We start from the raw sequence: 144,179 nt of genomic DNA, 5'->3' as shown, positions 1-144,179 counted from the left end.
AGAGAAGATGAGTTCTGTCCCCTACGCTTCAGCCGTGGGCTCTCTAATGTATGCCATGCTATGTACCAGACCTGATATAAACCTTGCCATAAGTTTGGTAGGGAGGTACCAAAGTGATCCAGGTATGGAACACTGGACAGCGGTCAAGAATATCCTTAAGTACCTGAAAAGGACTAAGGAAATGTTTCTCGTTTATGGAGGTGAAGAAGAGCTCGTCGTAAAGGGTTACGTCGACGCTAGCTTCGACACAGATCCGGATGACTCTAAGTCACAGACCGAATACGTATATGTGTTGAATGGTGGGGCAGTGAGCTGGTGCAGCAGCAAGCAAGAAGTTGTGGCAGCATCTACATGTGAAGCGGAGTACATAGCTGCTTCAGAAGCAGCTGATGAAGGAATTTGGATGAAGGAGGTCATCACCGACCTTGGAGTGGTTCCAAGCGCGTCGGGTCCAATGAAACTCTTCTGTGATAACACTGGGGCCATTGCCATAGCCAAGGAGCCCAGGTTTCACCGGAAGACGAAGCACATCAAACGCCGCTAAAACTCCATCCAAGACCATGTCCAGAGTGGAGTGATAGATATTTGTAAAGTACACACGGATCTGAATATTGCAGACCCGTTGACTAAACCTCTTCCACGAGCAAAACATGATCAACACCATAATGCTATGGGTGTTCGATGCATCACAATGTAACTAGATTATTGACTCTAGTGCAAGTGGGAGACTGTTGGAATATGCCCTAGAGGCAATAATAAAATGGTTATTATCATATTTCCTTGTTCATGATAATCGTCTATTGTTCATGCTATAATTCTATTAACAGGAAACAGTAATACATGTGTGAATAAATAGATCACAATGTGTCCCTAGCAAGCCTCTAGTTGGCTAGCTCGTTAGTCAATAGATGATCATGGTTTCTTGATCATGGGCATTAGATGTCATTGATAACGAGATCACATCATTGGGAGAATGATGTGATGGACAAGACCCAACCCTAAGCATAGCACTAGATCGTATTGTTCGTATGCTAAAGCTTTTCTAATGTCAAGTATCTTTTCCTTCGACCGTGAGATTGTGCAACTCCCGGATACCGTAGGAGTGCTTTGGGTGTATCAAACGTCACAACGTAACTGGGTGACTATAAAGGTGCACTACGGGTACCTCCAAAAGTGTTTGTTGGGTTGGTACGAATCGAGATCGGGATTTGTCACTCCGTGTGACGGAGAGGTATCTATGGGCCTACTCGGTAGAACATCATCATGAGCTCAATGTGACTAAGGAGTTAGTCACACGATGACGTGCTACGGAAAGATTAAAGAGACTTACCGGTAACGAGATTGAACAAGGTATATGCATACCGACGATCGAATCTCGGGCAAGTTCTATACCGACAAACAAAGGGAATCTTATACGGGATTGACTGAATCCTTGACATCGTGGTTCATCCGATGAGATCATCGTGGAGCAAGTGGGAGCCACCATGGATATCCAGACCCCACTGATGGTTATTGGACAGAGAGGTGTCTCCGTCATGTCTGCCTGTCTCCCGAACCCGTAGGGTCTACAAACTTAAGGTTCGGTGACGCTAGGGTTATAGGGAATTGTTATATGAGGTTACCGAAAGTTGTTCGGAGTCCCGGATGAGATCCCGGACGTCACGAGGAGCTCTGGAATGGTTCATAGGTAAAGATTGATATATAGGACGGATGGTTTCGGATACCGGAAGTGTTTCGGGCATCACCGGTAACGTACGGGGACCACCGGGACCACCGGAGGTGGCCCCGGGTGTCCACCGGAGGTGGCCCCGGGTGTCCACCGAAGGGGGGCAACGACCCCGGGAGGTAAGGTAGGCCAAGTGGGGAAGGGAACCAGCCCCTAGGTGGTCTGGTGCGCCTCCCCACTCAGCCCAATGCGTGGGGGAGAGAAAGGGGGGGGGCAAACCCTAAGTCGGGTGGGCCTAAGGCCCACAAGGTGGTGCGCCACCCCCTCCCCACCCTAGCCGCCGCCCCCTTCCCATCTGGTGGCCGCCGGCCCCTAGGGAGGGAACCCTAGGGGTGGCGCAGCCCCTCCCCCTCCTCCTATAAATAGAGAGGGTTTTTGGCCTTTGGGAGACAGACTTCTCCCTCTCCCTCGGCGCATCCCTGCCCTTCTTTCTCCTTCTCTCTGCCGGTGCTTGGCGAAGCCCTGCCGGGAGACCTCGTCTCTCCATCCACACCATGCCGTCGTGCTGCTGGAGTTCTTCCCCAACCTCTCCCTCCTCCTTGCTGGATCAAGGTGCGGGAGACGTCACCGGGCTGCACGTGTGTTGAACGCGGAGGTGCCGTAGTTCGGCACTAGATCAGAATCGCTGCAAGTACGACTCCATCAACCGCGCTCTAGCAACGCTTCCGCTTTGCGATCTTCAAAGGTATGAAGATGGTCTTACCCCTCTCTCGTTCTTGGTTTCTCCATAGGAAGATCTGAATATGCGTAGGAAAATTTTGAATTTATGCTACGTTACCCAACAACAAGAGCTATTCAAACATTTGGATCACAGCGGGACCCAAAATCAGTGACTAATGGCATACCAAACTGGCCAGAATAGACCAAAACTGTGAGTTTTTACGAGTTCCCCGTAATCGGGCCCCGGGGTTCCCGAAACATTCGGATCACAGCATGACCCAAAATCAGTGACTAATAGCATAGGAAACTGGCCAGAATAGGCCAAAACTACTACCGTAGGTTCGCCAACCACGGTAGTAAAAAACTACTATCGTGCCTACCACTGCTGAGGCAAAAGGATGTGCAAAAAGTCTAGAGAGCGGTACTACCATCTAGAGAGCGGTACTACCGCCAAGAGAGCGGCAGTAAAAACTACTACCGCTGGCCACTGAAACTACCATAACTTTCGCATACGAACTCCGAATCGAGCAAACTCAAGCTAATTTGATTCGGGAAGACAGGAGCTATCCAAACGTTTGGATCGCAGCGGGACCCAAAATCACTGACTAATAGCATACAAAACTGGCCAGAATAGACCAAAATTGTGAGTTTGATGAGTTCCCTGTAACCGGACCCCGGTGTTCCCGAAACGTTTGGATCGCACCTAGACCCAAAATCAGTGAGTAATAGCATACAAAACTGACCGGAATAGGCAAAAACTGCGAGTTTTGATGAGTTCCACGTAACCAGACTCCGAGGTTCCCGAAACGTTCGGATCGCTGCAGGACCCAAAATTAGTGAGTAATAGCATACAGAACTGACCATAATAGACCAAAACGGTGAGATTTGACTAGTTCTAGTTACCGGACCCCAGGTTCGTGAAACGTTCGAATCGCAATAGGATCCAAAATCAGTGACTACAACATACAAAACTGGCTAGAATAGGCAAAAACTGCACCTTTTGACGAGTTCCCCGTAACAGGACCCTCAGGTTCTCAAAACGTTCGGATCATAGCGGGACCCAAAATTAGTGACTAATAGCATACAAAACTCACTGGAATAAGCCAATAATGCGAGTTTTGACGAGTTCCCCGTAACCGGACCACGGGGTTTCCGAAACATTCGGATCACAGCAGGACCCAAAATCAGTGAGTAATAGCATAGAAAACTAGCCAGAATAGGCCAAAACTACTACCATATGTTCACCAACCACGGTAGTAATAAACTGCTACCATGCCTACCACTCGTGAGGCAAAAGGATGTGCAAAAAGTCCGACAAAGTGGTAGTAAAAAAACTACTACTGCCCAGAGAGCAGTACTACCGTCCACAGAGCGGTGCTACCGCCCACAGAGCGGTATTAAAAAACTACTACCGCTCCAAGAGAGGTACTACCGCTGGCACCTGCGGTACTACCGCTAGCCACTGAAACTATCATACTTTCGCTTCCGAACCCCGAATCAAGCACAGTCAAGCTTGTTTGATTCAGGACGACAAGAGCTATCCAAACATTTGGATCGCAGCGGGACCCAAAATCAGTGACTAATAGCATACAAAACTGGCCAGAATAGACCAAAATTGTGAGTTTTGACGAGTTCCCCTTAACCGGACCCCGGTGTTCCCGAAACATTCGGATCGCAGCAGGACCCAAAATCAGTGAATAATAGTGTAGAAAACTGGCCAGAATAGGCCCAAAATACTATCTTAGGTTCACCAACCATGGTAATAAAAAACTACTACCATGCCTAACACTGCTGAGGCAAAAGCATGCGCAATAAGTCCGATGGAGCGGTAGTAAAAAACTACTACCGCCGAGAGAGCAGTACTACCGTCCATAGAGCGGTACTACCGCCCAGAGAGCGGTAGTAAAAAACTACTACCGCTCCAAGAGCTGTACTAATGCTGGCACCTGCAGTACTACCGCTGGGCACTAAAACTGCCATCATTTTTGCATACGAACTCCGAATTGAGCAAACTCAAGCTTGTTTGATTCAGGACGACGAGAGATATCCAAACGTTTGGATCGCACCGGGACCCAAAATCAGTGACTAATAGAATACAAAACTGGCTAGAATAGATCAAAACCGTGAGTTTTGATGAGTTCCCCATAACTGGATCCCCGGGTTCTCGAAACGTTTGGGTCGCAGCGGGACCCAAAATCTGTAAGTAATAGGCCAAAACTGCGAGTTTTGACGGGCTCCAAGTAACCGAACCCCGGGGTTCCCGAAACGTTAGGATTTTTGCGCGACCCAATATCAGTGAGTAATAGTATACAAAACTGGCCAGAATAGAACAAAACTGTGAGTTTTAACGAGTTCCCGTTAATCGGACCCCGGGGTTCTTGAAACATTCGGATCGCAGCAGGACCCAAAATCAGTGAGTATAGCATACAAAACTGGCCAGAATAGGCTAAAACTGCGACTTTTGATGAGTTCCCCGTAACACAACCCCGAGGTTCCCGAAACGTTCGGATCATAGCGGGACCCAAAATCAGTGACTAATAGCATACAAAACTTGCCGGTATAGGCCAAAACTGCGAGTTTTGACGAGTTCCCCATAGTCGTACCTCGGGGTTCCCGAAACATTCGGATCGCAGGACGACCCAAAATCAGTGACTAGTTACATAGAAAACTAGCCAGAATAGGCCAAAACTACTACCGTATGTTCACCAACCACGGTAGTAAAAAACTACTACCGTGCCTACGACTCGTGAGGCAAATGATGCGCAAAATGTCTGACGAAGTGGTAGTAAAAAACTACTACCGCCCAGAGAGCGGTACTACCGTCCACAGGGAGGTGCTACCGCCCAGAGAGCGGTAGTAAAAAAATATTACCGCTCCAAGAGCGGTATTACCGCTGGCACCTGCGCTACACTAGTAGAGAAAGGGCATTTAGCCCCGGTTCGGTTGGGCCATTAGTCCTGGTCTCGAACCGGGAGTAATCAACCGGGACTATTGCTAGCCCCGGTTCGGCTCCGAACCGGGGCTAATGGCCTTCGACGTGGCGGGGCAGTGAGGGACGGGGGAGGGGTATTAGTTCCGGTTCGTATTACGAACGGGGCTATTTCTTCGCTGTTTTTTTGAGCAATTTTTGGGTTTAGGGTTTTGCACTAAATTGGATGGGGCTATTTTGCTGCCCCCTATTTTCCCATTTATTTGTTTTGGGTATTTTTAATTTTTTGTTTAGCACTAAATTGGATTGCACATACACAACAATAAAGGAACAACTTGCACATCGTCACAAATATATTACATCATCTCATCTGTCGTGCTTTGTCGAACGTACTTACAAAATGTAGACACGAGTTACATGCACATATATGCATATTTTTTACACTATATCATTTCATATCTTTCTCGCCGGATGGCAATAGTATTCTCCCTTGGGATTTAGGACCTCTTCATCAAAGAATCCGGCAATTTCTTCTTGAATTGCTCGTATACGTTCCTATGGTAGAAGACCGTCCCGCTACTGTTCGATCTATTTTAAATAATGGGTCAATATATATATATATCAATGAAATCGAACAGAATTCATGGCAATAAAATAAAGTTGTGAGTATTGTTTATCGTACTTACAATTTTTTTTGTCCCGGGTTTTGCCCTTCTCATGGGTCGTCTGGCGAATGAACTCGCAAACATAGTATCCACATAAATTGTTCTCGTGTTCCTGCCTCAAGCACTTTACGAGAACAGAGTTCAATCAAAAACATAATCAAGAATTATAATGGTATTGAAACTAGAATAAAGAGATGCGCGGATCTAGCTAGTAGTTACTTACATTTGTTAGTTTAAATGTAAGCTCTGGCTTCCAATCACGTCGAGTCTTGGCGGTGAACCGTTTCCAAGCCCTGCCAAGAAAAGGAAATGAATAAAGGAGTTCTATATTAATTCCTGTTTCTATGAGGAAATGAACGAGAAGTTGCCGATGTAGTGCCACAAAGATTCAAATTACTTGTGGAGGCATTCCTGCATGTCCGTCCATGCAGTGAGGGATGTGTGTTTCGGGTCCATGACTATTACTTCTCCTTTGTCAGGTACAATGATTAACAAAATAAAGTGGAACCTGCGCGCGCATAACGAATCAATTATACGTACACTTATAATAACATCGAGTAAGCGAAAATAGAATGTGTGTATAGTATAACACTCACTTGAAGTTGTAAGGAAATAGTATTTCCCTTTTGGTACTGGAAAAACCTTAACGCTTTTACCAAGTTATTCTCTGTATCGTGGGGATTCGTTTCGACACTTTGGTGATGATTGTAATATGGGTCAATGAACCCAATGTTAGAGATTTGTCCTCTTTTGCATTCGAGAATCTTCATTCTGCAAAATTAATATAGTGATGAGTAAGATTATACATGCAAGAACGAGCTGAGTAAGACTTAATGACATAAATTAATAATACTTACAAACAATAGGCACTGATGATAGCTTTGTCGAGGGCGCCTTATTTGTATAACTGATATAATTCTTCAAATTCAATCATAATCATGCCTCGTGCAGTCCCGAAATGCTCGTCTTCATATGCTAAGTAGAGCCATTTTCCGATTCATGACAAGCTTGCATGTACCAGTCATGCACTCTTCGCATTTTTGTTGGTAGATCTTTGACTAACTCAGGTTTGACCAGAGGATGCCCATACCTGTACGTGTATGCTAAGTCAGTGAATACCTCCACATGGGTTAAGTACTCATCAATAGAGATGCCTTGAGCCTTGGCCGCTTCTCCGTAGGTTGCAACCAATTCTGGATCAAGGCCAATTGTTTCATCTTTCTTCTCCTGGACCGCAGCTCCGCTCGAGCACACATTTGTATCGGAATACACTTTGAGCGGGGGGCACGATTGGTCTTTCTGTTGTCCGAGCTGTGCAACTGATTTCCCGCTGGACATACTACTCTTCAACCACTGCTTTTTTGCTTGAGCCGACTTGATAATAGAGCGTTCATAGTCTGGTCACAACAACGGCAGGGGATCTTCAAGGTTTTTCAGCATTTTCACTACCACGACATGCTCTCCTGGGGTGGCCGGATACTCTGGCTCTTTCAATTTATTCTTCTTAGCCACTTTAGCCTTCCACTGTTCATGATGGGCGTCTGCCCTCTTAATATTGTCCTCTTCACTATAGTCCCAAGGTCTCTTCACCATATTCTTATGAGGTACTGTTGGGAGGGGTGACAACTTACGTTTTGGTGATCAAATCCCCTTTCTGCCGCCACTACTAGCGGTGGTCTGTTTCCGCTTTTTGCTCTGATTCTGAGAGGGTGGAGACGGCTGATGGGGCAGCTGAGACGGCTGACGGGGCGGTGGAGGCGGCTGACGGGGCGCTGGAGACGACTGGCGGGGTGGTGGAGATGGCTGATGCGGCGGTGGAGACGGCTGCGCTGGAGACTGGTGAGGCGGCGAAGACGACGGCTGCACTGGAGATTGGTGAGGCGGCGAAGAAGGATTGCTGCTATGAGGAGTCGGTGGCCTTGGCGTCCAATTTGGAAGGAAAATGTCCTCCTTTGCAAACAACGGTTTGGGATTTGACTTCTCCAAGTTGAGTCAAATCCATATCTTCACCTGCAGGGTGGTCGAGCTTCAGCTCCTCATAATCTTTCATCACTTCATCCACCGCGACGACAGCGTACCCTTGTGGAACCGGAGAGCAATGCCAAGTTGAATGTGGTCCAATTGGCAAGGCCATGCCGACTCCCACCGTCAATCTTAAGTTAGCAACTTTCACCTTTAGCTCACAATGTGTGCTCTCAGTGATATCATCCACTGGGTAGTGACGAGGAGGACTTGTCGTCGGTGCATCATCACCGTCATCCTGGAGCTGCGTGGAAGCAACACTGCTTTTCCGATTCGATGCAGCTTCTATCATGAGCCGCTGAGATTGGTCTCTACCTTGCTATCTCTCGATTTGATCCTGCTGCAGCCGCTTTACTTCTTCTTCTACATTACGTAGCCGGTCTGCAGCAACTACTTTCTCAGCTTCCGCCTTTCCCTTTCTCCTCTGATGGCTTCTATCGGGAAATCTCTTTCTTTCCTCGGAAAACGCAAGCGTCCACGGCGGGGAGCCTGGTAAGCCTCGTGATCGCCCTTTTTGTTCCTTATTCCCAAGGGCGCGTGTGAGCTCGTCGTTCTCTCGGGAATGAACCGTCCCTCTTCAGCATCCTGTACTGCACGTCTAATGTCCTCGATGGGTAGGGGGTTATCTATGTGTCTTTGGTTATATATTGTCTTTCCTTCTTTGTCCAACTTGCCCCCATGCCCGTAAAACCAATTTCTTCCTCGTGGGAGCCATCTTAAGGGCTCTGGAGTGATATTTTTTTTCCAGATATGATGCCTCAAGTACTTCCCACTCAGCCATCTTAGCGCCGTAGCCACCAGGCTCCGTAATGTGATGGTACTTCTTCTTGCGTGCATTCGCCTTATTTTTTTCAGACTTTTTCATGGTGTCCTCCGATTTATTGTACGTCACAAATTCAGCCCAGTAGTCTTTTATGTTCTCATAGGCGTGATCAAAATCTGGAGTCTTCTCTTTCGAGATAAAATCATTGTGCAATCTTTTTTTCGAGCCCCTGGATAGATCGGCCATCTTCTTAAGAGCCCACTCCTTGACTTTTTTCTCTAGGGCCTCTTTTCACCTATTCATTTCCTCCTCATTTGTCTCCTCCTCATCTGGATTCACCTCTAGCGCCAGCAGGGTGAAATTAAGCATGAGCTTTCTCCAAAGGTTTTCTTTGGCTGCTTCCCCAACATATGAGACTCCTTCCTGATCCCTTGGCTTAATCCATTCTCGAATGGTGATAGGGATGCGGTCCCTAACAACAAATCTGCATTCCTTCACAAACTTCTGCTTCACATCTGTGGGAGCAATTGGTTTCCTGACATGTGAGACTGATTCGATCCTGTACCTCTGACCGTCATCCAGCTTCTTGGTTGGGCCTCGTTTCGTACGTACTGAAGTTTTGCTCGATCCGAAGGGCTAAAAGAAAGAGCGTTAATATATGTATACGTATAGCAGAGGATTAATTTATTAATATATATATGCACCTCGACGGAGCGGTCGACTTCTCCCTCTTCGGCTTCTTCCTCATAGGAACCGCCGATTCCTCCCTCGCCCGAGGCGGGGGCGTCTACCTCACCGGAGCTTCTACCTTGTGTGTTGAGAGACTCATCTCCCTCGCCGGACTCATTCAAAAACTGATTGGTGACATCGACATCGCCAACTAAAATATCATCCCCGCGGATGACACCATGCATCACGTCTTCCTCATATTCGTCTCTACCGTGTGAATCCATAGTATCTACAAATTAATTAAACATAAAAAACTAAATTAACTAACAACTAAAACTATATACATCGAATAATCCACTTAATATTATCGAATATATAATCTGGAATACATAAATAATACATCTCTCGAATAGAGTAATACATCGAATAATAACGACTTATCAGTCAACAAAGAGTCGTCGTACTACTGAGGCGTGGGCGGTGGACACCCAAAGAGCAGGGACCATCGCTCCAGTGAGATCCCATAAGAACCTGTAAGGTCCTGTCAAACCTGGCATCTAACGCCTCCATGTACCGACGGACGTCCTCCTCCTCCTCCCTGACACGGCGAAGTACGTCGTCCTCGGGGGTCGGCAACCTAGGCACCGAAAGTGGCCCCCGCGACCGTCACCAAAGAAGCTCCGGGTCGACGACGGGAGCCTGGTTCCTCACCAAGCTGCGTGCCCCGGAAGCTAACTCCTCCTAGTGCCAGCCCGGCGGAGCCCAGTCCCGCACACGCTAGCGCATATCAAGCAGGTGGCCGACACCAAGTCGACGACGAGGATGCTGGCCGGGCATCGTATATGTCCTACTATTTAAATTCCTACTGTTTAATAAAATTTTCTAAATATGTACACTCCTTCCATTCCGAAATATAAGACCTTTTAAAGATTTCATCAGAAAACTACATATGGAGCAAATGTTAAAATTCTCATCAAACTTTTGCAAAAAAAACTAAACAACTAAATTAACTAAAACAATATGAAACACTTAATTACCAAAAACAATATGGACACACTTAATTAACTAAAACAATATGAATACTTAATTACCTAAAACAATAATCCTAATTTTCTGTTTTACTATCTAATTAACTAATTTTATTTCTTAACCATCATTTTTTCAGAATGTTTCACACAGTGTGTGTGTAGTGTGTGTGAACGTACGACACGACGTCTCGAACGTCGGAGATGGACGCGGCGCGGCGGGCCGGGGCTCCTATGCCGGAGATGGATCGGGCATCTCCGGTGGTGGCTAGGTGGGGGATGGGCTCGGGGAGGGGCGGCCATGGCGGCAATGCGCGCGCGCGGTCGATCTCGTCGCGGCCGCGGAGGAGAGGGAGAAGAGGGCGGCTCACCTCGGGGGAGAAGAGGCCCGCGCGTAGATTCGATGCCCGCGAGGATGACGACTGGCGTCGGTGATGGTGACAGCGAGGCGGACGTCGGCGCAGCTTGGCGGCGTCGAGATCATAGTTGCGTGCGACGAGGAGAGTGAGAGGAGGAAGAAAACGAAACTCGCGATGTTGGGGGTTGCAAAAATCGAAGTCCCGCTTATATAGGACGGGCTTTAGCCCCGGGTCGTGGGAAGAACCGGGACTAATGACCACCCTTTTGTCCCGGTTCGTCGCACGACCCGGGGCTAAAGGTAGTTTGCTATAGGCGAAGAGGCGGGAAGGAGAGGGTCTTTAGCCCCGGGTCATGGCCAGACCCGGGACTAAAGGGTGTCTTTACTCCCGGTTCTAGCAACGACCCGGTGCTAAAGCCCCGCGAAATGTTTACTCCCACCTCGCCGAGCGAGGGGCGCTGACACTAGTTTATAAGCCCCGCCGCAACAACTTCATCGAACTCCTCTCTAAAGCAGGCCTTCGGGTTTATCTATCCTCTCGTTTCCTGTTGGTCCTATATTGGGCTCGCGGGCCTGCATCCTGGCCCACCTATTGTGTAGGGGTTCTAGTCGTATGCAGGCCATGATGGCCCAATAGGCGGCATTTTTTTCCTTTAATAATTTTTCTCTTTTATTTTTCTTTTCTATTCAAGATTTTAACAAAGGGATTTCATTCTTTTGAACTTATTTGAACTCCATACTTTTTGTGTGTTCAAAATGCACCATTCAAAGGCACATCACAAATTTTGAACAATTTCTCACTTCATTTGATATTTTTCGTGCATTTACTTATTTTGTGTAGCTAATGGACCCAGAAATTGAAAATCACTACAAATGAACTCTGAAAATGTTGAAAGTTGGCATGGTATCATCATTTCACCCACATAGCATGTGATAAAAAGTTGAAGGGGTTACGACGATAACTGGATGCACTTCGTGTACAAAACGGATAATCTCTCTTGAAGTATCAGGGTTTCGAACGATAACTCATCTGTTACAAAGGGGTTTCATTCTTTTGAACTTATTTTAACTCCATACATTTTGTGTGTTCAAAATGCACAATTCAAAGGCACAACACAAATTTTGAATAATTTCTCACTTCATTTGATATTTTTCGTGCATTTACTTTTTTTAGCTAGTTGACCCTGAAATTGAAAAGCACTACAAATGAACTCTGAAAATGTTGAAAGTTGGCATGGTATCATCATTTCACCCACATAGCATGTGATAAAAAGTTGAGAGGGTTACGACGAAAACTGGATGCACTTCGTGTACAAAACGGACAATCTATCTCGAAGTATCACGGTTTCGAACGATAACCCATTTGTTACAAAGGGATTTCATTCTTTTGAACTTATTTGAACTCCATACTTTTTGTGTGTTCAAAATGCACCATTCAAAGGCACATCACAAATTTTGAACAATTTCTGACTTCATTTGATATTTTCGTGCATTTACTTATTTTTTAGCTAGTTGACCCCAAAATTGAAAAACACTACAAATGAACTATGAAAATGTTGAAAGTTGGCATGGTATCATCATTTCACCCACATAGCATGTGATAAAAAGTTGAGAGGGTTACGAAAAAAACTGGATGCACTTCGTGTACAAAACGGACAATCTGCTCACATAGTACTTAAAGTTTAATACATTAGTACACATCACATAAAGTTTAATACATTACTTAGATTTATATTTCGATCCCTTGCCTATGATCGCTTATGCCGTAGACATGGAGCATATTCATTATTCAACGGGATGCTTGGGTCAATTCTCACTATGAAGGACGGAATTTCATCAAACTTATTATAATCTGCTGACATGTTTGTCTTGTCCTCGATCCCCATGATGTTTCTTTTCCCTGAAAGAACTATGTGACGCTTTTGCTCATCGTCTGATGTATTCATTTGCTTATTTTTTTTTTCTTTTTTTTGGTCTAGAGGACATGTCTTTCACGTAGAAAACCTGAGTCACATCATTGGCTAGGACGAATGGCTCGTCTCTGTAATCAAGATTCTTGAGATGAACAGTTGTCATTCCGTACAACTGGTCTACCTTTACCCCTTCTCCATTCATGTTCACCCAACTACACCGAAACAAAGGGACATTCAAAGTAGGTCCGTAGTCAAGTTCCCATATATCCTCTATGTAAACATAGTATGTGTTCTTTTTCCCATTATTGTCTGTGGCATCATAGCGGACACCACTGTTTTGGTTGGTGCTCTTTTTATCTTGGGCGGTCGTGTAAAAAAGTATTCCCGTTTATCTCGTACCCTTGGAAATGTAATACAGTCGAAGAAGGTGACACGGCCAACGAGTAGAGTTGATCTCCAACAATGTTGTCATTCATGAGACGTGCTCGCAACCAACTGCCGAAAGTATCCATGTGTTTTTCTTCAATCCAGGAGATAGCCTTCCCCGGGAACTCGGAGCGTACAAAATTCTTGTGCTCCTCGATATACGAAGCCACGAAGGTGGAACTTTTTAGAACTGTGTAGTGTGCTTGAGTGAAAGAATGCCCGTCCCTACATATCACCGCTTTCTTTCCTAGTGTGCCTTTTCCACTCACTCTCCCCTCATGCCGCGATTCAGGAATACCAATCGGCTTAAGGTGAGGAAGAAAGTCTACACAAAACCCAATGACCTCCTCTGTTCCATAACCCTTGGAGATGCTTCCTTCTGGCCTAGCACGATTATGAACATATTTCTTTAAGACTCCCATGAATCTCTCGAAGGGGAACATATTGTGTAGAAATACAGGACCGAGAATTGAAATATCGTCGACTAGGTGAACCAGGAGATGCGTCATAATAATGAAGAAGGACGGGGGAAACACCAACTCAAAACTGACAAGACATTGGACCACATCCTTCTGTAGCCTTTCGAGACGTTCTCGATCAATTACCTTCTGAGATATTGCATTGTGGAATGCACATAGCTTCACGATGGGTAATCGAACATTTTTCGGTAGAAGCCCCCTCAATGCAACCGGAAGCAACTACGTCATAATCACGTGACAATCATGAGACTTCAGGTTCTGGAACTTTTTCTCTGCCATATTTATTATTCCCTTTATATTAGACGAGAAGCCAGCGGGGACCTTCATACTGCTCAGACATTCAAAAAAAGATTTCCTTCTCTGCTTTGGTAAGAGCGTAGCTGCTTAAGTATTGACGCCCTTTATCAGTCGTATGGGTCTTTCATACGTTGCTACTCCTCTCGTGCTTCTGTTGTATCTTTTGACTTCCCATACACGCCCAGGAAGCCTAGCAGGTTCACGCAAAGGTTCTTCGTCACATGCATCACGTCGATTGAAGACCGGACCTCTAGGTGTTTCCAATAGGGTAGCTCCCAAAATAAAGATTTCTTTTTCCACATGGGCACGTGTCTGGTAACGTCGTCTTTTAGAACAGATTGACCACCAGGACCCTTTCCAAAGATTACTATTTGATCCTAATTCTTGACCATAGCCAATAACTCACCACCAGTAGGGAGTTTAGGCTTCTTCCGGCGATCTGCCTCACCGTTGAAATGGTTGCCTTTCTTTCTTACGGGATGATTGGTCAGTAGAAATTGACGACACCCCAGGTAGACAACCTTCTTAGATTTTTCCAAATATGTACCTTTAGTCTTATCTAAACAGTGCGTGCATGCATTGTATCCCTTGTTTGACTGTCCTGAAATGTTACTAAGAGCAGGCCAATCATTGATGGTTACGAACAACAATGCTCGTAGGTCAAATTCCCGCTGTTTGTGCTCATCCCACACACGTACACCTGGTTTGGCCCACAACTGCAAAAGTTCATCAACTAATGGCCTTAGGCATACATCAATGTCGTTGCCGGGTTGCTTCGGTCCTTGGATGAGCACTCGCATCATAATGAACTTTCGCATCATGCACAACCAAGGAGGAAGGTTGTAGATACATAGAGTCACGGGCCAGGTGCTGTGACTGCAGCTCTGCTCCCCAAAAGGATTCATGCCGTCTGTACTTAGACCAAGCCATAAGTTCCTTGGGTCATCTACAAAGTCCGACCACTCCCTGTCGATTTTCCTCCACTGCGAGCCATCTGCGAGGTGTCTCAACTTTTTCCCATCTTTCTTACGCTCGTCTTTGTGCCATCGCATCAACTTGGCATGCTCATTGTTTCTGAACAAACGTTTCAACCGTGGTATTATAGGAGCATACCACATAACCTTAGCAGGAACCTTCTTCTTGTGGGGCTCGTCATCGCCCTCAACATCACCAGGGTCATCCTACCTGATCTTGTACCGACTTGCAGTGCATACTGGGCATTTATCCATATTCTCGTACTTCTCACTGCGGTACAGGATGGAGACATCAATGCATGCATGTATCTTCTGCACATCTAATCCAAGAGAGCAGAGAGCCTTCTTTGCTTCGTATGTAGTCTCGGGCAATTCGTTATGCTTTGGAAGCTTCGCTTCAATATTTTCAGTAACTTCTCAAATCCCTTGTCAGATAAACCAGTTTCTACCTTCCATTTCAACAGTTCCAGTCTGGTACCGAGCTTTGTGTTGCCATCTTCGCAATTTGGGTACAACAACTTTTTATGATCCTTTAACATGGCCTCCAACTTCAGCTTCTCCTTTTCTGTATCGCATTCTCTCTTTGCATCAGAAATGACCCGACCAAGACTTTTAGCGGGCTCATCTGATGCCGGTTGTTCTTCACCTCCTTCTTCTGTATTGTCTTCCATTGTAGTATCACCGTGTTCTTCACTGAACATAGGATAGTTGTCATCATCATCTTCTTCTTTATCCTCTTCCATCGTAACCTCTCTTTCTGTGTGCATGGTCCAACTATAATGTGAGGGCATGAAACCTTTCTGAAGCAAGTGGAGATGAATGGTTTTCGAGCTAGAGTACTCCTTCACGTTTAGACAGCCAACACATGGACAAGGCATCAAATTATCCATTTTGTTTGCCTCAGCCACATCGATAAATTTATGTAGGCCTGCAATAAATCCGGAAGCGCATCGTTCACCGTACATCCAACGCTTCCGTGCATCGATCTGGCATCATACATGAATAGTGAAATGACCACCGTAGATTGACACATGCAACATTTTTTTATCAATTACACATGAAGAAAGTTGCTAACCTCGGGAGAGGATACCATTTCGTGTGAACTTTAGTGTGACTCGAGCATTAATTAGTCCCGGTTCGTAATGTACTCCGAAGTGAGCCGGTCACCATACATCCATTAGCGATTCATCTCTATTATGAAATTAAGTATATCAAAAAACCATTGTAGAACATCATGAATAAAGAAATGACCAAATTAATACAAGTTCATCATCACATTAAAACCAAAGCTCAGTAGTGATCAAACGTTATTATTGCAAAAATAAATACACAAAGTTCTCTCATAAAACAACACACAACTATGTAAAACGTTTAAATGCAACAACAATTGGGATCAAAATCGCAACTAAGGTAACAATTGACCCAACATCATAATGATACCAAGCCTCTTTATCAATGGCATATTTTCTAATATTCCTAATCTTCAAGCGCATTTCATCCATCTTCGAGCGCATTGCATCCATCTTCAAGCGTTGTGCATCCATCTTCAACAACATCGCATCGATCTTCATCTTGCGATCATCGATGACATCGGCGAAATACAACTCCAGTTCCATATTCTTGTCCTCAATTGTTTTCAATTGTTCCTTCAAGTATTTGTTTTCTTTTTCAACCAAATTTAACTTCTCGGGAAGAATTTCTATGTGGGTTGGAATTTCCGGTTCAACTACCTCCTAGATTAAAAAATATATGTCACGTTGGTGGTCAAAATTGTCATAAACAATAAATAAAACAAATAGTTATAAAAGATAATATATACCACATCCGAATCATAGACAGGACGAGGGCCGACAGAGGCGGATACCAAAACCATCGTACTATATAATAACAAAAAATAATAAAGGTAAGTAATTTATACAAGTATGTATCTAAATCATACAAGTAAGATTTTTTTCTTTCAAAAAGAAGACAAGAACAAGAGGCTCACCACGGTGGTGCTCGTGACGACATCGGCGCGGGGGGATCGACAACGGTGAGGACCGGCACGGGACGGCACCCTACACATGTGCAGACTCTAAGAAGTTAATCTGAGCATTTTAAATGAGCTAAACTAGTAGTGACACATGAAAGGATGAAGTAGCTAACCTTTTAAAACACTTGTGGAGTTGGTGCACAGCGAAACGTAGACAAATATTGAGGAAAATGGAGTTTCGAGGTCGAGTTTGGAGAGGAGAAAGCTTAACTAGTGTGGCTCGGGCATTTCATCGAACACGCCAAGCGCATGAACTAGAGTGGCAAGGGTGGCATATGGCATGGGCATACTTCAGCCAAAAACAGAGAGAGTGGGCAGGGGCGACGGTATATATAGGCAGAACTTTATTCCCGGTTTTCCTCTAAAACCGGGACTAATAGCATTCCTTTAGTCCTGGTTCGTGCCACAAACCGAGACTAATGATCCGCGACACACCACGTGGGAGTCGCTGGATCTTTAGTCCCGGGTTTTTCCCCGAACCGGGACTAGTGAGGTGAACCGAACCGGGACCAATGCCCCGGCAAACCGAACCATGACCAATGCCTGCCATTGGTCCCGGTTTTGATTTGAACCGAGACTAATGGTCTTTCAGCCCTCGGCCGAAAGACCCTTTTTCTACTAGTGCTACTACCGCTCGCCACTGAAACTGCCATAACTTTCGCATACGAACTCCGAATCAAGCAAACTCAAGCTTGTTTGATTCAAGACGACAAGAGCTATCCAAACATTTGGATGGCAGCGGGACCCAAAATCAGTGACTGATAGCATACAAAACTTGGCAGAATAGACAAAAACTGTGAGCTTTGACGAGTTCCCCGTAACTGGACCTCGGGGTTCCCGATACATTCGGATCACAGCACGACCCAAAATCAGTGACTAATAGCGTAGAAAACTGGCCAGAATAGGCCAAAACTACTACCGTAGGTTCACCAACCACGGTAGTAAAAAACTACTATCGTGCCTACCACTGCTGAGGCAAAAGGATGTGCAAAAAGTCCAATGGAGCGGTATTGAAAAACTACTACTGCCAAGAGAGCGGTACTGCCGTCTAGAGAGTGGTACTACTGCCAAGAGAGCGGTAGTAAAAACTACTACCGCTGGCCATGGAAACTAACATAACTTCCGCATACGAACTCTGAAATGAGCAAACTCAAGCTAATTTGATTTGGGATGACAAGAGCTATCCAAACGTTTGGATCACAACAGGACCCAAAATAAGTGACTAATAGCATACAAAACTGACCAGAATCGACTAAAACTGTGAGTTTGACGAGTTCCCCGTAACCCTACCCTGGGGTTCTCGAAACATTTGGATCGCACCGGGACCCGAAATCAGTGAGTAATAGCATAGAAAACTGGCAGGAATATGCCAAAACTGCGAGTTTTGACGAGTTCCACGTAACCAAACTCCGGGGTTCCCGAAACGTACGGATCGCTGCGGGACCCAAAATTAGTGAGTAATGGCATATAAAACTGGCCAGAATAGACCAAAACTATGAGTTTTAACGAGTTCCAGTTAACCGGACCTCGGGGTTCCTGAAACGTTCGGATCGCGACAGGACCCAAAATTATTGACTACAACAAACAAAACTGGCCAGAATAGGCAAAAACTGCGACTTTTGACGAGTTCCCCGTAACAGGACCCCGAGGTTCCCGAAACGTTCAGATCATAGCGGGACCCAAAGCTAGTGATTAATAGCATACAAAACTCGATGGAATAAGCCAAAACTGCGAGTTTTGACGAGTTCCCCGTAACCGGACAACAGGACCCAAAATCAATGACTAATAGCATACAAAACTCGGTGGAATAAGCCAAAACTGCGAGTTCTGAAACATTCGGATCGCAGCAGGACCCAAAATCAATGACTAATAGCATAGAAAACTAGCCAGAATAGGCCAAAACTACTACCATATGTTCACCAATCACGATAGTAATAAACTACTACCGTGCCTACCAATCGTGAGGCAAAAGGATGTGCAAGAAGTCCGACGGAGTGGTAGTAAAAAACTACTACCGCCCAGAGAGCGGTACTATCGTCCATAGAGCGGTGCTACCGCCCAGAGAGTGGTAGTAAAATACTACTACCGCTCCAAGAGCGGTACTACCGCTGGCACCTGCGGTACTACCGCTCGCACGGAAACTGTCATAATTTCGCATACGAACTCCGAATCAAGCACAGTGAAGCTTGTTGGATTCAGGACGACAAGAGCTGTCAAAACATTTGGATCGCAGCGGGACCCAAAATCAGTGACTAGTAGCATACAAAACTGGCCAGAATAGACAAAAACTGTGAGTTTTGACGAGTTCCCCGTAACGAGACCCTGGGTTCCCGAAACATTCGGATCGCAGCAGGAAGCAAAATCAGTGACTAATAGCGTAGAAAACTGGCCAGAATAGGCCAAAACTACTACCGTAGGTTCACCAACCACGGTAATAAAATACTACAACCGTGCCTACGACTGGTGAGGCAAAAGGATGCACAAAAAGCCCTACGGAGCGGTAGTAAAAAACTACTACTGCCCAAATAGCGGTACTACCATCCATAGAGTGGTACTACCGCCCAGACAGTGGTAGTAAAAATCTACTACCGCTCCAAGAGCTGTACTACCGCTGGCTGCTACTGCTACAAAAGATCTTCCAACGGTGCTAGAAACAAGCGTGTTGACAGGAGACTTATCTTGATACTCCTCAGCAAAGGCGCCAGGAATCCTTCTGCTACGGCTACGCCTTTAGGGACTTCCTTGGCAAATATGCAAAGGATTCCCCCGTGGCCTTGGAGCCTTGTGTTGGTGTTCCCTTGAAGCGGAAAGGATGATGTAGCACAACGGCGGCAAGTATTTCCCTCTGTTTTGAGAACCAAGGTATCGAACCAGAGAAAGGATTGTGTCAAGTCAAAAGTACCTGCACTAACACAAAAAGTTTGCACCCAACTCTATGAAGGGGTTGTCAATCCCTTATAGATTGTTTGCAAAGTGAGAACTGAAAGCAACAAAGAAAACAAAGCAAAGTTAAAGTGAAAGTGGAAACGATGGTTGTGAATAGACCCGGGGGCCGTAGTGATCACTAGTGGCTTCTCTCATGAAAGCAAGTAGACGGTGGGTGAACGAATTATTGTCGAGCAATTGATAGAACTGCGCAAAGTCGTGACATTATCTAAGGCAATGATTATATCTATAGCATCACGTCCAAAACAAGTAGACCGATACTTTCTGCATCTACTACTATTACTCCACACGTCGACCGCTATCCAGCATGCATCTAGTGTATTAAGTCCAAAAGAACAGAGTAACGCCTTAAGCAAGATGACATGATATAGATCGACAATCTCATATCTACGATAAAAGCCCATCTTGTTACCCTTGATGGCAACAACATGATGTGTGCCTTGCTGCCCCTTCTGTCACTGGGAAAGGTCACCACACGGTACGAACCCAAAACCAAGCACTTCTCCCATTGCAAGAATCATAGATCTAGTTGGCCAAACAAAACCCAAGACTCAGAGAGACTTACAAGGATATCAAATCATGCATATAAGAAATCAGCAGACACAAATATAATTCATAGATAATCTGATCACAAATCCACAATTCATCGGATCTCGACAAACACACCGCCAAATAGGATTACATCGGATAGATCTCCATGAAGATCATGGAGAACTTTGTATTGATGAGCCGAGAGAGAGAAGAAGCCATCTAGCTACTAACTACAGACCCGTAGGTCTGAAGTGAACTACTCATGAGTCATTGGAGGGGAGATGATGTTGATGTAGAAGCCCTCCAACTCCAAAGTCCCCTCCGGCAGGACATCGGGAAGGGTCTCTAGATAAGATCTCGCGGAAATGAAAGCTTGCGGTGGCGAAAAGTGTTTTCGTGGATGCCCTGATTTTTTCTGGATTTTTAGGGAATTTATAGGCCAAAGACCTAGGGCAGGGGAGTGCTAGGGGGGCCAGAAGCTTGGTTGCCGCGGAGGCCGCGGCAACAGGGCTTGTGGGCTCCCTGTGGGCCCACTGGCTTGACCCGCAAGCCTCCCGATCTTCTTCCTTTCTGGAAAAATTTATTTCGGGCATTTTATTCCGTTTGTACTCCGTTCCCAAATCAGATCTGAAAAGAGTCAAAAACGCAGAAAAAACAGGAACTAGCACTTGGCACTAAATTAATAAGTTAGTCCCAAAAAAGATAAAAAAAGGTAAAAAACATCCAAAGTTGACAAGATAACATCGTGAAACCATCAAAAATTATAGATACGTTTGAGACGTATCACTCGCCACTAAAACTATCATAACTTTCACATACGAACTCCGAATCGAGCAAACTCAAGCTTGTTTGATTCAGGACGACTAGAGCTATCCAAACGTTTGGATCGCACCGTGACCCAAAATCAGTGACTAATAGCATACAAAACTGGCGAGAATAAATCAAAACTGTGAGTTTTTCCGAGTTCCCCATAACCGTACCCCGGGGTTCTCGAAACGTTTAGATCGCAACGGGACCAAAAAATCAGTAAGTAATAACATACAAACCTGGCCGGAATAGGCCAAAAGAGCGAGTTTTGACGAGTTCCAAGTAACCGAACCCCGGGGTTCCCGAAACGTTAGGATCGCTGCACGAATCAATATCAGTGAGTAATAGCATACAAAACTGGCCAGAATAGACCAAAACTGTGTGTTTTAGCGAGTTCCCGTTAACCGGACTCCGGGGTTCTTGAAACGTTCGGATCGCAACAGGACCCAAAATCAGTGAGTAGAGCATAGAAAACTGGCCAGAATAGGCCAAAACTGCGAGTTTTGACGAGTTCCCCGTAACCGGACCCCGGGGTTTCTGAAACGTTCGGATCGCGACAGGACCCAAAATCAGTGAGTATAGCATACAAAACTGGCCAGAAGAGGCCAAAACTGCGAGTTTTGACGAGTTCCCCATAACCGGACCCCGGGGTTCCTGAAACGTTTGGATTGGAGCGGGACCAAAAATCAGTGAGTAATAGCATAAGAACCTCACCGGAATAGGCCAAAACTGCGAGTTTTGACGAGTTCCACCTAACCGGACCCCGGGGTTCCCGAAAAGTTCGGATCGCTGCAGGACCCAAAATAAGTGAGTAATAGCATCCAAAACTGGCCAGAATAGACTAAAATTGTGAGTTTTGACGAGTTACTGTTAACCGGGACCCGGGGTTCCTGAAATGTTTGGATCACAGGAGGACCCAAAATCAGTGAGTATAGCATACAAAACTGGCCAAAATAAGCCAAAACTGTGACTTTTGACGAGTTCCCAGTAACCAGACCCCGAGGTCCCAAAACGTTCGGATCATAGCGGGACTAAAAATCAGTGACTAATAGCATAGAAAACTCGCCGGAATAGGCCAAAACTGCGTGTTTTGACAAGTTCGCCGTAACCAGATGTTGGGGTTCCCGAAACATTCGGATCGCAGCAGGATCCAAAATGAGTGACTAATAGCATAGAAAACTGGCTAGAATAGACCAAACTACTACCGTAGGTTCACCAACCATGCATGGTAGTAGAAAACTACTACCGTGCCTACCACTGCTGAGGCAAAAGGATGCGCAAAAAGTCCTACGGAGCTGTAGCAAAAAACTACTACCGCGCAGAGAGCGGTACTACTGTCCAGAGAGCGGTACTACCGCTCGCACGTGCGGTACTACCGCTGGCCACTAAAACTGTCATAACTTTCGCATACGAACTCCGAATCAAGCACAGTCAAGCTTTTTTGATTCAGGACGACAAGAGCTATCCAAACCTTTGGATCGCAGCGGGACCCAAAATCAGTGACTAATAGCATACAAAACTGGCCAAAATAGACCAAAATTGTGAGTTTTGACGAGTTCCCCGTAACGGGACCCCGGGATTCCCGAAACATTCGGATCGCAGCAGGACTCAACATCAGTGACTAATAGCATTGAAAACTCGCTATAATAGGCCAAAACTACTACCGTAGGTTCACCAACCATGGTAATAAAAAACTACTACCGTGCCTACCACTTCTGAGGCAAAAGGATGCGAAAGGATGCGCAAAATGCCCTACGGAGCGGTAGTAAAAAAACACTACCGCCCAATGAGCGGTACTACTGTCCATAGAGCGGTACTTATAACCCACAAGTATAGGGGATCGCAACAGTTTTCGAGGGTAGAGTATTCAACCCAAATTTATTTATTCGACACAAGGGGAAGCCAAAGAATATTCTCTAGTATTAGCAGTTGAGTTGTCAATTCAACCACACCTGAAAGACTTACTATCTGCAACAAAGTATGAGTAGCGGAATAGTGTGATAGCAACAATAGCAATAGTAACAGTAGTAGTGATAGCAGTAGCGACAGTACTAGCATTGACAACAGTAGCGACAGAGTAATAGTAGCAGCAGTGACAGCAGTAGCGGCAAAGTAATGTAGCAAGAATCAGTAGGAAAAACTCGTAGGCATTGGATCGGTGATGGATGATTATGTCGGATGGTATTCATCATGCAACAGTTATAACAGAGAGAGATATGTAACTAGCTCCGGTTCGTCAATGTAATGTACGCATGTATTCCGTATGTAGTCATACGTGCTTAGGGAAAAGAACTTGCATGACATCTATTGTCCATCCCTCCCAATAAGAGTCCAAAACATTCCGGACGAAAGGGACTAAATAGTGCTGGAATTGGAGGCGGTGGAGCAACGTGGGCCCCACAAGCCTGCCAGGCGCGGCCAGGGGGGCCCGCGCCTGGTGAGCTCGTGAGCTCCATGCTCCACCCCTCCGGTTGATTCTTGCGCCAGTTTTTTTATATATTCCACAAAAAATTCTCGTAAATTTCGAGGTCATTCCGAGAACTTTTATTTCTGCGCAAAAACAATACCATGGCAATTCTGCTGAAAACAGCGTTAGTCCGGGTTAGTACCATTCAAATCATGCAAATTAGAGTCCAAAACAAGGGAAAAAGAGTTGCAAATTAGATACGACGGAGACGTATAAACTCCCCAAGCTTAAAGCCTTTCTTGACAAACTGAAAAGAGACAAAAGAAAAACTTTTACGAACTCTGTTTGATCTTGTTGTTGCAACTATGCCTAACTCATATCCAGATTTTCAGCAAGATCATAAGCTAACCACATAAGCAAATGACATCTAGGTATCACGGTAAACTCATATCAATGGCATAATCAACTAGCGAGCAATAATGATAAGTTTCAAACGTCAACACTTCAATCAAAACAATCATGAAGCAGTACGAACAAATGGTATTTCGCTAGCTCTTTCAGAGACCGCAAAACATAAATGCAGAGCACCTTAAAAAACCAAGCGCTGACTAAACATTGTAATTCATGGCAAAGAAGATCCAATCACAGTCATATTCAATATCAGTCAAAAGCAAAGCATAAAAATGACAGAGGTGCTCTCTAGTTGGTGCTTTTATAAGAAGGGGATGACTCAACAGAAACATAAATAGTTAGGCCCTTCGCACAGGGAAGCATTGATTTGCACAGGTGCCTGGGCTCAAGCTTTGAAAGACAGAGATAAATAATTTTGGGTGGCATGCTTTCATTCTCAACGCAATGACTAAGAGTTTTCACCATCTTCCATGCTATACATACTATAGGCGGTACCCAAACAGAAAAGTAAAGTTTTGACTCCCCCACCACCGATCAATCACACTCCACGACTAGCTAAATACTCGGGTGCCGTCCATACCAACATCAATCCAGGGGAAGTTCTGTTTGCAACTATCTTTTCGATTTGAGCATGGAACTGGGCATTCCAATTACCGGTACCCCTTTAATGTGAGTGATAGTGAATAAACACATATCGAGCATAACACGCCTAACATGGCAGATACTGATCGCCCCTTCGCACCACATGAGCGGTTCGGGCATGCAAAACATATTATTTCTTGAAGGTTTAGAGAGTAGCACATGCAAATTTGCTTGGAACGGCAGGTATATGCCGCATATAGGTAGGTATGGTGGACTCATATGGAACAACTTTGGGTTTATGGAAGTGGATCCACAAGCAGTATCCCCGCTTAGTACAAGTGAGGGCTAGCAAAAGGCTGGGAAGTGACCAACTACAGAGCAACAACAGTTATCAAAATGCTTTGAGATTAACCAACATTGAGTGCAAGCATGAGTAGGACATAAATCACCATGAACATGAATATCATAGAGGCTATGTTGATTTTGTTTCAACTACATCCGTGAACATGTGACAAGTCAAGCCACTTGAATCATTCAAAGGAGGATACCATCCTATCATACTACATCATAGTCATCTCAAAATTCATGTTGGCATCCAAGACAAACCATTATAAGCTCCTAGCTAATTAAGCATGGCATCAGAAACTATGATCTCCAAGTTGTCATTGCAAACATGTTTCTCTCACAACAAAGATGAATCAGGAACGATGAGCTAGTCATATTTACAAAAACAAAATAGATCAAGTTCATACCAGCTTTTCCAGGTCAGTCACTTCATCGTATATCGTCATTATTGCCTTTCACTTGCACGACCGAATGATGTGAACAATAATAAGAGTGCTCGTGCATTGGACTAAGCTGGAATCTGCAAGCAAACACAAAGGAGAAGACAAAGTAATATGGCTCTTTGACAGATAAACATATATGCATGCGAGAGCCACTAAACATTGTAACCATGGTCTTCTACCTTGACCCAAAGAAAAATAAAACTATTTACACAGGAAAGCTCCCAACAAGCAAAAGAAGAACGAGAAATATTTTTGGGTTTTCTCAAACTAGACAAACACACGAGAAGAAAACGAGAAAAAGAAATAAAGTAGCATGGATGATACAGTGGCAAAGTGTGAACACCGACTAACAAAGAGAAAGCGTAAGGAAGAATATAAAGTCGGTGAGAAACATGTACTCCCCCAAGCTTAGGCTTTTGGCCTAAGTTGTTCTACTCCCATGGATGGTCCGGGCGTTACCCAAAATCAGAATGGGGGTTGTACGGGAGCGCTGCAGCTACCGCCTGAATAGCTGCCTCACGGAGGCGAGCAGCCTTTGCCTCCCTCTCATACTCCTCTGCTTCTCCTCTGGTTATATAATATCTCCATTTTACCTCAAATTCAAAGAAGGCAGGAGGAGGAAGGGTAATATAGAAAACACGATGTCGGTTAAATATTAACCGGTATAGGAGGGATTCATTATCCCTCTCAAGGAACTGATAGCGTGTCATAGCGGCGCGATCTAGGAAAGTTGTATGGAGCGGGGGATCTCCTTCGCGGATAGGTACTCCAAGAAAATTTGCTATGCGAGTGGCATAGATCCCACCAAAGAAATCCCCTTCATTAGCATTATTATTCAGCCTCCTTGTTATTATAGCTCCCATGTTGAAACTTCTATCACCCGTTACTGCGCTCTTAAGAATACTAAGGTCGGGTGCGCAGAGGTGACAGTGCTCAATCTCGCCATTAATGCATCTACCTATGAAGAGGGCAAAGTAATGCAAGGCGGGAAAATGAATGCTCCCCATGGTAGCTTGCGTAATATCTCTAGTTTCTCCATCAGTTATACAAGAGAAAAAATCCCTAACCGAAGATTTAGGAGGATCATTGAGACTACCCCAAACAGGTATCTTGCGAATTCTATTGAAATCTTGTAAATCCATGGTACACGATTTGTCAAACCGTACGGATGTGTCACGGCCAGCTGAAAATTTGAATCTACGAACAAAAGAGGCAGTGAGAGTAACATACTGTTCACATTTATCGGCGATGAATTCTTCGAGTCCGACGTTGTGAACAAGTGTATCAAACTCGTCTTTGAAACCTGCCTCAATCATGAATTCATCAGAAGGCCATTCACATGGTGGACCAATGGACGAGTCACATAACAAGGAGCAATTTCCCTAAAACAGTTTGGTGAATGGGGGTTTGCACAAGGAGATCGAAAATCGCAGCAAGAAGAGCAAGAACACGGGTTTGAGCTGCGAAACGATTTTTTCTAGAGGTAGGAGAAGGAGATGGGGGCTAGAATAAGTGGAGGGGTACACGTGGGACCCACAAGCCTGGTAGGCGCGGCCAGGGGGGTGCCCGCGCCTCCAGGGCTTGTGGCCCACTAGTGCAGCCCGCTGACTAGCTCTCTGTCTCAGAATTTTTCAAAAATTCTAGAAAAAATCATCCTTGATTTTCACGGTATTCGGAGAACTTTTATTTTCGGGGTACTTTTCTACGGGACGCAAAAACAGAAAACAGGGAAAACTAAACTAAATATGTCATTTTTTTCTAAGCAACCGAAGGTGAAAACTTGGAACACAGGTTTGTGACTCCTCGATTCATCCGTCTCATGGTCATCGAAAGAAATCCGTCAATGAGGTTGATCAAGTCTCCCTGACAAACTTTTTCGAATCACAAAAGAAAAAGGAGAATTTTCTAATAGTCACTAGGTTACCTCAATGGGGATATGCATATCCCCAACAAGCAAATCATACTTCATCTTGATAGTTTTTTCGATAGCATTGATGCAATGTACTCGATATTGTTTCTTCAGAAAGTGCACCGTATTCTCATTACCATTGACATGGAAAGTGATATTGCCTTTGTTGCAATCTATAACAGCCCCTGGAGTGTTTAAAAAGGGTCTTCCAAGGATGGCCTCCATGGCTTCATCCTCGGGAATATCCAGGATAACAAAGTCTGTTAACATAGTGACGTTAGCAACCACAACATGCACATCCTTGCAAATGCCGATAGGGAAAGGAGATGATTTGTCGGCCATTTGCAGAGAGATTTCAGTGGGTGCCAACTTGTCCAGTTCAAGTCTACGATAAAGAGAGAGAGCCATAACACTAACACCGGCTCCAAGGTCGCATAAAGCAGTTCTAACGTAGTTTCCTTAAATGGAGCAAGGTATAGTGGGAACTCCGGGATCACCTAGTTTCTTAGGAGTTCCACCCTTGAAGGTATAATTAGAGAGCATGGTGGAAATCTCAACCTCAAGTAGTCTCCTCTGATTAGTAACAATATCCTTCATGTACTTAGCATACAGAGAAATTTTGAGCATATTTGTCAAACGCATTTGCGGGAAGAGAGGTCTAATCATTTCAAGAAATCGCTCAAAATCCTCATCATCCTTTTTCTTGTATGGTTTGGGAGGAAAGGGCATAGGTTTCTGAACCCATGGTTCCCTTTCTTTACCATGCTTCCTAGTGATGAAGTAATTCTTATCGTATCTCCTATTCTTAGGTTGTGGGTTATCAAGATCAACACTAGGTTCAAACTTCACATCCTTATAATTGGTAGGTTGAGCGTCAACATGAACATCACTATCGATATTATCATTAGGCTCATGTTCATCACCAGATTGTGTTTCGGCATCAGAAGCAGAAACATCGTTTGGACTCTCAGGTGTAATAGCAACAGGGTTGCTAGCGTGCAAATTCCTATCATCTTTCTTTTTCTTTCTAGGATGACTAGGTGCATCATTGCTAACTCCTTGAGAATCTTGTTCAATTCTCTTAGGATGACCCTCAGGATACAAAGGTTCCTGGGTCATTCTACCACCTCTAGTGACAACTCTAACAGAATTGTCATTCAACTCATTGAGCAAGTCATTCTGAGCTTTAAGTACTTGTTCTACCTGAGTAGTAACCATAGATGCATGTTTACTCAAGAGCTTCAAATCATTGACATTTTTGTCCACGCAAGCACTTAAATGACTAAGCATACAAGCATTCTGTTCCAATTGCCTGCCAACATAATCATTGAAATTCTGTTGTTTGGCAACAAAGTTATCAAATTCATCCAGGCATAAGCTAGCAGGTTTATCAAAAGGAATATCACTCTCATTGAATCTACGAAGAGAATTTACCTCTACTACCTGTATCGGGTTATCAAGACCATGGATCTCTTTGATAGGTGGTAGATTTTTGACATCTTCAGATTTAATGCCTTTCTCTTTCATATATTTCTTAGCTTCTTGCGTATCTTCGGGACTGAGGAATAGAATAACTCTTTTCTTAGGAGTTGGCTTTGGAGGTGGTTCGGGAATAGTCCAAGCATTCTCATTGCACAAGATATTATTCAATAGGATCTCAGCTTGTTCACGGTTCGTTCCCTAAAAACACAACCGACACAATTATCTAGGTGGTCTCTAGAAGCATCGGTTAGTCCATTATAGAAGATATCGAGTATTTCATTCTTCTCAAGAGGGTGATCAGGCAAAGCGTACAGCAGCTGGACGAGCCTCCCCCAAGCTTGTGGGAGACTCTCTTCCCCAACTTGCACAAAGTTATATATTTCCTGCAAGGCAGCTTGCTTCTTATAGGCAGGAAAATATTTATCAGAGAAGTAGTAGATCATATCCTGGGGGCTACGCACACAACCAGGAGCAAGAGAAGTGAACCAAGTCTTAGCATCATCCTTTAGCGAGAAAGGAAACAGCTTAAGGATATAGTAGTGGCGGATCTTTTCCTCACTCGTGAATAGGGTGGCTATATCGTGCAGTTTGGTAAGATGGGCTACAACCGTTTCAGACTCATAACCGTGAAAAGGATCAGATTCGACCAGAGTGATTAACTCAGGGTTGACAGAGAATTTATAATCCTTATCGGTCACAAAGATAGGCGAAGTAGCAAACTTCGGGTCGTATTTCATCCTAGCATTCAAAGATTTTTCTTTCCACTTGCGCAGTAACTTCTCAACATCATAGCTATCCTTACAAGCAAGAAAATCCTCACCTATCTCTCCCTCCATAACATAACCCTTAGGCATATCAGGCAATTCATATCTAGGAGAACTAGTTCTAACAGGCGAAATAGCAGGTTCTACTTCAACAATCTCATATGTTTCAGATGTATCATCACATCTAGCAGCAACTCTAGCAATTTGTGCATCAAGGAATGCACCTAGTGGCAAAGCAGTATCAAGCATAGCATCATCACAAGCATCATGGACAACAGAAGTAGCATCATCAAGCACAGGCGACACATCAAATTTTCTAGCACGAGGTGGTGTCGCAAACTTACTCATAACTGAAGGTGAATCAAGTGCAGAGCTAGATGGCAGTTCCTTACCTGTCCTCGTAGTTGAGGGCAAGACTTTAGGTATTGGATCTTTCGGATTCGTCATAGTGATCAGCAGACGTAAATCCCAAGTGACTCAGAGAATAGAGCTATGCTTCCCCGGTGACGGCGCCAGAAAAAGGTCTTGCTAACCCACAAGTATAGGGGATCGCTACAGTTTTTGAGGGTAGAGTATTCAACCCAAATTTATTGATTCGACACAAGGGGAAGCCAAATAATATTCTCAAGTATTAGCAGTTGCACCACACCTGAAAGACTTAGTATCTGCAGCAAAGTATCAGTAGCAGAATAGTGTGATAGCAACAGTAGCAACAGTAACGTAGCAGTGACAGCAAGAGCGGCAAAGTAACGTAGCAAGGACCAGTAGGAAAAACTCGTAGGCATGTGATCAGTGATGGATGATTATGCCGGATGGTATTCATCATGCAACAGTTATAACACAGAGAGATATGTAACTAGCTCCAGTTCGTCAATGTAATGTAGGCATGTATTCCGTATGTAGTCATACGTGCTGAGGGAAAAGAACTTGCATGACATCTATTGTCCATCCCTCCCGTGGCAGCGGGGTCCTAATGGAAACTACGGGATATTAAGGTTCTCCTTTTAATAGAGAACCGGACCAACACATTAACACTTAGTGAATACATGAACTCCTCATACTATGGTCATCTCCGGGAGTGGTTCCGGCTATTGTCACTCCGGGGTTGCCGGGTCATAACACATAGTAGGGGACTACAACTTGCAAGATAGGATCAAGAACACACATATATTGGCGACAACATAATAGGTTCTGATCAGAAATCATGGCACTCGGGCCCTAGTGACAAGCATTAAGCATGACAAAGTAGTAGCAACATCAATCTCAGAACATAGTGGATACTAGGGATCAATCCCCGTCAAAACTAACTCTATTACATGATAGATCTCATCCAACCCATCACCGTCCAGCAAGCCTACGATGAGATTACTCACGAACAGTGAAGAGCATCATGGAATTGGCGATGAAGGAAGGTTGGTGATGACGATGGCGACGATTTCCCCTCTCCGGAGCCCAGAACGGACTCCAGATATGCCCTCCGGAGGAAGAACAGGAGGTGGCGGCGCCTCCATATTGTAAAACGCGATGAACTCTTCTCCTTGATTTTTTCCGGACGAAAGGGACTAAATAGCGCTGAAATTGGAGGCGGTGGAGCAACGTGGGCCCCACGAGCCTGCCAGGCGCGGCCAGGGGGGCGCACCTGGTGGGCTTGTGGGCTCCAAGCTCCACCCCTCTGGTTGATTCTTGCACCAGTATTTGTTATATATTCCACAAAAAATCCTCGTAAATTTTCAAGTCATTCCAAGAACTTTTACTTCTGCGCAAAAACAACACCATGGAAATTATGCTGAAAACATCGTTAGTCCGGGTTAGTTACATTCAAATCATGCAAATTAGAGTCCAAAACAAGGGCAAAAGAGTTTGGAAAAGTAGATACGACGCAGACGTATCAGGTACTACCGCCTAGAGAGCAGTAGTAAAAAACTACTACCGCTCCAAGAGATGTACTACCGCTGGCCACAAAAACTGCCATAACTTTCGCACACGAACTCCGAATCGAGCAAACTCAAGCTTGTTTGATTCAGGATGACTAGAGCTATCCAAACGTTTGGATCGCACCGTGACCCAAAATCAGTGACTAATAGCATACAAAACTGGCTAGAACAGATCAAAACTGTGAGTTTTGACGAGTTCCCCATAATTGGTCCCCGGGGTTCTCGAAACGTTTAGATCATAGTGGGACCCAACATTGGTAAGTAATAGCATACAAAACTGGCCGGAATAGGCCAAAACTGCGAGTTTTGACGAGTTCCAAGTAACGAAACCCCGGGGTTCCCGAAACGTTAGGATCGCTGTGCGACCCAATATCAGTGAGTAATAGCATACAAAACTCGCCAGAATAGACTAAAATTGTGAGTTTTGACGAGTTACTGTTAACCGGGACCCGGGGTTCCCGAAACGTTTGGATCGCAGCAGGACCCAAAATCAGTGAGTAATAGCATACAAAACTGGCCGGAATAGGCCGAAAGTGTGACTTTTGACGAAACGTTCGGATCATAGTGGGACCAAAAATTAGTGACTAATAGCATAGAAACCTCGCCAGAATAGGCCAAAACTGCGTGTTTTGACGAGTTCACCATAACCGGACCGCGGGGTTCCCGACACATTCGGATCGCAGCAGGACCCAACATCAGTGACTAATAGCATAGAAAACTGGGTAGAATAGACCAAACTACTACCGTAGGTTCACCAACCACAGTAGTAAAAAACTACTACCGTGCCTACCACTGCTGAGGCAAAAGGATGCGCAAAGAGTTCGACGAAGCTGTAGTAAAAAACTACTACCGCCCAGAGAGCGGTACTACTGTCTAGAGAGCAGTACTACCGCCTAGAGAGCATTCATAAAAACTACTACCGCTCCAAGAGCCGTACTACCGCTGGCACCTGCGGTACTAGCGCTGGCCACTAAAACTGTCATAACTTTCGCATACAAAATCCGAATCGAGCAAACTCAAGCTTGTATGATTCAGGACGAAAAGAGCTATCCAAACGTTTGGATTGCAACGGGACCCAAAATCAGTGACTAATAGCATACGAAATTGGCCAGAATAGACAAAAACTGTGAGTTTCATGAGTTCCCCGTAACCGGACCCCGGGGTTCCCGAAACGTTTGGATCGCATCGGGACCCAAAATCAGTGAGTAATAGCATATAAAACTGGCCGGAATAGGCCAAAACTGCGAGTTTTGATGAGTTCCACGTAACCAGACTCCGGGGTTCCCGAAATGTTCGGATCGGCGCGGGACCCAGAATTAGTGAGTAATAGCATACAAAGCTGGCTAGAATAGACCAAAACTGTGAGTTTTCACGAGTTTGAGTTAACCGGACCCCGGGGTTCCTGAAACGTTCGGATCGCAGCAGGACCCAAAATTAGTGACTACAGCATACAAAACTACCCAGAATAGGTAAAAACTGCGACTTTTGACGAGTTCCACGTAACAGGACCCCGAGGTTCCCGAAACATTCGGATCATAGTGGGAACCAAAATCAGTGACTAATAGCATACAAAACTCCCTGAAATAAGCCAAAGCTGTGAGTTTTGACGAGTTCCCCATAACCAGACTACGGGGTTTCCAAAACATTCGGATCGCAGTAGGACCCAAAATCTGTGACTAATAGCATAGAAAACTAGCCAAAATAGGCCAAAACTACTACCATATGTTCACCAACCACGGTAGTAATAAACTCCTACCGTGCCTACCACTCGTGAGGCAAAAGGATGTGTAAAAAGTCTGAAGGAGTGGTAGTAAAAACACTACTACCGCCCAGAGAGAGGTACTACCATCCACAGAGCGGTGCTACCGCCCAGAGAGTGATAGTAAAAAACTACTACCGCTCCAAGAGCGGTTCTACCGCTGGCACCTGCGGTACTACCGCTGGCCACTGAAACTGTCATAACTTTCGCCTACGAACCCCGAATCAAGCACAGTCAAGCTTGTTTGATTCAGGACGATAAGAGCTATCCAAACATTTGGATCGCAGCGGGACCCAAAATCAGTGACTAATAGCATACAAAACTGGCCAGAATAGACCAAAACTGTGAGTTTTGACGAGTTCCCCGTAACCGGACCCCGGGGTTCCCGAAACATTCGGATCGCAGTAGGACCCAAAATCAGTGACTAATAGCATTGAAAACTGGCTAGAATAGGCCAAAACTACTACAGTGCCTACCGATGCTGAGGCAAAAGGATGCGCAAAAAGCTCGACGGAACGGTAGTAAAAAACTACTACCGCCCAAAGAGCGGTACTACCGTCCATAGAGCCGTACTACCGCCCAGAGAGCGGTAGTAAAAAACTACTACCGCTCCAAGAGCTGTACTACCGCTGGCACCTGCGGTACTACCGCTGGCCACTAAAACTGCCATAACTTTCACATACGAACTCCGAATCGAGCAAACTCAAGCTTGTTTGATTCAGAACGACTAGAGCTATCCAAATGTTGGGATCGCACCATGACCCACAACCAGTGACTGATGGCTGCTGTGTATCCCTTGCAACGGCGCCAGGAATAGTTGTGTCGACGGCACCAGGAATCCTTCAGCTGCGGCTACGCCTTAAGGGACTTCCTAGGCAAGTATGCAAAGGATTTCCCCCGTGGCCTTGGAGCCTTGCATTGGTGTTCCCTCGAAGCGGAAAGGGTGATGTAGCACAGCGACGGTAAGTATTTCCCTCAGTTTGAGAACCAAGGTATCAATCCGGTGGAAGAGTATCTCAAGATCCTGCACAAACACAAAAAGCTTGCACCCAACGCTATGAAGGGGTTGTCAATCCCTTATAGATTGTTTGCCAAGTGAGAACTGAAAGCAACAAAGTAACAAAGCAAAGTAAAAGCGGAGTTGTAAACGATGGATGTGAATAGACCCGGGGGCCGTAGTGTTTACTAGTGGCTTGTCTCATGAAAGCAAGTAGACGGTGGGTGAACAAATTACTGTCGAGCAATTGATAGAACTGTGCAGAGTCGTGACGATATCTATGCAATGATTATTTCTATAGGCATCACGTCCGAAACAAGTAGACCGATACTTTCTGCATCTACTACTATTACTCCACACGTCGACCGCTGTCCAACATGCATCTAGTGTATTAAGTCCATAAGAAGAGAGTAACGCCTTAAGCAAGATGACATGATGTAGAGGGATAATCTCAAACCAATGATAAAAACCCAATCTTTTTACCCTTGATGGCAACTGCTTGATGTGTGCCTTGCTGCCCCTACTGTCACTTGGAAAGTTCACCACATGGCAGAACCCAAAACCAAGCACTTCTCCCATTGCAAGAATCAAATATCTAGTTGGCCAAACAAAACCCAAGACTCGGAGAGACTTACAAGGATATCAAATCATGCATATAAGAAATCAGCAAAGACACAAATATATATCATAGATAATCCGATCACAAGTCCACAATTCATCGGATCTCGACAAACACACCGCCCAAGAAGATTACATCGGATAGATCTCCATGAAGATCATGGAGAACTTTGTATTGAAGATCCAAGAGAGAGAAGAAGCCATCTAGCTACTAACTACGGACCCGTAGGTCTCAGGTGAACTACTCACGAGTCATTGGAGGGGCGATGATGATGATGAAGAAGCCCTCCAACTCCAAAGTCCTCTCCGGCAGGACACCGGGAAGGGTCTCTAGATGAGATCTCGCGAAAACGGAAGCTTGCGGCAGCGGAAAAGTATTTTCGGGGCTCCCTTGATTTTTTGCGGAATATTTGGGAATATATAGGCGCAAGACCTAGGTCTGGAGGCGGCCAGGGAAGCCACAAGCCTGCCCACCGCCGCCTCCCCCCTGGTGGCGGAGTGGGGGCTTGTGGGCACCCTGGAGCCCACCTCGCTTGGCCCAAAAGCCCCCTGGACTTCTTCCGTTCGGGAAAAAATCATTTCGGGGTTTTTCTTCCGTTTGGACTCCGTTCCAAAATCAGATCTGAAAAGAGTCAAAAACACGGAAAAACTGGAACTGGCACTTGGCACTGAATTAATAAGTTAGTCCCAAAAAGATATAAAAGGTACATAAAACAACCAAAGAAGACAATATAACAGCATGAAACCATCAAAACTTATAGATACGTTTGAGACTAACAATATAACAGCATCCCCAAGCTTAACTCCTGCTCGTCCTCGAGTAGGGAAGTGATAAGAATGAATTATTGATGCTTTCATGCTACCTAGCATAGGTGTCCTTTGTAATTCCTCTTATGTGACGTGAATGTTCAGATCCATTAGATTCAAAACAATAGTTTGCTATTGACGTGGAAACAATAATAATTCAAGCAAACTAGCAAAGTTATCATGAACTTTCAAAATAACAAGGCCAAAAGAAAGTTATCCCTAGAAAAGCATATAGTCTGGCTATGCTCTATCATCATTGCACAATGAATTTAAATCATGCACAACCCTAGTATTGGCCAAGTAATTGTTTCACACCTTTACTTTCTCAAACCTTTTCAACTCTCACGCAATACATGAGCGTGAGCCATGGTTATAGCACTATAGATGGTGTGGAATGTGTTGGAGGTTGCAAGACAAAAAAGGAGAAGATGGTCACATTAACTAGGCATTTCAATGAGCTGTGGAGATGCTCATCAATAGATATCAATGTGAATGAGTAGGGATTGCCATACAAATGATGCACTAGAGCTACGAGTATGTGAAAGCTCTTAAAGAAAACTAGTGGGTGTGCATCCAACTTGCTTGCTCACGAAGACCTAAGGCAATTTTGAGGAAGCCTATCATTGGAATATACAAGCCAAGTCATATAATGAAGATTTTCCCACTAGCTATATGGTGGTGACAAAACTAGAGACTCTCAACCATGAAGATCATGGTGCTTAATATGCACAAGTGTGGAAAAAGTGGTAGCATTGTCCCTTCTCTCTTTTTTTTCGTTTTTTTATTTGGTGGGCTCTTTGGCCTCTTTTTTTTTGTGTGCTTCTTTGGCCTCTTTTTATTTCCTCACATGGGACAATGCTCCAATAATGATGATCATCACACTTTCAACTCAAAACTTAGAGCAACTATGACTCTATATGGAATGCCTTCGGTAGTGTACCGTGGCAATGATCTAGCATGGCATAGACATCAATGGAAACATCATGCTAGCTATCTTACGATCATGCAAAGGCAAAGTAGACATGGTGGCACATGTCATGGTGGTAGTTGCATGGCAATATATCTCGGAATGACTTTGAAAAAGCCATAATAGGTAGGTATGGTGGCTGTTTTGAGGGAGGCTAATGGTGGGTTTTGTGCATCGGTGAAAGTTGCACGGCACTAAGAAGATAGTGATAGTGGAAGGTGAAAGTGCATCTAAACCATGGACTCAACGTTAGTCATGAAGAACTCATATACTTGTTGCAAAAGTTTTATTAGTAATCGAAACAAAGCATTCAACGCATACTCCTAGGGGAAGGGTTGGTAGGTATAAACCATCGCGCGATCCCGACCGCCACGCAAAGGATGACAATCAATATACTAATCATGCTCAAATTTCATCACATAGCGGTTCACCATACGTGCATGCTACGGGAATCACTAACTTCAACACAAGTATTTCTAGATCCACAACACGTTACTAGCATGACTTCAATATTACCATAACCACAACTCAAAACTAATTGAGATGAATCAAACTTCTCTAACTATTCAATGCACATGAAGGTGGAAGTTTTCGTATCCCTTTGGATAACTACCCCTTTTGAGACTACTTTCAAAGCATAGATCAACTACCAAGCCATGCATCGCTGTGCTCTAAAATATATAAGTGAAGCACAAAGAGCAAAAGTATCTAGCTCAAAAGATATAAGTGAAGCACATGTGAGCTGAATTGTCTACCAAAAGATATAAGTGAAGCTCAACAAAATCATGGTGTGTGCATGTCTCTCTCTCTAGGTGTGCAGCAAGGACGATTGTGTCACAACAAAAATAAAAGACTCCTACGATACAAGATGCTCCAACCAAAAACACATAACATGTGGTGAATAAAAATATAGCCCCAAGTAACGTTACCGATGGATTGAAGACGGGAGAGGGGATGCCTTCCCGGGGCATCCCCAAGCTTAGGCTTTTACGACATCCTTGAATCTCTTGGGGTGCCTTGGGCATCCCCAAGCTTGAGCTCTTGCTCCTCTTTATCTTTTTGTCCATAAGAACTTCACCCAAAACTTGAAAACTTCACAACACGAAACTTAAACAGAAACTCGTGATAACATTAGTACAAGAAAGCAAACCACCACTTCCTTAGGTACTGTAGCAAACTTAAATTATACTTGTGCTGATGTTGGGTTACTGTACTTTCAATCTTACATGGCTAATGCCCCCCGATACTGTCCATAGTTTCATCAAAATAAGCAACCAACACAACAAAAACATAATCTGTTAACAGCAGACCAGTCTGTAGAAATCTGTATATTTCGTATACCTCTGGTACTTCCAAAATTCTTAAACATTACGAGAGTCTGCATAAGTTTCTTAGAAATAAGAAGCAAAAAGAATCAACTCAAAATCTCTTACAGAAAAAAAATGAAAATTATTTTCGTGAGCAGAAAGTTTCTGTCTTTTCCAGCATGACCAAACGATCATCCCCAAGACTAATCATAACGGTTTTGCTTGGCACAAACGCAAAAAGAAACACAAAAAAACACAATCATAACAGAATTATGAAAGTTTTAAAAACACAAAACAGAAAGAAAAAGGATAGATTTGTTGGGTTGCCTCCCAACAAGCGCTATTGTTTAACACCCTTAGCTAGGCATTCGATGATGCTCTCACAAAAGACAAGAATTGAAGCACAACGAGAGCATCCTAAAGCATGTGAAAATCACATCTAAGTCTAACATACTTCCTATTCATAGGCATTTTATAGGAAAACAAATTTTCAAGACAACCAATAGCTGCCAAATGCAAGGAAGAAGAAAGAGACAAGAGCAATCTCAACATCACGAGAGGTGATTTGGTAACATGAAAGTTTCTACCAAAATATTTTCCTCTCTCATAGCAATTACAAGTGGGATCATATTCAAATTCAACAATATAGCTATCCCATAGGAAATTCAACAATATGCATGCAAAGTTGACGCTCTTCAAAAATAGTAGGCTTATCATCAACTAAAGTCATGACTTCTCCAAACCCACTTTCAATATCATTGCAAATATCATATTCATCATGAGGTTTAAACAAATTTTCAAGATCATAAGAAAGATCATCACCCCAATCATGATTATTGCAACAATTAGGGGACATAGCAATAGCAAAACTAGCATCCCCAAGCTTAGGGTTTTGCATATTTTTAGCATGATTTTCACTAATAGGATTTATAGTGAAGTCATTGCAATCATGCTTTTCATCCAAGGAGCCCTCGTGAATCACTTCATGAATTTCTTCCTCACAATTTTCAGATTCACGCATCTTACGCAAAACTCCAAATAAATAGTCAATTCCCCTCAACACACTAGAAATTTGTTCCACACGAGTGGGTCTTTTAAAGAGACTAGCAAGTGGATGAGGATCCATATCACTAGATTTTCAGCAAGCGAAGATGCAAGCATATTGAGGGCACATGGCACACAAGCGAACAGAAAGCAACCGAGTGAAAAGTGCGAAGGCGAAAGGCGAATGAAAATGGCAAATGTGAAGTGGGGGAGAGGAAAACGAGAGGCAGCTGGCAGCAAAAGTAAATGCAAGAGAAGAGTTTGTGAGACCTACTTGGATAGATCTTGATTTCTCCTCCCCGGCAACGGCGCCAGAAATACTTCTGATGGCTGATGTTGTTGGAAATATGCCCTAGAGGCAATAATAAATTAGTTATTATTATATTTCTTAGTTCATGATAATCGTTTATTATCCATGCTATAATTGTATTGATTGGAAACACAATACTTGTGTGGATACATAGACAAAACACTGTCCCTAGTAAGCCTCTAGTTGACTAGCTCGTTGATCAAAGATGGTCAAGGTTTCCTGGCCACAGGCAAGTGTTGTCACTTGATAACGGGATCACATCATTAGGAGAATCATGTGATGGACTAGACCCAAACTGATAGACATAGCATGTTGATCGTGTCATTTTGTTGCTACTGTTTTCTGCGTGTCAAGTATTTATTCCTATGACCATGAGATCATATAACTCACTGACAGCGGAGGAATGCTTTGTGTGTATCAAACGTCGCAACGTAACTGGGTGACTATAAAGATGCTCTACAGGTATCTCCGAAGGTGTTAGTTGAGTTAGTATGGATCAAGACTGGGATTTGTCACTCCGTGTGACGGAGAGGTATCTCGGGGCCCACTCGGTAATACAACATCACACACAAGCCTTGCAAGCAATGTAACTTAGTGTAAGTTGCGGGATCTTGTATTACGGAACGAGTAAAGAGACTTGCCGGTAAACGAGATTGAAATAGGTATGCGGATACCGACGATCGAATCTCGGGCAAGTAACATACCGAAGGACAAAGGGAATGACATACGGGATTATACGAATCCTTGGCACTGAGGTTCAAACGATAAGATCTTCGTAGAATATGTAGGATCCAATATGGGCATCCAGGTCCCGCTATTGGATATTGACCGAGGAGTCTCTCGGGTCATGTCTACATAGTTCTCGAACCCGCAGGGTCTGCACACTTAAGGTTCGACGTTGTTTTATGCGTATTTGAGTTATATGGTTGGTTACCGAATGTTGTTCGGAGTCCCGGATGAGATCACGGATGTCACGAGGGTTTCCGGAATGGTCCGGAAACGAAGATTGATATATAGGATGACCTCATTTGATTACCGGAAGGTTTTCGGAGTTACCGGGAATGTACCGGGAATGACGAATGGGTTCCGGGAGTTCACCGGAGGGGGGCAACCCACTCCGGGGAAGCCCATAGGTATTTGTGGGGGTCACACCAGCCCTTAGTGGGCTGGTGGGACAGCCCACCAATCCCCTATGCGCCAAGATAGAAAAATCAAAGGAAGAAGAAAAAAAAAGGGGAAGTGGGAAGGGGGAAGGACTCCCTCCCACCAAACCAAGTAGGACTCGGTTTGGGGGGGAGAGTCCTCCCCCCTGGCTCGGCCGACCCCTTGGGGTTCCCTTGGACCCCAAGGCAAGGTCCCCCTCCCTCCTCCTATATATATGGGGCTTTTAGGGCAGATTTGAGATGACTTTCTCACGGCTGCCCGACCACATACCTCCATAGTTTTTCCTCTAGATCGTGTTTCCGCGGAGCTCGGGCGGAGCCCTGCTGAGACAAGATCATCACCAACCTCCGGAGCACCGTCACGCTGCCGGAGAACTCTTCTACCTCTCCGTCTCTCTTGCTGGATCAAGAAGGCCGAGATCATCGTCGAGCTGTACGTGTGCTGAACGCGGAGGTGCCGTCCGTTCGGTACTAGATCGTGGGACTGATCGCGGGATTGTTCGCGGGGCGGATCGAGGGACGTGAGGACGTTCCACTACATCAACCGCGATCTCTAATCGCTTCTGCTGTACGATCTACAAGGGTACGTAGATCACTCATCCCCTCTCGTAGATGGACATCACCATGATAGGTCTTCGTGCGCGTAGGAAAATTTTTGTTTCCCATGCGACGTTCCCCAACAGTGGCATCATGAGCTAGGTTCATGCGTAGATGTCTTCTCGAGTAGAACACAAAAGGTTTTGTGGGCGGTGATGTGCGTTTTGCTGCCCTCCTTAGTCTTTTCTTGATTCCGCGGTATTGTTGGATTGAAGCGGCTTGGACCGACATTACTCGTACGCTTACGAGAGACTGGTTTCATCGTTACGAGTAACCCCCGTTGCTCAAAGATGACTGGCAAGTGACGGTTTCTACAACTTTAGTTGAATCGGATTTGACCGAGGAGGTCCTTGGATGAGGTTAAATAGCAACTCATATATCTCCGTTGTGGTGTTTGCGTAAGTAAGATGCGATCCTACTAGATACCCTTGGTCACCACGTAAAACTTGCAACAACAAAATTAGAGGACGTCTAACTTGTTTTTGCAGGGTATGATTGTGATGTGATATGGCCAATGATGTGATGTGATATATTGGATGTATGAGATGATCATGTTGTAATAGAAATATCGACTTGCACGTCGATGGTACGGCAACCGGCAGGAGCCATAGGGTTGTCTTTATACTAACATATTTGTGCTTGCAGATGCGTTTACTATTTTGCTAGGGTGTAGCTTTAGTAGTAATAGCATAAGTAGCACGACAACCCCGATGGCGACACGTTGATGGATGATCATGGTGTGGCGCCGGTGACAAGAAGATCGTGCCGGTGCTTTGGTGATGGAGATCAAGAAGCACGTGATGATGGCCATATCATGTCACTTATGAATTGCATGTGATGTTAATCCTTTTATGCACCTTATTTTGCTTAGAACGACGGTAGCATTATGAGGTGATCTCTCACTAAAATTTCAAGACGAAATTGTGTTCTTCCCGACTGTGCACCGTTGCTACAGTTCGTCGTTTCGAGACACCACGTGATGATCGGGTGTGATAGACTCAACGTTCACATACAACGGGTGCAAAACAGTTGCGCACGCGGAACACTCGGGTTAAGCTTGACGAGCCTAGCATGTGCAGACATGGCCTCGGAACACATGAGACCGAAAGGTCGATCTTGAATCATATAGTTGATATGATTAGCATAGGGATGCTTACCACTGAAACTACTCTCGACTCACGTGATGATCGGACTTGGGATAGTGTAAGTGGATCATGAACCACTCAAATGACTAGAGAGATGTACTTTTTGAGTGGGAGTTCTTAAGTAATATGATTAATTGAACTAATTGTCATGAACATAGTCTAATGGTCTTTGCGAATTACGATGTAGCTTGCGCTATAGCTCTACTGTTTTATATGTTCCTAGAGAAAATTTAGTTGAAAGTTGATAGTAGCAAACTTTGCAGACTGAGTCTGTAAAACCGAGGATTGTCCGCGTTTCTGCACAGAAGGCTTATGTCCTTAATGCACCACTCGGTGTGCTGCACCTCGAGCGTCGTCTGTGGATGCTGTGAACATCCGACATACACGTTTCTGATGACTACACGATAGTTCAGTACAAAAATACTTAATGGCTTAGAAGCAAGGCGCCGAACACGTTGTAAAACGTCACGGAACATAAGTGATGTTCTAAAGAGATGAAATTGTGATTTCTTACCTGTGCCCTTGTTAAGAGGTACGAGACCTCCAACAAGATTCTTTGTCCACAAAGTAAAGGAGAAAAGCTCAATCGTTGAGCGTGTGCTCAGATTGTCTGAGTACGACAATCACTTGAATCAAGTGGGAGTTAATCTTCCAGATGAGATAGTGATGGTTCTCCAAAAGTCACTGCCACCAAGCTTTGAGAGCTTAGTGATGAACTATAACATATCAAGGATAGATACAATGATCCTTGAGCGATTCGCGATGTTTGACACTGCGAAAGTAGAAATCAAGAAGGAGCATCAATAGTTGATGGTTTGTAAAACCACTAAGTTTCAAGAAAGGCAAGGGCTAGAAGGGATACTTTGTGAAACGACAAAGCAGTTGCTGCACTAATGAAGAGACCCAAGATTAAACCCAAACCCGAGACTAAGTGCTTCTGTAATGAGGGGAACAGTCACTGAGGCGAAGCAACTCTAGATACTTGGTAGATAAGAAGGCTGGCAAAAGTCGAAAGAAGTGTATTTGATATACATGATGTTGATGTGTACTTTACTAGTACTCCTAGTAGCATGAGGGTATTAGATACCGGTTCGGTTGCTAAGTGATTAGTAACACGAAATGAAAGCTACGACATAAACGGAGACTAGCTAAAGGCGAGGTGACGATACGTGTTGGAAGTGTTTCCAAGATTGATATGATCAAACGTCGCACGCTCCCTCTACCATCGGGATTGGTGTTAAACCTAAATAATTGTTATTTGGTGCTTGCGTTAAGCATGAACATAATTGGATCGTGTTTATTGCAATACGATTATTCATTTAAAGAGAATAATGGTTACTCTATTTTCTTGAATAATCACCTTCAATGGTTTATTGAATCTCGATCGTAGTGTTACACATGTTCATGATATTGGTGCCAAAAGATACAAGTTGATGATGATAGTACCACTTACTTGTGGCACTGCCGCTTGAGTCATGTTAGTATAAATTGCATGAAGAGGCTCCATGCTGATGGATCTTTGTACTCACCTGATTTCGAATCACTAGTGACATGCGAATCATACCACATGAGCAAGGCCTTGTTTTCATTGAGATGAAACAAGATAGTAACTTGTTGGAAGTGATACATTTTGATGTATGCAGTCCAATGGGTGCTGAGGCACGCAGTGGATATCATTATGTTCTTACTTCACTGACGATTTGAGTAGATACAGGAGTATTTACTTAATGAATCACAAGTCTAAAATGTTGAAAAGTTCAATTCCGTTTCAGAGTGAAGTTCGTCGTAACAAGAGGATGAACTGTCTACGATATGATCATAGAAATGAATATCTGAGTTACGAGTTTTTGGTACACAGTTAAGACAATGTGGAAATTGTTTCACAGTTCATGCCACCTGGAACATCATAGTGTGATGATGTGTCTGAACGTCATAGCCACGCACTATTTAGTATGGTGCATGCTGTGATGTCTCTTATCGAATTGCCACTATCGTTTATGGGTTATGCATTAGAGACAACCGCATTCACTTTAAATAGGGCACCGCGTATTTCCGTTGAGATGACACAGTATAGACTGAGGTTTAGAGAAATCTAAACTGTCGTTTCTTGAAAGTTTGGGGCTTCGACACTTATGTGGAAAAGTTTCAGTCTGATAAGCTCGAACCCAAAGCGGATAAATGCATCTTCATAGGATATCCAAAACAGTTGGGTACATCTCCTATCTCAGATCCGAAAGCAAAGTGTTTGTTTCTAGAAACGGATCCTTTCTCGAGGAAAGGTTTCTCTCGAAAGAATTGAGTGGGAGGGTAGTAGAACTTGATGAGGTTATTGAACCATCACTTCAACCAGTGTGTAGCAGGGCATAGGAAGTTGTTCCTGTGGCGCCTGCACCAATTGAAGTGGAAGCTGATGATGGTGATCATTGAGCTTCGAATCAAGTTACTACAAACCTCGTAGGTCGACAAGGTCGCGTACTGCTGCAGAGTAGTACGGTAACCCTGTCTTGGAGGTCATGTTGTTGAGCAACAGTGAACCTACGAGTTATGGAGAAAGCAATGGTGGGCCCAGATTCCGACAAATGGCTGGAAGCCATGAAATCCGAGAGAGGATCCATGTATGAAAACAAAGTGTAGACTACTTGATGGTCATAAGACTATTGAGTAAAGATGGATCTTTAAAGGAAAACAGACAATGATGGTGATAAGTCACTATTAAGAAAAGCTCGACTTGTCGCAAAGATGTTTTCGACAAGATCAAATGGTTGACTATGATGAGACTTTCTCACTCGTAGCGATGCTAAAGGTCTGTTAGAATTATGTTAGTTGTTGATGCATTATTTATGAAATATTGCACGTAGGATGTCAAAACATTGTTTCCTCGACGGTTTCCTTGAGCAAACATTGTATGTGATACAACCAGGAGGTTTTGTCGATCCTAAAGATACTAGCAAGTATGCAAGCTCCAGCGATCCTTCAATGGACTGGTGCAAGCATCTCGGAGTTGGAATATATATACTTTGATGAGATGATCAAAGATTTTGGGTTTGTACAAGGTTTATGAGAAACTTGTATTTCCAAAGAAGTGAGTGGGAGCACTGTAGAATTTCTGATAAGTATATGTGGTTGACATATTTTGGATCAGAAGTAATGTAGAATTTCTGTAAAGCATACAAGGTTGTTTGAAAGGAGTTTTCAAAGGAATACCTGGATTGCGCTACTTGAACGTTGAGCATCAAAGATCTATGGAGATAGATCAAAAGCGCTTAATGAAAGTTTCAATAAGGTGCATGCCTTGACAAGTTTTGAAAGAGTTCAAAATAGATCAGCAAAGAAGGAGTTCTTGGTTGCGTTGTAAGGTGTGAATTTGAGTAAGACTCAAAACCCGACCCCGGCAGAATAAAGAAAATAGACGAAGGTCGTCTTCTATGCCTTAGCCGTAGAATCTAAAAGTATGACATGCTGTGTACCGCACCTGATGTGTGCCTTGACTCAAGGTATGTTGAGAGGTACAGAGAGTGATCCATGATTGAATCACTAGCAGCGGTCAAAATTTATCCTTAGTAACTAATGGACTAAGGAATTTTTCTCGATTATGGAGGTGGTTAAAGAGTTCGTCGTAAAGGGTTACGTCGATGCAAGCTTTGACACTAGTCCGAATAACTATGAGTAGTGAAACGGATTCGTATAGTAGAGTAGATATTTGGAGCATTTCCGAATAGCACGTAGTAGCAGCATCTATAAGATGACATAAATATTTGTAAAGAACGCACGGATCTGAAAGTTTCAGAACCATTGACTAAAACCTCTCTCACGAGCAAGACGTGATTAGACCCCGTAACTATATGGGTGTTGGATTCGTTGGAATCACATGGTGATGTGAACTAGATTATTGACTCTAGTGCAAGTAGGAGACTGTTGGAAATATGCCCTAGAGGCAATAATAAATTAGTTATTATTATATTTCTTAGTTCATGATAATCGTTTATTATCCATGCTATAATTGTATTGATTGGAAACACAATACTTGTGTGGATACATAGACAAAACACTGTCCCTAGTAAGCCTCTAGTTGACTAGCTCGTTGATCAAAGATGGTCAAGGTTTCCTGGCCATAGGCAAGTGTTGTCACTTGATAACGGGATCACATCATTAGGAGAATCATGTGATGGACCAGACCCAAACTGATAGACATAGCATGTTGATCGTGTCATTTTGTTGCTACTGTTTTCTGCGTGTCAAGTATTTATTCCTATGACCATGAGATCATATAACTCACTGACAGCGGAGGAATGCTTTGTGTGTATCAAACGTCGCAACGTAACTGGGTGACTATAAAGATGCTCTACAGGTATCTCCGAAGGTGTTAGTTGAGTTAGTATGGATCAAGACTGGGATTTGTCACTCCGTGTGACGGAGAGGTATCTCGGGGCCCACTCGGTAATACAACATCACACACAAGCCTTGCAAGCAATGTAACTTAGTGTAAGTTGCGGGATCTTGTATTACGGAACGAGTAAGGAGACTTGCCGGTAAACGAGATTGAAATAGGTATGCGGATACCGACGATCGAATCTCGGGCAAGTAACATACCGAAGGACAAAGGGAATGACATACGGGATTATACGAATCCTTGGCACTGAGGTTCAAACGATAAGATCTTCGTAGAATATGTAGGATCCAATATGGGCATCCAGGTCCCGCTATTGGATATTGACCGAGGAGTCTCTCGGGTCATGTCTACATAGTTCTCGAACCCGCAGGGTCTGCACACTTAAGGTTCGACGTTGTTTTATGCGTATTTGAGTTATATGGTTGGTTACCGAATGTTGTTCGGAGTCCCGGATGAGATCACGGACGTCACGAGGGTTTCCGGAATGGTCCGGAAACGAAGATTGATATATAGGATGACCTCATTTGATTACCGGAAGGTTTTCGGAGTTACCGGGAATGTACCGGGAATGACGAATGGGTTCCGGGAGTTCACCGGAGGGGGGCAACCCACTCCGGGGAAGCCCATAGGTATTTGTGGGGGTCACACCAGCCCTTAGTGGGCTGGTGGGACAGCCCACCAATCCCCTATGCGCCAAGATAGAAAAATCAAAGGAAGAAGAAAAAAAAGGGGAAGTGGGAAGGGGGAAGGACTCCCTCCCACCAAACCAAGTAGGACTCGGTTTAGGGGGGAGAGTCCTCCCCCCTGGCTCGGCCGACCCCTTGGGGTTCCCTTGGACCCCAAGGCAAGGTCCCCCTCCCTCCTCCTATATATATGGGGCTTTTAGGGCAGATTTGAGACGACTTTCTCACGGCTGCCCGACCACATACCTCCATAGTTTTTCCTCTAGATCGTGTTTCCGCGGAGCTCGGGCGGAGCCCTGCTGAGACAAGATCATCACCAACCTCCGGAGCACCGTCACGCTGCCGGAGAACTCTTCTACCTCTCCGTCTCTCTTGCTGGATCAAGAAGGCCGAGATCATCGTCGAGATGTATGTGTGCTGAACGCGGAGGTGCCGTCCGTTCGGTACTAGATCGTGGGACTGATCGTGGGATTGTTCGCGGGGCGGATCGAGGGATGTGAGGACGTTCCACTACATCAACCGCGATCTCTAATCGCTTCTGCTGTACGATCTACAAGGGTACGTAGATCACTCATCCCCTCTCGTAGATGGACATCACCATGATAGGTCTTCGTGCGCGTAGGAAAATTTTTGTTTCCCATGCGACGTTCCCCAACAGATGTGTATTCCTTGCAACGGCGCGAGAAATAGTTGTGTCGGCGGCACCAGGAATCCTTCAGCTGCGGCTACGCCTTAAGGGACTTCCAAGGCAAGTATGCAAAGGATTTCCCCCGTGGCCTTGGAACCTTGCGTTGGTGTTCCCTCGAAGCGGAAAGGGTGATGTAGCACAGCGACGGTAAGTATTTCCCTCAGTTTGAGAACCAAGGTATCAATCCGGCGGAAGAGTATCTCAAGATCCTGCACAAACACAAAAAGCTTGCACCCAACGCTATGAATGGGTTCTAAATCCCTTATAGATTGTTTGCCAAGTGAGAACTGAAAGCAACAAAGTAACAAAGCAAAGTAAAAGCGGAGTTGTAAACGATGGATGTGAATAGACCCGGGGGCCGTAGTGTTTACTAGTGGCTTCTCTCATGGAAGCAGGTAGACGGTGGGTGAACAAATTACTGTCGAGCAATTGATAGAACTGTGCAGAGTCGTGACGATATCTATGCAATGATTATTTCTATAGGCATCACGTCCAAAACAAGTAGACCGATACTTTCTGCATCTACTACTATTACTCCACACGTCGACCGCTATCCAGCATGCATCTAGTGTATTAAGTCCATAAGAACAGAGTAACGCCTTAAGCAAGATGACATGATGTAGATGGATAATCTCAAACCAATGATAAAAACCCCATCTTTTTACCCTTGATGGCAACTGCTTGATGTGTGCCTTCTGCCCCTACTGTCACTCGGAAAGGTCACCACATGGGAGAACCCAAAACCAAGCACTTCTCCCATTGCAAGAATCATAGATCTAGTTGGCCAAACAAAACCCAAGACTCAGAGAGACTTACAAGGATATAAATCATGCATATAAGAAATCAGCAAAGACTCAAATATATATCATAGATAATATGATCACAAGTCCACAATTCATCGGATCTCGACAAACACACCGCCAAAGAAGATTACATCGGATAGATCTCCATGAAGATCATGGAGAACTTTGTATTGAAGATCCAAGAGAGAGAAGAAGCCATCTAGCTACTAACTACGGACCCATAGGTCTGAAGTGAACTAATCACGAGTCATTGGAGGGGCGATGATGATGATGAAGAAGCCCTCCAACTCCAAAGTCCCCTCCGGCAGGGCGCCGGGAAGGGTTTCCAGATGAGATCTCGCGGAAACGGAAGCTTGCGGCGGCGGAAAAGTATTTTCGAGGCTCCCTTGATTTTTTGCGGAATATTTGGGAATATATAGGCACAAGACCTAGGTCAGGGGGAGGCCACAAGCCTGCCCACCGCCGCCTCCCCCTGGTGGCTGAGTGGGGGCTTGTGGGCTCCCTGGAGCCCACCTGGTTTGGCCCAAAAGCCCCCTCGACTTCTTCCGTCCGGGAAAAATCATTTCGGGGTTTTTCTTCCGTTTGGACTCCGTCCCAAAATCAGATCTGAAAAGAGTCAAAAACACGGAAAAACAGGAACTGGCACTTGGCACTAAATTAATAAGTTAGTCCCAAAAAAGATATAAAAGGTACATAAAACAACCAAAGAAGACAAGATAACAATGTGAAACCATCAAAAATTATAGATACATTTGAGACGTATCAGTGACTAGTAGCATACAAAACTGGCTAGAATAGATCAAAACTGTGAGTTTTGACGAGTTCCCCATAACTGGCCTCGTGGTTCTCGAAACGTTTAGATCGTAGTGGGAGCCAAAATCAGTAAGTAATAGCATACAAAACTGGCCGGAATAGGCCAAAACTGCGAGTTTTGATGAGTTCCAAGTAACGGAACCCCGGGGTTCCCGAAACGTAAGGATCGCTGCGCGAGCCGATATCAGTGAGTAATAGCATACAAAACTGGCCAGAATAGACCAAAACTGTGAGTTTTAGCGAGTTCCCGTTAACCGGACTCCGGGGTTCCTGAAACATTCGGATCGCAACAGGACCCAAAATCAGTGAGTAAAGCATACAAAACTGGCCAGAATAGGCCAAAACTGCGAGTTTTGACGAGTTCCCCGTAACAGGACCCCGGGGTTTCTAAAACGTTCGGATCGCAGTAGGACCCAAAATCAGTGAGTATAGCACACAAAACTGCCAGAATAGGCCAAAACTACGAGTTTTGACGAGTTCCCCGGCCCGTAACCGGACCCCGGGGTTCCCGAAACGTTTGGATTGCAACGGGACCAAAAATCAGTGAGTAATAGCATAGAAAACTGGCCGGAATAGGCCAAAACTGCGAGTTTTGACGAGTTCAACCTAACCGGACCCCGGGGTTCCCAAAAAGTTCAGATCGCTGCGGGACCCATAGTAAGTGAGTAATAGCATAGAAAACTGGCCAGAATAGACTAAAATTGTGAGTTTTGATGAGTTACTGTTAACCGGGACCCGGGGTTCCCAAAATGTTTGGATCACACCAGGACCCAAAATCAGTGAGTATAGCATACAAAACTGGCCAAAATAGGCCAAAACTGTGACTTTTGACGAGTTCCCCATAACCGGACCCCGAGGTCCAAAAATGTTTGGATCATAGCGGGACCAAAAATCAGTGACTAATAGCATAGAAAACTGGCCGGAATAGGCCAAAACTGTGAGTTTTGACGAGTTCCACCTAACCGGACCCCGGGGTTCCCGAAAAGTTCGAATCGCTGCGGGACCCAAAATAAGTGAGTAATAGCATACAAAACTGGCCAGAATAGACTAAGATTGTGAACTTTGATGAGTTACTATTAACCGGGACCCGGGGTTCCCGATACGTTTGGATCGCAGCAGGACCCAAAATCAGTGAGTATAGCATACAAAACTGGCCAAAATAGGCCAAAACTGTGACTTTTGACGAGTTCCCCATAACCGGACCCCGAGGTCCCGAAACATTCGGATCATAGCGGGACCAAAAATCAGTGACTAATAGCATAGAAAACTCGCCGGAATAGGCCAAAACTGCGTGTTTTGACGAGTTTGACGTAACCGGACCCCGGGGTTCCCGAAACATTCAGATCGCAGCAAGACCCAAAATCAGTGACTAATAGCATAGAAAACTGGCTCGAATTGACCAAACTACTACTGTATGTTCACCAACCATAGTAGTAAAAAACTACTACCGTGCCTACAACTGCTGAGGCAAAAGGATGCGCAAAAAGTCCGACGAAGCTATAGTAAAAAACTACTACCGCGCAGAGAGCGGTACTATTGTCCAGAGAGCGGTACACCGCCTAGAGAGCGGTCATAGAAAACTACTACCGCTCCAAAAGATATACTACCACTGGCACGTGCGGTACTAGCACTGGCCACTAAAACTGCCATAACTTTCGCATACGAAATCCGAATCGAGCAAACTCAAGCTTGTATGATTCAGGACGAAAAGAGATATCCAAACGTTTGGATCGCAACAGGATCCAAAATCAGTGACTAATAGCATACAAAACTGGCCGGAATAGACCAAAACTGTGAGTTTGATGAGTTCCCCGTAACCGGACCCCGGGGTTACCGAAACGTTTGGATCGCACCGGGACCCAAAATCAGTGAGTAATAGCATACAAAACTGGCCGGAATAGGCCAAAACTATGAGTTTTGACGACTTCCAGTTAACCGGACCCCGGGGTTCCTGAAACGTTCGGATCGCTGCAGGACCCAAAATCAGTGACTAGAGCATACAAAACTGGCCAGAATAGGCAAAAACTGCGACTTTTGACGAGTTCCCCGTAACAGGACCCCCGAGGTTCCCGAAACGTTCGGATCATAGCGAGACCCAAAATCTGTGACTAATAGCATACGAAACTCGTTGAAATAAGCCAAAACTGCGAGTTTTGACGAGTTCCCGGTAACCGGACTACGGGGTTTCCGAAACATTCGGATCGCAGCAGGACCCAAATCAGTGACTGATAGCATTGAAAACTGGCTAGAATAGGCCAAAACTACTACCGTAGGTTCAGCAACCATGGAAATAAAAAACTACTACCGTGCCTACCACTGCTGAGGCAAAAGGATGCGCAAAAAGCCCTACGGAGCGGTAGTAAAAAACAACTACCACCCAAAGAGCGGTACTACCGTTCATAGAGCGATACTACCGCCCAGAGAGCGGTAGTAAAAAACTACTACCGCTCCAACAGTTGTACTACGGCTGGTACGTGCGGTACTACCGGTGGCCCCTAAAACTGCCATAACTTTCGCATACGAACTCCGAATCGAGCAAACTCAAGCTTGTTTGATTCAGGACGACTAGAGCTATCCAAACGTTTGGATCGCACCTTGACCCAAAATCAATGACTAATAGCATACAAAACTGGCTAGAATAGATCAAAACTGTGAGTTTTTGTTCCCCATAACTGGGCCCCGGGGTTCTCGAAACGTTTAGATCGCAGTGGGACCAAAAATCAGTAAGTAATAGCATACAAAACTTGCAGGAATAGGACAAAACTGCGAGTTTTGATGAGTTCCAAGTAACCGAACCCCGAGGTTCCCGAAACGTTAGGATCGCCCCACGACCCAATATCAGTGAGTAATAGCATACAAAACTGGCGAGAATAGACCAAAACTGTGAGTTTTAGCGAGTTCCCGTTAACCTGACTCCGGGGTTCCTGAAACATTCGGCTCGCAACACGACCCAAAATCAGTGAGTATAGCATACAAAACTAGCCAGAATAGGCCTAAACTGTGAGTTTTGAAGAGTTCCCCGTAACCAGACCCCGGGGTTCCTGAAACGTTCGGATCACAGCAGAACCCAATATCAGTGAGTATAGCATACAAAACTGGCCAGAATAGGCCAAAACTACGAGTTTTGACGAGTTCCCCGTAACCAGACCCCGGGGTTCCTGAAACGTTTGGATTGCAGCGGGACCAAAAATCAGTGAGTAGTAGCATACAAAATTGGCTGGAATAGGCCAAAACTGTGAGTTTTGACGAGTTCCACCTAACCGGATCCCGGGGTTCCCGAAAAGTTCGGATCGCTGCGAGACCCAAAATAAGTGAGTAATAGCATACAAAACTGGCCAGAATAGACTAAAATTCTGAGTTTTGACGAGTTACTATTAACCGGGACCCGGGTTCCCGAAACGTTTGGATCGCAGCAGGACCCAAAATCCGTGAGTATAGCATACAAAACTGGCCAAAATAGGCCAAAACTTTGACTTTTGACGAGTTCCCCATAACCGGACATGGAGGTCCCGAAACATTCGGATCATAGCGGGACCAAAAATCAGTGACTAATAGCATAGAAAACTCGCCGGAATAGGCCAAAACTGCGTGTTTTGACGAGTTCACCGTAACCGGACCCCGGGGTTCCCGAAACATTCGGATCGCAGCTAGACCCAAAATTAGTGACTAATAGCATAGAAAACTGGCTAGAATAGACCAAACTACTACCGTAGGTTCACCAACCATAGTATAAAAAACTACTACCGTGCCTACAACTGCTGAGGGAAAAGGATGCGCAAAAAGTCCGACAAAGCTGTAGTAAAAACTACTACCACGCAGAGAGCAGTACTACCGTCCAGAGAGCGGTACTACCGCCTAGAGAGCGGTCATAAAAAACTACTACCGCTCCAAAAGCTGTACTACCACTCGCACATGCGGTACTAGCACTGGCCACTAAAACTGCCATAACTTTCGCATACGAAATCCGAATTGAGCAAACTCAAGCTTGTATGATTTACGACGAAAAGAGCTATCCAAACGTTTGGTTCGCAACAGGATCCAAAATCAGTGACTAATAGCATACGAAACTGGCCGGAATAGACCAAAACTGTGAGTTTGACGACTTCCCCGTAACCGGACCGCGGGGTTCCCGAAACGTTTGGATCGCACCGGGACCCAAAATCAGTGAGTAATAGCATACAAGACTGGCCGGAATAGGCCAAAACTATGAGTTTTGACGAGTTCCAGTTAACCGAACGCCGGGGTTCCTGAAACGTTCGGATCGTGGCAGGACCCAAAATCAGTGACTACAGCATACAAAACTGGCCAGAATAGGCAAAAACTGCGACTTTTGACGAGTTCCCCGTAACAGGACCCCCGAGGTTCCGAAATGTTCGGATCATAGCGGGACCCAAAATATGTGACTAATAGCATACAAAAGTCGTTGAAATAAGCCAAAACTGTGAGTTTTGACGAGTTCCCGGTAACCGGACTACGGGGTTTCCGAAACATTCGGATCGCAGCAGGACCCAAAATAGGCCAAAACTACTACCATATGTTCACCAACCACGGTAGTAATAAACTACTACCGTGCCTACCACTCGTGAGGCAAAAGGATGTGCAAAAAGTCTGATGGAGTGGTAGTAAAGAACAACTACTACCGCCCAGAGAGCGGTACTACCGTCCACAGAGCGGTGCTACCGCCCAAAGAGCGATAGTAAAAAACTACTACCGCTCCAAGAGTGGTACTACCGCTCGCACCTACGGTACTACTGCTGGCCACTGAAACTGTCATAACTTTCACACACGAACTCCGAATCAAGGACAGACAAGCTTGTTTGATTCAGGGCGACAAGAGCTATCTAAACATTTGGATCGCAGGAGGACCCAAAATCAGTGACTAATAGCATACAAAACTGGCCAGAATAGACCAAACCTGTGAGTTTCGACGAGTTCCGCGTAACCGGACCACGGGGTTCCCGAAACATTCAGATCGCAGCAGGACCCAAAATCAGTGACTAATAGCATTGAAAACTGGCTAGAATAGGCCAAAACTACTACCGTAGGTTCACCAACCATGGTAATAAAAAACTACTACCATGCCTACCACTCTTGTGGTAAAAGGATGCGCAAAAAGCCCTACGGAGTGGCAGTAAAAAACTACTACCGCCCAAAGAGCGGTACTACCGTTCATCGAGCGGTACTACCGCCCAGAGAGCGGTAGTAAAAAACTACTACCGCTCCAAGAGTTGTACTACCGCTGGTACGTGCGGTACTACGGCTGGCCACTAAAACTGCCATAACTTTCGCATACGAACTCCGACTCGAGCAAACTCAAGCTTGTTTTATTCAGGACTACTAGAGCTATCCAAACGTTTGGATCGCACCGTGACCCAAAATCAGTGACTAATAGCATACAAAACTGGCTAGAATAGATCAAAACTGTGAGCTTTGACGAGTTCCCCATAACTGGGCTCCGGGGTTCTCGAAATGTTTAGATCGCAGTGGGAAACAAAATCAGTAAGTAATAGCATATAAAACTGCCCGGAATAGGCCAAAACTGTGAGTTTTGACAAGTTCCAAGTAACCGAACCCCGGGGTTCCCGAAACCTTAGGATCGCTCCGTGACCCAATATCAGTGAGCAATAGCATACAAAACTGGCGAGAATAAACAAAAACTATGAGTTTTAGCGAGTTCTTGTTAACCGGACTACGGGGTTCCTGAAACATTCGGATCGCAACAGGACCCAAACTCAATGAGTATAGCATACAAAACTGGCCAGAATAGGCCAAAACTGCGAGTTTTGACGAGTTCCCCGTAACCGGACCCCGGGGTTCCCGAAACGTTTGGATTGCAGCGGGACCAAAAATCAGTGAGTAATAGCATACAAAACTGGCCGGAATAGGCCAAAACTGCGAGTTTTGATTAGTTCCACCTAACCGGACCCCGGGGCTCCCGAAAAGTACGGATCGCTGCGAGACCCAAAATAAGTGAGTAATAGCATAGAAAATGGCCAGAATAGACTAAAATTTTGAGTTTTGACGAGTTACTGTTAACCGGGTCCCGGGGTTCCCGAAACGTTTGGATCGCAGCAGGACCCAAAATCAGTGAGTATAGCATACAAAACTGGCCGGAATAGGCCAAAACTGTGACTTTTGACGAGTTCCCCATAACCGGACATCGAGGTCCCGAAACGTTCGGATCATAGCGGGACCAAAAATCGGTGACTAATAGCATAGAAAACTCGCCGGAATAGGCCATAACTGCGTGTTTTGATGAGTTCACCGTAACCGGACCCCGGGGTTCCTGAAACATTCGGATCGCGGCAGGACCCAAAACTACCGTAGGTTCACCAACCACAGTAGTAAAAAACTACTAGCGTGCCTACAACTGCTGAGGCAAAAGGATGCGCAAAAAGTCTGACGGAGCTGTAGTAAAAAACTACTACCGCGCAGAGAGCGGTACTACTGTCCAGAGAGCGGTACTACCGCCTAGAGAGCGGTCATAAAAAACTACTATCGCTCCAAAAGTTGTACTACCGGTGGCACCTGCGGTACTAGCGCTGGCCACTAAAACTGTCATAACTTTCGCATACGAAATCAACATCGAGCAAACTCAAGCTTGTATGCTTCAGGACGAAAAGAGCTATCCAAACGTTTGGATCGCAATGGGACCCAAAATTAGTGACTAATAGCATACGAAACTGGCCGGAATAGACCAAAAATGTGAGTTTGACGAGTTCCCCGTAACCGGACTACGGCGTTCCCGAAACGTTTGGATCGCACCGGCACCCAAAATCAATGAGTAATAGCATACAAAACTGGCCGGAATAGGCCAAAACTGTGAGTTTTGACGAGTTCCACTTAACCGGACCCCGGGGTTCGTGAAACATTCGGATCGCAGCAGGACCCAAAATCAGTGACTACAACATACAAAACTAGCCAGAATAGGCAAAAACTACGACTTTTGACGAGTTCCCCGTAACAGGACCCCGAGGTTCCCGAAACGTTCGGATCATAGCGGGACCCAAAATCAGTGACTAATAGCATACAAAACTCGCTGAAATAAGCCAAAACTGCGAGTTTTGACAAGTTCCCCGTAACCGGAGTACGGGGTTTCCGAAACATTCGGATCGCAGCAGGACCCAAAATCGGTGACTAATAGCATAGAAAACTAGTTAGAATAGGCCAAAACTACTACCATATGTTCACCAACCACGGTAGTAATAAACTACTACCGTGCCTACCACTCGTGAGGAAAAAGGATGTGCAAAAAGTCTGACGGAGTGGTGGTCAAAAACAACTACCGCCCAGAGAGCGGTACTACCGTCCACAAAGCGGTGCTACCGCCGAGAGAGCGATAGTAAAAAACTACTACCTCCCCAAGAGCGGTACTACCGCTGGCCACTGAAACTGTCATAACTTTCGCATACGAACTCCGAATCAAGCATAGTCAAGCTTGTTTGATTCAGGACGACAAGAGCTATCCAAACATTTGGATCGCGGCAGGACCCAAAATCAGTGACTAATAGCATACAAAACAGGCCAAAATAGACCAAAACTATGAGTTTTGACGAGTTCCCCGTAACCGGACCCCTGGGTTCCTGAAACATTCGGATCGCAGCAGGACCCAAAATCAGTGACTAATAGCATTGAAAACTGGCTAGAATAGGCCAAAACTATTACCGTAGGTTCACCAACCATGGTAATAAAAAAAAATACTACCGTGCCTACCAATGCTGAGGCAAAAGGATGCGCAAAAAGCCCTATGGAGCGGTAGTAAAAAAATACCGCCCAAAGAGCGGTACTACCGTCCATAGAGCGGTACCACCGCCGAGAGAGCGGTAGTAAAAAAACTACTACCGCTCCAAGAGCTGTACTACCGCTGGCACGTGCGGTACTAACGTTGGCCACTAAAACTGCCATAACTTTTGCATACGAACTCTGAATCGAGCAAACTCAAGCTTATTTGATTCAGGACGACTAGAGCTGTCCAGACGGTTGGATCGCGCCGTGACCCAAAATCAGTGACTAATAGCATACAAAACTGGCTAGAATATATCAAAAGTGTGAGTTTTGACGAGTTCCCCATAACTGGACCCCGGGGTTCTCGAAATGTTTAGATCGTAGTGGGACCCAAAATCAGTAAGTAATAGCATACAAAACTGGCCGGAATAGGCCAAAACTGTGAGTTTTGACGAGTTCCAAGTAACCGAACCCCGGGGTTCCCGAAACGTTAGGATCGCTGCGCGACCCAATATCAGTGAGTAATAGAATACAAAACCGGCCAGAATAGACCAAAACTGTGAGTTTTAGCGAGTTCCCGTTAACTGGTCTCCAGGGTTCCTGAAACATTTGGATCGCAACAGGACCCAAAATAAGTGAGTATAGCATACAAAACTGGCCAGAATAGGCCAAAACTGAGAGTTTTGAGGAGTTCCCCGTAACCGGGCCCCGGGGTTCCTGAAACATTCGGATCGCAGCAGGACCCAAAATCAGTGAGTATAGCATACAACACTAGCCAAAATAGGCCAAAACTGTGACTTTTGACAAGTTCCCCGTAACTAGACCCCGAGGTCCCGAAACGTTCGGATCATAGCGGGACCAAAAATCAGTGACTAATAGTATAGAAAACTCACCGAAATAGGCCAAAACTGCGAGTTTTGACGAGTTCGCCGTAACCGGACCCCCGGGGTTCCGGAAACATTCGGATCACAGCAGGACCCAAAATCAGTGACTGATAGCATAGAAAACTGACTAGAATAGACCAAACTACTACCGTAGGTTCACCAACCACAGTAGTAAAAAACTACTACCGTGCCTACCGCTGCTGAGGCAAAAGGATGCCCAAAAAGTCCGATGGAGCTGTAGTAAAAAAACTACTACCGCCCAGAGAGCGGTACTACTGTCCAGAGAGCGGTACTACCGCCTAGAGAGCGGTCATAAAAAACTACTATCGCTCCAAGAGTTGTACTACCGCTGGCACGTGCGGTACTAGCGCTGGCCCCTAAAACTGCCATAACTTTCGCATACGAAATCCGAATCGAGAAAACTCAAGCTTGTATGATTCAGGACGAAAAGAGCTATCCAAACGTTTGGATCGCAGCGGGACCCAAAATCAGTGACTAATAGCATACGAAACTAGCCAGAATAGACCAAAACAGTGAGTTTTGACGAGTTCCCCGTAAATGGTCCCCAGGGTTCCCGAAACGTTTGGATCGTAGCGGGACCCAAAATCAGGGAGTAATAGCATAACAAACTGGCCGAAATAGGCCAAAACTATGAGTTTTGACGAGTTCCACGTAACCGGACCCCCGTGTTCCCGAAACGTGTGGATCGCTAGGGACCCAAAATCAGTGAGTAATAGAATACAAAACTGGCCATAATAGACCAAAACTGAGAGTTTTGACGAGTTCCCGTTAACCGAACCCGTTGTTCCCAAAACGTTCGAATCGCAGCACGACCCAAAATCAATAAGTATAGCATACAAAACTGGCTAGAATTGGCCAATATTGTGACTTTTGACGAGTTCCCCGTAACCGGACACCGATTTCCCGAAACGTTCGGTTCATAGCGGGACCCAAAATCAGTTACTAATAGCACACAAAACTTCCCGGAATAGGCCAAAACTGCGAGTTTTGACTAGTTCCCCGTAACCGGACCCTGGGTTTCCAAAACATTTGGATTGCAGCGGGACCAAAAATCAGTGAGTAATAACATATGAATCTAGCCGGAATAGGCCAAAACTGCGAGTGTTGACGAGTTCCACGTAACCGGACCCCGGGTTTCCCGAAACGTTCGGATCGCTGCAGGACCCAAAATAAGTAAGTAATAGCATACAAAACTGGCCAGAATAGACCAAGGTTGTGAGTTTTGACGAGTTCCCGTTAACCCGACCCCGGGGTTCCCGAAATGTTCGGATCGCAGCAGGAACCAAAATCAGTGAGTATAGCATACAAAACTGGCCAGAATAGGCAAAAACTGCGTCTTTTGACGAGTTCCGCATAATCGGACCCCGAGGTCCCGAAACATTCGGATCATAGCGGGAACAAAAATCAGTGACTAATAGCATAGAAAACTAGCCACAATTGGCCAAAACTGCGACTTTTGACGAGTTCCCCGTAACCGACCCCGGAGTTAACGAAACATTCGGATCGCAGCAGGACCCAAAATCAGTGACTAATAGCATAGAAAACTGGCTAGAATAGGCCAAAACTACTACCGTAGGTTCATCAACTATGGTAGTCAAAAACTACTACCGTTCCTACCACTGCTAAGGCAAAAGCATGCGCAAAAAGTCTGACGGAGCGGTAGTAAAAAACTACTACCGCCCAGAGAACGGTACTACCGTCCATAGAGCGGTACTACCGCCCAAAGAGTGGTAGAAAAAACAACTACCACTCCAAGAGCGGTACTACCGCTCGCACCTGCGGTTCTACCGCTGGGCACTAAAACTGCCCTAAGTTTCGCATACGAACTCCGAATCGAGCAAACTAAAGCTTGTTTGATTCAGGACGACAAGAGCTATCCAAACGTTTGGATCGCACCGGGACCAAAAATCAGTGACTAATAGCACACAAAACTGGCTAGAATAGATCAAAACTGTGAGTTTTGACGAGTTCCCCATAACTGGACCCCGGGGTTCTTGAAACGTTTGAATCACAGCGGGACCCAAAATTAGTAATTAATAGCATACAAAACTGGTCGGAATAGGCCAAAACTACGAGTTTTGACGAGTTCCAAGTAACCGAACGCCGGGGTTCCCAAAACGTTAGGATCGCTGCGCGACCCAATATCAATGAGTAATAGCATACACATCTGGCCAGAATAGACCAAAACTGTGAGTTTTAACGAGTTCCCGTTAACCGGACCCCGGGGTTCCTGAAACGTTCGGATCTCACCAGGACCCAAAATCAGTGAGTATAGCATACAAAACTGGCCAGAATAGGCCAAAACTGCGACTTTTGACGAGTTCCCCGTAACAGAACCCCGAGGTTCCCGAAATGTTCGGATCATAGCGGGACTCAAAATCAATGACTAATAGCATACAAAACTCGCCGGAATAGGCCAAAAGTGCGAGTTTTGACGAGTTCCACGTAATCGGACCCCGGGGTTCCCGAAACATTCGGATCGCAACAGGACCCAAAATCAGTGACTAATAGCATAGAAAACTAGCGAGAATAGGCCAAAACAACTATCGTATGTTCACCAACCACGGTAGTAAAAAACTACTACCGTGCCTACGACTCGTGAGGCAAATGGATGCGCAAAATGTCTGACGGAGCGGTAGTAAAAGACTACTACCGTCCAGAGAGTGGTCCTACCGTCCACAGAGCGGTAGTAAAAAACTACTACCGCTGGCCACTGAAACTGCCATAACTTTCGCATGCGAACTCCGAATCAAGCAAACTCAAGCTTGTTTGATTCAAGACAACAAGAGCTATCCAAACATTTGGATCGCAACGGGACCAAAAATCAGTGACTGATAGCATTCAAAACTGGCCAGAATAGACCAAAACTGTGAGTTTTGACGAGTTCCCCGTAACCGGACCCCGGGGTTCCCGAAACATTCGGATCGCAACGCGACCCAAAATCAGTGACTAATAGCGTAGAAAACTAGCCATAATAGGGCAAAACTACTATCGTAGGTTCACCAACCACGGTAGTAAAAAACTACTACCGTGCCTACCACTGCTGAGGCAAAAGGATGCGCAAAAAGTTCGACGGAGCGGTAGTAAAAAACTACTACCGCCAAGAGAGCGGTACTACCATCTAGAGAGTGGTACTGCCGCCAAGAGAGCGGTTGTAAAAAACTACTACCGCTCCAAGGGCGGTACTACCAGTGGCAACTGTGGTATTACCGCTGGCCACTGAAACTACCATAACTTTCGCATACGAACTCCGAATCGAGCAAACTCAAGCTAATTTGATTCGGGACGACAAGAGCTATCCAAACGTTTGGATCGCAACGGGACCGAAAATCAGTGACTAATAGCATACAAAACTGGCCAGAATAGACCAAAATTGTGAGTTTGACGAATTCCCCGTAACGAGACCCTGGGGTTCCCAAAACGTTTGGATCGCACCGGGACCCAAAATCACCGAGTAATAGCATACAAAACTGGCTGGAATAGGCCAAAACTGCGAGTTTGACGAGTTCCACGTAACCAGACTCCGGGGTTCCCGAAACATTTGGATCGCTGCGGGACCTAAAATCAGTGAGTAATAGCATAAAAAACTGGCCAGAATAGGCCAAAACTATGACTTTTGACGAGTTCCCCGTAACCGGACCCCGAGGTTCCCGAAACATTTGGATCATAGCGGCACCCAAAATCAGTGACTAATATAGCATAGAAAACTCGCCGGAATAGGCCAAAACTGCGAGTTTTGAAGAGTTCCCTGTAACCGGACCCCGGGGTTCCCGAAACATTCAGATCGGAGCAGGAGCAAAAATCAGTGACTAATAGCATAGAAAACTGGTCAGAATAGGCCAAAACTACTATCGTAGGTTCACCAACCACGGTAGTAAAAAACTACTACCGTGCCTACCACTTGTGAGGCAAAAGAATGCGCAAAAAGTCTGACGGACCAGTAGTAAAAACTACTACCGCCGGGAGAGTGGTACTACCGCCCAGAGAGCGATAGTAAAAAACTACTACCGCTCCAAGAGTTGTACTACCGCTGGCACCTGCGGTACTACCGTTGGCCACTAAACTGCCATAACTTTCGCATACGAACTCCGAATCGAGAAAACTCAAACTTGTTTGATTCAGGGCGAGAAGAGCTATCCAAACGCTTGGATTGCAGCGGGCCCAAAATCAGTGACTAATAGCATACAAAACTGGCCAGAATAGACCAAAACTGTCAGCTTTGACGAGTTCCCCGTAACCGGCCCCGGGGTTCTCGAAACGTTTGGATCGCAGCGGGAACCAAAATGAGTGAGTAATAGCACACAAAACTAGCCAGAATAGGCCAAAACTGCCAGTTTTGACGAGTTCCACGCAAACGAACCCCAGGGTTCCCGTTTGGATCGCTGCGGGACCCAAAATCATTGAGTCATAGCATACAAAACTGGCCAGAATAGACCAAAACTGTGAGTTTTGACGAGTTCCAGTTAACCGGACTACGGGGTTCCTGAAACGTTCGGATCGCAGCAGGACTTAAAATCAGTGAGTACATCATACAAAACTAGCAAGAATAGGCCGAAACTGCGGCTTTTGACGAGTTCACCGTAACAGGACCCCAAGGTTCCCAAAACGTTCGGACTATAGCGGGACCCAAAATCAGTGACTAATGGTATACAAAACTCGCTGGAATAAGCCAAAACTGCGAGTTTTGACGAGTTCCCCGTAACCGGACCACGGGTTTCCCAAAATATTCGGATCGCAGCAGGACCCAAAATCAGTGACTAATAGCATAGAAAACTAGCTAAAATAGGCCAAAACTACTACCCTATGTTCACCAACCACGGTAGTAATAAACTACTATCGTGCCTACCACTCGTGCGGCAAAAGGATGCGCAAAAAGTTCGACGAAGTGGTAGTAAAAAACTACTACCGCCCAGAGAGCGGTACTACCGTCCACAGAGCGGTAGTAAAAAACTACTACCGCTCCAAGAGCGGTACTACTGCTGGCACCTGCGGTACTACCGCTAGCGACTCAAACTGTCATAACTTTCGCATACGAACTCCGGATCAAGCACAGTCAAGCTTGTTTGATTCAGGACGACAAGAGCTATCTAAACATTTGGATCACGGCGGGATCCAAAATCAGTGACTAGTAGCATAGAAAACTGGCCATAATAGACCAAAACTATGAGTTTTGACGAGTTCCTCGTAACCGGACCCCGGGGTTCCCGAAACGTTTGGATTGCAACGGGACCAAAAATCAGTGACTAATAGAATACAAAACTGGCCGGAATAGGCCAAAACTACTACCGTAGGTTCACCAACCACGGTAGTAAAAAACTACTACCGTGCCTACCACTGCTCATGCAAAAGGATACGCAAAAAGTCCGACGGAGCGGTAGTAAAAAACTACTATCGTCCAGAGAGCGGTGCTACCGTCTCGATCATGACCAATGAACAAAACTGCTCCTAGTTTATCAAAAGGAAAACACTGCTCCCTCCCCTGGAAATTACACAATGAAGCGGGTTTGTTCAAAATAAATAAATAAAATGATCTGCCGTGTATAAAATGGTGCCAGCTAGCTCATTCGCTAGATACTGTTTGTGGGCACTACAATGATTCGCTTTTTTTTTCTTGAATCCACAATGGAATTTGAAAAAAAAAAAGTGTTTTGCTTGGGCCTAGCCCAGTTTTGGCAGTTCACCTTTGCAGTCAAGGCGACGGCATCCCTCCTCCCCGTCGCTATCCCGGTGCTGGCGACACGGCCGGCCAAGCCACACCATAGGACTAGTCTTCAGATAAACAACTGAGAATAAGCATGTTGATGAGAACTAGCTAAAGTATGGCTAATCGGATTCAGATTATACACTGTCTTGTAGTAGATAAGTTAATCCCATTTGCATTAGCATTATACACTTGAGAAGCCTCAGAATGTACACAAGACAGGACAGTCGAGACGGCATCTAGTTTCGTTTTTCCAGTCTTGAAACTGTGCTAGCTCTAGCCACACTATTCTCTACAGGTTTTCGATGTCGCAACTCTGACTATCTAACTATCAGTAGCAAACATCAGAGAAGCAGCAGTTGATAGGTAGCCGCAGTCCAGTTGTTAATTAGATGGCAGCTCTCTCTGCTACTCATAGCCGCGGCGTGCCGGCAGATTCAGTGGTTGAGGATGTGGAAGAAGCAGTGGCTCCGGTTGAGGAGGACTACTTGAGGAAAGCAGATTAAGAGTTTAAGTCTGCTTTTTCCTCTGAGATCACAGATATCTGTAGCCCCAAGCAAGTTGGTGAGGGCATGGACTTTGCAGAAGCTGCAATACCGGCTCCGGCTCCGGTTGAGAAGGAGTACCTGAGGAAAGCAGCAGAGGAGTTCAAGGTTGATTTCAACAAGAGAAAAGAGATGATGCATAGGTTTCCTCCAAGCCTAAGCGGTCTCGGCAGCCATTACATCGTGCCGAGGGTCGTGGCCATCGGCCCTTACCACCATGGCGCACCCCACCTCCAGCAGATGGAAAAGGTAAAACATGTGGCGGCCTACCATTTCATCAGCAATTCGGGCCACTCACTTGAGGAGATTTATGGGTCTGTCATCTTGGTCACGCAGGAGGCCCGCTGCCTTTATGCCGACGACGCTGTTGCAGGTATCAGCGATGCTGACTTTGCGGCTATCATGTTCTATGATCATGTTTCTTGCTGGAGTTTATTATACTTATTTATAACACGGAGCAGCTTCCATGTCCAGAGTTGGTGTGTGTTTTTCACTCCAACATACATCATATCTATAATGATGTAATGCTGCTGGAGAACCAGCTTCCCTGGCTGGTTGTGGAAACCCTTGTCAACTTTAGGTCCGCGTCCGTGTTCATGTCAGTGAAGGAGACAGTTTCAAGGGTAGGAGATGCTCTCACAAACCGTATCTATCATACCGGACCAGAAGAAATCCTTTCAAACTTGGATCAAGAGAGGTACTGCAAGCCGCCCCATCTCCTTGAACTCCTCCGATTCTACAAGACAAACAGTAACACTAACACGGCCATCAAAGTCAGCAAGAAGGCCAAAATAACCAGCAAGATAGCTTGCATTAATCAAGCATTTTCAATGTTTGGTCGTTTGAAAGCCGGAATGATTGCTGAGCCTAACCTTGGACATATACCGTCAGCCAAGAAACAAGCAATGTCAACATCAACTGCCATGGAGCTCGCTGAAATTGGCATCAAGCTGAAAGCCATCAAGACAGGAAGGTTCGCAGAAATCAGCATCAGGAAAGGACCCCTTTTTGGTGAGCTTTCTCTGACGCCACTGGTGCTAAGTAGTACAAGTGCATGTTGGCTTGTAAACATGGCGGCTTTTGAGGTATGCATGGCATCAGGGGATCAACGTGATGTTGAAGAGATGGCCGTCTGCTCGTACATCGCCCTCATTTCGATGCTCATGGACCGGGAGGAGGATGTGCATGAGCTACGAACGAAGCATATTGTGCAAGGAGAATTCACAAACAAGGAGATGCTCGAGTTCTTCAAGAGCCTTACCAAGCACTTGTCTGTCGGTAACTCCTATGTCCGCATCTTGACACACATTGAGCACTACAAAGTCAAGAGGTGGATGTGGGTCAAGGTGCACAAGTTCGTCTACAACAACTTCAAAGCCATTGTCACTGTCTTGACTGTGGTTGGTGTTCTAGTGGGCATCTTCAAGACGCTCCTCTCTCTCAAGCAACACCAGTAAAGTTAGACCATGCTTACAAATATCATGTTCTGTGCTTGGTTCATTATTATGGTGTGATGTAAGATTTTTGTTTCGAAAGTGATGTGGTGTGCACTGCATTTGACAGATTTCTTGGTATAGTTTACTGTATCTGAAATTCTGTTTTACAACTTCACCTGGAAATTTTGCTGGGAAGGAGGCAGTCATCACTTGGCAGTGTTTGTATTGTATGCCTTGTAAGTTGTGCACTTGATTTGGGAAGCAAAACAAAACTGCTGATAACCCGCAGCTCCGGCCGGTGGAACCTGTCAGTGTCGCCACACGTAATGAATCCTCTGAACCACACAGGTATATCTTGTGAAGGCACATGACGGGCGAGAGTGGGTACACAGTAGGGTTGTGGTACAGGGACACCGAAGAAAGCGTCCCTGAGCTGTAATTGCTGGCGAGGCTGCAGGAAGGAATGTTGTTGTACTATCTGAACTTGTTGCACAGGAAGCCCCTGGGCCCTGGCAAATAAAATTTTAACAGGTCCCCTCTGGTTGATTTGAAGAAGGGAGCGATGAGTATATCAAAGCTGATAAATAATTTTAAAGTCTCCAACGTCAAATTGCAAAATTCAATTTTGATAGTAGATCGGATGGTGCCCTTGTTAACAATGTTCGGCCATGCATGATGAATTCTGTAATGAACGATTGTCACAACTAGACTATTTATTTAATTAATATACGAGGTGGTATTTAGAAAATGATAGTGGTGTAGTTCGTCAACGAGGTTCAGCATGCCGGCATGCATCTTCTCAAACCAAGACTGCTTCCTCGGAGACACCGTGCTCAAGTCCACCTTCATGATCTCGACTTGCTTCGTCATACAAAAGCGAGCTGGACTGCTCTTGCTCTGGTAGCTGCTTTGGTGGCCTCAATCTCTAGCATCTTCGCTTGCTTCTTCGTCTCCAACGCGAGCTTCTTGTTTTGTATGTCCATGAAGGCCCTAGTTTACTCCTCCTTGTCTTGTCGGCGCTTCTCCTCTCTTGAATCCTTGTTGGTGATCATGCCTTCCAAAGTAGCTTGCAAGGCAAGGGACGCTGCCTCGCGCTTGTCCTCTTTCTTGGAGTTCGTTTTCCCTCGCGGCCGCGGAGGCTACCCCTCACCATGGTCTTCAACGGCTGCATCCCCCCTCCCCGCGCCTTGATGGCGGCGTATTGCGTTTTGAACTTCTCTTTGCCGTTGATGATCATCCAACAATGAGTAAGATTGAAAGACTTGCCCTCTTAATGGACCTTGAATGCTTCCAAAGCTTGAAAGACCGGCAAATGGACAAGTGGACAAGCAACATTTATGGATGAGTGGACAAGTGGACGAGCAAGCTAAGGGACAATCAAATAAGCAAGCATGTCGGCCATACCATGAATTTCATACCAATGCCACTCACGGGATGGGCCTCGATGCTCTCAAGGGTGGAACAAAACTTGTTGCACTCTTGTTGTATCACCCTCCAACGTTTGCCGAGCGAGACCCATCCACGATTGCTCTCCATTTGGTATGGCTTGAACTTCTTGCGCTCGTGAAACTCGTGATGCACTCTTAGCCAAAATGTGAAGCCTTTTGCTCGGAGCCTATCTTGGGGTCTTGGCCAATGTCTCTCCAACATTCACAAAGGAGTTTGTCCTCATTTTGTGTGTATGCTTTGGTCTGTTTGCTCTTCCACTTCTTCTTTGCATTGCCTTGGGCGGGGAGCTCATCGAACAATGGCTCGCCATCAATGTCCACTTCATCATCCACTTCATCAAGGCCATAGTCTTCCGGAAACTCATGATCAAGCGGGAAAGAGCTGCCTAATCCGAGTTGGTCCGCCACGAGGGGGTCGACCATGTCTTCACCAAACGGGTACCCAATGCCATCGTGCCCAGCCATGAAAGGGGTGCGGCCATCCTGCCTTTGCATCTCGTCAGGATCGAAGGCCGGAATGTCGTCGCCACCACTTTCGTAGATGAGGCTCTCCATGAACACGCGGTTGGCCTCGTCTTTTGGAGCTGGCATTCTGTCGAACAGGTTGTGGGCGTTCCCCAGGGCGTCGGCGGGGAGCTTGCGAGGCCGTTTGCGTGCACCCCCGGAGGACGATCCACCCCCATAGGCATCACGTTGAGATCGATGGCTGCACGCGCTGGCATGGCAGGCGTGACCACGCTCACCTCCGGTGAACCGGAGCCGTAGAGTTGGACAACCGGGAGATTTGCGGGTGCTGTCGTTCAAAGCCTTGCCCCTGCGGCATGGTGGACATGCACGACGACAGCAGCACCGATGAACCGATGTTGGACGCAAACACAAGGTCAGCAATGGGCCCGTGTTGGCTTGGGTCCAACCCTAGCATCGGCGGGGTCTGCCTCGTGGCGGCAGCGATGTGTTGGCCTGGGTTCAACCCTAGCATCAGCAGGGTCTGCCTCGTGGCGGCAGAGATGAGCCCATGCTGGCCTCGGTTCAACCCTAGCATCAGCAGAGTCTGCCTTGTGGCGGCAGCGATGAGTCAGTGGTTTTTTGCGGCTTCGGCCTCCCGATCTATGGTGGCGGCGATGCTGGACACAGTCGCGGCCTCCCCTCTGGCCCCTTGCTCATGCCGGTGGTGCTTCCTCCTCGCCGATTGGACGGTGCGCTCCTCAGATGTCAGAACCTTCTTCTTCCTGGTCGTCGTCGGCCCTTTGCATCCGCCCTTGGCAGAGATGGGACCGGTAAAGGCATCGTGGGTCGGCGCATCATCATCCATGGCGCACGCGGAGTGGGCGAGAGATTTTTGGGAAATTGGAGGGAAATTGTGGCGATGTGCCACCGACAGGCGGGCCAGAGGGAGGAGAAGGGAGGGCGTCGCGTTCGTCCGTCCCGTGTCCGCACCGACGCAAATCCTCCCTCAATTTGAGCCTGGAATGGGTCACAGGTGGACAAAAAACGAACGAGCGTCCGTTTGGGTCGGCGTGTTGGGCTGCGTTTTGTGTCCAGGGCGACCCAAACGGACACGCGCGGACGAAATGGGTCGCGCGGTTGGATTTGCTCTAATATATGATGGGAACTTGATTTCAAAGTATTATCACGAACTCTAGATCATGACCAGTGAACAAAACTGCTCTCAGTTTATCAAAAAAAAAATTGTTCCCTCCCCTGCAGATTACAGATCTGATTATGCAAGAAGAATGTTGCTTCAGTATTCATGGTACAAACTATGGAAGAAGAAGAAGGCATGAAAAATAGAACACCCAGAAACTCATGATGTACAAGTGTTGCAAAATGTACAAAACTGAAAAACTCTACACCAGCAGATTGTGTAATACTGATGGTACAGACTACAAAGGAAGAAGGAGGCCCCGAAAACAGAACAACCAGAAACTCATATTTAACAAATGTTTCAGACGGTACAAAACTAAAACCTACTTGCCAGAAAGCCTCCATGGTAAAGAAGAGATTTCAGTCTTCATTGAGTTCAGCAGTAGAAATTTCATAGCCTCCATGGTAACTTCCTTTTACTGCTTGCTACTTACAGAGTATCCCTATGGTTCCATTTACATGCCTTATACATGATGCTCATTGTTATTGATGCAGAAAATACCTTGGTTATTAGAGCACATGTAGTTAAGTCAGAAGGATGTTGTTAATCAGACAAATTTGTTGCACCAATTTTTAGTTAGAAACCGTAGGTTGGTCTTTTGACAAAACGAGCATGAAAGAAAACCCCATCTTTCACATGTCTGGTGAGACACAAACAATAGCAGGAACTGAAGAAAGTAACCTATGACAGGAACTTACTGAACAATTAACAGAACTGCTATCTTCCTCGTAAATTAGAGACCCTAAAAAAGAATGACGCTTCAGTAGTATATATTCACGGTACAGGCAGCTACAGAACAAGTTAGGCCCTGAAAAACACAACACCCAGAAATTCATAACTCTGCAAGTGTTACATAAGGTGCGGAACTGAAAACTCTTTGGCAGTAACCCTCAACGTTACAGCAGACATTGCGTGCCCTATATTGAATTCAGGAACAGAAAGAGAATTAAGAAATAGAAACAACACCAACAAACACACATAGCACCAGTGATCAACGGAAAAAAACAAACTATTGGCACATACAAAAGAAACAGAGCAACGCAAAACAGAGATGGATTGGCATCCAGAAACATCCTAGCAAATCAGACGATTTCTTCCACTATGCCATCACTGTCATGGTAACAGGCGGCAGACTGACCTTTGGCATGTTCTTCTTCAGTGGCGTCACCAGTTGATCTTGATGGACCAGGGGCGTCCTCTTGGGCAGTGCTGGCCCTGCAGCCATGAGAACTTGAAGGGCCATCCCCTTGCTCTCCTCCGTTGTGGTGATGATGATGATCCGCCCTCTGCAGTTTGGCGGCCAAAGTCTCCATACCCATGTAGTACAACAGGAGCCAGACATAGGTGAGGTATTCCACACCGGTGGCCAGACCCTTGGCGTGGAGGTATCCTCTGCATCTAGCGGCGGAGAAGCACAACATCTCCACCCACACGCCTTCGATCACATCCCACATCTTCTCTTCAGGCAGATTGGACAACACTTTGGCAATGCTCCAAGCATCACACACAATTCCTCCCTGTTCCTGCTTGGTACAACCCAGAGGTGGAGGTCCTCCACAATCAACTGCAGCAATTATCATCTGTGTAAGCCCTATCTCCTCATATCCTTCGAAGATGATGCCATCTGTTTTCGCGACGATGTCCTTCAATTCATCATAGGCGGCCGTGAAGAGGTTTCTTCTGGTGCCTGGCATTAACATCTCAGGATTCACAAACAGTAGGTACATCATGTAGTTCGACATTTCTCTGCACTGAACTGCCTTTTCACAATGATCAGATCCTCCACACCAAGCAGGGCATGAATAAGCATCAGGACATGAACCTTGTGTGCACCTGTAGTAGTAGTCATGGTGAGAACGAGATACACCCATGTCGTAGTAGCAGAAATCCGTGGCGAGATGCCAGAGAAGAACACTCTCGTCGAATGCACCCTCCAAGCTCCATCCCAATTCCTCGTAGCACCCTTCATGCCCAAGAGTAAACTGGCCCCTGTTATCATTGAACTTCCTGTAACTGGAAACATCTCTTATGTGGTGCTCCCACCCACCTTTCACATACTTGAGCACTACCTTTGTAATGCTGAAGGATGAGGAGCAAGACTTCATGTGCCAATGTTGCTGAAGGAAGTCGGTGCATCCCAAAACTCCCACGATCCTCATCATCTTGGAATGCTCACTGTTGCGGACAAGGAGGCCTATAAGACTGTACTGGGAAACCTTATCATCGAAATCAGGCTTCTCATCCGTTGACACCACATCAGATGACCTTTGACGGCGTTCTTCTGTGTCCCGTGAAATGATCCTTACGACCATTGCTGGAAACTCCAATGCAGCAGTACAACATAGCAAGGTATACGTAACCTTGACATCGTCTTGACTATAAACTTCTCGGTTACTGTGGTGGAAGATGACTAGGGCTATAAATGGAAGGTAGAGAGCTAATGCACGGAGAACCAAACCAGAATTTACTGCTAGTGACGCCGTAAGTTTAAAGATATTGCGGCTAGTGGATGATGATGAGAGATCAATTTGTTTGAGAAAAGAGATGGAAAACACCTTTTCTTTGGTGTAGAGGATTAGGAAGGTGTTGGAGAGCCAATGTTGCAGCTTACAATACGCATGGTTGCCATCAAGTGTTGAGAAGGAGAGTAGCATCCTGATCCGATCATCAACAGAAGGAGATGCCAGATCCACAAATAGCTTATAAGGAGTAAAGTCCACCGGTGTAGCAGATGTTAAAAGATACTCATTTGCCCCAATAGGACTGGTTGCCTTGTCAATGAAATCTTCCAGCGGATCAAACTTGAGCTTATGTGTGTGTATTGACCTCTGAATAGGCTCACCGGAGCTCACCAGGCTGTTAATGCTAGCTCGTCTGAGAGCCAAGGGCTTCTCGATGCATTTGAGGATACCGGGGATGAATAGCAATATTGCAGCAACAAGCAGATTCCTGTCGTTGCCGCCTGGCCATGATTTGCAGAAGATGTAGACAGCCACGGTGACCTGTGTCACTGCAGTGAAGATGTGTCGCGTCCACAACTCATTGTCTTCGATGTTGTAGGCAGTTATGCCATCTTGTCCACCGAGGTGTATCAAGAGGATAGGTGCCCACAACACCTCCAGGATGCTATTGCTGTCACCATGTCCATCTCCATCGTCATGTGGCTTCCTATGGCGGTTGAAGAGGGTGGCGAGAGCATAGATTGCAATGGCATCACTGCCAAGGTATGCTAGCCAGATGACAGGTCTAAACCAGGATCTGATGGGCAACTTACGTGCGGCCGAAGAGACAATGAGGATGTACTGAATCACCAAGCTAGCAAGGACGAGGATGCGCAGCTGCGACTCCTCCCACCACTGAACAGCGCCCGAGACACCCACCATCAGTTCTCCCTTGATCTTTCCTCTCTGCCACACACACACACACAGAGAGTAGCGAAGTAGCTAGTTTAGCTAGAAGCTGGTCCATGCATTTCAACCTCGTTCGTTGTATTTATTATATGCACATGATTGACAAGGATAATTGGTTGACTACCGAACCCCTTCTATACAAATGTTATTGTACGTACAACTTGCATTAGATTGTTTCCTAATTTACTGTAAATACCTGCGATAACACTTGCAAGGGTGTCATGGCTTGGCTTAACCATATTTTATTAGTACTTTTCGAAAACACTTAAAAACGTTCCTATTGCAGTGTATCACATGTTTTCTTAAGCAAGTTGTTGGCCTATTCATTTGTTAATTTCCTGACCAACTACTTGTATGGACTTGCTGGAGGCATCCGGGGGAGCATCCAACTCCTCGGCTGCTTTCTTCCACTTAGTGCTGCTCAACCGGAGCCACAACTTCTTCCACGGCCTCAACCATTGGACCAGTCAGCATGTCGCAGCCACGAGCACCAGAGGGATCTGCCATCTAGCTTTAGCTCAGTGGATAACTGGATTGCAGCAACCTACCAACTGCTGTTTGCTACTAATAGCTAGAAAGGTACGACAAAGATGAAAAGAAAAAAAAGACATGTATAGAGTAGTATGGCCAGAGGTAGCATGGTTTCCAATTTTGAAAGACAAAACTGCAAGCGGAGAAAATGACCGACTAGATGCCCAGATGCCGCCTTGACTGTCCTGTCTTGTGTACCCTAGCTCCGAGACCACGCAAGACATGGACGTTTGAGGTGAAAGATAATATACTGTTGCAAATGGGATTACCTTTTCCACTACGAGACAGTGACGGTGTATATTCCTCTCAACCATTCTTTAGCTTAGTCCTCATCAACATGGTGAGCTCGCCCCGTCCCAACTCCCAACAGCCCTTTTGTTTACCAGCCCCACTTCGGTACAACCCTTATTCTCTATCTGCATCGAACCACTTACAGATGATAGAAGTGATGTTTTCCATCAGGTTCTGCCATATTTGAAGAAGCTACGTGTGCTCCATTTGTGCTTTTACAGTAGTAGCAAGCTACCTGAATCGGTAGGTGTGCTGAAGCACCTTCGGTATTTGAACCTCGTCAAAAATTCTATTGCCGAATTGCCTGGCTCGTTATGTGCTCTTTATCACCTACAGTTACTTCATTTGAACCATAAAGTTAAGAGCTTGCCTGACAAACTGTGCAATTTAAGCAAGCTACAGCATCTTAAAGGGTACCGTGATATGTCATACAGGATGGATGTGTTAGAGTTATAATACAAGTCATGTACCCTTTTGTATTTATCCCAATATATAAGGGGTTTTCCTGCATATAGTCTATAACCTGTACATGTATATATATATCGGTCTATGGCCTCATGGGAATACAAGTTGCTTTCCTAACATGGTATTAGAGCCTAGGTTCTTTTTTTGCACGCGCAACTCGTGCTTTTTCCGATCTAGCTTTCCCACCGCTGGTACCGGCCCTCGTCTCGCCTGCCTCGTCCCGCGTGGAGGAGCTCCAGCCGCGTCTCTACAAGCCAGCGGACCGATCTGCCTGGCGTCGCCCCGCCGATCCGATCCACTCCACGCGTCGCCCCGCGTCCGCCAGGACCGCTTCGGTCGCCGCCGCTCCTCGCTCTGCCGCGCGTCGCCCCGCGTCGCCAGGCTTCAGTCGCCGCCGCCCTTCCTTGCTCTGCCGCGCGTCGCCCCGCGTCGCCAGGACCGCTTCAGGCGCCGCCGCTCTTCCTCGCTCCGCCGCGCGTCGCCCCGATCCAGTGCCCCGGGACCCTGTTGTGCTGTCCGTTGACCGCGTCCCTGGCCTGATCTGCTCTATTCGACGCGGTCTCCACTACCAACGGGGCCCCCAGGCCGAGTCTCGCCTTCTGCTGTCGACGCGGTTTCCTCCCGTTGACTGATTTCTTTCCCAAAAAAAAAATGTCTACTGGCTATGTTGCTGTTCCTCGTTGTCCGGTGATCTTTGATGGCACTAACTACACCGAGTTCATTGGCTTCATGTGCATTCACATGCGTGGCATCCGCCTATGGGGTTTTCTTTCCGGCGAGGTCTGCTGTCCGTCATGTCCGGTTCCTCCCGTGGCTCCCACTCCGCCGACCCCACCGGCTCTTCCTGCGGATGCTTCTCAGGCCGCAAAGGATGCGACTAAGCTTGCTGATGAGGCCGCTGTGAGTGCTTATGATGAGAAGGTCTTGGCTTATGAGGAGGCTCTTCAGCTGTATCATGGTGCTCTGTCCGTTTACACCCAGTGGCTTGATGATGATGCTCGTGCTGCCGCTGTTCTCACTGCTAGTGTTCTGCCTCAGTTTGCTTCTGAGTTTCTGGGCCTTCCTACTGTATTTGAGATGTGGACTCGCCTTCGTCAGCGCTATGAGCCCTCTGGTGATGCCTTATACCTCTCTGTGGTCCGACAGGAGCATGCTATTCAGCAGGGTGACTCTACTGTTGATGACTTCTATGCACAGAGTTCTGCTATCTGGCGCCAGCTTGATTCTCTTCGCAGTGCTAGTTGTCGTACTTGCCCCTGTTGCCAGGCTGTCCAGACCGACTTGGAGTTTCATCGCGTCTACGAGTTCCTGTCTCGGCTCCGTAAGGAGTTTGAGCCCCGGCGTGCTCAGTTGTTTGCTCGTGGCCGTATTTCTCTCAGGAGGCCCTTTCTGAGATTCGTGCTGAGGAGACTCGCTTACGTGGTGCTGGTTTGCTGGAGGTTCCCTCGGTGCTCGCTGCTCGGACTTTTTCTATGCCACCTGCTGCACCGACCCCTTCTCGCTCGAGTGATCCGCCGCTCTTGCCCACTCCTTCTGGCGGCTCCGCTCGCCCCCGTCCACATTGTAACTACTGCAACAATGATGGTCATATTGAGCCCCACTGCTACACGAAGAAGAAACACTTGCGCAAGGCACGGTCATCATCTACAGCGACTTCGTCATCTACCTCGACAGCTTCAGCCATCGCTTTGACTGAGCAGGATATTCTGAGACTTAAGCGTCTGCTCGCTGCTTCAGGTTCTTCCTCAACGGGTACTGCTAGTTCTATGACTGAGGCTTCCCGCACTGAGCAACCACCTTCTTCACAGTCAGGTACATCCCCATGGGTTCTGGACTCTGGAGCTTCCTTTCATATGACTTCTAATTCTACCACTTTGTCCTCTCTTCGTTCGCTTGATTCTCCTGTTCATGTCCTCACCGCTGATGGTACTCCCCTTCCCGTCGTTAGTAGAGGCACTCTTACCACTCCTTCTTATTCTGTTCCTGATGTTGCTCATGTTCCTCGACTTACCATGAATTTGTTTTCCGCTGCTCAACTTGCTGATTCTGGTTGTCGTGTCATCCTTGATCTTGACTCTTGTTCTGTCCAGGACCGTCGCACGCACACTCTGGTTGGGGCTGGCCCTCGCCGCCGTGATTCTGAGGGTCTTTGGGAGGTGGACTGGCTTCATGTTCCTTCCTCTGCCCATTCTCTCGCCAGTTCTTCCGCCTTGGTCGCCTCGGCTACTGGTTCTTTTCAACAGTGGCATCATCGACTTGGTCATCTGTGTGGTTCTCGTTTGTCGTCGTTAGTTCGTCGAGGTCTTCTGGGGTCTGTCTCAGGAGATGCCTCCTTAGAGTGTCAGGGATGTCGTCTTGGCAAGCAAATTCAGTTACCATATCCACATAGTGAGTCAGTGTCTAAGCGTCCTTTTGATTTAGTCCATTCCGATGTATGGGGTCCGGCTCCCTTCGATTCGAAAGGGGGTCATAAATACTATATTATTTTCATAGATGACTTCTCTCGTTACACATGGCTTTATTTTATGACTTCTCGTAGTGAGGTGTTGTCCATTTATAAGCGTTTTGCTGCCATGGTTCATACTCAGTTCTCTTCTCCCATTCGTGTGTTTCGTGCTGACTCCGCTGGCGAGTACATCTCTAAGATGTTGCGTGGTGTTCTTGCTGAGCAAGGGACTCTCTCTCAATTCTCTTGTCCTGGTGCTCATGCTCAGAATGGCGTGGCTGAGCGCAAGCATCGTCATCTTCTTGAGACGGCTCGTGCATTGATGATTGCTGCCTCTCTCCCGCCGCATTTTTGGGCTGAGGCCGTCTCCACCTCCACCTATCTCATTAATTTCCAGCCTTCCGCTGCTCTACAGGGTGGTGTTCCTTTCGAGTGTCTTTTTGATCGGTCTCCCGATTATTCGACGCTTCGCTTGTTTGGTTGTGTTTGCTATGTTCTTCTTGCCCCCCGCGAACGCACCAAACTGACCGCTCAGTCTGTTGAGTGTGTCTTCTTAGGCTATAGTGATGAGCATAAGGGCTATCGTTGTTGGGATCCTATCAGTCGTCGGATACGTATCTCTCGGGATGTGATTTTTGATGAGTCTCGTCCCTTCTACCCACGCCCATCTTCCTCGACTTTTTCAGTAGAGGATATCTCTTTTCTCACTTTTCCTGACACGCCTATCACACTCGTCGAGCCTTTACCTACTCATTCCGCTCCCTCTGCTTCTCCACCTCCAGTCGATTTGTCGCCACCATCTTCCACGGTCTCCTCGTCTAGCGTGTCCCCGGATTCTACACCTTCATCTCCGGTGACTTCTTCGTCGTCACTCTCCGATTCTACTTTAGCGATTCCTCCTTCCATTGTTCCATCTTTTCCTCAGTGTTACACTCGTCGTTCACGTTCTGTGGATGCTTCTCTGGATGTGCCGTCATCCTCGTCTCAGCCTACTTATGGATTGCGTTCTCGTCCTCGTCCACGTGTTGATCGCTTAGGCTTTTCCATCGCTGGAGCTGCTGTTCTTGAGCCGACTACTTATCATCAGGCTGTTGTTCATCCTGAATGGCAGTTTGCGATGGCTGAGGAGATTGCTGCTCTTGAACGCACAGGTACGTGGGATCTTGTTTCCCTTCCTCCTGGAGTCCGTCCCATCACTTGTAAGTGGGTCTACAAGGTAAAGACTCGCTCCGATGGTTCTCTTGAGCGTCACAAAGCTCGTCTTGTGGCTCGTGGTTTTCAGCAGGAGCATGGTCGTGATTATGACGAGACTTTTGCTCATGTGGCTCATATGACCACTGTTCGTACACTTCTTGCCGTGGCCTCTACACGCCACTGGTCTATCTCTCAGCTTGATGTTAAGAATGCTTTTCTTAATGGTGAGCTGCGTGAGGAGGTGTACATGCAGCCTCCACCTGGGTATTCTGTTCCTGATGGCATGGTATGCCTTCTTCGTCGCTCTCTCTATGGCCTTAAGCAAGCCCCCCGAGCCTGGTTTGAGCGTTTTGCCTCTGTGGTGACTGCCGCTGATTTTTCACCCAGTGTTCATGATCCAGCATTATTTATTCACCTTTCTCCTCGTGGTCGGACTCTTCTTCTTCTTTATGTTGATGACATGGTCATCACTGGGGATGACCCTGAGTATATTGCCTTTGTCAAGGCTCGTCTTAGTGAGCAGTTCCTTATGTCTGATCTTGGACCTCTTCGCTACTTTCTTGGGATTGAAGTCTCTTCTACCTCTGATGGCTTTTTTATATCCCAGGAAAAGTATATCCAGGATCTTCTTGTTCGTGCTGCTCTTACTGATGCGCGCATTGTTGAGACTCCTATGGAGCTCAATGTTCACCTCTCTGCTACTGATGGTGATCCCCTGCCTGACCCGACGCGCTATCGTCATCTTGTTGGCAGTCTTGTTTATCTAGCTGTCACTCGTCCGGATATTTCTTATCCGGTTCATATTCTGAGTCAGTTTGTCTCTACTCCCACATCGGTTCACTATAGTCATCTCCTCCGTGTTCTCCGATATCTTCGGGGCACAATCTCTCATCGTTTATTCTTTCCTCGCTCCGGTTCTTTACAGCTTCAGGCCTATTCGAATGCTACGTGGGCTAGTGATCCTTCAGATCGCCGTTCACTTTCTGCTTACTGTGTTTTTTTTGGTGATTCTCTCATTGCCTGGAAGACGAAGAAACAGATTGCAGTTTCCCGTTCGAGTGCAGAGGCTGAGTTGCGAGCGATGGCTCTTTTGACGGCAGAGGTGACTTGGTTACGGTGGTTACTTCAGGATTTTGGTGTTTCTGTCACTACACCGACTCTGCTCTTATCTGACAGTACAGGTGCTATTAGCATTGCGCGCGATCCTGTGAAGCATGAGCTCACCAAGCATATTGGTGTTGATGCTTTCTATGTGCGCGCTGCTGTGCAGGATCAGGTTGTTGCTCTTCAGTATGTGCCTTCCGAGTTACAGTTGGCGGATTTCCTGACGAAGGCCCAGACTAGAGCACAACATGGCTTTTATCTCTCCAAACTCAGTGTTGTTCATCCACCATGAGTTTGAGGGGAGGTGTTAGAGTTATAATACAAGTCATGTACCCTTTTGTATTTATCCCAATATATAAGGGGTTTTCCTGCATATAGTCCATAACCTATACATGTATATATATATCGGCCTATGGCCTCATGGGAATACAAGTTGCTTTCCTAACAGGATGAAGTAGCTCTGCCTCAAATCCATTATATATAGGCAAGCTAACTTTGCTCCAACATCTTAAGGGATTTTGTGTGCAAAAGCAGAAGGGGTCTGAGTTGCAACAGCTCAGAGACATGAAAGAGCCTGGTGGTAGTTTAAGTGTCAGAAAAATCTGGAGAATGTTAGCGGAAAGAATGAAGCCCTAGACTCTAAGCTATATCAGAAAAGTCACCTTGAAACCATGTGCCTTGTCTGGAGTTGCAATAACGGCACGAGCGTAGAGGATAGTTCACAATTGGAGATCATAGAAGGTTTGATGACGCGGGTTACAATTGGAGTTCACGGTTGGAGGATAGCCTCAACTTCAGAGCCTCGAAATCGAGGGTTACAATTGTGCCGCTTATCCAAGTTGGTTACTTGAGGGTTCGTATTTTGAAAATCTGCAATCTTTTAAGCTTGAGAACTGCAGTGCGTTAGAAGGCCTACCACTCAATACCGAGCTCTTCAGGCATTGCACTAAGCTGGAGCTCGAGAATGTGTCAACTCTGAAAACATTATCTTGTCTTCCAGCAGCACTTGAGTGCTTAATAATTGGCGGTTGCCCGCTGCTTATGTTTATTACTGATGATGAGCTAGAACAGCAGGGTGAGAGAGAAAACATCATGAGGACAGACTACTTGGCATCACAACTTTGCTTCATATGGGACGTGGATTCCGGAAAAGATATTAGGAAAGTATTATCATCAGAACATTCATCTCTGAAGCAGTTGATGGATGCTGGCATGTCACATCTTCAAAGCATTGCAAGTGCTGTAGAAAGAGAGAATGGTGAGGTAATGTTGAAAGAGGATATCATCAATGTGTGAATATGTTGCCACAAGGAGAGGATTAGGTTCATTTATGGAAGAAGAATCAGGATGTCGTTGGTTCCACCGTCAGGGCTTTGTCGACTTCATGTTTCTTCATGCAGCATTATGGATGGGGCATTATCTGTTTGCCTTGATGGTCTCACTTCACTGACATGTTTGAGCTTAGAGGAGATCATGACTTTAACTACACTTCCGTCACAAGAGGTACTCCAACATTTGACCAAGCTTGACTACATGACCATCCAATCTTGCTGGTGTTTGAACTTTGAGGTCACTAGGGGGCTTAAGAGCTGCTACCTCTCTTTCGGAGGTCAGATTAATTTCCTGCCCTTCGCTAGGCTTGACACGTGGGGAAGATTTATTGCCATTATCTCTCAAGGAGCTCATTATATACCGGTGTGTTGTTGCAGCCAATTTCTTCAGTGGTGACTTGCCACACCTGATAAAGCTTTCTATGTATGGGTGCAGAGTCAATTGGTCATCTGATCTCCCTTGAATCACTATCACTAGGAGGTATCCCGGATCTGAGCTTTCTTGAAGGCTTGTCTTCCCTGCAAGTTGATCATGTATATTTGGAAGATGTTCCCAAGCTAACTGCGGAGTGCATCGCACAGTTTCGGGCTCAGAAGGCACTCACTGTTATCAGCCGCATAATGTTCAACCAAATGCTCTCGACTGAAGGTTTTACAGTTCCATCATTCCTCTGTCTTAAAGGATGCAAGGAGCCACCTGTTTCATTTGAAGAATCTGCAAATTTCACTTCTGACGTACGCCTGAGATTAAGCGATCGTGAGATGAGTTCCCTGCCAGGAAATATCAGGTGCTTCTCCAGCCTGAAAACACTCTAAATACATATGTGTCCCAATATGTCATTGTTACCAGATCTTCCATCCTCCCTCGAGCGCATAGTCGTGCGGAATTCTGAACTCCTCGAGAAGAGTTCATACATAATTTTTGGAATTGTGGCATTTTGGATAAAAGTGACTTAATTTTCAAAAAAAAAAACTAGCTACCATTGTTCCTCCTCTGGTTTATCTGTACCAACGGTCTGTGCTGGGTGCATCGTTCATGCATACGATTTCTTGTCTGTGCGTTATCTTACAGAATAACTGATAGAGACTTAGGAACTTCAGCGCGTTATGGCTTGTCATTTAACATTTCTATGTACTGTCGTTCACATCTTTTAATTGGCACACCAAGCATACAAACTAAGGTATACAAGAGATGGTCAAACCAATTCTGAACATGCAAATGCAACCATGAAGATGAGGAGGCAAAAACAGTTAAAAAATTCCAGTGTGCTCCAGTTCTGAACATGCAAATGTAACCATGAAGATGAGCAGGCAAAAACAGTTGAAAAATTCCAGTGTGCTCCAGATCTATATCTTGTTTATGGATCATCAAGTTAACCGAAACATCTGTAAGTTTATCAGGAGACTACATTTTTGTTGCATAGCTTGCTGTTTTCACAAGACTATTTTTGAATAAGAACCCGGAGGATCTAGAACCAGAAATTCACCCTGCTGATACAGGTAGAGGAGAAGCTGAGTTGGAACTTACTGGAAATGGCCTATGGAACATTGGAATTGATCTGAACTTACACATACCCCAGAGGTCATGCTGAAAGGGAAAAATTCTACTCAATTGATGAAATTATGTTGCATAATTACTTTTAGCCTTCAGGAAGAGTCTCTGGATTAAGGACGGGGTGGCACTATAAAGATAGGTACAGATCTTCAGCAAGTAAGGAAGGCTACGGAGAAGGGAGGATTCTATACCTGATCGCTTGCTGTAGACCAGAAAGATATTCAAATCATCGGGTTCTTCTGAATTTGCTGATGTCACCCTTTACAAAATGGTTGCTAGTGAAATGTACAGCAAACAGAGTGGGCCCTACATAAAATTTATTTTTTTCATGAGTGAATTTTAGATGTGCTGAAGATAAGCATGGTTCCAAATAATTGCTGCTAAAAGAGGACCATTAATTATTTCCATAATGTCATTACCATCCAGCCATCCTGCCTTCCCAAAGATCAACATATTAGCTTAGTACATTTTCCAGCAAGAAAACACTGCTTCAGAAGTTTAAGAAAATCTAGAGAGCATTCAAACATTCCAAAACCTGGCAGCATGAGGAAGTTATCAGGCCAAGAATTCAAGTGTTTTCATACCTACCAGTCCTGCTTTTTATGCAGCCAATTCAAATATTGCAAAAATATGACATATACCAAAATTCATTTATGATCTTTGGTTCAGCAGTTTTTCGCCAACTTGCGCTGATTTTTTAGCTGTCCCTCTCCAGGCCATGCCTAACAAATCCAGTATGAAGATGTACAGACCAAGAATTCAGCTACTGAATCTCTCCTAGCAAACTACACAAGCCAGGAGCATTTTATTATCTCAAAACTTCACAAATAATGATTCCAGAATAAAGGGGCAAGGAGGGTATGCAATCCCACTATCCCAGCAAAATACCAATGCTGCGGTTCTTAGCATTTTGTCTGAAGATCAAACACCATCTACTTAAATACAGTGTAAAGGCTGGAGTATGCTGATATAAAGTTGTAGCTTGTTTATTAAACTATCAACTAGTAAATCAAGCATCCGTTGACGATGTATAAGGCTTGAATGCTCAAGACTGAAGACTTACAAATTTGCAAAGGAACACTGACTACGACAAGTTGCTCTTTTCACAAATCAGCAAGAATGAAAACCTCAACTTTACATAGCCGGTGGCAGTAACAATGGATGGGAACATAATTTCAGCATATAAACAATCACATATTCTTGATGATGACCAATGAACAAAATTGCCCTCTCCACTGGAAATTACAATCCTAAACCCGCAGGAAGAATGACGCTCCAGACTTCATGATACAGAAAAAGAAGCCCCCGGAAAATGGAAAAACAACAGCTTGCACTGTATACTCTTTACTGTTACAGAAGGTAAAAAACTGAAGAGTCTTGGCCAGAGAAACCTTCACTATTGCAGCAACGCCTCCAAATATTCATCAACATATGCCAAACATGGCCAATGATCTGTTCTAATCCTGACCAGTGTAGAGGCATAGCCTACTTCCATTGAGAAGAGGAGGTGATACCTGGGTGGCAGGAATATCAGAACGCGCACGACACCCATATCCCTCTTGCTTAGATGAGCAAACCTCTGCGCACCAATCCCAATTTCGTCATCATCAATGTGCTGAAGCTGGAGATTGTTTTCCATGGAGTATGGAACCAATGCATCAGCACCAACAGCAGCATCTGAGTCGCTTTCTTCCCACATGACATTCTCAATGACCCCATTACCTCTTAGAATGGTGATAAGTGAACGCCCAGCAACACTGACAACAAAGGGAGACAGGTATCTCTCAAGAGCTCCTATCAGAACCTTTGGAGTCACCTCAAGAAGCTTGACAGACCGGGTTCCACTGATCGCAGCTAACCCTTTCCCTCCGCTCAATGGGAAGGTCTCACGACCTGTGTTAGAGGAACTGTTACAGGCCTCCCATAGAGCATGAAACAGGTCCTGGTAATACTCAGTTGTACCATCTTTCGGAGTATCAGGAGGTACACTGGCCTTCAAAAACATGTCCTCGATGCCTACTGTAATGGGCTGAAGAGAACCACAAATGACTTGGAAGTTCTCTGTGTTTGCTGCGATTTCGACGTCAATAAGACCAGGTGATGGCTCTCGAGGCTCCAGTTCTATCATTACTGATGCACGGTAACTTGATTCTTCCTGCTGGCAGTTATCTATGGGGACAATATCCACACCGGAACCTGGAGGCTCACCCAAAAGAAAAGGCACACGACATGGGGGGATTTTTCCAAACTGCGCACTAGACGACAAGGTAATTGTCACTGCATAAAGGGCAGGCAACTCATCTTCCCCTTCAGAACTTGGAACAGGTGAATCAGATACCCAAGCTCTGTTAAATGGCTCTGAATCAAACCTAAATGTGCAATGTATTTTGACTTTGAGACCGCCAGATGAGTGCAGGTAGTCAGGAATGCATGAAAAGTGTCTTCTAAGGATTTCCAAAGTTTCAGCCCCCTTTGAATCCATCACGCGTAGTGCTTCTTCTGTATACCCAATTCTCTCGATGGTAGGTTGTGGTGGCTTTTCTTGCTCTGGAGGAGTCACACTCACATCCTGTATGCTTAGGATGTGACCAGACGCTCTGCTCTGGACACTGAAATTAGGCAATGTGAGGGCCCATGACTGCTTCACAATCAGAGGCACAACTCTTTCAAGATGAATGTACGATGCCAAAGTAGGCATGCTGTTAGGATCTTGAGCAGGGCGTTCTGATGGGTCATCAAACATGGAACCCGGATGCGAGGGTGTGGGTTGCTCTCCAATTCCCATGAGATTCCTCAGTTTTTTGCCAGGAATGCAAGACAACATCCGCAAACATATCCTGGATGAATCAATTGAAGTGGTGAGAAGGCAATACAGAAACAGATAACACAACCAAGCAATGTCAGAATTAAATGTGCGTGATTTAAAGAAAAAAAATACGAAGATACCTTGCATGATCCCGGATCTCTAGGTCTGGGAATGACTCAATGGTGCGCACGAGTAAGTGGGTGAGGGGAAGGAATATATGAGAGCTGTGATGGTGCTTCAGCATGATACGACAAATGCCCACAACCTTGCTGCCCTGAGACCAGGACTTCAGTTCTGTGTCCGGGTCATGCTTTTTGGCAAGAGAAGCCATCTGTTTGGTGAGCAATTCAATTAGGCGGAGCTGAGGGACTGCCTCATTCTGCGCAATCTTCTCAAAAAGAGGGTAGTAAGACGCGAGCTGGTAACCCGGTTCAAGCCTCGGAAGCAGGCACTCGTCAACGGTTCTGAGCAACTGTTCCCCAACCCACCGATGTGCTGTGCATGCCAGCAGGCGGTTGATGAAATCAGCAATGACTGGGACTAAACCCCGATGTTCTGATGCCATATCAACCAACATAGCCTGCATAAAGAATGACACACAAACTTAGGAATCACTAAATTTCACTGGAGTAGCACGGAATAAAGGTCCTAGCTAGTTGATGAGTGTGCCTTTTGTTAACTTTCTCCATAATTCTACCTGGAAATGGTGGAAGGTAGTTGAATTCAGGAGCTCACCAGCTCCGGAGCAACCCGTGTCATTGGCGCTGTGAGGAGCAGCACCAACCAAGACTCTGTGCAGCCCTCGGAACGCAACAACTGTCTCAGTACTCCATGCAGGGAGCCATCTGAAGGCCGAAACACTGACTAAGCCATCATCGATGAGTTTGGTCGTCTGCTGGCCATAACTGCCTCCTTCAACCTTATCACTGTCAACGGTAGCAGCAACAAATCCAAGGCAATCCAGCTTCTTGGCCTTCAGCGCCAGGGGGTCGAACATGCCAGGATAGAACCATTTGGCAAGTCCAGGCACTGAATCTCTGAACCTCCCGGACCCAAGCAGCCAATGCAACGCCAGCAATCGCACCGGGAGTGGCCGGTGCGCCTCGCAGGCAGCCGAAGCTAGGCGGCGCGCCACTTTACGCTCATCCTCAGCCCCAAACGCATCGGGGAACTGGGCGAACAGCGTAAGCACCGAGTGCAGCAGCATCGGGCTCGACGAATACGCCATCCCACCGAACTGCACCTTGACATGCGCCGCGATGGCAGGCGCCCACTCCAGCACCGCCGTCGCCACCTCTGCCACGATGGCTGTGACCTCCATTGCCGCCGCGGGAGTCAGCACCTGCGGTCTCTCCATGACCAGCGCGAGCACCTTTCTGATCTCCCTCACGTTCTGCTCCGAGGGGGGCACCGGAGCGGGCGGCGACGGCAGCGGGGAGAGGAGGTGCGCGGGCACGGAGAACGGGACGGGCGGGCCGGAGACGGCGAGGATCGAGGAGCCGGATCCGAGCCTGCCGAGGCGGACGGCGCCGCGCGCGGCGGAGGCGAGCAGGAGGATGTAGGACTGCGCGGCGGGGGAGCGCTCGGCGGAGGCGAGCGCGTAGGCGTGGCCGAGCACGTCGGCGAGGAGGCCCGGCAGGGCGTCGTCCAGGGCCCTGAGCGCGTCGCAGGCGAGGGCGCGCGCGGCGCGGTCGGTGGCGTGGTTGGGGCGATTGGCGGCGGCGAGGAGCGCGCCGACGAGGCCCGCGAGCGGCGGGGCCTCCCCCTCCGGGTCGGACAGCGGCGCGGAGAGCGCGGACGCGAAGGCGGAGGCGACGGTGGCGACGAGGTGGTCGCGGAGCGGGTGGTCGGCGGGGAAGGCGAGGAGGGAGGCGAGGAGGAGCGGGAGTTGGCGCGCGGGGTCGGGCGGCGGGAGGAGGTGGTCGTCAACGAAGGCGAGGAGGAGCGGCTTGAGGTGGGAGGGGAGGTCGCGGCGGGGCAGCGAGGAGAGCGCAAGGTCGAGCAGCGGGAGGTGGAGCCACCGGTCGCGGCGAGGGGGCGGGGCGGCGAAGTCGTCCAGCAGGTGCTCCCACTCCTGCGCCGTGAGGGTCGGCGGCGGCTGCTGCGGCGACGGCCGGGGCTCCATCGCCGGCGACGAGGACCGGCGACGGGGGAGACCAGATGCGGTGATGGTTGTCGGAGTGTGGATGTGGGCTTTGGTTGGGTCGTTTTCTCGGGGGTTGGTGGCGTGGTTCCTCTTTCTCTTGGGCTCAAACCTCAGTACTCACTAGGGTAGTGGGCTGGGCTATCAAGTTCCTCGCCCGCATTTTTTTCGGCTACATGGAAAAAACATACCCCTAAAAAAATGGAAAAACATCGCCTCAAAAAAAATAGTGTAGATAGTTTACACCCAATCCAAGCAAAAAGACTTATTGTTACTCTATGCCTCTACTACTATTTAAAAAAATACAAGCACCCCATATAATGTTCATTGACGAATCAGCACACACGATCAGGTACACTTCATAAAATCCTATAACTTAGCCACTTCCCTGTGCTCCACAATGTACGCATGCTAAGCATGCCAAAGAAACAAGACAAATAACATATGACACGATAATAAAGGAGAAGAGGGAGCAATTAGATGATTTCAGAAAGAACCAATGTTAAACACATCAAACTAGGGAAACACTTAAATGAAGAAAGCTGAACAATGCATAAAAGAGTTAGGTATTAAATCAGTAAATGAAAGTTTCTTAGTTACAACAATTCAAGCATCTATGCATTGGGGACTTGAATTGCTAAGCTATTTAATGCACTTAGCACTTTGTTAAAGCACATTTGCATTAAAAGAGGCATGAATGTGTCGTAAATGTGCACTTAGAGATAGATTGAGAAGAAAAGAAAGGGATTGAAGTAAAATGGGGTGATCTCATTGATAATGATTGCATGTATTTACATGCCGTGAACATGCGTATAAGTATATGCCGGTTATAGTGTTTGCACCGATCCGAAACGACGCACTAACGGTTCGCCAGGAACAACGTCTAGACAATGCAGTATCTGAATTGCTATACAAATATTCCAAGGATGTGCCTAATTAGCCCGAATCTAAATCTAATTAATTCCTAACACTATCCCTTGGACAACTTTGTTTATAAGCTTCATTATCTTGAGTTCATATATCTCGAGTACTGAAAAGTCTTGCATCTTCTTGGTTGTCTTGATCTTGAAAGAGAACGAATAGGAATTTGATATGTGTACTATTAATATTATTAATTATCTCATTCAAACCTACTAGTAACAGTGCACGTGCAACGCACGTATAATCGAATAATGTGGGATGAAAACAATGGACTATAAAGCTAGCCAAGATTTTACTTGTAAGCCTAACGTTGTAATTCGCGTTACACACATATGTATTGTATCGTCAGTTTCTGTCCCATCTTATGTCAAAACTTCAGTTCAGTCAGCTTGGCTAGCATGTTGTATATCGTTCTTCTTTCCGGTCAAATGAGTTGTTGTTTAGTTGTTGTCTCCCTCGGTTGTTGTTTGTTGTCTCGGCAAGATAAGCTAGCCCAGAGCTTACCTGTAATCAAGCCTAATGTATGTTGTAATGCATGTGGAAATGGAACCGACGACAGACATGTGCACGTGCGTTGCCATGAAATAGAAAGAATATTCATAGATAAAACGCTTGTGTACAAATAAATGACATGGCCCACACACTCGTAACCCTCGCAATGCATATTCGCTCCTCTACTTCAGCCACTACGAGGTTCTTCAACCCCCCCCCCCCCACACACACACACACTGGTGTCCATCGCCATTTCTTCCATGTGTCTCCTCCCAATCTCATCATGCCATCATTTTCGTATACCCGGTTTTTCTCTTTAGTTTTGATGACTTCTATTAGATGTCTTTAAACCCTGCCCTAACTCTTTAGTCCGAAAGTATATCTGAAAGAAAATATAGTCTCCAAGAATAAGTAACATCTTTGCACACTATCCATTTCCAATAGGCTAACAAAACGTCCCCTCACCCCAATCCGTCCCTCCCCTTTGTGCTATCGCGATCATATATTTCCGCTATCATGATCATATATAGATGTTAACAATCATATGTACCAAAATTCAAGCCAACCAAGTGGACACAAAAATTGTATGATTTGAACACCAATCTAAAAGATACTGAAACCTAGAAATTAAGAGAATCATTGTGGAACTTCATTGTATCCATACCCCGAAAGTCCACGTGCATGAGAATAGAGACAATCTACTTTAAAACAATGGGTGCTTAACCTGTATTGGTCCTTGCGCAGACGGATAACTAATCCTCTAATGGATATATTAACAATTCAAACTTGAAAAAGAATAGATACATAGGGAGGGTAATAACTGACCAAATATTTTTGTATAGTAGACTATCAAAAGTACCTATCCCTATGCGGCTATGCAGAATCAACTCGGTTCAATCAATGACCGAAGGGAAAAGAGTCCATGAATACAGCAGAAGCAATGCAATTGAAGCTGGAGCAAAAGCACCACCAGATAATCACATCAAACAATTAGCTTGTGGAGAACTGTCAATACTTCCACGTCAGTTATTAAAGATGTCTGACACAAACAAATGTTCTTGGTTGTAGATTTTCTGAAATAAGGAGTAACAATTAATCAATGATGATGAAGCTACCGACAGTATCATCACTATTACCTTACATTGACCCATATTAAGTAAACTCACCAGGAAATGAAAGAGCGTATTTGGGCTCTATGAATCAACATTCTTAAATAGAAAACAAATATAAGTTTGAGTGAGAAATGAATACTTCTCTACATTTAGTTTTGTACAAAGATGAAAAAGGAAACATACAGGTATGTGGCATATTAGTCTCTTTGGGTGGTCACTGAATGTCTGAAACATGTTCTCTGATATTCCATCTTGCAAATCAGTCTAAATTTTTGACTCTAATTGTAATGCCCCAAGTGTAGAACCTACCCTTTTTGGACCTACTTCATGTGGGACCACCTTGTCAGAGGTTATGATGTTAAAGTTGATACCATGATTTCATGTGTGTTCCTTCTATTTCCTTCTCATGCATGCATGCATAGCATATCATTGCATGCCCTTACCTGAGTTGTTGCACTATGATTTCTTGTCGTGTTAGTAATAAATGTAGGTGGTGATCTTGTGGTTAGCTACCTTGTGATTTCATGTGTGATGTCATGTGATGATGGTGTGTGGAGTGTAGGAGTGGTTGCTTTGGATTTTCAAAGCCCATTGCAACTTTCAAACCCTTTTCCTCTCCTATTTTTCTCATGTTCAAATTCCCTCTTCACAAGAGCTGTTTTAAAATGTCTTGTATTTAGAGGTTATTGTGGGGATGATGATGTGATGATGTGGAGTTTTATTTTGGTCTTGAGGGTATATATAAATCACAAAACAGCAAAATTAATTGCTGTTTTGTATTTATTTAAATGCCCCGTAAAATTCCTTTAGAATTTTATTTTAAAAGCTTAGGTATTTTTAGGCCCAGGGACATTTTTGTTTTGATTTTTACTATCAGCAGTAGTCCTGAGGGTTTCTTTTCTTTCTCTGTTTTTTTTACCTAATTAGGAATAATGCCAAGGCTGTTTTCTTTTTTTTCTTCTCTGGTGGGCTCCCTCCCACCCAGAGAGGCCCACTTTCTCTCCTAGGCCCATACCCCTTCGAGCAGTGTAGCAGCCCACGCGAGACACCTCTTCTTCCTCCCGACGTCATGCACGTACGAACGCAGCTCCACCTCCCGATCGCCTCCCGTTGATCCTGTGGCTCCAGCGTCTTCCCCGAGGTGATATAAGGTGGAGGGAACCCTCCTCCTCCCCTAGGGTTCCCTCTCCTTCTCCCCAGCGCCGCCACCTCCCTCCTTTCTCCTCTTTCGTCTCTGGTAAGTCTCCTGTAGGCTGTAGCAGAGGAAGCAGAGGAGCTCCGTCGCGTCTACGCCGTCCTCCCGTCATCTCCGGCGCCGGTGGCCATGTCCACGGGCTCGGGGAGGCTCCCCGCGACCCATTCCCACCAGCGTTGAGGACGAGGGGCGACCACAACGACGGCCAGGAGCGCGCCATCGCCTCGGCCCCGGAGTTCCCGTCGTCTTCCTCAACCTCGTCGACAGCAGCGAACCGCCGGCAACTTCCTCCCGAGCGGCTCCTCCTTCTTTCCCCGAGGTGAGCCGGCCCTCTCCTCCCTCCTCCCTCGTCGGGTCCGACGAGCCGGCTGCAGGATGTCCCTGCCGTGCTATAGCAGCAGGTGTACATGCAGTCTGATGCTTTGTATGTGCGCGTGTGTTGAGTAGCAGTAGGGTTACCCCCCCTCGAAGCCTGGGGTTTTTCCTCCTTTGTAGCGTGGTAGTGGTTGCTCAGCAGAGAACGCCGGCGTTCTTCCCTATCGCTGTGCTCCTCTGTCGAAGCAGCAGCAGCTTCGGTATGTTTGTGTGCTTGTCGTCTCCCTGTAGGTGCTAGTTGCAGGAGAGTAGAGGTAGCAGGGGCTCCCTCCCCCCTCGTAGCGCCGTCCCGGATCGGTAGATTCCTTCAGTGGAGCAGCAGCAGCAGCACGGCGAGGTGCTGGTGTCCCTTCACTGTCGCGGGCACGTCTCTGTCAGTTATTTCGTGTGTTAGTTGCTGGTGTCGAGCTGCGGTGGGGGTAGTTTACCTTGTTCGCGTGCCCTCCTCTGTCAGTTATCTCGTACGTAGCGCAGTGGTAGAGAGTCCCATGACTCACCGAGAGGTGCAGGGATCGAATCCCAAGTGGTGCACCTCCTTCCTTTTGGGGTTTTCTTTTCTTTGGATTGATAGCAGTAGCAGCAGCAGGGAGGGGTTAACCTGTTATGTCCCTCTCTCTCTGTCAAAACTATGCTAGCAGTAGAGTGGTAGAATACAGTGTTATGCACTAGGTGGTGCAGGGTTCGAATCCCTTCCAGTCCCCTTTTGCCATTTTTTTTCCCTTTCTTTCTTATATTTTTTCCTTTGCTATTTGCTGTTACACCTTGTGCCTAAATAATAGGCATAAAGGAGTGCATCTTGTTTTCCTTTTCCTGTCCAGAAGTTGTAGTGGTGTAGGTAAGATATGTGAGTGTGGTGTGTGTGCATGGTGGCACACACACAAGGGGTGTTTATGTGCATAAGAGTGTGTGTGTGTGTGTTTGCACTAGGGGTGCATATGCAGCTAAAATCATGTGTAGGAGATCTTGTAGCTTTATCCTGCTTAGAAGTGCATTTTTATTGAGTGCATGTATGTATAGAGTTGCTAGATCCTATGGTGTGTGTATGTTTGCCATGTGGTGCAAGCTATGTTTAGTATGTGTAGGTTTGTGTGTTGATCTAGAGCATGATGTTGATGTGAATGATGTAGAGTATATGTGTGTGTGTGGAACTTCCCCACCTTTGCAAAACTATGCACCTTCACATGTCTATATGTGAGAGGGCATGGAGTTTGTGTGTGGGGATAGTTCGGTAGATGTGCTTGTGATGTTGATGTGCATGAAACAAACATGGGGTTCAAACCCCCATGTCACTTTGTCATTGTGCACATAAAACTCACCTATGTAATTGACATCTTAGAAGCATACCTTATGGAGTTGCATTTACGTTTTGTTGGAAGTTTGGGCTTTGTTTCCATGGTATAGGAGGAGCCCAAAGGCATGGATCTTGGTGTGTTAGTTGTAGGGGTTTGTGCTCAACACCATAGTGGTGTCAATCACCTCTTGGGAACTTGTGAGTGCAAACTATGCCTAGACAAAGTGGGCATGTGGCTGGAAAATTCCAGATTTTTGAACTCTGAAAATTTCACTAAGTCTGGAATGCTGAAAACATTTTCTTCCCCTGTAGATAAGGTTGTGCTGGTCATTCTGTTGAGAACTGGACTTAGTTTAGTGCTAGTGTTTTGAACCTGGGATGTTTGTGAAGCTTCCTGTCAATTTTAAAGTCATTTGGAATCCAGTAGCTTGTGTTTTGGTTGCTGTCAAAAAGCTTCAGAACAGTAACAGAAACTCAGGTGCAGGAATTTTCACTAAGTCCCTGTGAACTGATGGTTTTGGGAAAGTTTGTGGCCTTGTATCTTCTAGAGTTTAATTCCTTTTGCTGTGATTCTTGCTGGAGCTTGTAGTGTTCTTGGTTGGAAATAGCCACATATATTATTTGTCATATTTGAAGACCTGTAGCTATGTTGCATGTGGCTCACAAACAGCTAAGATGCAGAAACTGGCAGATTACGTAGTTTTGCCATTTTGTTCAAAGTTTGTGTTTAATTGTTTTTGGGGTGTTCTACCTTGCTCCATTTCATTCATGTTGGGTTAATATATGTCTTGGCAACCTGGGGACACCAGATTTGTGCCAATTGTGTGTGTGGTGATGAATCTTTCACGTAGGGCTTCATATCGTGTTTCGTTGATTCCCGTTGATCCGTAGCTCCGTTTGCAAAGTTCTTTACATGGTTTTGCACCGTTTTTACGAGATGCATCTGTTCATATCATTCCCATGAGTGTCCAAATAGTTTAGTGCAAATTTCTGTCCAGGAACTTGTTGTAGGTTATCTTGCTTGTGCTAGTGTTAGAATAGTGGTGCATGCTCAACTTTCATCTCATGCATCATGTGATTGTTGCATTTTGTGGTGCTGCTGTTCATTGGCTGTTATTCTTGTGTTGGGTAGCACCGGGAGCGGAGAACGAATACGTGGAGTCAGGAGAGTACGTGCAGGACGATCCAGAACCATTCCAAGCTGAGGATATCACAGGCAAGATGACATGACCTTGATCCCATATCTAGACTTGTTATGTTAGTTTCGATTCCACGTCATATTTCTCGCTGCCTACCACTGAAAATATATTGCCTCTTCATATGCCATGAGCCTAAACACCTTACTCTTTCCTAGCAAACTTGCATGGCTAGGTAGGCTTGCTCAGCTACTAATGTTAGCATTGTTAGTTGCAGGTGTTTATAACTCATGAGTTGCCATGAGCTTGATATCATTATATTAATTTCTGTTATTTAATTAATGTATCTATATATTTGGTAAATGACGGGAGGCCTAGCCTTTTGCCGGGTGTCTTGTTCCGTTATTGCCGCCTTAGTTACCGGTTACCGGTGTTTGATTCCATAATGATCGCTCCTAACACGTTCGGGGTTGTTATGGGGACCCCCTTGATAAATCGCGTAGTGTTAAGGCTTGTCCGGCAGGACCCAACATTGGTACTATTTGCTAATCACTTAATAATAAACTGCATAGGGAATAGCTACCCCGAGGATTCTAATCAACAACCCGGGCCAGTGCTCCTCATGAGTGTTGGTCCAAACTGGTCTGCCTGCGGGGCCACCACAAGGAAACTTGAGGTTTGGCACCTGTAGCTAGTTCCATCCGGCGTGTCCTGAGACTGAGATACGCGGCTCTTATCGGGGTCGTCGACACGTCGGGAGGTCCTGCTAGTCTTGTCTTGCCTTAGCGGTATATCTTGCGTATAGGAATCCCGGTGAAGCTTTGGTTTTCCCCAGAGTTGAGGTTTTCTTCTAAGGAATCCGACGAGATCACGAGATTCGTGATAGAGGATGCCTTTGCGGCCTGTGTTCGTTTGTGACGGACTAGTTGGAGCACCCCTGCAGGGTTTAATCTTTCGGAAAGCCGTGCCCGCGGTTATGTGGCAACTTGGAATATCTTGTTAACTTCCGGTATTAGAAAACTTAAACACAAACTAATAAAAATATGCCAACTGTGTGCGTAACCGTGACTGTCCCTTCGAAGATCTCTCTTCGATCCGGAACACGGTGGGGTTATGAATGCCGTAGGTAAGTGTTCAGGATCACTTTCTGATCAAGTACTCACGACCGTTAGCATAGAACTCTGTCACTTCTTCTTTTGCGTAAGTGTAACGACCAAGATGCGGTCCTTTCCGATCTGGGGGTCGAGGCCCCCGAATAGGAAAGAAGCGCATCTAAGTGTTTTGCAAGCAAGTAAACATAGCACATATAAATAAATAAAGTAGACAATCTGGGATTCAACTGTCTTCTTATTAAAAAAAATAGAGTACAACGCAGATACAAACAAGGTAGTTCCGGTACGGACTACAAAACAAGGAAAATGCTATGCTACCCGCTGCAGGCCCACGATCACGACCACGGCTCAGTCTTCTGGATAGTTCACGTAAAGGCGATCGGTCTCCTCATCGTACTGCCACGCCAGTTGGGTGCCGTCGGGATCCTCTGCCTCTGGGGTACCTGTACCTGCTGGAAGTTTCGGAGGAATCCGTGAGCCACGGGGACTCAGCAATCTAAGACCTTGGTGCCAGAACTAGTCATGTTATTGGGTAAGGAAGGGGTGAAGTGTTTCAGGTTGTTGCATCCTAAGATTGAACAAGTGGCTAGCTTACGCGAAAGAGAAGTGACAGTGTTCTATACTAACGATCGTGGTTACTTGATCAGAAAGTGATCCTGAACACCTACCTACGGCATTCATAACCCCACCGTGTTCCCGATCGAAGAGAGATCTTCGAAGGGACAGTCACGGTTACTCACACAGTTGGCATATTTTATTAGTTTTTGTTTAAGTTTTCTAATACCGGATGTTAACAAAATATTCCAAGTTGCCACATAACCGGGGGCACGGCTTTCCGAAAGATTAAACCCTGCAGGGGTGCTCCAACTAGTCCATCACAAACGAACACAGGCTGCAAAGTCATCCTCTATCACGAATCTCGTGATCTCGTCGGATTCCTTAGAGGAAAACCTCAACTCTGGGGAAAACCAAAGCCTCACCGGGATTCCTATACGCAAGATATACCGCTAAGGCAAGACAAGGCTAGCAGGACCTCCCGTCGTGTCGACGACCCTGATAAGAGCCGCGTATCTCAGTCTCAGGACACGACAGATGAGCTAGACGTCGGGATGGCTAAACCTCTGGGTGACCAGTGGGGCCCCGGACATCGCTCAGGTGGGACCAACACTCATGGGGAGCACTGGCCCGGGTTGTTGATTAAATTCCTCGGGGTAGCTATTCCCTATGCAAATTATTATGTGATTAGCAGATAGTACCAAAGTTGGGTCCTGCCGGACAAGCCTTAGCTCTACGCGATTTATCAAGGGGGTCCCCATAACAACCCCGAACGTGTTAGGAGCGATCATTATGGAATCAAACACCGGTAACCGGTAACTAAGGCGGCAATAACGGAACAAGACACCCGGCAAAAGGCTAGGCCCCCCGTCATTTACCAAATATATAGATACATTAATTAAATAACAGAAATTAATATAATGATATCAAGCTCATGGCAACTCATGAGTTATAAACACCTGCAACTAACAATGCTAACATTAGTAGCTCAGCAAGCCTACCTAGCCATGTAAGTTTGCTAGGAAAGAGTAAGGTGTTTAGGCTCATGGCATATGAAGAGGCAATATATTTTCAGAGGTAGGCAGCGAGCAATAACGCGGAATCGAAACTAACATAACAAGTCTAGATATGGGATCAAGGTCATGTCATCTTGCCTGTGATATCCTCAGCTTGGAATGGTTCTGGATCGTCCTGCACGTACTCTCCTGACTCCACGTAATCGGTCTCCGCTCCCGGTGCTACCCAACACAAAATGACAGCCAATGAACAGCAGCACCACAAAATGCAACAATCACATGATGCATGAGATGAAAGTTGAGCATGCACCACTATTTCTAACACTAGCACAAGCAAGAATAACTACAACAAGTTCCTGGTCAGAACTTTGCACTAAACCATTTGGACATGCATGGGAATGATATGAACAGATGCATCTCGTAAAAACGGTGCGAATCCATATAAAGAGCTTTGCAAACTGAGCTACGGATCAACGGGAAACAACGAAACACGGTATGAAGCCCTACGTGAAAGATTCATCACCACACACACAATTGGCACAAATCTGGTGTTCCCAGGTTGCCAAGATATATATTAACCCAAAATGAATGAAATGGAGCAAGGTAGAACACCCCAACAACAATTAAACACAAACTTTGAACAAAATGTCGAAACTAGGCAATCTGCCAATTTATGCATCTTAGCTGTTTGAGAGCAACATGCAACATAGCTACAGGTCTTCAAACATGACAAATAATATATGTGGATGTTGCCAACCAAGAACACTACCATCTCCAGCAAGAATCACAGCAAAAGGAATTAAACTCTAGAAGATACAATGCCACAAACGTTCCCAAAACCATCAGTTCTCAGGGACTTAGTGAAAATTTCTGCACCTGAGTTTCTGTTTCTGTTCTGAAGCCTTTTGACAGCAATCAAAACACAAGGTACTGGACTCCAAATGACTTGAAAGTTGACAGGAAGCTGCACAAACATACCAGGTTCAAAACACTAGCACTGAACTAAGTCCAGTTCTCAACATACTGACCCGCACAACCTTATCTACAGGGGAAGAAAATGTTTTCAGCGTTCCAGACTTGGTGAAATTTTCAGAGTTCAAAAATCTGGAATTTTTCCAGCCACATGCCCACTTTGTCTAGGCATAGTTTGCACACACAAGTTCCCAAGAGGTGTTTGACACCACTATGGTGTTGAGCACAAACCCGTACAACTAACACACCAAGATCCATGCCTTTGGGCTCCATCTATATCATGGAAACAAAGCCCAAACTTTCAACAAAATAACAATGCAAATCCAAAAGGTATACTTTTAAGATGACAATGCATAGGAGGGTTTCATGTGCACAATGAGAAAGTGACATGGGGGTTTGAACCCCATGTTTTTGTCATGCACATCAACAACTCCAACACCACAATTCCTCTCAAGCACTAGCATCAAGCTCACACACAAGAAATCTTTATATAACAAGAGAGTATACACGCCCCCCACACATGGGCATGTGATGGTGCACATTCCCCCAAGCACCACTAGTATCTTCCTAGTATTCATGTCACCATCATTGTGCAAACTACCACAACAAACCCCACCCTCACATGCTAACACAATAGCTATCTTGTGCTACTCCTCGCCCCAAGACAAGTGATGAGGGGGAGGCACCCACACCCCACTATAACAAGGCAAGATAATTAAATCTACAAGATCTCTTATACCACCTAAAACTCCTAAAGATGGGATCCACAAGAGTAGCTAGTGCATCTTATCTCCTTAAGGCACAACACACACAATGAAAACACATCACATGCACAACTCCCACCAAGTGTACTCCACACCACTAGATGCAATCCACAAGGCTCACAATGCTAGCATTACCACATCTAATCACTTGCAAGTGTGCAACTCACACACAAAGGGAACTGTTACTAACTACACTAGCAGGAGGAAAAAAAATGAACTTAAATCCAGCTTGCTGCCCAAGCCCAAGGAAGAGGTAGAACAACTAAAGGCAGCAAGAAAAGAAGGAAAAAAAAATAGCTACAGCAAATAACAGGGTCCTGGGATTCGAACCCTGCATCCCCTGGTACAGGGGGCACCACCTAGCCACTGCACTAGCATGACCATCTCGACAGAAAGGGGGAGGAGTACAGGGAAACATGTCCCTTCTCCTCTTGCATAGGATCAACAGGGGAAAAAAAATCTGAGAACAAAAATATACTCTGCGCCGAGGGGGATTCGAACTAGGCACCTACTGGATTACCAGTCACCAACAAACCACTGCACTAGCTGCGCTACTGGTGACAGGAACGCGACAGGAAACAGATAACTCCCCTTGCTGGCTACCGTATAGGAAAAGAAACTAAAAAAATTGTGCCGAGAGGGGGGTTCGAACCCTGGATCTCCCATCAGGCGCGCGCATATGACAGAGAGGTACTACCATCAGGCTACGAACTGGAGTCTGGCTAAGACTAGCAAGTAAAGAAGAACTACACACGCCTCACGAGAAGCATCCCGCCGGCGGCCGGACCCGAGGACGCTGGCGGCGCCACTCCCGGCCACCACCGGCGGGGCCCGCGGGACTCTCGGGGGACCCATTTTCGCCCTGAGCGCGGGTAAAGGACCCCGCTTGGCTTGCCGGAGCCGCAACTGTCGGAACCCTGCCCGCCTGGGAGCACGCGGCATAGAACCTGACGGGCAGCCCTGCCTGCGTCGCTACGCTGCACGGCCGGCGATGCTAAGCGGCGCTGGCGGCGACGAGGGGGATTCCTCTGGTCACGCGCTACCGTCGAGGGAAGGAGGAAGCCCCTGTTACCACCCCTACCTCTAACAGCAACACTAACTCTCGTACTCTGCACGTACACCCAACAACAGCGCCTTGACGAACGCCGGCAGAGAAGACGACGACCTCGCCGCGGATCGGGACCGGACTGAGGAGGAGGAAGCACTGGGCGGCGGGTCTCACCTTGGGGAGAAGAGGGGGCGCCGGACGGGGCGGAGGACGCCGGAGGCGAAGAAGAGGAGCCGCGCAGTTCGCCCGGTTCGCCCCGAAGACGGGGACGAGCTCGACGGGGGGGGGGGGGCGCTCCTCGGGGTCCTAGCGTCGGGAATGGGACGCGGGGAGCCGCCCCGAGCCCCCGGACATGGCGGCCTAGCCGCCCGACGACTCCCGCTGAAGAAGCCGGCAGCTCTCCCTTCGCTCTGCCCTCTCTGCTACCTATGCACTCTCTGCTACCTACAGGAAGATTACCTGGGGAGGAAAGGAAGAGATGGAGGGGGAAGAAGGAGATGGCGGCGGCGGAAGGAAACCCTATTCGAGGGGGGGGCTCGGACGCCCAGATTTATAGGGGCCCTCGGCGTCCGTGCCACGGCGCCGTCAGCTCTCCCTCTCTCTCACGAGCTGACGGAAAGAAGAAAGCGGGGGAAGGAGAAGAAACGCCGTCAGAGAGGAGGGGGCTCGCCTGGGCTCCTCGTGCTGGAAGGGAGGCCTACTGGGCCAGCACGGGAGGAAGACCCACTGGGCCAGGGAAAAGAAGAAACACACAGGAGGCCTTTTATTTAGTTAAACAAAAACAAAACAAAATGCACACAGGGAAGAAAATACTACCCAAAATAAACTACTAGGACCAAGTTAAAAGGAAAAATCCTGTTGGTCATAAGGAATTATGGCCCAATAGAAAAAAAATAGGAAGCAATATTCGGAGATGTTCGAAATAAATGCAAAACAGTAATTAACCTACTGTTTTGTATTTATTTACACCACCAAAATCAAAGAATCAAATCAGAAAAATTGCACCCCTTCATAAGCACATTTTTATCTTCCCACTAGACATTTTAGAAACATCTTTGAAAAAAAAAGGAATTTTGACAAGAATAGAAATAGGAGGGGAAAAGGAGTTTGAAAGCAAGAGCTTAAAAGACTAGCACTCCTCTTGCATCACACACCATTATCACATGCTCACAAGGTAGTGCAAAACCACCACTTAATCTTAGCAAGATCACATGCACTCCCAACACCACAACACTACTCCTATCAAACTCAAATGCAACATGATCATGGCATGCAATCATAAGTATGGCAAGGAATGATATGTAATTCATGCATGCAAGGGAAGTAAGCACTAGGGAACACACATGAATTCATGGCACAAAATGATATCACCAAGATCTCTGACAAGGTGGCCCCACATGGAAGGTTACCAGAAAGGAAAGTCTACACTTGGGGCATTACAGTAAGCTAGCCACTTATTCAACCTTAGGATGCAGCAGCCCGAAACACTTCACCCCTTCCTTACCCAATGACATGACTAGATCTGGCACCAAGGCCTTAGATTGCTGAGTCCCCGTGGCTCACGGATTCCTCCGAAAGCTCCAGCCGGTACAGGTACCCCAGAGGCAGAGGATCCCAACGGCACCCAACTGGCGTGGCAGTACGACGAGGAGACCGATCGCCTTTACGTGAACTATCCAGAAGACTGAGCCGTGGTAGTGATCGTGGGCCCGCAGCGGGTAGCATAGCATTTCCCTTGTTTTGTAGTCCGTATCGGAACTACCTTGTTTGTAACTGCGTTGTACTCTGTATTTTTATTAAGAAGACAGTTGAATCCCAGATTGTCTACTTTATTTATTATTATGTGCTATGTTTACTTGCTTGCAAAACACTTAGATGCGCTCCTTTCCTATTCGGGGGCCTCGACCCCCAGATCGGAAAGGACCGCATCTTGGTCGTTACAAGTTGGTATCAGAGCCTTACGACCATAGGAGCCTTTGTGTGATCGTATTTGGCCGAGTTGAGTCTAGTAAATGTTTTGAGTCTTAGTTATATCGGAGAGTAGGTTTCATTTTTCTCCTCTTCTTTGCTCTGGTGAGGCTTCCGTCTTAGGAAATCTTTAACTCTACTCCTTTTCTCGCTCAAATTTTTTTAGGATCACGCGGGTGTTTGCGAAATCTATATGATTTCGATGTGACGGAATCATGTCCTAGTGCCTCCTATCTACTCTAAGTATCAGGGGAGTTGAGCTCCAGGGATTATCGCGCACATCGCCATCATTCAGATTTCTGAGTATCTAAGAACGGAGGGTGTTCGTTATTGCTTCAATACGGGTAGTGGTGAGATAACCCCGACGTCCCCAGTACTGGTGTAGATTGTTCGGGAGTACTACCACACTTGGTATCGTTGTGATCACGAGGATCTGTTGTAGACGAAGGACCGAGATGCTGGTCGTGTGTTGAAGGGTGTGATACAGGTGACGGGTTAGTTAGGAGTTGTGTGAAATACTCCTTGTATCCGTGTGCCTGATTGCAGGACCAGTTATTTCGGGAATTCATAGGTGGGATGTCTGGTAGTATCTTATAGGACTATCTTCATACGGACGCTTGAGTGAGGTTTGGGGAATCTCGATCATATGTTTGTTCCGAGCAGTTCTAGCTCACACTTGTTCGTTGTGGCCTTATCGGAATTTTGTCGTCTGTTACTTTGAGAATGCACTCTTGCTATGTTGTTCGAGTGCAATGCTAAGTTCTATTCAGATATTCTGTCTTTTGATTCAGCTTATCTTCAAATATTCTGTGGACTAATATGTTGTCCGTCTTCAGGATGGCTCCACCAACTCGTCAGACCCCAGCGCGTGAGGATATGCCGCCTCCACCTCCTCCTCCGCCACCGCCGCCGCCTCCTCATGCAGAGGCTTGGCAGGCGATGATGGCAGCTACCAATGCAAATACTCAGATGCTGTTGCAGTTGATCCAGGAAAGAGCCAATCATCAGCAGGGCAATTTCCAGCAGGGTGGCAATCACTTCGCCAGTCTGAGTCAGTTCCTGTCAAACCAGCCTAGGACGTTCACTTCTTGCGACCAGCCGTTTGACGCGGAAGACTGGATCCGCGATATGAACAAGCATTTCGAGTGTAGCAATGTGCGTCTAGAGGATTATGTCAAGTTTGCAACATTCCAGTTGAAGGGACAGGCTTCTATTTGGTGGCAGCATGTGACATCTTCGACTTTTGCTACAGTAGTAATTGTAATTAAGCTACAGTGATCAACCGTTAATGATGCCACGTCATCGGATTTCCATCTCAGACCCGCGTTGATTCGAGTTTGTCCGGATTTCAAATTTGAAAACAAAAATAGAGAACGTTATGAGTTCATTGCAAATATTAAAAGAATATAAATGTAAAAAAAAGAGGAAAGTATTAAAGAAATAATAATAAAAGAAAGAAAGAAAACTGAAAGAAAGAAATAATAAAAAGAAAAGGGAAAAGAGAAAACAAAATAAAACAAATCAAAAAAAAAAAAGAGAAAGCCCCCCCCTCAGCCGGCCCAGCTGGGCCGAAAAGGGCCCAGCCGGCCTCCCCAAACCCTAGAGCGCCCCTCCCCTGGCGACCAGAACCCCCCCACACCTCGCTACTCCCTCCCCTCCTCTGTACGCCGCCGCCAGCCACCCCACCCTCGTGGTGGGGCCCCACCCCACCCCCCCACGCGCCATCTCCTCCCCCTCCCGTGGCTCCCTCCCCACGAGAGCCCCATCCCACCCCGTCGCCCCCCTCTGCCCCTCTCGCCTCTCCCTCCCCATCTCGCCTCCTCCACCACACCCCTCTCCCTCCCCGGCCGGCGGCCACCCCTCACCACGCCGGCGAGCCCCCCCCCCCCGGCGGCCACTCCTCCTCCCACCGGCGGCCCCCCTCGGTCCCCCTCACCACGCCGGCGGCCTCCTCTCCCCACGGCCGCCTCCCTCCACCGAGCATCCTCTCCCGGCGCCCCCCCCCACCTCTCGGCCTCCACCCCGCCGGCAGGGGCGCCGGCCACCTCGGCCCCCCATCTCGGCGGCCGGCCCCTTCCGGGAGGTCCATCTCCGGCGGCCCTCTCTACGGTGGCCGCCCCTCACCGTCGGCGGCTCCATCTCCGGGGGGCCCTCCTCACCGGCTCCTCCTCGCCGGCACATCACCACCATCGGCACCGTCACCGCCTCCACGCCCGTCTCCACCGTCAACTACGTGCGAACTCCGGCTTCACCGGGCCGTCACGTCACCGTCGGTGAGCCCCTCCTCGGGCTCCTCCCACCTTGTCGTTCCCCTCGACGTCACGGTTCCGTTCCGGCAAACGGGGCCTCGATCCGTCGACGGTAGACTCCGGTAGGAGGATTTGAGTATTTGGTTCTTCTAGGTGGTGTTAGAGAAAGTTGTGTCTGTGTTAACAGAGAGAGAGATGAGTGTTGAGAGAAAAGATAAATGAAAAAGAATAAATGGTGTATTAGATGCGTATGTATGTATGTATGTATGAGATGTGATGTATGTATTTGTGTATTTGGGTATTTAGAGGAATACGGTATTTGCACGGATAGGTATCTAATAAAAATAAATGAGGAAATAACCTTAGGCCACTTACCGGTGGGGCCATTGCACCGCTGTCAATGACAGGGAGGCCCCGCGCGATAATTAAAAATAATGTTTTCTTAAAATAAATAAATAAATAGATATATTAGTTAAAATAATTAATTAACATAATTAGAGTATGACACGTGGGTCCCTCGTTGAATTAATCTGATTAATAAATATTTAATCTTAAATAAAACTTGTGCCTATGACGTTCGGGACCCGCTGGTCAGTTGACCAGTCAAATGTGATGTCAGCATGACATCGCGATGATGTCATAATAGGATTTTATTAAATCATTTAAATCTGTTTTTAATTCCTAAATAATTAATAAACCTTTGAAAATTAATATTAAATAATCCGTAAGTCAGATCGAAATATTTTCAACATGAAAGTTGATCAGCAAAGCGAGACGAACCCGGATGCACGGTCCGTTCGTCTGTCACGCGTCCCTAGCATAGCAAACATGGAACTTTTCCTTCGTTTCCAGTGTAACCGGTAGTAGCCCGAGACCGGGAAAATATCGTCAGATATTCTTCCGACCCGTCTATGACGGATGTTCCTGCGTTAGCTCATGCCTAGCCTGCATATTTCCATGTCGTGTTTTGTGTTGCATCGGTGCTATTATTTATTGTTTCTTCCCCCTCTTCTTATCGGTAGACCCCGAGACTGACGCTGCTGCCGGGTACATCTGCGACCCTGCCGATCAGTCCTTTGCCGCAGAGCAGCAAGGCAAGCAAACCCCCCCTTGATCATTCCTATATCGCCTATGTCTTTCTTCCTACTGCTTGCATTAGTATTTTGCTACTGTTGTAGTTAGCTCCTATATCTGATGCATAGCCTGTTTTTGATGAACTGCTACTTTCAGCCCTGTACCTTTAATATGCTTAGTATAGGTGGAGCAGTCATCCCCTCTGACCCTGTAGATCAGTTGCCCCGCTTGTTTTCAAATCTCGATCTCTGATCGACGAGCCAGACCCGACACAGCACGTTCACCCCCCTTCGTTGTACGACGCTACAGAGGTACTATCGGGTACCGAGGGTGACACCTCGCTAAGTACTCCTGATGAGATCTCTGTAGTATAGCTAGTCGGTCGTGGATATCGAGGGTGATTCCTCTTTCCCCATTCCCGATGACGCCCCTGTCGTGCAACCCCGCGAGTGTGGGACCCCCGAGGGTGATTCCTCTAAGCCCACCTTGACGGGTACATCGTTCGGGATCCAACGAGGGTGATACCTCGGATTCCCCCGATGTTACAACCACACAGTTACTCGACCATGTTACTGGGATCTTCGGTGATTAGTTGTAAGACGGGTGGATTCCCGCGAGACTGTGTTGTTGGCCTAATTAAAATGCTAATGGATTTGGGTATTTGATCTGGGTTGGTCGGAGACCTTTTCGCACTAACCGGCTACGCGGAAGAATTATGGGTACTCGGCGTCGCGGTATCAGCCGAAGCTTTTCAGATGCCAGCAGTGTAGCGGCGCGCGCCCGAGTGGTCCCGAGATGCATCGCGCTTGTGATTAAGGGATGCTAGGACTGACGTCGGCCGCCCACGCCACGTGCAGGAGCGTGAAGGGGAACTGGGCCCATGAACCCTTTGTGCTTAGGATTTAGACCGGCGGGCTGGCCTCTCTGATTAGTCTTAGGTGGGGCTGCGACGTGTCGATATTCCGAGGCCGGGCAGGACCCAGAAAAGTATGTCCGGCCAGAGTGTTATCGAGCGTGACGGGACATGTGGTGCACCCCTGCAGGGATGAAAATTAACTATTCGGATAGCCGTGTCCACGGTTACAGGACGACTTGGAGTTGTGCCCCGATCTTATACAACTACAATTGTTACTTAACTGGAATTAGTTTGCCTCGGGATTGCTTCCTCGCAGGGAGTCGAGGGAGGATCCTTAGGCGTGACCTCACTTTAATATTGCTGCAACAATATGACTATTATGTGTTCCCCCTGTTCTACTCTCGTCTATTGCTGCAAGACCCTGAAGATGCTAGTCTTCGATAGGACTAGGCTTTCTCTCTCTATTCTCGCATTGCTGCAGTCAGTCCACATATAACCCCCCCTTCTTTGATACTGATGCATAATTAGAATAGTTCTGATGTAAGACTTGCGAGTACTTTGGATGAGTACTCACCGCTGCTTTGCTCCCCCCTTGTTCCCTTGATCCGTTTGCTGCGACCAGATGATGAAGCCCAGGAGATGGAGGTCCCCGCCACCGACGACTGCTACCCCGACGGTGCCTACTACTACGTGGAGGCCGCTGATGATCAGGAGTAGTTAGGAGGTTCCCAGGCAGGAGGCCTCGCCTCGTTCGATCGTTGTATCTTTTGTGCTAGCCTTCTCTAAGGCACCCCATGTTTTATGTCTGTACTCAGATATTTGTTGCTTCCGCTGACTCGTGTGCTTATCGAGCTTTCGTATTCTAGCCCTCGAGGCCCCTGGCTTGTAATATGAAGCCGATGTTATTTTATTTGTGTCTAGAGTTGTGTTGTGATATCTCCCCGTGAGTCCTTGGGTTTGATCGTACGCATTTGCGTGTATGATTAGCGTACGATTAAGCCGAGGGCGTCACACAGCAGCTTAAGGATTCCAGAGGTGGCAGGGTGATGTCTTGGGACGAGTTTTGTCGTGACTTCAGATCCCACTACATTCCTTCCAGTTTTGTTGAGGAGGTGCATGAGAAGTTCAGACGCTTGAAGCAGGGCAGCAATTCTGTGTACAAGTACAATGTTGAGTTCCACGAGCTGGCCCGTTACGCATTGCAGGATGTTCCGGATCAGAAGAGCAAGATATACCAGTTCAGGGGTGGCTTGAAAGAGGATTTGCAGTTAGCACTTGCTTTGCACGATCCTGAGGAGTTTGACAAATTCTATAACTTAGCTCTCAGAGCAGAGGCAGCCTTGCTCAGGGTGGAGAACTCCAAGAAACGTTTCAGAGATTCCAGCTCTTCCTCGACTCAGGTGGTTCAGAAGCAACAGAGGTTTTGGGTTTCTCCTCCTCCTCCTCCTCGGCACTCTCAGCAGCCGAAGCACTCAGGTGGACGTGGTTCTTCCCGCCCACCCAACCCTGGATTCCAGCAGAGATATCAGCCGCAGAAGCAAGGGCCTCCTCAGATTCAGTTCCGGCAGCCAGCAGATGTCACTTGTCACAAATGTGGGCAGAAGGGTCACTATGCCAACAAATGCACTTCTCAGCTCCGTCTGCCGCCTCCTCCTCCAGGCAAACCTCCTAGCAACGCTCTTGTGAAGTTCAACCCAGGTCATCTCGAGTCAACATGGTGAATGCAGCTGAGGCAGAAAATTCATCGGATGTGATCATGGGTAATCTCTCAGTCAATGGTATTCCTGCTAAAGTCTTGTTTGATTCTGGTGCTTCGCATTCCTTCATGTCTTACCCCTTTGCATTTGATAATAATTTTGCGACCGAGTTCCTTCCCAAGCCATTGCAAGTTGTGTCTCCCGGTATGCGGATGAGCTCTCAGTTGTTCGTCCCACACGTTTCTGTCAAGATGGACAATTATGCTTTTCTAGCGTCTCCTATTGTCTTGGGCAAGTCCGACATTGATTTGATCCTTGGTATGGACTGGTTGGCCATGAACAAAGCATCAATTGATTGCGTAGCTAAAGAAGTGAAGCTGACCCACTCTTCAGAGGATGTGATCATATTCGCGGCGCGCGATGACACAGTCCGCTTGTTCTCCTTGAATGAAAAGGGTGAGATCAATCCCATTGAGCAAGTTTCAGTAGTCTGCGAATATCAGGACGTGTTTCCTGAGGAGCTGCCAGGGATGCCTCCGCACCGTGAAGTGGAGTTCGTCATTGAGCTTGAGCCAGGCACAGAGCCAGTGTGCCAGCGGCCGTACAAGCTGGGTCCAGAGGAGTTGAAGGAACTCAAGAGACAACTCGATGAGCAGGAGCGTTTGGGTTTGATCAGACCAAGCTCGTCTCCGTGGGGATGTGGTGTTCTGTTTGTCAAGAAGAAGGATGGCACGGAACGGCTGTGTGTCGATTACCGCCCATTGAACAAGAAGACAATCAAGAACAAATATCCGCTTCCGAACATAAATGAGTTGTTCGAGCAGCTGAAAGGTGCTAAAGTATTCTCCAAGCTTGATCTCAGAATGGGCTATCATCAGATTCGCATTCGTGAGGAAGACATTCCAAAGACGGCATTCAGGACCAGTTTTGGCTCATATGAGTATACGGTCATGTCTTTTGGTCTGGCTAATGCTCCTCCGACTTTTTGCCGACTGATGAACTATATTTTCTCGCCATTCAAGAATGAGTTTGTCTTGCTTTATCTCGATGACATTCTGGTCTTTTCTGAGGATGAGGAAGAACATGAGAAACATCTCAGGTTGGTGCTTGATAAACTGAGAGAATACAAGCTGTATGCCAAGTTTTCCAAGTGCGAGTTCTGGCTGAAAGAAGTGGTGTATCTTGGGCATATTATCTCTGCTGAGGGCATTAAGGTTGACCCGTACAAGGTTCAAGCCATTGTTGAATGGGAACCTCCGCAGAATGTGAAGCAGCTTCGAAGCTTTCTCGGTCTTGCCGAATATTGCAGAAGATTCGTTGAGAACTTCTCCAAAATCGCCAAGCCGCTCTCTAGTCTTCTTCAGAAGGGTGTCAAGTATGAGTGGTCTCCAGAGTGTCAACTGGCTTTTGATACACTCAAAGAGAAGCTTACCTCCACTCCGGTATTGGCTCCTCCGGATGATTCCAAGCCGTACCAGGTCTTTTGCGATGCTTCTCTCCAGGGTTTTGGTGCGGTCTTGATGCAAGATAGGAAGGTGGTTGCTTATACCTCCAGGCAGTTGAAGCCTGCAGAGAAGAACTATCCTGTGCACGATCTCGAGCTAGCAGCTGTTGTGCACGCCTTGATGACTTGGAGACATCTCTTGTTGGAACGTAAGGTTGAAGTTTTCACCGATCACAAGAGCCTCAAGTATATCTTCACTCATCCTAACTTAAATCTTCGGCAAACACGTTGGGTGGAAATGCTCCAGGATTTTAATCCCAGTGTTGAGTATACGCCAGGCAAGGCAAATGTTGTGGCAGATGCATTGAGCAGGAAGGCATATTGCAACAGTCTGATTCTGCAACCTCTCCAGTCGGGTCTTTCTGAGTCTTTCAGGAAGCTCAATCTTCAGCTGGTTCCTCAGGGTTTTCTGGCGAACCTTCAGATCTCTCCTACCTTGGAAGATCAGGTCAGAGCAGCTCAGCTACTTGATACTATGGTGAAGAAGGTCAAGATTGGTGTGGGAAAGAGCCTTCCCAAGTATAAGTGTTTCACTGTGGATGCCAGGGACACTTTGTTTTTCGAGGACCGCCTTGTCGTCCCGAAAGGTGGTCTCAGGAAGGTGATCATGGAAGAAGCTCATAATTCTCTGCTTTCTATTCATCCGGGAAGTTCCAAGATGTACCATGACTTGAAGCAGTCGTTCTGGTGGACCCGTATGAAGCGTGAAATTGCACAATTCGTCAATGAGTGTGATGTTTGTCGAAGGGTGAAAGCAGAACATCAAAGACCAGCGGGCCTCTTGCAGCCTTTGCCGATTCCCGAGTGGAAGTTCGATCACATTGAGATGGACTTCGTCACAGGGTTTCCGAAGTCCAAGAAGGGCAATGACGCTATCTTCGTCGTCATCGACAAATTGAGTAAAGTGGCGCATTTCCTTCCAGTCAAGGAGTCCATTTCAGCAGCTCAGTTGGCAGAGTTGTACACCTCGAGGGTTGTCTCGTTGCACGGTGTACCTATGATGATCTCATCAGATCGCAGGAGTATCTTCACTTCCAAGTTCTGGGACTCTTTTCAGTCTGCTATGGGCACGAAGATCCGCTTCAGCACAGCGTTCCATCCTCAGTCTAGTGGTCAAGTGGAGAGAGTGAATCAAGTTCTTGAGGACATGCTGAGAGCCTGCGTTATCTCAGTTGGCATGAAGTGGGAGGATTGTCTGCCTTTCGCGGAGTTCTCGTATAACAACAATTATCAAGCTAGCTCTGGCAAGGTTCTGTTTGAGATTCTCTATGGCAGGAAGTGCCGTACTCCGCTCAACTGGTCCCAGACAGGCGAGCGTCAGATCCTTGGCAATGATATGATAGAAGAAGCTGAGGAGATGTGTCGGATCATTCGCGACAACCTCAGAGCAGCTCAGTCCCGCCAGAAGAGCTATTACGATAGCAAGCACCGTGACATGTCGTATGAGCTTGATGATTTTGTCTATCTCAAGGTGTCGCCTATGAAGGGTATGCAGCGTTTTGGCATCAAAGGCAAGCTGGCGCCTCGTTTCGTTGGTCCGTTCAAAGTGGTTGGCAAGAGTGGCGACCTCGCGTACCAGCTCGAGCTTCCGTCAACCTTTGCAAATGTCCATGATGTGTTCCATGTTTCTCAGCTTCGGAGGTGTTTCAAGACCCCCGAGCGCACTGTGCATCTTCAGGATATCGATCTTCAACCTGACCTCTCTTATCGCGAGCATCCAGTTGCGGTTCTCGAGACGACTGAGCGCAAGACCCGTAACAAGTCTGTCAAGTTTCTCAAAGTGCAGTGGTCACACCATTCCGATAAAGAGGCTACGTGGGAACGCGAGGATCACCTCCGTTTCGAATTTCCCGATTTCTTTCAGTCTTAGATCTCGAGGTCGAGATCTTCTTTGTAGTGTGGGAGAGTTTGTAATGCCCCAAGTGTAGAACCTACCCTTTTTGGACCTACTTCATGTGGGACCACCTTGTCAGAGGTTATGATGTTAAAGTTGATACCATGATTTCATGTGTGTTCCTTCTATTTCCTTCTCATGCATGCATGCATAGCATATCATTGCATGCCCTTACCTGAGTTGTTGCACTATGATTTCTTGTCGTGTTAGTAATAAATGTAGGTGGTGATCTTGTGGTTAGCTACCTTGTGATTTCATGTGTGATGTCATGTGATGATGGTGTGTGGAGTGTAGGAGTGGTTGCTTTGGATTTTCAAAGCCCATTGCAACTTTCAAACCCTTTTCCTCTCCTATTTTTCTCATGTTCAAATTCCCTCTTCACAAGAGCTGTTTTAAAATGTCTTGTATTTAGAGGTTATTGTGGGGATGATGATGTGATGATGTGGAGTTTTATTTTGGTCTTGAGGGTGTATATAAATCACAAAACAGCAAAATTAATTGCTGTTTTGTATTTATTTAAATGCCCCGTAAAATTCCTTTAGCATTTTATTTTAAAAGCTTAGGTATTTTTAGGCCCAGGGACATTTTTGTTTTGATTTTTACTATCAGCAGTAGTCCTGAGGGTTTCTTTTCTTTCTCTGTTTTTTTTACCTAATTAGGAATAATGCCAAGGCTGTTTTCTTTTTTTTCTTCTCTGGTGGGCTCCCTCCCACCCAGAGAGGCCCACTTTCTCTCCTAGGCCCATACCCCTTCGAGCAGTGTAGCAGCCCACGCGAGACACCTCTTCTTCCTCCCGACGTCATGCACGTACGAACGCAGCTCCACCTCCCGATCGCCTCCCGTTGATCCTGTGGCTCCAGCGTCTTCCCCGAGGTGATATAAGGTGGAGGGAACCCTCCTCCTCCCCTAGGGTTCCCTCTCCTTCTCCCCAGCGCCGCCACCTCCCTCCTTTCTCCTCTTTCGTCTCTGGTAAGTCTCCTGTAGGCTGTAGCAGAGGAAGCAGAGGAGCTCCGTCGCGTCTACGCCGTCCTCCCGTCATCTCCGGCGCCGGTGGCCATGTCCACGGGCTCGGGGAGGATCCCCGCGACCCATTCCCACCAGCGTTGAGGACGAGGGGCGACCACAACGACGGCCAGGAGCGCGCCATCGCCTCGGCCCCGGAGTTCCCGTCGTCTTCCTCAACCTCGTCGACAGCAGCAAACCGCCGGCAACTTCCTCCCGAGCGGCTCCTCCTTCTTTCCCCGAGGTGAGCCGGCCCTCTCCTCCCTCCTCCCTCGTCGGGTCCGACGAGCCGGCTGCAGGATGTCCCTGCCGTGCTATAGCAGCAGGTGTACGTGCAGTCTGATGCTTTGTATGTGCGCGTGTGTTGAGTAGCAGTAGGGTTACCCCCCCTCGAAGCCTGGGGTTTTTCCTCCTTTGTAGCGTGGTAGTGGTTGCTCAGCAGAGAACGCCGACGTTCTTCCCTATCGCTGTGCTCCTGTGTCGAAGCAGCAGCAGCTTCGGTATGTTTGTGTGCTTGTCGTCTCCCTGTAGGTGCTAGTTGCAGGAGAGTAGAGGTAGCAGGGGCTCCCTCCCCCCTTGTAGCGCCGTCCCGGACCGGTAGATTCCTTCAGTGGAGCAGCAGCAGCAGCACGGCGAGGTGCTGGTGTCCCTTCACTGTCGCGGGCACGTCTCTGTCAGTTATTTCGTGTGTTAGTTGCTGGTGTCGAGCTGCGGTGGGGGTAGTTTACCTTGTTCGCGTGCCCTCCTCTGTCAGTTATCTCGTACGTAGCGCAGTGGTAGAGAGTCCCATGACTCACCGAGAGGTGCAGGGATCGAATCCCAAGTGGTGCACCTCCTTCCTTTTGGGGTTTTCTTTTCTTTGGATTGATAGCAGTAGCAGCAGCAGGGAGGGGTTAACCTGTTATGTCCCTCTCTCTCTGTCAAAACTATGCTAGCAGTAGAGTGGTAGAATACAGTGTTGTGCACTAGGTGGTGTAGGGTTCGAATCCCTTCCAGCCCCCTTTTGCCATTTTTTCCCCTTTCTTTCTTATATTTTTTCCTTTGCTATTTGCTGTTACACCTTGTGCCTAAATAATAGGCATAAAGGAGTGCATCTTGTTTTCCTTTTCCTGTCCAGAAGTTGTAGTGGTGTAGGTAAGATATGTGAGTGTGGTGTGTGTGCATGGTGGCACACACACAAGGGGTGTTTATGTGCATAAGAGTGTGTGTGTGTGTGTTTGCACTAGGGGTGCATATGCAGCTAAAATCATGTGTAGGAGATCTTGTAGCTTTATCCTGCTTAGAAGTGCATTTTTGTTGAGTGCATGTATGTATAGAGTTGCTAGATCCTATGGTGTGTGTATGTTTGCCATGTGGTGCAAGCTATGTTTAGTATGTGTAGGTTTGTGTGTTGATCTAGAGCATGATGTGTTGGAAATATGCCCTAGAGGCAATAATAAATTAGTTATTATTATATTTCTTAGTTCATGATAATCGTTTATTATCCATGCTATAATTGTATTGATTGGAAACACAATACTTGTGTGGATACATAGACAAAACACTGTCCCTAGTAAGCCTCTAGTTGACTAGCTCGTTGTTCAAAGATGGTCAAGGTTTCCTGGCCATAGGCAAGTGTTGTCACTTGATAACAGGATCACATCATTAGGAGAATCATGTGATGGACTAGACCCAAACTAATAGACGTAGCATGTTGATCGTGTCATTTTGTTGCTAGTATTTTCTGCGTGTCAAGTATTTGTTCCTATGACCATGAGATCATATAACTCACGAACACCGAAGGAATGCTTTGTGTGTATCAAACGTCGCAACGTAACTGGGTGACTATAAAGATGCTCTGCAGGTATCTCCGAAGGTGTTCGTTGAGTTAGTATGGATCAAGACTGGGATTTGTCACTCCGTATGACGGGGAGGTATCTCGGGGCCCACTCGGTAATACAACATCACACACAAGCCTTGCAAGCAATGTAACTTAGTGTAAGTTGCGGGATCTTGTATTACGGAACGAGTAAAGAGACTTGCCGGTGAACGAGATTGAAATAGGTATGCGGATACTGACGATCGAATCTCGGGCAAGTAACATACCGAAGGACAAAGGGAATGACATACGGGATTACACGAATCCTTGACACTGAGGTTCAAACGATAAGATCTTCGTAGAATGTGTAGGATCCAATATGGGCATCCAGGTCCCGCTATTGGATATTGATCGAGGAGTCTCTCGGGTCATGTCTACATAGTTCTCGAACCCGCAGGGTCTGCACACTTAAGGTTCGACGTTGTTTTATGCGTATTTGAGTTATATGGTTGGTTACCGAATGTTGTTCGGAGTCCCGGATGAGATCACGGACGTCACGAGGGTTTCCGGAATGGTCCGGAAACGAAGATTGATATATAGGATGACCTCATTTGGTTACCGGAAGGTTTTCGTGCATTACCGGAAAAGTTTCGGGCTCATCGGTAGTGTACCGGGAGTGCCGGGAGGGGTGCCGGGGACCATCGGGAGGGGTGTCACGCCCCAAGGGGTCTCATGGGCTATGGGAAGAGATAAACCAGCCCCTAGTGGGCTGGAATAAGTTCCCACTAAGGCCCATAAGGTTTGAGAAGGAAAACACACAAGGTGGAAAGAGTTTCCAAGTGGGAAGGTGGAATCCTACTCCAAGTAGGATTGGAGTAGGACTCCTCCACCTCCAATTTCGGCCAAACCTTTAGGTTTTGAGGCTGCCTCCTCTCCTCCCTCCCACCTATATATATATGGAGGTTTTAGGGCTGATTTGAGACGACTTTTCTCACGGCTGCCCGACCACATACCTCCATAGTTTTTCCTCTAGATCGCGTTTCTGCGGAGCTCGGGCGGAGCCCTGCTGAGACAAGATCATCACCAACCTCCGGAGCGCCGTCACGCTGCCGGAGAACTCTTCTACCTCTCCGTCTCTCTTGCTGGATCAAGAAGGCCGAGATCATCGTCGAGCTGTACGTGTGCTGAACGCGGAGGTGCCGTCCGTTCGGTACTAGATCGTGGGACTGATCGCGGGATTGTTCGCGGGGCGGATCGAGGGACGTGAGGACGTTCCACTACATCAACCACGTTCTCTAACGCTTCTGCTGTACGATCTACAAGGGTACGTAGATCACTGATCCCCTCTCGTAGATGGACATCACCATGATAGGTCTTCGTGCGCGTAGGAAAATTTTTGTTTCCCATGCGACGTTCCCCAACAGTGGTATCAGAGCTAGGTTCATGCGTAGATGTCTTCTCGAGTAGAACACAAAAGGTTTTGTGGGCGGTGATGTGTATTTTGCTGCCCTCCTTAGTCTTTTCTTGATTCCGCGGTATTGTTGGATTGAAGCGGCTTGGACCGACATTACTCGTACGCTTACGAGAGACTGGTTTCATCGTTACGAGTAACCCCCTTTGCTCAAAGATGACTGGCAAGTGTCGGTTTCTCCAACTTTAGTTGAATCGGATTTGACCGAGGAGGTCCTTGGATGAGGTTACATAGCAACTCATATATCTCCGTTGTGGTGTTTGCGTAAGTAAGATGCGATCCTACTAGATACCCTTGGTCACCACGTAAAACATGCAACAACAAAATTAGAGGACGTCTAACTTGTTTTTGCAGGGTATGATTGTGATATGATGTGGCCAACGATGTGATGTGATATATTGGATGTATGAGATGATCATGTTGTAATAGAAATATCGACTTGCACGTCGATGGTACGGCAACCGGCAGGAGCCATAGGGTTGTCTTTATACTAACATATGTGCTTGCAGATGCGTTTACTATTTTGCTAGGCTGTAGCTTTAGTAGTGATAGCATAAGTAGCACGACAACCACGATGGCAACACGTTGATGGATGATCATGGTGTGGCGCCGGTGACAAGAAGATCGTGCCGGTGCTTTGGTGATGGAGATCAAGAAGCACGTGATGATGGCCATATCATGTCACTTATGAATTGCATGTGATGTTAATCCTTTTATGCACCTTATTTTGCTTAGAACGACGGTAGCATTATGAGGTGATCTCTCACTAAAATTTCAAGACGAAATTGTGTTCTCCCCGACTGTGCACCGTTGCGACAGTTCTTCGTTTCGAGACACCACGTGATGATCGGGTGTGATAGACTCAACGTTCACATACAACGGGTGCAAAACAGTTGCACACGCGGAACACTCGGGTTAAGCTTGACGAGCCTAGCATGTGCAGACATGGCCTCGGAACACATGAGACCGAAAGGTCGAGCATGAATCGTATAGTTGATATGATTAGCATAGGGATGCTTACCACTGAAACTATTCTCGACTCACGTGATGATCGGACTTGAGATAGCGGATTTGGATCATGTACCACTCAAATGACTAGAGAGATGTACTTTTTGAGTGGGAGTTCTTAAGTAATATGATTAATTGAACTAATTGTCATGAACATAGTCTAATGGTCTTTGCGAATTACGATGTAACTTGCGCTATAGCTCTACTGTTTTTATATGTTCCTAGAGAAAATTTAGTTGAAAATTGATAGTAGCAACCTTTGCAGACTGAGTCTGTAAAACCGAGGATTGTCCTCGTTGCTACGCAGAAGGCTTATGTCCTTAATGCACCACTCGGTGTGCTGCACCTCGAGCGTCGTCTGTGGATGCTATGAACATCCGACATACACATTACTGATGACTACACGATAGTTCAGTGCAAGATACTTGATGGCTTAGAAGCAAGGCGCCGAAAACGTTGTAAAACGTCACGGAACATAAGTGATGTTCCGAAGAGATGCAATTGTGATTTCATGCTTGTGCCCTTGTTAAGAGGTACTAGACCTCCAACAAGATTCTTTGACCACAAAGTAAAGGAGAAAAGCTCAATCGTTGAGCATGTGCTCAGATTGTCTGAGTACGACAATCACTTGAATCAAGTGGGAGCTAATCTTCCAGATGAGATAGTGATGGTTCTCCAAAAGTCACTGCCACCAAGCTTTGAGAGCTTCATGATGAACTATGACATATCAAGGATAGATACAATGATCCTTGAGCGATTCGCGACGTTTGACACTGCGAAAATAGAAATCAAGAAGGAGCATCAATAGTTGATGGTTTGGAAAACCACTAAGTTTCAAGAAAGGCGAGGGCTAGAAGGGATACTTCGTGAAACGGCAAAACAGTTGCTGCGCTAATGAAGAGACCCAAGATTAAACCCAAACCCGAGACTAAGTGCTTCTGTAATAAGGGGATCAGTCACTGAGGCGGAGCAACTCTAGATACTTGGTAGATAAGAAGGCTGGCAAAAGTCGAAAGAAGTATATTTGATATACATAATGTTGATGTGTGCTTTACTAGTACTCCTAGTAGCATGAGGGTATTGGATACCGGTTCGGTTGCTAAGTGATTAGTAACGCGAAATGAAAGCTACGACATAAACGGAGACTAGCTAAAGGCAAGGTGACGATACGTGTTGGAAGTGTTTCCAAGGTTGATATGATCAAACGTCGCACGCTCCCTCTACCATCGGGATTGGTGTTGAATCTAAATAATTGTTATTTGGTGCTTGCGTTAGGCATGAACATGATTGGATCGTGTTTATTGCAATACGATTATTCATTCAAAGAGAATAATGGTTACTCTATTTGCTTGAATAATCACCTTCAATGGTTTATTGAATCTCGATTGTAGTGTTACACATTGGTGCCAAAAGATACGAGTTAAATGATGATAGTACCACTTACTTGTGGCACTGCCGCTTGAGTCATGTTAGTATGAATTTCATGAAGAGGCTCCATGCTGATGGATCTTTACTCACCTGATTTCGAATCACTAGTGACATGCAAATCATACCACATGAGCAAGGCCTTGTTTTCATTGAGATGAAACAAGATAGTAACTTGTTGGAAGTGATACATTTTGATGTATGCAGTCCAGTGAGTGCTGAGGCACGCAGTGGATATCATTATGTTCTTACTTCACTGACGACTTGAGTAGATACAGGAGTATTTACTTAATGAATCACAAGTCTGAAATATTGAAAAGTTCAATTCTGTTTCAGAGTGAAGTTCGTCGTAACAAGAGGATGAACTGTCTACGATATGATCATAGAAATGAATATCTGAGTTACGAGTTTTTGGTACACAGTTAAGACAATGTGGAAATTGTTTCACAGTTCATGCCACCTGGAACATCATGGTGTGATGATGTGTCTGAACGTCATACCACGCACTATTTAGTATGGTGCATGATGTGATGTATCTTATCGAATTACCACTATCGTTTATGGGTTATGCATTAGAGACAACCACATTCACTTTAAATAGGGCACCGCGTATTTCCGTTGAGATGACACAGTATAGACTGAGGTTTAGAGAAATGTAAACTGTCGTTTCTTGAAAGTTTGGGGCTTCGAAACTTATGTGAAAAAGGTTTTAGTCTGATAAGCTCGAACCCAAAGCGGATAAATGCATCTTCATAGGATATCCAAAACAGTTGGGTACATCTCCTATCTCAGATCCGAAAGCAAAGTGTTTGTTTCTAGAAAAGGATCCTTTCTCGAGAAAAGGTTTATCTCGAAAGAATTGAGTGGGAGGGTAGTAGAACTTGATGAGGTTATTGAACCATCACTTCAACCAGTGTGTAGCAGGGCGTAGGAAGTTGTTCCTGTGGCGCCTACACCAATTGAAGTGGAAGCTGATGATGGTGATCATTGAGCTTCGAATCAAGTTACTACAAACCTCGTAGGTCGACAAGGTCGCGTACTGCTGCAGAGTAGTACGGTAACCCTGTCTTGGAGGTCATGTTGTTGAGCAACAGTGAACCTACGAGTTATGGAGAAAGCGATGGTGGGCCCAGATTCCGACAAATGGCTGGAAGCCATGAAATCCGAGAGAGGATCCATGTGTGAAACCAAAGTGTAGACTTTGGTAGAACTACTTGATGGTCATGGGACTATTGGGTAAAATGGATCTTTAAAAGAAGACAGACGATGATGGTGATAAGTCACTATTAAGAAAAGCTCGACTTGTCGCAAAGATGTTTTCGACAAGATCAAACAGTCGACTATGATGAGACTTTCTCACTCGTAGCGATGCTAAAGGTCTGTTAGAATTATGTTAGTTGTTGATGCATTATTTATGAAATATTGCACGTAGGATGTCAAAACATTGTTTTCTCGACGGTTTCCTTGAGCAAACATTGTATGTGATACAACGAGAAGGTTTTGTCGATCCTAAAGATACTAGCAAGTATGCAAGCTCCAGTGATCCTTCAATGGACTGGTGCAAGCATCTCGGAGTTGGAATATACACTTTGATGAGATGATCAAAGATTTTGGGTGTGTACAAGGTTTATGAGAAACTTGTATTTCCAAAGAAGTGAGTAGGAGCACTATAGAATTTCTGATAGGTATATGTGGTTGACATATTGTGGATCAGAAGTAACGTAGAATTTCTGTAAAGCATACAAGATTGTTTGAAAGAAGTTTTCAAAGGAGTACCTGGATTACGCTACTTGAACATTGAGCATCAAAGATCTATGGAGATAGATCGAAAACGCTTAATAGAAGTTTCAACAAGATGCATGCCTTGACAAGTTTTTGAAAGAGTTCAAAATAGATCAGCAAAGAAGGAGTTCTTGGTTGCGTTGTGAGGTGTAAATTTGAGTAAGACTCAAAACCCGACCACGGCAGAATAAAGAGAATAGACGAAGGTCGTCTTCTATGCCTTAGCCGTAGAATCTAAAGTATGCCATGCTGTGTACCGCACCTAATGTGTGCCTTGACTCAAACTCTGTTGAGGGTACAGAGAGTGATCCATGATTGAATCACTAGCAGCGGTCAAAATTTATCCTTAGTAACTAATGGACTAAGGAATTTTTCTTGATTATGGAGGTGGTTGAAGAGTTCGTCGTAAAGGGTTACGTCGATGTAAGCTTTGACACTAATCCGAATAACTATGAGTAGTGAAACGGATTCGTATAGTAGAGTAGATATTTGGAGCATTTCCGAATAGCACGTAGTAGCAGCATCTATAAGATGACATAAAGATTTGTAAAGAACGCACGGATCTGAATGTTTCAGAACCGTTGACTAAAACCTCTCTCACGAGCAAGACGTGATCAGACCCCATAACTATATGGGTGTTGGATTCGTTGGAATCACATGGTGATGTGAACTAGATTATTGACTCTAGTGCAAGTGGGAGACTGTTGGAAATATGCCCTAGAGGCAATAATAAATTAGTTATTATTATATTTCTTAGTTCATGATAATCGTTTATTATCCATGCTATAATTGTATTGATTGGAAACACAATACTTGTGTGGATACATAGACAAAACACTGTCCCTAGTAAGCCTCTAGTTGACTAGCTCGTTGTTCAAAGATGGTCAAGGTTTCCTGGCCATAGGCAAGTGTTGTCACTTGATAACAGGATCACATCATTAGGAGAATCATGTGATGGACTAGACCCAAACTAATAGACGTAGCATGTTGATCGTGTCATTTTGTTGCTACTGTTTTCTGCGTGTCAAGTATTTGTTCCTATGACCATGAGATCATATAACTCACGAACACCGAAGGAATGCTTTGTGTGTATCAAACGTCGCAACGTAACTGGGTGACTATAAAGATGCTCTGCAGGTATCTCCGAAGGTGTTCGTTGAGTTAGTATGGATCAAGACTGGGATTTGTCACTCCGTATGACGGGGAGGTATCTCGGGGCCCACTCGGTAATACAACATCACACACAAGCCTTGCAAGCAATGTAACTTAGTGTAAGTTGCGGGATCTTGTATTACGGAACGAGTAAAGAGACTTGCCGGTGAACGAGATTGAAATAGGTATGCGGATACTGACGATCGAATCTCGGGCAAGTAACATACCGAAGGACAAAGGGAATGACATACGGGATTACACGAATCCTTGACACTGAGGTTCAAACGATAAGATCTTCGTAGAATGTGTAGGATCCAATATGGGCATCCAGGTCCCGCTATTGGATATTGATCGAGGAGTCTCTCGGGTCATGTCTACATAGTTCTCGAACCCGCAGGGTCTGCACACTTAAGGTTCGACGTTGTTTTATGCGTATTTGAGTTATATGGTTGGTTACCGAATGTTGTTCGGAGTCCCGGATGAGATCACGGACGTCACGAGGGTTTCCGGAATGGTCCGGAAACGAAGATTGATATATAGGATGACCTCATTTGGTTACCGGAAGGTTTTCGTGCATTACCGGAAAAGTTTCGGGCTCATCGGTAGTGTACCGGGAGTGCCGGGAGGGGTGCCGGGGACCATCGGGAGGGGTGTCACGCCCCAAGGGGTCTCATGGGCTATGGGAAGAGATAAACCAGCCCCTAGTGGGCTGGAATAAGTTCCCACTAAGGCCCATAAGGTTTGAGAAGGAAAACACACAAGGTGGAAAGAGTTTCCAAGTGGGAAGGTGGAATCCTACTCCAAGTAGGATTGGAGTAGGACTCCTCCACCTCCAATTTCAGCCAAACCTTTAGGTTTTGAGGCTGCCTCCTCTCCTCCCTCCCACCTATATATATGGAGGTTTTAGGGCTGATTTGAGACGACTTTTCTCACGGCTGCCCGACCACATACCTCCATAGTTTTTCCTCTAGATCGCGTTTCTGCGGAGCTCGGGCGGAGCCCTGCTGAGACAAGATCATCACCAACCTCCGGAGCGCCGTCACGCTTCCGGAGAACTCTTCTACCTCTCCGTCTCTCTTGCTGGATCAAGAAGGCCGAGATCATCGTCGAGCTGTACGTGTGCTGAACGCGGAGGTGCCGTCCGTTCGGTACTAGATCGTGGGACTGATCGCGGGATTGTTCGCGGGGCGGATCGAGGGACGTGAGGACGTTCCACTACATCAACCGCGTTCTCTAACGCTTCTGCTGTACGATCTACAAGGGTATGTAGATCACTCATCCCCTCTCGTAGATGGACATCACCATGATAGGTCTTCGTGCGCGTAGGAAAATTTTTGTTTCCCATGCGACGTTCCCCAACATGATGTTGATGTGAATGATGTAGAGTATATGTGTGTGTGTGGAACTTCCCCACCTTTGCAAAACTATGCACCTTCACATGTCTATATGTGAGAGGGCATGGAGTTTGTGTGTGGGGATAGTTCGGTAGATGTGCTTGTGATGTTGATGTGCATGAAACAAACATGGGGTTCAAACCCCCATGTCACTTTGTCATTGTGCACATAAAACTCACCTATGTAATTGACATCTTAGAAGCATACCTTATGGAGTTGCATTTACGTTTTGTTGGAAGTTTGGGCTTTGTTTCCATGGTATAGGAGGAGCCCAAAGGCATGGATCTTGGTGTGTTAGTTGTAGGGGTTTGTGCTCAACACCATAGTGGTGTCAATCACCTCTTGGGAACTTGTGAGTGCAAACTATGCCTAGACAAAGTGGGCATGTGGCTGGAAAATTCCAGATTTTTGAACTCTGAAAATTTCACTAAGTCTGGAATGCTGAAAACATTTTCTTCCCCTGTAGATAAGGTTGTGCTGGTCATTCTGTTGAGAACTGGACTTAGTTCAGTGCTAGTGTTTTGAATCTGGGATGTTTGTGAAGCTTCCTGTCAATTTTCAAGTCATTTGGAGTCCAGTAGCTTGTGTTTTGGTTGCTGTCAAAAAGCTTCAGAACAGTAACAGAAACTCAGGTGCAGGAATTTTCACTAAGTCCCTGTGAACTGATGGTTTTGGGAAAGTTTGTGGCCTTGTATCTTCTAGAGTTTAATTCCTTTTGCTGTGATTCTTGCTGGAGCTTGTAGTGTTCTTGGTTGGAAACAACCACATATATTATTTGTCATATTTGAAGACCTGTAGCTATGTTGCATGTGGCTCACAAACAGCTAAGATGCAGAAACTGGCAGATTACGTAGTTTTGCCATTTTGTTCAAAGTTTGTGTTTAATTATTGTTGGGGTGTTCTACCTTGCTCCATTTCATTCATGTTGGGTTAATATATGTCTTGGCAACCTGGGGACACCAGATTTGTGCCAATTGTGTGTGTGGTGATGAATCTTTCACGTAGGGCTTCATATCGTGTTTCGTTGATTCCCGTTGATCCGTAGCTCCGTTTGCAAAGTTCTTTACATGGTTTTGCACCGTTTTTACGAGATGCATCTGTTCATATCATTCCCATGCGTGTCCAAATAGTTTAGTGCAAATTTCTGTCCAGGAACTTGTTGTAGGTTATCTTGCTTGTGCTAGTGTTAGAATAGTGGTGCATGCTCAACTTTCATCTCATGCATCATGTGATTGTTGCATTTTGTGGTGCTGCTGTTCATTGGCTGTTATTCTTGTGTTGGGTAGCACCGGGAGCGGAGAACGAATACGTGGAGTCAGGAGAGTACGTGCAGGACGATCCAGAACCATTCCAAGCTGAGGATATCACAGGCAAGATGACATGACCTTGATCCCATATCTAGACTTGTTATGTTAGTTTCGATTCCACGTCATATTTCTCGCTGCCTACCACTGAAAATATATTGCCTCTTCATATGCCATGAGCCTAAACACCTTACTCTTTCCTAGCAAACTTGCATGGCTAGGTAGGCTTGCTCAGCTACTAATGTTAGCATTGTTAGTTGCATGTGTTTATAACTCATGAGTTGCCATGAGCTTGATATCATTATATTAATTTCTGTTATTTAATTAATGTATCTATATATTTGGTAAATGACGGGAGGCCTAGCCTTTTGCCGGGTGTCTTGTTCCGTTATTGCCGCCTTAGTTACCGGTTACCGGTGTTTGATTCCATAATGATCGCTCCTAACACGTTCGGGGTTGTTATGGGGACCCCCTTGATAAATCGCGTAGTGTTAAGGCTTGTCCGGCAGGACCCAACATTGGTACTATTTGCTAATCACTTAATAATAAACTGCATAGGGAATAGCTACCCCGAGGATTCTAATCAACAACCCGGGCCAGTGCTCCTCATGAGTGTTGGTCCAAACTGGTCTGCCTGCGGGGCCACCACAAGGAAACTTGAGGTTTGGCACCTGTAGCTAGTTCCATCCGGCGTGTCCTGAGACTGAGATATGCGGCTCTTATCGGGGTCGTCGACACGTCGGGAGGTCCTGCTAGTCTTGTCTTGCCTTAGCGGTATATCTTGCGTATAGGAATCCCGGTGAAGCTTTGGTTTTCCCCAGAGTTGAGGTTTTCTTCTAAGGAATCCGACGAGATCACGAGATTCATGATAGAGGATGCCTTTGCGGCCTGTGTTCGTTTGTGACGGACTAGTTGGAGCACCCCTGCAGGGTTTAATCTTTCGGAAAGCCGTGCCCGCGGTTATGTGGCAACTTGGAATATCTTGTTAACTTCCGGTATTAGAAAACTTAAACACAAACTAATAAAAATATGCCAACTGTGTGCGTAACCGTGACTGTCCCTTCGAAGATCTCTCTTCGATCCGGAACACGGTGGGGTTATGAATGTCGTAGGTAAGTGTTCAGGATCACTTTCTGATCAAGTACTCACGACCGTTAGCATAGAACTCTGTCACTTCTTCTTTTGCGTAAGCTAGCCACTTATTCAACCTTAGGATGCAGCAGCCCGAAACACTTCACCCCTTCCTTACCCAATGACATGACTAGATCTGGCACCAAGGCCTTAGATTGCTGAGTCCCCGTGGCTCACGGATTCCTCCGAAACCTCCAGCAGGTACAGGTACCCCAGAGGCAGAGGATCCCGACGTCACCCAACTGGCGTGGCAGTACGACGAGGAGACCGATCGCCTTTACGTGAACTATCCAGAAGACTGAGTCGTGGTCGTGATCGTGGGCCCGCAGTGGGTAGCATAGCATTTCCCTTGTTTTGTAGTCCGTATCGGAACTACCTTGTTTGTAACTGCGTTGTACTCTGTATTTTTATTAAGAAGACAGTTGAATCCCAGATTGTCTACTTTATTTATTATTATGTGCTATGTTTACTTGCTTGCAAAACACTTAGATGCGCTCCTTTCCTATTCGGGGGCCTCGACCCCCAGATCGGAAAGGACCGCATCTTGGTCGTTACACTAATGCAACATCTAAAATCCTGGTTGATGGAACTCCTTCATATATGCATCTAATACTCCTAACATCAACTGTATTGAAAGTAACAGTCCCATGTTATATGCAAAACAAATTGCAGAGTGCAGATCCATCATGAAAGTAGTTTTCTCTGTGTATGTTTCTCTTAAAACTAAGCAAGATACAAAAAGAAGGAAATAAATGCTTGTGATTAGGAAAATGATGCACCAGGGGGAGTATATAGATACAAAAGATCAAACGATGCAAAATAACTGGAGGAACACAATATGAATCCCGAGATCACCTACATTGTTACCAGGATGATTCTCGCGGTGACAGGTGGGCTGGTCGAGTATGTGATCGTCTTCCTAGAATCCCAGTCATCAAGGATGTCTGAATGTTCATCCTGTCATTTAATTTGGTCGATTGTTGAGCCATGAACAAAAAGTATAACTGAATAATTACACACGTCATGATTGTATTTTGATATGCTTATAAGATAACACTTGTACCTCTCACATACATCCAACTATGGGTCATCATAAGGTTCATGTTCCTGCAAAAGAATAGGAAAAGCAATGAGCAATTTAATCCGAAGAAGGAGAAGATCAACAAAAACTACAGGAAATCAAAAACAGCTAGTTGCCATGTCAAGATCCTTAATCAAAAGCGAACTATATATATTAGTTCAATATAAAACGGCAATATGAAAAGCATACTGATTAGGAAGCATTAGTTAAGCCAACATATGATTTCTCCTTCCTGACTACTTTATCCTTTCACATTCAGCTCCCTGAGCTCCTCCTCTTTGTCACATGTATCTTGGAAAAGTAGTCATCATGAAAGCTTTAGATGGAGTACAAGGGGATTCCATTAGCTTTAGAAAAATTCTAGTACTCCCTCCGTCGCAAAATAAATTCTAGTACTAAGCTTGAGACAGTTATTTTGGGACGGAGGGAGTACAAGCGAGCGTTCCAGTAGAAGCTGATTAGTTTTGGAATCCACACCATACACAAATTAAATTCTATTTCTGTTATATAACTTATTAAACCTTAGCCGACTTCATTGCATGCTTGCAAAGGTTTCCCTTCCTTGACCAGCTACAGTCACACAATGCAAGCTCAGAGCTTGGGTTCAGAACGGCATGGGACTTCTCCTTGTGTTTCTGGCAGACCACTCTAGCACAATTGCCTTCAATTACAATACCAGAATCTGGAATTTGCAATCCCTGCTGCAATGGGTTTGGGCCGGTTTTCCACTCACTCCTCCAGTAGCGAGAGAAACTGTCCTTCCCAGAAAATTCATCCAACCAATAGTAAGAGTGAACCTTTGTACCCAACTTGTGAACCAACCAGTCTGCACGTTGGTAGATGCTTTCATCTGCCTCATTCAACAGCCGAAGTTTTAGCAGGTGGTGGTACCTCTCAATTGCTGAAGCTACCTCAGCAGTAGCCAACGGGTTGGTCTTCAAGACGCTTGTCCATGCCCCTGGAAGATATTGAGATTAAAAAGTTGGATAAGAGAACTTATCAAATAACTTGTAACAAGTAAAATCCAGGTACGGCCAGAAAAGCAAGGTACATGGACCAACCAAGTCTTGGAAACCATAGAGCTTTGAAGTAGTCTACAAAGCCAGAGCAATCAATAAAATCTTCCAGGAAGGCCTGAAATAATTCTATATCACCGTTTCCTCTGCAGATGCTGGATATTGCCTCCCCAAGTCGTTTAGACATCATTGAACGCCTCTCAAAATCTTAACACTTGTTCATCAATTTTTTATGCCAAGCGTGACGGACACGCCATAAGGAAATCAACACCAGGCACAGAAACACTTCCCTGTTCAGCAAGCAACATACTCAGGCACCACAAACCCAGGAAGCAGTACAGTGGCACAGAAGCATGAGTTACCTTATAGTGCGCACATCAGTCAATGGATCATCAATAATGAAGCCGCTCAACTGCCATGTCGGGCCTTTTGTACGAACACGATCATATAGAGCACCCATCCATCTATGTATTTCACCATGTGTAAAATTGGGAGTTATGATCCAAGCAACAGGAATTGCATTTTTCTGCTAGTCGAAAACAAGGATGCTATGTACAGGATACTGCAAAATGGCAAACAACGATACTACTATGAAATCAAGCAAACTAAACAGCTATGAAAAAACAAAAAATGAACCAGATGACATTGACAGACCTTTAACTTGTTTGTTCCAAACTTTGAATCGGAAGCCAGTAAACTGCGGTTGCCATACTGAATCATCTGCTGTAGTTGCAAATCTGTCTGAATGCCCAGGACAAAGGTATCATTATCGGAAAAATCTTCAAAGAAAAATACACAGTCCTGGTTATTTTCGACCCACCTGTTCATACTAACAGCATCGTCAAGCCTGTCGGCACCGTCCCCCGGCACCACTGCCAGAGGAACGCCTCGCCCCGGAGCGTGTCCCGGGCGAAGCCAGCGTCCATGGCCGCGACAAACGCGCCTCTGCGAAGGCCGGAGTTCTGGAACACTTGCCCCTTGGCGGCGGTGCCACCGCACCCGCATGAGAGGCCGGCGTCGACGCGGCGCGCGACCTCGGCCAGCGTGCCGTCCAGGGCGAGGGTGAACTCGACCTTGCAGTTGCTCCTTAGGGCGACGCCGGCGAGGCGCGGGAAGTCGTCGCGGAGCGGGGTGAGGTTCGCCGCGCCGGCCCACACGAAGGTGCCGTCGCGGCCCCGGTCGCCCGCCGCTCGCGCAGCGCGAGCCCCAACGCATCCGCCGGGTCGAACACCTGCCCCGGCCACAGCGGGTAGCCCCTGACCTTCGCCCACACCATCCGGGGCGGCACGAACCCGGAGCCCTCCTCCTCCTCGAACGCGCAGCCGTAGCGCGCGCGCCCGCGCCGCTCCTTCTCGGGCGCGGCCGGTGGCGGCTTCTGTTGGGGAACGTCGCATGGGAAACAAAAAATTTCCTACGCGCACGAAGACCTATCATGGTGATGTCCATCTACGAGAGGGGATGTGTGATCTACGTACCCTTGTAGACCGTACAGCAGAAGCGTTAGTGAATGCGGTTGATGTAGTGGAACGTCCTCATGTCCCTCGATCCGCCCCGCGAACTATCCCGTGATCAGTCCCACGATCTAGTGCCGAACGGACGGCACCTCCGCGTTCAGCACACGTACAGCTCGACGATGATCTCGGCCTTCTTGATCCAGCTAGAGAGACGGAGAGGTAGAAGAGTTCTCCAGCAGCGTGACGGCGCTCCGGAGGTTGGTGATGATCTTGTCTCAGCAGGGCTCCGCCCGAGCTCCGCAGAAACGCGATCTAGAGGTAAAACCGTGGAGATATGTGGTCGGGCTGCCGTGGCAAAGTTGTCTCAAATCAGCCCTAATACCTCATTATATATAGGAGGGAGGGGGAGGAAAGAGGCAGCCTCAAACCCTCAAGGTTTGGCCGAAATTGGAGGTGGAGGAGTCCTACTCCAATCCTAGTTGGAGTAGGATTCCACCTTCCCACTTGGAAACTCTTTCCACCTTGTGTTTTTTCCTTCTCAAACCTTATGGGCCTTAGTGGGAACTTATTCCAGCCCACTAGGGGCTGGTTTATCTCTTCCCATAGCCCATGAGACCCCTTGGGGCGTGACACCCCTCCCGATGGTCCCCGGCACCCCTCCCGGCACTCCCGGTACACTACCGATGAGCCCGAAACTTTTCCGGTGACCAAAACAGGACTTCCTATATATCAATCTTTACCTCCGGACCATTCCGGAGCTCCTCGTGACGTCCTGATCTCATTCGGGACTCCGAACAACATTCGGCAACCAACCATATAACTCAAATACGCATAAAACAACGTCGAACCTTAAGTGTGCAGACCCTGCGGGTTCGAGAACTATGTAGACATGACCCGAGTGACTCCTCGGTCAATATCCAATAGCGGGACCTGGATTCCCATATTGGATCCTACATATTCTACGAAGATCTTATCGTTTGAACCTTAGTGCCAAGGATTCATATAATCCCGTATGTCATTCCCTTTGTCCTTGAGTATGTTACTTGCCCGAGATTCGATCGTCAGTATCCGCATACCTATTTCAATCTCGTTTACCGGCAATTCTCTTTACTCGTTCCGTAATACAAGATCCCGCAACTTACACTAAGTCACATTGCTTGCAAGGCTTGTGTGTGATGTTGTATTACCGAGTGGGCCCCGAGATACCTCTCCGTCACACGGAGTGACAAATCCCAGTCTCGATCCATACTAACTCAACTAACACCTTCGGAGATACCTGTAGAGCATCTTTATAGTCACCCAGTTACGTTGCGACGTTTGATACACACAAAACATTCCTCCGGTGTCAGTGAGTTATATGATCTCATGGTCATAGGAACAAATACTTGACACGCAGAAAACAGTAGCAACAAAATGACACGATCAACATGCTACGTCTATTAGTTTGGGTCTAGTCCATCACATGATTCTCCTAATGATGTGATCCCGTTATCAAGTAACAACACTTGCCTATGGCCAGGAAACCTTGTCCATCTTTGATCAACGAGCTAGTCAACTAGAGGCTTACTAGGGACAGTGTTTTGTCTATGTATCCACACAAGTATTGTGTTTCCAATCAATACAATTATAGCATGGATAATAAACGATTATCATGAACAAAGAAATATAATAATAACTAATTTATTATTGCCTCTAGGGCATATTTCCAACAGCTTCCTCACCCGCCGGCGGCGTGGGGTGGTGTTGGCGAGCAGCATCTCCGCCACGTCCGCGTGCATGTGGCGGAGCCTCTCGTCCTCGACGTTCTTGGAATCCTCCGGGGCTCGCTCTGGCGCAAGAGAGGAAAACATGGCGTCGAGTGTTGGGAGGCCGAGCGGGGGGGAGGCGGCGGGCAGGGCGAGCAGGCGGTGGGCGGGGCTGAGCAGGCGGAGGGCGGCGGGCGGGGCGAGCGGGCGGGGCGAGCGGACATGAATTACTTGCGTGTGTGAGGCTGACCAGCTGAAGCTAAAGTATTCAATCCACATATTAAGAAGTTGGACACAAAGACAATTAGTTGTTTTTTCATTGGGTACCCTCATAGAGGAAAAGGATACCGTTTTTATTGCCCAGGTGACGGGTATATTACCCCCGAGTATACCAAGAGCGGGGATTACCCATCTCCAAGATGTTTGAGGTCGCCTGGCCCCCCAGGTCGGCTGGCGATAGCCGGCCCATTCGACCGACCCAAGTATGGCCGGCTCGCGATAGCCGGCCCTCCCTCAACCCACGAGTGCGGCCAGCTGGAGGTAGCCGGCCCCATTCCTGGCCCACGCGTACCTGGCCGGATGGCGGTAGCCGGCCCCATTCCTGGCCCACGCGTACCTGGCCGGCTGGCGGGGCTCGGTCGGCCGGCTGGCCCTCCGCCAGTCGGGCGGCCGGCTCCCGTCCCATCGACCGTACCATTGTACGCAGACAAGACAAGACGAGGACAGTAGTACGCGCTGACATATACCTTCATGCTGCGGCGTGATGATGGGAGGTTCAGCGAGGCTATAGGGACCCCGACCCTGACCGGGCAAGGGGGTTTTGTAGCCACGTTCCCCCTTTGTCGCACCCGCCGTGACGGCTCGGCGCACCGACCGCTGTGGCACACGACCGGCGGGTCCCGTGACAAGACCCAACCGCTGCTGGGGCCCGCAACCGCCCTGAGAGACTGGCAACCGACCCCCACCCCAAATCCTACCGTTACCATTGTACCCCTCGCTTGACTATAAAAGCCACGCCTCTGCCCGCTGAGAGGGGCAGGCTGAAACACATAGGGATCCCACAACCATACGTAGAGCACCACCCGAGGCAGCGAGACCGGCAGCCATCGCTCCGTCTCCCTCCTCACGAACAGCTCAAGGAGCAACCTTTGTACTGTGATTCCCATAAAGTTAACTAGGGGTTTTACCTCACCGTAGGGCCCTGAACCTGGGTAAACCTACGTCATGCGTGTTGCCCCACACCCGTTCCCAGACGCCGTCGGCGCCCATCGGCCCCAACCTACGAGTTAAGCCACCCCATGGCATCTGTACCGGAAATACCACGACACCAGGTCACACCACCAAGTTTTTGGAAACCAGGCAAACGGTATTTTTTGAGGATAATGAAGTCACTAAGGTTAGGGCAATTGATCTTGAGGAGAAGCGGGTGTATGTTCCATCCCCGACTATCCAAGAGAGCTTTATTCCTATGACAAAAACGCACGAGACACCTACTGGTGATCCCGAACCTGAAGTTGATCCTCAATCTCACGAGGAGCCTAAGCATAATGAAGATCCTCCTCATGATGAGGACTCCCAACCAAATGATGATCCTCAACATTCTCGGGCAAGAAGAAGTACACATACTAATGAGCCCGTGAGAAGATCACAACGAGATAAGAAAAAGGCCATCTCCAACGATTATGTCATTTTCATGTGTGAGGATGAAAAGGACTTAGGGAAAGCACAAGATCCGACTTCATATAAAGAAGCCACTAAAAGTGAAGACGCGTCCAAATGGTTGGTCGCCATGGAAGACGAACTGAAATCTATGAGCTCGAATGATGTTTGGGACTTAGTAGAAGTTCCCGATGGAGCCAAAAGGGTAGGCTGCAAATGGTTCCCAAAACCAAATATATATGACTCCAAAGGGAACGTTGAAAGGTTCAAAGCAAGACTTATAGCAAAGGGTTTTACACAGAGAGAAGGGATCAATTATAAGGAAACCTTCTCGCCTGTGTGAGTAAAGGATTCTTTCAAAATAGTCATGGTACTTGTAGCTCATTATGATTTAGAGCTACATCAAATGGATGTCAAGACGACATTTTTGAATGGTGACTTAAAAAAAGAAGTCTACATGACTCAACCTCAAGGTTTTGTCATGGAAGGAAAAGAACACATGGCATGTCGTTTAATAAATCCATATATGGCTTGAGGCAAGCTTCAAGGCAGTGATACCTAAAGTTCGACAAGGTTATTAGAACTTTTGATTTTAAAGAAAATGAAGTGGACAACTGCATATATGTTAAATTCAAAGGCAGTAGGTTCACAATTTTAGTCCTATATGTGGATGATATTCTATTGGCTTGCAGTGAGAGAGATATGTTGCATGAGACCAAGATATTTTTGTCCTCAAATTTTGGCATGAAAGATCTAAGTGAAGCCTCGTATGTCCTTGGCATTGAGATTCATCTAGATAGGTCCAACGAAACATTAGGACTATTGCACAAGGCATATTTTGAGAGAATACTAAAGAAATACGATATTCATAAGTGCTCTTCCTCACCTGCTCCCATAGTCAAGGGTGATAAGTTTGGGACATTCCAATGTCCAAGGAACCAAAATGAAGTTGATTAGATGAAGTCGGTTCCTTATGCTTCGGCTGTCGGAAGCATCATGTATGCTCAAGTGTGTACATGCCTTGACTTAGCTTTCGTAACCGGGATGCTTGGCAGATTTCAATCTAATCCAGGACCGGACCACTCGAAGGCAGCAAAGAAATTCTTGCGTTATATGCAAGGTACTAAAAGTTTCATGCTTACATATAAAAAGTCTGATAACCTAGAAGTTATTGGTTACTCAGACTCTGATCTTGTCGGGTGTGTGGATAGCAAGAAATCCACGTCAGGTTATATATTCACACGCGCTGGTGGAGCCATATCGTGGGAAAGCTCCAAGCAAACGATAGTTGTCTCATCTACGATGCAGGCAGAGTTTATAGCATGTTTTGAGGCCACTGGGCAGGCTATATGGCTAAAGAATTTCCTTCCCGGACTTAAAGTGGTTGACAGCATTTCCAAACCACTGGCATTGTATTGCGATAATGAACCCGTATTTTTCTATGCCAATAACAACAAGTCAAGTGTTGCTGCCAGGCACATTGACCTAAAGTATCATGTTGTTCAACATAGAATCCAGGATCAAACTATTAATGTTAAGCATATCAGTACGACACGTATGCTTGCGGATCCGCTCACTAAAGGCTTACTACCCAATATATTTTGTGAGCATGTAGCTGGCATGGGATTATTGAAAGCCTCTTGATTCTAGAATTATGAGACCACTAATATAACCACTCTTCGTTAAGTAATATGTATTCCACTTCGAAATAGGATGTGTGCTATGAGTATGGCGGTTCAATGGCATTTCATTTGTTGTTGTAACACCTTACTCTGGTATACCGTTCCTATGGAGAATGGACAAAAGTTATTGAGTCTAACGATCAAGGGGGGAATGTTGGTATTTGATCTAAGGCCCAACGGGCTGTAAAGAAAAGGAAGAAAGAAAAAAACAGAAGGATAAGAAGTAACGTGAAGGGGAGGGGCCATGATCCAACGATCGTTTCCCTCGTCACAACAGAAGCGCCCTTATCAGGGGCACTCTAACCAACAAGTGGTTTTGGTCCCCTGTCGCAAGCGCACATAAAAGGATGGTGGGCAGCCGGCACCTACGAGAGATCAATTCACGTACGGTTTACTCCTGCCCCCACATCCCTAAAACCCTAACCGATCTGGAGGAGCGCTGCACGACAGGAAGACCATCTCCAAGCTCTACCCCTGTTCTAGGGCAGTGCCGGTGGCGCCCGAAGGAACGCCGCTACCCGCTGCGACCGTATGCCCCGAGCCTGCATCACGTCTGCATCAAGCAGGTACGGGACTTCGCATCGCCTGCACCAATGGCCTCTTCCATTGGTGGTAAGAACCCAATCTCTCTCTCACTTGTTCTATTAGGTGGTCTAATTACTAGGCGTAAGATCCAGTCATGTTAATCCTACGGAATTATATCTAACAAGCATCTCTTGTTGAATGGGCTTCAGTAGCTGCTGCACAAATGATATTACTGGAGTCTTCTGTTGTTGGTATCAACAATTAATTCCTTTGCAAGCTTTTTTTTTATCAAAGGGGTTCCCCCCGTTCCATTTTATTGGCTAAAACGGAGCACAGGGTTTAAAATAGCATTCAAATTCAAAATCTAAAACTCCAGCCAGCCAGGGCATAAAAAATCTACTTATTACGAATTTAAGCAATGCCAAAACCTGGCAGCCATAGAATCAATAAGGTTTTTTCCATAGCTGGAGTGAGTCCTTAGTCCTTAACCTTTGCAAGGTTTTTTAATCCGGAAAAGGAAGGGAAAATCTCGTGGCCTCTGCACTGTTTCTCCCGTGAGGAGATTACTTCTCCTATACAACTTAAGATGATATATTACTATTTTTACTATTTTATTCCTGTGTTGCCCTCCTTTGGACATTCATTGTTGGCAATCTAGGCGTTGATAAGGGACTCTATGTACTTCCTTATCTAAACAATTCATAAGCTCTCCACGTTTTCACAGAGATCTTGTGGCGGTTGTGTATGCTTAGCTCTTTCAGGAGTTTCAATCTATATATGCTGCGATTGCTACATGTTAAACTTGGTTGCTGGCGACCATTTGAAGCAGCAGACCATGTGATGTTGGAAACGGAGGCACTCTCTTGTTCGTAAATATATCCACATTAATTCCAAAGTTTCTACATGCATTTTCAGTGATGGGCCTTGCCCGCGATGGTATGTGAGTTAGTTTCTACACACCAACGCCCTCCTGAGAGCCACATATATAATTTTGAGCTTCATCATTTGCAAGTGCTAAATAAAAAAAAATGCTGACACTCGCTCCGTGGTTGGGCAGTAAACGCTTGCAGTGGAATGGACACATAGAAAAGTCGAGGTAGGGATACAGATCATGCAAAGATTCTAGTTCTAGATGAATTAACAAAAAAGTTGATTAATTAGTGAAAGGCAGGCCCACTGTCAATAAAGGTGAGAGGACATATATACCACCTGTCGGCCACGATTTTGGATGGCCCTACACAAGCGCAGTTCCACAATATTTTTGGATAGTGCAAGGCATTTCTTGCTTATCATTAAGCAGCAATTTCCTGGTGGGCAATTATTTCATACTCCTCTAGGTACATCCATTTGAGCGACAAGATTTTTGGGATGGAGAGAGTATGTTATTACTCACTGCTGGGCTCCATCCTGAGCTCAGTTGTCATATCATCACACTTGTCTAGTATAGTAATGGAGCATAGGTACTACTATTAAACCCAATTAGTAGGTGATGAGTAAAAATGGACTCCTTAGTCGTGAGTTAATATAAAATGATGGGTGGCCTTTATTCTTGGTTTGAATGCATAATTTGAAACAATAAGGTTGTATGAAAGCATAGTTTGTGATATCCAAAGGCCCTTTTCAAAAGAGCGAAAGGAGAAATTAAAGGATGATAAGTGTCTTGTGAAACGCACAAAATCAACACATCATTGTCAGGTAGGGTAAAGCATTCTTTTCTAAGGAAAGCAGGCGTGTAAAGCTACGGATATTAATATTCTGTCTACCTAACACTAGCAATAAGCAGACGTGTAAGTTAAGCCACAACTAACTAACGTTATATATGTACGCGTTCTGCTGGCTAATAAACCCAGATAGGTCCATCCTCCCCGTCTTCTCTCGTTGTTGCGCATAGCCAGTGTCTGTCTAGCTTAGATCGACCTCCTCGATCCTTTGCCATCCATCCTCCAGGGCAAGCCGATCCCGGTATGTACTACTACCCCATCTCCCCTCTTGTGCTTCTCCTTGTCCCCGCCTCACGTTTGGTTGGCGCGACCATGGATGGATTTAGTTCTAGTTGGCTGAATGCAGTAACTATTGTGCAAATGCAATTTCATCTTACTAGGATTCAGTGTTACGACTAAACTACCACTTTTTATTGATTGTCAGTGCATTTGATGATCTACGAGCTCCATCCACCCAAAATTAGCTAAGCTAGTGCATCGATCCTGCAACCTATGGAGGCGGCTCTTATGAGTGCAGCGACAGGGGCCCTACAACCCATCTTGGGGAAACTGGCCACCCTGCTTGGCGACGAGTACACACATTTCAAGGGTCTGCGCAAGGAGATCAAGTCCCTAACTGGTGAACTCGCCGCCATGGAGGCCTTTCTCCTCAAGATGTCCGAGGAGGAGGATCCAGATGTGCAGGATAAAGTCTGGATGAATGAGGTGCGGGAGCTTTCTTACGACATGGAGGATGTCATCGACGACTTCATGCAAAGCGTCGGTGACAAAGATGAAAAGAAAGACGGCTTCTTGGCAAGAATGAAGAACTCGTTGGGGAAGATGAAGGCTCGTCATCGGATTGGTAACGAGATCCAAGATTTGAAAAAACAGATTATCGAGGTCGGTGAGAGGAGTGCAAGGTACAGGAGTCGTGAGGGCTTCTCCAATACTGCCAATGCGTCCATTGACCCTAGAGCTCTTGCTATCTTCGAGCATGCATCAAAGCTCGTTGGAATTGATGAACCCAAGGCCGAAATAATCAAACTGTTGACTGAAGAGAACTTTCGTGCACCAGTGAAACAACAACAACCGAAAATAATAACCATTGTTGGACCGGGAGGTATGGGCAAGACAACTATTGCAAACCAAGTATATCAAGAGCTGAAAGGCCAATTCATGTGTCAGGCTTTCATATCGGTGTCACGAAATCCAGACATGATGAATATCTTGATAACCATTCTCAGTCAACTGGACAAGAATGGTTTTGTCGACACAAAAGCAGGGAGCATACAACAACTCCTTTCCAATATCTCCAACTTTCTTGTAGACAGGAGGTACTATCTCTATCCTTTTTTGCTTATTGCTCTCAAATGTATACAATAAGTTAATTATAAATGTCTAATGGTAATTATCAATATAAAATAGTCATCCAAATAGTTTGTTTGACATAATATGCTGTTAGAAAATCTGATGGTTAAATGTGTGTATTGTTCATGTTCAAATTACAAATAAATCGGTCGGGTACACTATTACTTGATCATCATGTCCTAATCATGCATCTCATTAATTTATATATGAAATGGACCGATACTGATATGGGATGGGATATTGGATATATCATTATTCAAAAGCAACAATACATGGATACGACAAGTATATATAAAATAAAATAAAAATGAGAACTTTAAGATGCGAGATGAGATCAAAATAGTATGGCTTTGTTTCCAACATGCCTCCTTTTCATGTTCTCAATGATTGAATGATCCTTATTCCCCTCGATGCTCATGTGATCGACTTGCAAAATACATTTGATGCTAGTATGAGAAACTAAAATAGACATAACATTCAATTAAAAGGCATGGGAGCAATAAACAAGTTTGGCGCGAACACAATCTTGAACCAGTGAACAGCCGCTACACAATTTAAAGTAGCAATGGCGCTCCCACACATTTGGAAACCTTTTTAGGAGAGAGATAGACGTACCCCCTCGCGTCGCCTCCCCTCGGGCGACGCTAGGGGCCCCCGTAACCCTAGCCGCCAGAGCTTCTCCCTCCTTCCCCGGCCGCCGCTGCCGCCGGCAAGGCCGCGGTGGCGGCGGGCCCTGCGCCTTAGAGCCAGGGCGGGTGGTGCCGCGGAGCCCCAGCGAGGCGGAGGGGCCGTCGCGCGCGGGGAAGACAGGGGCGGCGGTCAGGGTGGCGGACCTGATGTGCGGCGGCGTTCGTGGCCCCATGGCCGACCGTGGTCAGGTTGGATGGCGGCGGAGGCGCTCCATCCGGCGAGGGCAGCGGCTGCGCGCAAGGGTGGTCATCGAGGGTTGCGGATCTGGAGTTTCCTGCCCAGATCCGTCAAGACTTGGACTTCTTCGGCCGGTGGCGCGAGGAGGATCGATGTGGGGCGGCTGGAGGCCCCTGCCGGCATGCCGACGGCGGTCTTCGTCTACATGACGTGCCTCCCTCGGTTCCATCCAGCCACGAGATCGGGGGGTCGCGACTTTCGGTGAAAACCGCGCCGACCTCGGTCATGGCGGACGATGGCGACATCTAGGACGTCGTTACCAGCCCATGGCATCGTTGTTGCAGGTCGTGGCACCACACTCGTGATGCTCCGAGGGAAACCTTAGATCTGGATTTACCGGTCGGAAGATGATGGCATCTTCAATGTCGTTTCCCTCGTGAGGGCATCGTTTTGGAGTACGTGCTGGGTGGACGGGACAAGAGGAGGAGCGGTGTTTGTTCTACCGTGAGCCATACGGTGTAGCTCGGCGGCTATGGCGCTGCGGTTGTTCGTCGACAGGCACGTGTAGGCGGATACGTGCAGGATGGTGGCCCTGTCTGGCACCGTGGTGGCGTCGACGACAGACCTCGCAAGGATGATGCGTTTGTTCTAGCTCTGGAGAGGGTACGGTGGTAGATGGTGGAGGCGGCCTCTGCGCCGGATCAGTTTGGGATCCAGTCTCAGTGGTGGCTGGGCTAGAGCATCAGACTATAGATGTTAGGATTTGGTGCGATATCTGTTTGGTATTTGGCCCGGATATTCAGCACACCTTCGTCAAGGAATAGGAGTAGCAACATGTGTTGCCTAGAGGGTGGCTTCAGACTAACTGATGTATTACTTTGTATGGTCTCTGTGAATAATTAATAAAATGGCTGTATGCATCGTATCGATGCAGAGGCCGGGGGTATATCCTCCTTTTTCTAAAAAAAAGTAGAAATGGCAGCATGATACTAGAAAATCAACAGTAACACTATATCAAATCAGCAATAACAGCGAAAGAACAGAAAATCAATAGCAGAAGCAATGATTCATTACAATTTTTTCATCATCATTTCTTGATCCATGCATATTGTCAACATATACTCTCATTGGTTCGCTAGAAGTTATTGTTTTACATTTAGGTGGAGTCAACTTTCGAAAGCATGAACTACCAATATCTTTAAAGTATTTAGATTATAAACATGAAAAACAACCTGTGCAAGTTTTTCTCCAAATATCTGACGCAGACTGAATGATCTAGATAGAGGATACACCAGGGAAAGTTCTTGTTGTATCCCCTACCAGTGTACCCCCTATCCTCACCGTTCATTCTTCCATCAAAGTTAGTGCAAGCAAATTTCTCTTTTTTGTTTATATAAAATAAAAGAACATTCAAACTCAAAACTTGCAAGATCAACACCACACAAGTACTATCATGTGTAGAAACGGTTTTGATTTTTTATAGCGCGGCACAGATTTTAAAAAATGATAGAATTGATCTGAAATTTGATAAATTTATGTTTTATCAAAATTATCAGAATCATTTATACAATGAGTGGCACTCATGCATAGTTGATTTGCAAAGTTTCAAGGCCAATTATTCTTTTTTTTTGGAAGAAACATAAAAGAGAAAATGCAAACTGAATGGTCTAGATAGAGGGTACACTGGTATAGGAGTACAATATAGTGGCCAAAGTGTGTATTTGGGTAATATGCCAATGGCAATGATGGCATCCTTTCGAATACAAATGGAGTACAACACAATAGTTGTTTTCCTCTTAACAGCACATGTTCTTATTTCGTTTTCAGGTAGCCTAGAGTCCTCGAAATTTATGAAATAGATTCGTGAATGGCGTTTATGATATAACATGTAAACCGGCAAAATTTCATGAAAAATATGAGCACTTGTGTCGAGCAAAAAAAATCTCGCAATAAAACCTCAATTTTTCATTCTTTTTGTGTAGGACATAAGATGCCATGTTTTTAGATAAAATTATGAAGGTTCACAAGTTATCTCGCACAAAATTCGTGACTATTACAATTACTTCTGGAATATTTAGTTTGACTCAAAGAAACATTAGATCTTGTGTGCTTTGGAGTAAAATGGAGCAATACCGAAGTATTTACATACATGCTATATGTAACTTTATACCAAATTACCTTTTAATATGGGATGAATTGGGTCAGTATTCATGTTGTTTAAACACTCGTGTCAGCAATCTTTTTTATCGTATGTGTGTTATCAACAAAAGAAAAATATATCTTTCATTTTGGTTTTCTGTTTGTTTTGGCACATTTTTTATATACTAAAAGTCATGCTAATATCTCATAATTCCATGTGCAGCTACTTTGTCGTTATTGATGATATATGGAAGAAGGAAGCATGGGATGTTATTAAGTATGCATTCCCCATGACCAGTTGTGGCATAATAATAACCACTACTCGTATAAAAGATGTTGCAAATTCATGCCAGTTGACATTCAGTGGCCATATTTACAATATAAGGCCTCTTCATATTGTTCACTCAAGGGAGTTATTTCAAAGAAGACTATTCAACTCCAAAGAAGATCTCCCTACATACCTTGAAAAAGTTTCTGATGAAATTTTGAAAAAATGTGATGGATTACCTTTGGCAATCATTGCTATATCTGGTTTGTTGGCTAACATAGAAAGAACAGAAGACATATGGAATCAAGTGAAAGATTCCATTGGTCATGCCCTCGAAAGAAATCCTACTATTGAAGGAATGATGAAGATATTGTCACTTAGTTACTTTGATCTACCTCCTCATCTAAAGACTTGTCTCTTATATCTGAGTATATTTTCGGAAGATTCTTCTATTAAGAAGAATGATCTGATAAGGAGGTGGATAGGTGAAGAATTCATTCATAATGAGGGCAGATATACAGCACATGAGATCGGAGAGAGGTGTTTTCATGAGCTTCTCAACAGAGGTTTGATCCAGCCAGGGATGACCGATAAATATGGTAAGGTGAAGAGTTGTCGAGTTCATGACACGATTCTTGATTTCATCATATCCAAGTCTATCGAAGAGAACTTCATTACTTCACTTGGTGTCCCCGTTCTGACAAATGGGATACAAAATAAAGTTGTCCGTCGTCTCTCTCTACACAGCAATCAAGGAAATTCAGCAATAACAACATCAGGTTTGGTGTTTTCTCATGTCCGATCACTTAATGTGTTTGGAAATTCTGCTAGAATCCCTTCATTGGAGCAGTTCAGACATTTGCGTGTTCTCGACTTGAAGCATTGCCACCAACTGGAGGATGATAATCTTGGAAATATAGTAAGGCTGCTCCAGCTGAGGTACCTGAACCTTAAGAGTACACGAATATGTGGGCTCCCGGAACAAATGGGGCGTCTAGGGTGCTTAGTGGTGCTTGATCTAAGAGGAAATCATATGATGAAGGAATTACCTACATCTATTATTAATCTTGGAAAATTATCTCATCTACTTGTCGACAATCATGTTAAGTTTCCGGATGGGATTGCGAAGATGCAAGCACTAGAGACATTGAAAGATGTTGCCTTCTCTGTGCAGCCTATGGACTTCCTATGGGGCCTTGGCCAGTTGAAGAATTTGAAGAATCTATCCCTTGACCTTGATTTCGAAGATGCCCTTTTCAACGGGTATCCAATTGTTGTTCGGCAGGAGCGCAACAAAGCTATCGTCTCTTCGTTGTGTAAGCTAGGCACGCAGAATCTTCGCTCAATGGATTGGATAAGCTTCATACAGGAACCTTTGTGTGTGCCTGCCATTGAGAAACTTATCAACTTCTATTTGGCCACCCCTCAGATTCCGAAATGGGTGAGCTCCCTCACAAACCTCCAACAGCTACACCTTCTAGCAGAGGAAGTCAACCAGGATCATCTCTGCATCCTTGGATCCTTACCCACTCTGCTCATTTTGCATCTCTCGGGAGAGCCAAATGGAAAGCTTAGAATCTGCGGTGAAGTTGGGTTCCAATTCCTGAGGATTTTTAAGCTTAGTGCAGGTTATGACCCGGTAGATCTGTTGTTTGAGGCTGGATCCATGCCGAAGCTAGAGAAACTCATGTTCAATTCTGTGTGCGGAGTTGAACCTGACTCTTTGGACTTTGGAATCGAGAACCTACCCTTACTCAGTACATTCAGATATGAAGTATTTGGTAACGATAACATTGTTAGGGCTGTAAGAACTGCCATGGAGAGAGCAGCAAGTGCACATCCCAACCACCCTAGTCTACTCTTCAGGAGACTTGGCACATATAATAATTCTTGAATGCCCGCCTTTGATTAAGCAAGCCAAGAACCAGGAACGGTGGAGTAGCCGCTGCTCGTTGCCTGGCTGATCGATTCTCAAGTTTAAGAGAGTTTAGCTCGATTCTTCTGTCTTTATGATAAACCAGTGCAGTGTATCCTCTCTGTTGGATGATGTATGATGTATGACATTCATGTAATTAGTTGAAAATATGTGCAGTCCGTGTGATACACGATTGTTGAATTTGTGCTTGGAAGCATTTTCTGTATGATTGTGATTCCCTGAGTGTGAACAAAGTTTTCTACATTGATTGTACCACCTTCGTTTTCATTGGGTAATTTTTTTTGATAAGGAGGAAACGAGCCTCCGGCCTCTGCATCAATCGATGCATGCAGCCATATTATTAAAGATAAATAAAATAGTATCTTAGGTCCACAGAGCTCAGAAAGCCCAAAGTGCAAAAGAAAGCAAGAATGAAATAGTAAACAGTTGTCACATCCGGCGTATCTAAAATTAGACTACGATGTCTATACATCTAGTCTATTATTAGCACGTCATTCAAATCGGTTGAAGATAACCCGTGCGGCCATCTTCCATCGGTTGCACCCAATATCCATAAGACCCCTGTACTCCGCAAAACTGAGTAACGACCACGTACGGATCCAAGACGTTGCTCTGTATCCTCATTCTCTTCCTCCATCACCCTCTGCATTTCATCGCCTTCCTCATCCCCATCAACAACACCAGAGCCAGCTAATAGTATCGACTGAATACTCTGCCCAGTCTCATTGTGTGGCACATAATTTGACTCTTTCTCGGCTTGGCTAGCATCCACATCCGGTGGCTGTGACCCGGATACATGACTACCCTGTCCCGGTTCATACCCCACGTTGACTTGTACGAAATTCTCCTCCTTCGCCACTGGTTGCACTAGGACATATGGGTGGATTCTTCGGTCTCTGGAACGACTTAATAGTGACAACCAATGCTGTCTCCCATCTATCGGCATCAACTCCCACTTGACATTTTTACAGGATTTGGTCCACAATGCATGAGTACTGACGGAACAGACTTCAAGATCCAGCCCAAAACTAATAGTCAACCAGTGCTTCAACTGCCTAGTGTCCAGTCTGTCTGGGTCTGAAAGTGTCAGCATGCCTTTCTTAAACTCGCTAAGATCAACCCCAACTCATTATACAAAACATTACCAAGGCCGTAATAAACAATCAAATTTATAGATTCACACATTTTCACCTGTCAGACATTGCGAGCTTGTCATTATTCGCAACGAACAAATTTATACAAAAATAAACCTACCTACACTAAATAAACCAACACTAAAAAGAACGTACAGTAAAAAATCGCACCACACCACCTTCTTCTTCCTCTCCACCTTCTTCTTCCTCTGCACCACACCACCCCCTCACCTCACCATCCACAACTCCACCATCCAAAACTACCGCATCGCACAAAATGACACCGTAGGCCGGTGAAGATGGGTAGGATCTATAGATTCCGTGGATTGAATAGGAAAATGGACGAAGGATGGAGGAGATCGGAGGGGGGCGAAATGGGGGGGGGGGAATGAGAGAGAAAAGAGAAACCAGGAAATGAGGAGGAAGGAGGAGGAAGAAAGGGGTCGGCAGGGGCTATCTAGGGGCTCTTCGGCCTCCTGGAGGCCGACGGCCCCTCTTCGGCCACCCCTAGGCCGACAGATGGCACTTCGGCCACCTGCAGGCCGACAGGCCCCCATCGGCCACCCAGAGGCTGACAGGTCCCCATCGGCCACCCACGGGCCGACGGGGTACTACTTTTGGCATTTTTAAAAACGCATACATGCTTTTCGAATTTATTACAATTTTGTATTAGTTTTGAAAAAAATCTGAATTTCTGTTACGCTCGCTGAAGATGGTGTTTCAGATGTTCAACATATATACGCCTGTATGTCCTGGAGCCACTGCTGAACATCAGGGGAAGCATCTTCGGGCGGTCTAAGGAGTTGTCCCATGTGAGGATCTTGTCCATATAGAGCTTTGAAGGGTGTGCAACCTAGAGAGGAATGGTAAGATGTGCTCTACCATAATTCAGTCAAAGTCAGCCAACTATGCCACTTTGTAGGAGAGTCATGAAGAGCACATCTTAAATACATTTCCAAATAATGATTCAATCTCTTTGTCTGCCATCTGCGTGTGTGTGTTTAGCAGTTGACATTTGTAACTTAGGGCCCCATATAGCCATCAGTTCTTTCTAAAACTGTTTGGTTAACTCTGTGTCTCTATCATATGTAATAGTCACTGGCATGTTGTGAAGTTTCACCACTTGTTGCATAAAGGCTTGAGCTATTGTGGCAGCAGAGTAGGGGTGTTTCAGGGGAATGAAATAACTGTATTTAGAGTACCTGTCCACCACCACCAAGATCACACTAAATCCATTTGATTTAGGTAAGCCCTCCCCAAAATCCATGCTTACATCCTCCCAAGTTCTGGTTGAAATTGGCAAAGGATTCAGTAGCCCTGAATACTTCCAGTTTTCATGTTTGGCTTGTTGACAAATCTGACACTATTGCACAAAGTTTTGCACATCTTGCTTAATCCCATTCTAGTGAAAAAGTCTCTTCACCCTCCGGTATGTGGCTTGAATTCAACTGTGACCACCTGTGGGAGAAGCATGAAGGCTTCAATCAACTTGGTATGTAATACAGAGTTAGAGCCCGCCAAAACTTTACCCTGGAACCTGATCAATCCTTGAGACAAGGAAAATCCTGGTTCATCCTCTACTGAGATTGCTAACTTAGTTAATAGTTCTTGAGCTCTTGTGTCAACTCCATAAGAATTCACCACTTCATGTAGCCATACAGGTTGAGAAGTAGAAACTACTTGTAATGCAAACGCATGTCCCACTCTAGACAGAGCATCAGGTGCCTTGTTCTCAATTCCTTTTTTATATTGAAACTTAAACTGCTTTGACTGGCCGCAAGGAGCAGCAGCGGAGGCAACATCGGCTGGCCGAGGGTGGCGGTAGAGCTCCGGCGACGAGCTTGGCCAGGACCCAATTGCTTTTTATGTTTTTTGGCATGAACTCGATTGCTTCTTAAAAAAAGTACAGGGACCTGATTGCCTTTTATAAATATGTGGGCCCCATTTGTCATAACATGTCAATGGTCAACCCGACAATTGGGCCTAACCTGTCATAAGGGCGCTTAAAATGTAGCGATTCGGTAACTAGGATTTCTTGAACAGCCCACCACTTTTGTGGTAGTTTTTCAAAAAATTAAAAAAAAATGGTAGTTCATTGCAACGATGACCTGTAATGCGGTAGTTTTTTGTTATATGCTCGAAGATTCTCATGCATAGATAAGACGAATGCTAATGGATCAATTAAATCTAACGTCTATAATAATTTTAATGATGTGAAAACACGCATGTTGAGATGATTGAAAGTAGTGAGAATGGGGAGCCGCGCGCGTCTCCTTCGTGTCAAGAGAGCTTGTCCTCAGCCACGTGGTTTGGACAGATCGAGTCGAGTGTGTGACCTATTGACTATGACCAACTTAGTAGAAAGACTTAAGCGTACAGCTCATTCAACTCAAGCATCGATCATATATATTTCTCTGCCATAGCTATGGACACATTGGACGAAAGCAGGCCCGTTCTTATTCGCAGACTTAGGTGGTGTTTTTTTTTTCCAGGGACTAGACTTTTTTTTTAGTCTCAGGGACTAAAGAAAAAAGTCCCTTCAATAGAGTCTTTTTGTAGTCCCTTAAGGAAAAATCCCTCCTATTTCTTTACCTACGGACTAAAAGGGATTTTTTAGTCTAGTCCCTGGATAAA

At 46.1% G+C, this 144,179-nt stretch overlaps 4 protein-coding genes across 9 annotated transcripts; 1 reads left to right on the top strand and 3 right to left on the bottom strand.

The window, feature by feature from the left end:
* Positions 1–69,804: 69,804 nt before the first annotated feature.
* On the bottom strand, positions 69,805–72,631 carry LOC123406008. Its single transcript, XM_045099512.1, has one exon. It carries the CDS (start codon positions 72,376–72,378, stop codon positions 70,078–70,080), a length of 2,301 nt encoding a protein of 766 aa, XP_044955447.1. The 5' UTR covers positions 72,379–72,631; the 3' UTR covers positions 69,805–70,077.
* Positions 72,632–82,495: 9,864 nt separating this feature from the next.
* LOC123405913 lies at positions 82,496–86,268 on the bottom strand. Its single transcript, XM_045099427.1, has 3 exons — positions 84,826–86,268; positions 84,269–84,708; positions 82,496–84,159 (listed from the first exon to the last, which is right to left on the bottom strand). The coding sequence occupies exons 1-3, from the start codon at positions 86,251–86,253 to the stop codon at positions 82,719–82,721; spliced, it is 3,309 nt and encodes a 1,102-aa protein (XP_044955362.1). The 5' UTR covers positions 86,254–86,268; the 3' UTR covers positions 82,496–82,718.
* Positions 86,269–88,288: 2,020 nt separating this feature from the next.
* Positions 88,289–125,918, bottom strand: LOC123404627. 5 transcript variants are annotated; one of them, XR_006611872.1, is made up of 7 exons: positions 125,721–125,918; positions 125,429–125,628; positions 125,112–125,356; positions 124,240–125,008; positions 124,033–124,076; positions 123,829–123,913; positions 88,289–88,757 (listed from the first exon to the last, which is right to left on the bottom strand). XR_006611872.1 is itself a non-coding variant. In XM_045098567.1 (6 exons), exons 3-5 carry the CDS (start codon positions 125,254–125,256, stop codon positions 124,050–124,052), a joined length of 609 nt encoding a protein of 202 aa, XP_044954502.1. In that variant the 5' UTR covers positions 125,257–125,356; positions 125,429–125,628; positions 125,721–125,901; the 3' UTR covers positions 123,731–123,926; positions 124,033–124,049. The 5 variants fall into 5 exon arrangements, 1 of the variants encoding a protein (XP_044954502.1); XR_006611871.1 differs by having other exon boundaries at positions 124,572–125,008; positions 125,721–125,914; XR_006611870.1 differs by having other exon boundaries at positions 123,837–123,926; positions 124,572–125,008; positions 125,721–125,913.
* An 8,060-nt stretch (positions 125,919–133,978) lies between these two features.
* On the top strand, positions 133,979–140,667 carry LOC123404160 (disease resistance protein PIK6-NP-like). 2 transcript variants are annotated; one of them, XM_045098078.1, is made up of 3 exons: positions 133,979–134,093; positions 134,277–135,168; positions 138,432–140,667. In XM_045098078.1, exons 2-3 carry the CDS (start codon positions 134,345–134,347, stop codon positions 140,368–140,370), a joined length of 2,763 nt encoding a protein of 920 aa, XP_044954013.1. In that variant the 5' UTR covers positions 133,979–134,093; positions 134,277–134,344; the 3' UTR covers positions 140,371–140,667. The 2 variants fall into 2 exon arrangements, with proteins under 2 accessions (XP_044954013.1, XP_044954014.1); XM_045098079.1 differs by lacking the exon at positions 133,979–134,093 and having other exon boundaries at positions 138,432–139,917; positions 140,105–140,217.
* The last annotated feature ends 3,512 nt before the right edge of the window (positions 140,668–144,179 follow it).

Source organism: Hordeum vulgare, chromosome 6H (genome assembly GCF_904849725.1).
Source record: "Hordeum vulgare subsp. vulgare chromosome 6H, MorexV3_pseudomolecules_assembly, whole genome shotgun sequence".
In the NCBI taxonomy this organism is placed as follows: domain Eukaryota; kingdom Viridiplantae; phylum Streptophyta; class Magnoliopsida; order Poales; family Poaceae; genus Hordeum; species Hordeum vulgare.
The sequence above is the reverse complement of the archived record's forward strand: the minus strand, read 5'-3'. Positions and strand labels throughout refer to the sequence as shown.

What these genes read in the sequence shown, in the direction of transcription:
- LOC123404627 (XM_045098567.1), bottom strand. Translation starts at nt 125,256, where the DNA reads ATGATGTCTAAACGACTTGGGGAGGCAATATCCAGCATCTGCAGAGGA. An exon ending in TCTATGGTTTCCAAGACTTG is followed by an intron (nt 125,009 to 125,111) that starts GTTGGTCCATGT and finishes AATATCTTCCAG; the next exon opens with GGGCATGGACAAGCGTCTTG. An exon ending in ATGCAATGAAGTCGGCTAAG is followed by an intron (nt 124,077 to 124,571) that starts GTTTAATAAGTT and finishes ATTCTTTTGCAG; the next exon opens with GAACATGAACCTTATGATGA.
- LOC123406008 (XM_045099512.1), bottom strand. Translation starts at nt 72,378, where the DNA reads ATGGTGGGTGTCTCGGGCGCTGTTCAGTGGTGGGAGGAGTCGCAGCTG.
- LOC123404160 (XM_045098078.1), top strand. Translation starts at nt 134,345, where the DNA reads ATGGAGGCGGCTCTTATGAGTGCAGCGACAGGGGCCCTACAACCCATC. An exon ending in AACTTTCTTGTAGACAGGAG is followed by an intron (nt 135,169 to 138,431) that starts GTACTATCTCTA and finishes TTCCATGTGCAG; the next exon opens with CTACTTTGTCGTTATTGATG.
- LOC123405913 (XM_045099427.1), bottom strand. Translation starts at nt 86,253, where the DNA reads ATGGAGCCCCGGCCGTCGCCGCAGCAGCCGCCGCCGACCCTCACGGCG. An exon ending in CTACCTTCCACCATTTCCAG is followed by an intron (nt 84,709 to 84,825) that starts GTAGAATTATGG and finishes TTCTTTATGCAG; the next exon opens with GCTATGTTGGTTGATATGGC. An exon ending in GAGATCCGGGATCATGCAAG is followed by an intron (nt 84,160 to 84,268) that starts GTATCTTCGTAT and finishes TGATTCATCCAG; the next exon opens with GATATGTTTGCGGATGTTGT.